This window comes from Sceloporus occidentalis, unplaced genomic scaffold, assembly GCF_023333645.1.
Source record: "Sceloporus occidentalis isolate IW3139 unplaced genomic scaffold, rSceOcc1.0.p SCAF_50, whole genome shotgun sequence".
In the NCBI taxonomy this organism is placed as follows: Eukaryota; Metazoa; Chordata; class Lepidosauria; order Squamata; family Phrynosomatidae; genus Sceloporus; species Sceloporus occidentalis.
Window position 1 is genome coordinate 4,026,517 of NW_028317030.1, and position 144,179 is coordinate 4,170,695.

At 38.0% G+C, this 144,179-nt stretch overlaps 1 protein-coding gene across 1 annotated transcript; it reads right to left on the reverse strand.

Annotated features, from left to right (window-relative positions):
* Window positions 1-20,051: 20,051 nt before the first annotated feature.
* LOC149288669 (DNA nucleotidylexotransferase-like) lies at window positions 20,052-94,994 on the reverse strand. Its single transcript, XM_089491576.1, has 11 exons — window positions 94,792-94,994; window positions 90,862-91,036; window positions 79,538-79,654; window positions 75,848-76,018; window positions 75,290-75,361; window positions 70,618-70,741; window positions 70,263-70,395; window positions 45,489-45,591; window positions 42,649-42,894; window positions 38,352-38,435; window positions 20,052-20,138 (listed from the first exon to the last, which is right to left on the reverse strand). The coding sequence occupies exons 1-11, from the start codon at window positions 94,992-94,994 to the stop codon at window positions 20,052-20,054; spliced, it is 1,515 nt and encodes a 504-aa protein (XP_089347702.1).
* Window positions 94,995-144,179: the final 49,185 nt, after the last annotated feature.

Sequence of the window (144,179 nt, forward strand, 5' to 3'; positions counted from 1 at the left end):
AGTGAGGTATGACATCATATCACAGGTCTCCATTATTAAAGGAAGTGCAGCACAGAAGCAAATATGGAGGACTTTGCCAACTCAACACGGCCCTCCATAGTGTTAATGAGCCAGTTGGAGAGATCAGTGATCTAATTTTTAACTGGCCTGTTGAGTAGTGAAGTTACATGTATTCAGACTGAAGATGAAGGTCTAATCATGGCTTTGGTTAAAAACTAGAATTTTTTATTTGTTAATAAAGCAGCATACACAGTTATAAATTATAATAATAATATTATATATTTTTATAATCGTATTTTACATTATTGATTGATGTCCTTTAACGTTCCCCAAACAGTAGTGGGTTTACTAAAATATAAAAAAAAAAATTATTATTAAAATAGTTTTATTTGTGCAGCGGCTATGCCCCCTGGTTTTTTTAATTAAACAGCTCTTCTTTGTGTCTGCTTGAACATTTTGTCATAGACACATTTTTGGTTTGCGTACAACGAGTTCAGTCATTCCACAGAATGCATTTTTCATTTCCAATGCTGACACTGATGTTTATTTGTAAAAACAGGGCTCCTACAGGGAAATTTGTCATAACTGTCGCCGTTGGAAAATTAATTTCTTGTGCACAGAATTACAAATGACATTTACTGGTATTTATTTGCATCTTTGCCTTTGTTCCGTAAGAATCATATTAAGATTTTAAATAACATTGTGCTAAGTCGATCAAGAAAAATCTTAATACAAACTGCGAAAATTATTTTTGTCACTCTTTGAGCTAGGGTCAAATCCACTCATGCTTTTAAGCTCATGCCTTCTAAATCTTGAATGGTTCTAAATACATATTGCATAGTCTGATAATACTGAAATGTTCTTTTTATCTTCAATTTGGATGAATTATTGCAATTTATTTTTGAAAAAAAATTAAGCTCACAATTTTCCAATTAGACATTGTTTTTAATGTTTTCTGAAGGGTTATTCCAATTGTTATCTAAATTATAGCATAAAATATTTTGATTGGTTGATTCATCAGTTTTTTATTATAATTTTTTATTATTATTTTTTATTATTATTTTTTATTATTTATTATTATTATTTATTATTTTTATTTATTATTTTATTATTATTATTTTTTATTATTATTTTATTATTATTAGTTTTTTATTATTTGTTTTTTTTTCTTTGTCAAAAGTAATGCCAAACAGAACCAAACGTTAATTAATTGACTTTTGTGGTGTACAAACTGTTTCCTCTGCTAAGTGCCGCTTGAGGCTAAACTGACCTCATTAAAACAAGTCAGTATCGTGTGTTCAGAGGAAAATCTGCTAAAAGGTCCAGTGTTATCCTAATGGAAACCCGGGAACTGAAGCCTCGCCCTGGTGAAACATGTTTTCTGTTGTCTCATGAATACAAATGTCAATGTCTCCCAAAATGCTAATAAATCTTGACAACCGCTAGTGAGATCCAACACAAATGACTGAGAAAAGGTAACGAGTGACACAGCTTCAAAGCCATTATCTGGAGTGCTGTACACCAGAATGACGCAAAGTATTTGTAACACACATGTTGCAAGAATACTCGTAGTTCAGGACAATTACATTGTTACTGTGCTGCTTTTTGTAGCAATGTTTGTGGCAGAGAGACAAGAAAAAGTTGGAGGAACATTTCATTTTCTCTTCTACTTCCATCTTCTCTCTCCTGTTCTTTTTTAAACTGTCAAGGGTTAAAAAAAAAATTCCTAAAATGTTTACATGTTGTTTGTATCAAAAAAATTCCATCCTAAATTTTTTAACGCGTTGTTTATAGCATAAAGCATGTGTTGACCGGTGCGTCTAAATGTACATACAGAAAATATAGAAATAATGCTTGTACAAGTACTAACCAAAAAGGTCAAGGACCCTGATCTCTGCATTTACTTACAGATAAAGAATTCAAGGAACTTCTCAAAAAATAACCAGAAAAATATGTAGTCCATTAGACATCTGAAAGCATTCGAAAATATCTTTATTCTGAAAAAAAAAAGGCTGTTCGCAAATATGGTAAGGAGTTGAGTGGGTTCTCTCTGTATTTGTGAACATATTTTTATTGTATTTTAAGAAAAAAAAAAATTATTTGTATCAGAGGTACTTATCTTAATGTTCCATACAGCCTAGACCACTGAAAGTGGAGCAGTGAGTAGAGAGCTTACTTGTAATGAAGTGAGATACTGTCTAATCAAGCTGTTCAAGATGTTTTGTAGATGTCCTGCTCTGTTGTCGTGAAAAGTTCAAAATCTCAAATATTTATATATATTTTGCAAAAGTTCCAAAGAAAATATAAAGTTGAATTTCATCACTAATATATTTACTCGATAGATGATACATCTAATATAAATTTAAGTATGTTGACCAATCAGCTGAGTCTCATAAAAACTTACGAAGTCCATTCAGTAAAGTTTTTTAGTTCATAGCTTTTCTGCCAAAATAAGAGTAACTTGGTCTCAACTGGGATGCTGATTATTGACTGAAAATTCACTGTTCACCAGCTTGCTAAAACAGCCATCAAACTTGCATCACTGCTAATATAAAGTCCAGCTGCTCACCATAGCTGTTAATGGACTTTTGAGGGACTTCATTGAGACTGGTAGGCTGTCTTGGGCTTGCTGGGTGATAGTTGATCTAAAGTTTGGCACCATGAGGTTGTCTCTGTCCTCTGCAGAGGAGGCCAAACAGCATTTTGAACCATAACTCCATAGTGCTGCATTTGCTCACATGGAACCTGTGTCATGATTAGCACATGGGGATTAAGTGAGAAAACTTGTTGGGTGCATTTAGGATTTTCTTCTAAATTACCATACAGGATCATCTTCGATATGAAGAAGTCCCAAAAGCTTATGTCGGTTCTTTTTCTACGTTGACCAACCAATGGTACCAAGAGAATTATCGAAGATAATGTTTAAGAACTGCAGAAGAGCTAGCTATTCGCTACCCCTAGTATATAAAATGCCTTCAAGGTTGCTAAGTTGCTAATTTCCTTAAAACTGCCATTTAATAAAAACACCTTTTGGCAGAAAATATAAAAGAAAAAGAGTAGCAGGCATTAATTAACAGAATTCTCCTGTGTTTATAAATGTTTCCTCCATTAAGTATTGCTTGAGGCTATACTGACCCCATTAGAGCCGTTTTAGTATAATATGTGCAGCGGGACGCCTACAAGATTGTTCTATTATTTGATAATGAATAGTCAGCAATTCTTTGGCAAAAGAAGATTGCGCTAGTGAAACGTCTTTTCCAGGGGTGACTGATTCTTTTCTGCATTCCAAAGGTCTCTATGGTGCTGACAAAAAACAGGTGTAATTATTATAAACTGAAGCGATGCCTTAGTATCATAGAGGTCAGAAACGCAATACAACAGATTATCCCTCCCAAAAGTATGATAGAATGTAATAACGCACAGGAACCAGCATCGGTGCAACACTGTGGGATTTGCCGTACATGAATAAAGAAGAGTAATGTTCACAGTAATAGTAATAATAACAGTAATAGTAATAATATGCGTCAGGCAGAGACACGTACATTGCTTTAACCTACACCTTAATCAGTGGATGTCTTGCTCTTCAAGCTGGTTTGGGTTGATAAGAGACCCAAACCACCCAACTGGTTTTGTTGAAGTGCTGACCGCTAGCTGGTTGGTGAATTACAAATGTTATGACACTCTGGAGATACTCCACTCAACAGTACTGTTTGAGTTTAGTTTCTCTGCCCCTCTTCGGAAAATTGGCTGAAATGGAGCAACTTGTAAAATCAAGAGATAGCTTGACTGCCAACTTGACAAGATTTCACACTGAAGCAACTCAAGTCGCATCAAGTTGCTATGACAAGCACTGAATATAATCAATTCTAGGGAAGTGAACTTGAGTTGAGTTGGCATTTGAGTTGAAAAAGTGTTCCAACTCAAAAAAAAATCACCCATTCCTTGGGAGGAGCAGAATTGACTCAGGGCTCCATCAAACACAACGGATCTGACAGATTCGATGACCAGCTGCCAAATCAATGTAATTGTTGACATATAGGCTTGTGTGACCAACTCAACAGAAGGAGGCTAAACATATCTATTTACCTCTGTAACTCGACTGACAATTGGAACTATAGGAATTAGGTCTATAAGTATTACAAAGAAACTTAATAATAATGGCATCCATGAAAAAGCTCCTGTATATTGTCTTCTTTGTTGGAGCAAAATACAAACAAGCGCGGAGGTTAGTTTATAGGGTGAAATCCAAGGTCAGGCAAAATAACTATGTAGTTTTGATTTTTTTTTTTAAATCTCCACCTGTCCAAACCCTAAATTCTTCCTGAAACATTGCAATGTTAATTTATCAACGCATGGCTAGCAGCAGAAACTCTGGCCCAAAAAACTGGGCGGAAAGTGGTATTTAGTACCATGTTTATAATTCCCGTAAGTGTTTTCACCCACTTCTGTTTCTCCACTGCCAATCCCAAGCAAAATAAATTTAAGTAGGGGCTGCTCCATCCGAAACAATGGGCTAGAGACCATGGGAATACTAGAAAAGTGTTCTGAAGTTGCAAATGGAACCACATACCTCCCTAGTTCCCCCTAGGGCAGGGGTGTCCAACCTGCGGCCCTCCAGCTGCTGCAGGACTACATCTCCCATAATGCTCTTTCAGCTAAGGTACTGGCTGAGGAGGATAGGAGATGTAGTCCTGCAGCAGCTGGAGGGCCGCAGGTTGGACGCCCCTGCCCTAGGGCATAAGGTAACGTTCATTAGAGCTGCAGAGTGCCTGGGTCCCCTAGTCATAAGTGTGCCATCGGCGACCTTTATTATTACGCTACGGATTGTCTTATTTATATGGCGTCTGATAACATGAGCGGCAGGTGATTTTCCAAAGAAAGATTCTGTGACTTAGCTCATTTATTTAAGAGGTCGGAGTGCATGCCTTGCTCATGTCTTTCAAGAAAAATAACAATTAACCTTCTAGCCGTGCACGCAATTGTTTGAAAATAGACACCAAAGGTTTCCAAGAAAAGAGCGTAAAGTTAATTAGCTTGTATGTAAAATGGTAATTGTTATATTATCATCCCCAGCAGCTGGTAGACATGGCTTACAAATTAATCAAGCTCCTAATATGAATGGCACACAAAAAATGTTCTCCTTTCCCTTTTATCTATCTCCTTTTTCTATCTATTGATCGGGGTGAGGAGATTGGTGGTTTGTGTAGACAATTTATACTTCATCTATGTTAAAAGGTTATAAAAACTTGTTTTTCTTAATAGGGTGCAGTTTCCAGTTGGGGTGCATGCTCTTAATGCTTTCTTCATTAAAGGCAGGATTAATAACACTTGTTTATACCAACAACATAGTCTGCTGACTATGTAGTGGGGACTGTTAAACAAATTGATTTGCCAATTTTTGCCAAAAAACTTACAAAAAAAATCAGGGCCACTTATTTGGAGTTGATTTATAAAAAAAAAAATGTACAGTAAAGCTGTGAAAACTGAGTCAGGAAAGTTTCACCAAACAATTGGGTTTATTCAACTAAGAAGTGGAATAGTGAATCAAGTTAAGGGTTAATATGAAAGACCACGTTTACCTGAAGTTGGACTCTAACCACCTACAGATCACTGAATAAAGCCCGATGTAGTTACCAACTTTCCAGTGTCTCATACTGGGGCACCAGAGCAAATATGTATCACATGAGCAGCTTTGTGACATCACACCAAATACTCAATGGGCACCATAGGCTGTCACAACCGTGCCAGCACCATTCATAGTTATGAAAGAAGGACTAATAGCCATGCTATATGTGCTTGAAGATACACTCACAACAATTGATGTATACCCTGGCGGTTGACTGTCCAACCAATGTCTAGAATATTGAGACTGTTGGCAGCTACACATATGCAATTGTCACGGTGTGAAAGTAGCATTATCTGGATTTATCATTTCATGTTACAAAACCCCTAGGATTCTAGTTATAGATAGGTAGATAAGGACACAATGTATTTAATCTTTTCATTCCTTACTCGCTGCTACAAGCCAATGCTTCTGATTACAAGTTATTCACTTAACTATTACTTTGCCAAAAGGGTTAGCAGCACATCATATGTAATATTGAGAATACTACAGACACTCAAAAAGTTTGGGGTTTTTTATTGCTAGTTTTAAACACTATGATGATTTTTTTCTTCTCTTTCTAACAGATGGATGCCATAAAAGCGCCTACTTTTGCAAATTAATAAAAACAAATAGTAAAAATTGTTTACGTTTTTAATGTGTAAAATTGAACATAAGGTTTAATTTTATTAGGTAGATTTTTTTTTTGTTAGACATTTCCCCAAAGCATTGATAGACACAGAAGGCATGCAGATGTTTATGAATATCTAATAAACAAGTTCTGGGAGCAGAATAGTTCAATATTTTAAGTTAAAATAAACTTTATTTCTGCAGATAATGTGAACATCGTTTGGTTAGCATGACTAATTTTGTCTATGATATAACCTCATATACTGTATGATGCAATAACTTTTTTTTATTTAGAAAATCCTTTGCTCTGTAATTACAATATATATATATATATATATATATATATATATATATATTTATATATTTTTTTTTTTATTGAACAAATGCACATAATAGTTACAGCCCAATTGTACAGCTGTATCTGCTGGTATCTAAACTCGAATCTAGTGCAAGGTTTTGTAAAGTGTTCTTATCCACATACGAACCAATGTAATGGTCCAATCAGCAAGGCCATTCTTCTGATTGTTGTGCTGATAACACCTCTTTTCAAGTAAGTAAACTTCAAAGTTCCAAGTAAACTTCCTAGACTTCAAGAAAAGAGCCTTCTTCTTCAGGACCAATGTCTTAATATGTGTTAATTTGAGTCCTTTTTATATTTCAATTTTATTTTTAATTTTCACTCTCCCCTATTGTAAAATCACTAAAAAAATCATAAAAAGCAATCAGTAATTTGTTAAAGATACTTAAGTAAAACTTATGCAAAGATGATTAACTGACACCTACCCAAACGTGGGAGTCTGATATTCAACAAGATGGCCATGGCTTCCTGAAGAATACAGTTTCATAATATTCACCAACTCATACATATTTCAATCATGAATGTAAATTGTATACTGATCAAACTAGCTTTGTGTCTGCGGCATTTTTGATAAAGCAGACCAAGTTCTTTTCTGGAGCCCCATTTCTGAGCATTGTAGAATACCAATGGGTGTGGCCAAATTTAAGCCCCACCCAGAGTCGATTTGACCTATACTCTTTATCAGAACTCTGTGTACTTCCCGTGTAGTGAAACACTTTTATTATTTTTCTTAAACTGTAGAAGGCAGGGAGGTTTAATCCATATAAAGCCATCAATTTAACTCTTTACAAAGATCTAGTGACCTTCAGGTGTCATCTAACACCGCATGTTTTGTTGAAGAGTGCATAGCTTATAAAGTTGAAAATTAAGAAATTATAGAGTAACCTAGAACAATACATTTTCTAAATATTCTATGTAGCTGGTAAAGAATTCAGATTTTGACCTAATTTCCAAAACGTTTAACAATTTAGTTATTTTTTATTCTTTTTATGTATATTTTTTTGAGAGATTTCAATTTTTAAAGTTTGCTTAGAACCGTTTTGCAGAACTTAGAACCATTTCCATAAAATAAATAGTTTTACGAATGAATCACGAATTTATTGCAGCGTAGCCTTTTTCATATGCGTTAATTACCCACGTAGGCTTCACCACTTAATAGTAATATATTTATGATGAATTAATCCTCGTTGCCTGTTTTACAATACAACGTGAGCAGAAAATAATCCAGAAGCCCGACCATCCATAAAATGCCAGAGTTTTGTCATTCTTATTTATCGTGACATAATAATTATTAGCCGGAATGGCCAGGACACATAACATTTTCTTTCAAAGGCCCATTCTTTTTTATGTAATTCGGTGCGAAGGGAACATCAGAGAATCAATTTCCTGACTGAATGGGATCAGTAGATTACATTTCAAGTACTTTGTTAACACATGGACAGTGAGGAAAATTTATGTCGACTCCTGTGAAATCTACTCCGAAAATTCAAAATATACCTCAGCCGACTGAGCCTCCGAGAAGAAAAAAAACAATTTGCCTTATTCTAAAAAAAGGCAATTATTTATCTGGAAGGAAAGGGGATAGATAGACAGGTAGATAGTGTGAGGCACGGAGACCAACCCCGGATCGCAGCCCCCATCTCTCCGCGGCACGGCTGCATCCCCAACCTCATGGTCAGCGCGCCCCGCGTCTTCTGACTTCGCCTCCTATCAGTTGAGCTGTGTACCTGTTTGTTACCTGTTCCTTCGATATACCTTGAAGTCTTTCTGGTTTTGACCCTTTGCTTGTGTCCCTGTATTTGCTGCCTCCCTTGACCCCAGATCGTGACCCCGATATTGCTACACGCTGCCTGCCTCGACTCTTGGACTGTGACCCTGAGACCGATCGTTTGCCGCTTGCCTTGGCCCCTGGACCGTGAAAACCGACTTCTCTTGTGGATTTGCCCTCTTGATTAGGTGTTCTGGACTTTGTTATAGTTTCCTGCGCTCCACATACCGGCTTCACAGATAGATAGAAGTAGTTTTTACTAGACTTGGGAGCTGGCCAACTCTCCGTGTTCCTCTGATTCCACGAATATTCGCCTGTTCCTGTGTTCGGTTCGGGGAAATTTGCATGTACATTCTTCGTGTTTGTTTTTTTTCTTAATTTTTCTTCGTTTTTTGCAGGTTTTTTTTTAGAAGGGGTTAATACAAATACTACGCAGCAGCTTTGGCGCCAGGATTTTAAAGCTCTGTATGATCAACTCTATTGGTCGTACCGACCTTTAACTCCTGAAGACGAAACTCCATCTGGGGAGACCATTGGTCTCCCTGCTCTAAGAGTTAAAGGTCCGTACGAGCGACTCTATTGGTCGCCGGCAGGGAGCTCCTCTGGCCTCGGGCTCAAAAGGAGCTAGCTACGGCTCTGCCTAGAAAGAAAACAAAAAGAAAATGAAACTTTAAAAACATTTTAAGCAAACATTAATATAATACTTTAAAAGTTATTCAACAAAGCAAAATAAAAAAAACACACTCTAGTCCAAGAAACCAAATTCCCGTTCCAAATGGAATCGCCAGTATTTGTTATTTATGAAAGAGCAGTTGATTGCATGTTTTGATGAAAATTAAAGACTTTATATGAAAACACCCGTCTTTCACATTGTGTTGCAGAAGAATTATGTTTCTAACTTTCTGTCTATTGAAAATAATATATTCCAGGTGAATTTAATAACAATGTACGAATTTAACAGGTATTGGTTTTGGACACAATGCTTTCTCCTTCCTACACTTACAATCAGTGATATTGATTGCAGAAGGTCTGATGGACATTACCCATTTTATTTCTCCTTCTCTTGTGTTTAACTGTTTCACAGTTACGTTGGCAAAATCTTTATAGGACATGATGTTCTTTAGACTTTTAAAGAGGAGCTCATACCCAAGGGAACAGACTTCATTGGCATGGGGATTGTGCAGGAAAGCTCCCCCAAAATATTACGTGACTGGACACAATGGCAGCCTCCAGGTCTGCAAATAAAGGAAGTTTATCGGAAGAAAATGAGATGAAATCAGGTTTTTGTCACTGCCAACTGACACCACTGTATATAGTGCTGGGGGTTTCTTACTGTATACAGCGTTGGGGGTTATTATTGTATACAGTGCTGGGGGGTTATTACTGTATACAGCGCTGGGGTTATTATTGTATACAGCGCTGGGGGGTTATTACTGTGTACAGCGCTAGGGGTTATACTACTGTATACAGTGCTGGGGGTTATATTACTGTATACAGTGCTGGGGGTTATATTACTGTATACAGCGCTGGGGGGTTATATTACTGTATACAGCGCTGGGGGGTTATATTACTGTATACAGCACTGGAGGGTTATATTACTGTATACAGCGCTGGGGGTTATTACTGTATACAGCGCTGGAAGGTTATTACTGTATACAGCGCTGGGGGTTATTACTGTATACAGCGCTGGGGGTTATATTACTGTATACAGCGCTGGGGGTTATTATTGTATACAGCGCTGGGGGGTTATTACTGTATACAGTGCTGGGGGTTATATTACTGTATACAGCGCTGGGGGGTTACATTACTGTATACAGCGCTGGGGGTTATATTACTGTATACAGTGCTGGGGGTTATATTACTGTATACAGCGCTGGGGGTTATATTACTGTATACAGCGCTGGGGGTTATATTATTGTATACAGCGCTGGGGGGTTATTATTGTATATAGCGCTGGGGGTTATTACTGTATACAGCGCTGGAAGGTTATTACTGTATACAGCGCTGGGGGGTATTACTGTTTACGGCACTGGGGGTTATTAATATATACAGCGCTGGGGGGTATTACTGTATACAGCACTGGGGGGGTATTACTGTATGCAGCGCTGGGGGTTATTAATATATACAGCGCTGGGGGGTATTACTGTATAAAGCACTGGGGGTTATTAAAATATATACAGCGCTGGTAGTTATTACTGTATACAGCACTGGGGGGTTATTACTAGACTTGTGCATTCGTCTTCGGGCGAACATGAAAACGAACACGAAGAGTGCGTTTTCGTGTTCGTTCCGAAGACACGTAGAAGAGAAGACAGTGCCGGTAAAACGTAGGCGAAGACGAAGACTCACACACGAAGATTAGTTGATGCCAGAGGAAGACCCTGCAGGTGACCAATAGGGCTCACTCGCACAGCCTTTTTAACTCCTGATTTCCGCTCCCGTTAACCCCTGCGATGCTGAGTTGGATAACAGGAGCAGAAATCGGTAGGGTAAAGGACCAATAGGCTCACTCGCACAGCCCCTTACCACTAGTTGCTATGAAGAAGAAGAAGAAACCTGGGACCCTGCTGCAACAGTTAAAAGTCCGTGCCAGCGACCAACAAAGTCGCTGGTAAGGACATTTAACTTAGCATAATAACTTATTATAACCTCGGACACAATGCTGCCCTCTGTTGGTTAGGTACATTGAGTAGCTTAATAAGTTATTATGCTACTCAATGTAAAACCAGCAGAGGGCAGCATTCTGTCCGACGATATATTAGCCATATGTGGCACTGTGTTCATTTTCATTTATTAATTATTTAAATAAAATATATCCCCATGATCCGCTGGTCTCCCCGCTGCAACAGTTAAATGTCCGCACTCGCGGACATTAATTCTGTCGAACTTGCAAACTCTTTATCTATATTTATTTTGGGGGGTTTTTTTGTATTGAACCATTACACAAAAGGATCATGGGAATATATTTTATTTGAATAAATGCAAATGAGCACACTAGCATATATGGCTAATATATCTTCGGACAGAATGCTGCCCTCTATTGGTAAGATATAATAATAATAAATAACTGGATTTCAAGCATATGGAACAATGCTACTCAATGTAAAACCAACAGAGGGCAGCATTCTGTCCGAAGATATATTAGCCATATGTGGCGGTGTGCTCATTTGCATTTATGCAAATAAAATATATTCCCATGATCCTTTTGTCTAACAGTTTAATACACACAAAAAAAAATAGAAAAAAAAGAGTTTGTAAGTTCGACAGAATTAATGCCCGCGAGTGCGGACATTTAACTGTTGCAGCGGGGAGACCAGCGGATCATGGGGATATATTTTATTTAAATAATTAATAAATGAAAATGAACACAGTGCCACATATGGCTAATATATCTTCGGACAGAATGCTGCCCTCTGTTGGTTTTACACTGAGTAGCATAATATTCTGCCCGAGAATATATTAGCTATATATATGGTAGTGAGCTCATTGGTCCCCAGCAGGAGGCCCCCTGCTGGCGACCAATAGAGTTGCTGATACGCACATTTAAACTACTGGCGCCAGAGCTGCTGCGGTACGCGTTAACCCCGTATTAACCCCTTAACCGGAAGAAAAAACGAACACGAAGAATGCCCACGAATATTCGCCCGAAGAGAAGACAGGAACGGGCGAATATTCGCGGAATACGAAGATTTTTTTTTTTTTTACGAAGATGAGCACGAAGACGAAGATGAAGAGCCCCCTGGTGCCCAAGTCTAGTTATTACTGTATACAGCACTGGGGGGGTATTCCTGTATACAGGGCTGGGGGTAATTGATATATACAGCGCTGGGGTTTATTATTGTATACAGCACTGGGGGATTATTCCTGTTTATAGCGCTAGGGTATTCCTGTATATAGCACTGGGGGTATTACTGAATTCAGCGCTGGGGGTATTACTGTATACAGCGCTAGGGGGGTATTACTGTATACAGTGCTGGGGTATTACTGTATACAGCGCTTGGGGGGTATATTACTGTATACAGTGCTGGGGGTTATATTACTGTATACAGCGGTGGGGGTTATATTACTGTATACAGGGGGGTATTACTGTATATAGCGCTGGGGGGTTATTCCTGTATATAGCGCTGGGGGGTATTACTGTATACAGCGCTGGGGGGGTATATTATTGTGTACAGCAGTGAATTTCAGGCTGAAGCTGATTTTTTTTATATGACTTTCCCTTTAGATTCAATGCATGCATATTGTAAAATATATCAGTTCTACAAACATATGCAAATATATTTTAGGCGAAATAGCTTGACTTATAATTAGATCTGTTTACATTGAAGCTTGGATATTTCAAGACAAATATAAAAAAAGTCAAAGGACATTATTAAACAATGCCGTCTGGGTGAATTCATCAGAAAACTTGAACAAACCAGCCTAATATGTTTAAACAACTAATGAATGTATTTACCCATACATTATCCATATGTATGCAAATTTGTACATGAGGTACTATATACAATGCCTGACTGCCTTAGGCAAAAATCTGAAGCATTCAATTGAATACCTAAACAGGGTACATATGGAACGAAAAGCCAAAACTGTTTAAACACACTAATAGATTATCAAACATACAAAACTTAAATAAACAAAAACAAACTGTGTTGTTGGCTGTTACATAAAAAGTAACATTTTAACTGGATATGTTTTTACCTGTTTTGTACCACTAGAATGTTAGAGTTTTTATGGTTACCAATTGTTTCTTTTTTATTTAAAAATAATATTATAATAATAAAAAAATAATAATTAAAAAAGACATCAGTAGGCTGAATCTCTACCCTAAGAAGAGCCCCGGAACTGTCATGGTACCGTTATTGTGTACAATATGTTTGTGAGGTCCCAGTGAGGCCAATAAATTATTTATAGCCATCACTCATTAATAAACACCCTACCACCATAATCATGTCCATACCCATTTATCATACCCACAATCTTTTAAGACTCACTCATAGTGGCCACTCTATACCACATTGATGCAAGTGCGCTCAACCATCCTGATGCAAACATGCTGAAGACCTCTCAATCACATACATTAGCCTACCACACACAATATTCTCAAATGACATACACTCAAACATACACACACTAAATGTCCATGTTACAGCAATACCTCATGTCGTCTTCTTTCTTTGGAAATGCATAACATTCCCTCAGAAATCTCATGGTGCTGCCACAACCACAAGGGATTCTGGGTAGGCGCATGCAAATAAGGTTAACAATTATCACCTTTGCCTCTATATCCACTTTATACATGGATCCCTTGAAAGTAATTGCCCGCTGTACAGGACAGCCTTTAGACAAAACTCGGGAAGAGGTGCAATAACCAGATCACCGCTTGTCACACCAACTTGTGTAGTGCATACATGGACTTGCTACTTGGTAGAGATGGTATGGCCAATTTCAGTATGAGAGGGGTTAATTTGATTGTACAGTCATGTGGTGCCAAAAGGTCTTGTGAGATAAATTGTGAGATAGGTTCAAATGTAGACGACCATATACCTGTATCCCCTCATAGATACTGGATTCTTTGATATGCTAAGTGACCACTAGCAGTCAGGAAAACCATCTCATATCCAGGTCATATCCAACACATATCAATAATAACTCATATATTCATTATCATACCTCCTTGTGTGCATACCTAGAACAGGGAAAGCGCACCCTACAAAAAGAGTACAAACATGGCGGCGCAACGTAAACGGTTTGGAAGGAATTGTGAAGTCTATGATGGTCAGTCATATGTAGCAAGTGTGACATATCTATGGACTTCACAATTTACAAGAAATTCATAAGCGCATAGATTATTACTGTGGCGAGCACAGGAGGGACGATAAAATGAAAATAAGTTATTTGGACTGATATGTTTCCACCACTCAAGGGGGAGGTCACTTATGGTACACCTTCCCTCCGCTTATACCACCTCTGGGCCGGCTTGGAAACTCGAGATGAACTGGGAAAGGGTATAAAATTAAGGAGAGAAGATTGGTCAGTGTGCTTACTAGGGGCCAAGATCTAATTTTGAGTAAGTCGCCATCTTTCCTTGCCGGAGCCCTACGGACAGAAAAACTGTTACTTGACCATTCAGTGAGTAGTTAGGTTTTCTGTAATTTTCTCCTTTTTATTTTTATCTGTTCGTGTAAATCTGTTTATCATCTTTTTTGTATGCACTGTGATTTTTTTTATTCATAATAAATATTCCTTTATTAAGTTCTGCCTTTGTCTGGTAAAGACTTGCGTTACCTGAAGAGACTGTTTTATTGGTAATTTTAAATCACATAATTTTTGGGTTAAAATATACTGTGTGGGTTTTTATAGTCTGATTCACTTGGGGTACCAAGACACCCCATTTCTAAATTGTCTTGGTGGTGGCAGCGTTATTTTGATATTTGTTATATCATTCTAGTTAATTGCGGGTGGTATTAAGGGTGGATATTTGTATTTTTATCACTATTTCCGGTCTAGTGCAGACAGATAGTGAATTTTAACCCTTTTACCACCAGAACCAAGTCACGCGCACGCTTGGAGTAGAGTGCGTTCGTGACACCGCTCATGGACAGTTTTTTTTTTATTGAAGCCCCGAGGTTCATGCTTTGTTGAGGAAAAAAACCCAGAAAAAAGTGCTTTCCCAGCCCTAAGGCCAGAGGACCAAGCTTTTCCTCTCTCACAGGTACTCACTTGATCTTAGCCAAAAGGCCGAGAAGTGATGCAAATAATAATCAACAATTGTGGACCTTATTTGCATGCACCTACCCAGAATCCCTTGTGCTTGTGGCAGCACCATGAGTTTTCTGAGGGAAAAACAAGCCTTCTGGCTTGTCTGGTGTCTGTAGATGAGTGTTTAATAATACTTCTACTACCCCCTTAAATTTAAGTGGAAGGGTTTTCATCACCTTTACTCACCATAACTTATGTAATTGTATTTCTTGGCTACCCTAAGCCTCAAGTATTAAGCCAGTATCAGAGCCTCATGCTGATGAGTTCTATTATGGATGAGATAGCTTCTTGGGGTTTTGGCTAAATTCAAGTGTAGCTCCCCTTGTGGTGTGGGCGGGGATGAGACTGGTTCTCTGGCTTTAGGGTTGGGAAAGCAATGGAGCCTGAGGTGTTGAATTGCCCCGGCAGTAATGCTGGAGTCACCGTGTGTGGTATTGCACGCCACTGCACACGGTGAGCGCATGTTCTCACTGGCGGCCTACCAGCACTACCTCTTCCCCATGTACCATCAGGTCTTGGGGTTAAGATGATTTATTTTTGAATCTGGCAGGCCAGCAATGGTCCATCCTTAAATTAATTTTCTTTAATTTATATAATCACATCGTTTTTTTACACGAGTGCCTATTAATTTCCCCTTTATTGAATTCACAGCTTTTGAAATTCACGGCGAGGCCCCCATGACGTTTTGGCACACGTTTTTGATACCACATTTTCGGGCACTGTTTTCTTTTAAGAGGCAGTGAAGCCTGGACTTTGCTGGAGGAGGATTGGGAGCCTTCTGGCCCCTTCCTCTCTTCAAGAAGGCCATCAAGGAGTCTCACCCTTCTGGGTGAGACTCAAGATCCGACCCTCCCGTGGGGGGGGGGGTGGAATTTGTCCGAGTTCTCCGTGAGGGAACTCGGTATCGTAGTCTGGCTTCTGCTGCCTTTGGCACAGTTGTGGCACCCAGGAGCACGCACCTCGGGCTCCAAAAAAAAATAAAATTGTTTTCTGAGGGAAAAACAAGCCTTCTGGCTTGTCTGGTGTCTGTAGATGAGTGTTTAATAATACTTTTACTACCCCCTTAAATTTAAGTGGAAGGGTTTCCATCACCTTTACTCACCATAACTTATGTAATTGTATTTCTTGGCCACCCCAAGCCTCAAGTATTAAGCCAGTATCAGAACCTCATGGATGAGTTCTATTAAGGATGAGACAGCTTCTTGGGCTTTTGGCTAAGATCAAGCATAGTAAAAATAGTGGGGGATAAAAACTTGAAGTCGCCTTAGGGCTGAGGTAGCATGAAGCCTGAGGTACGTGCTTGAGCCCCAGCTTGCAGTTCTGTGGGTAATATTCCATGGTCTGCACCTTCTGCTGTGGGTGTGTTTGCACAAGAAGCACTGATGGCTACTGGAGCGCTGCTCTTTTCTTGACCCTTATGGACTTGAAAGTGGAAAGTTTTTTTGGATTTTGGTCAAGGATGGCTGAGCACTTTATGTTTTTATTTATTTTCATGATGTGAACTGACACGTGCACATGTGCCAATTAACTGGGTTTCCAAATTACTGATTCTTTAACACAGCAAGGAGTCAATTTTGTTTTTGGATCACTGACTCAACACTTTGTATTTAAGCACTAGCACTCCATGGATAGAACTGGACTTCTTTTCCTAGCAATACAGTACCCAGAGAACTGCTCATTGACAGCTGCTTCATTTATAGTTTGAGGCTTCGGGTAGCCAAGAAATACCATTACATAAGTTATGGTGGGTAAAGGTGATGGAAAGCCCTTCCATTTAAATTTAAGGGGTAGTAGAAGCATTAATAAACACTGATCTACAGACACCAGACAAAAGCTTGTGTTACCCTCAGAAATCTCATGGTGCTGCCACAACCACAAGGGATTCTGGGTAGGCATATGCAAATAAGGTTAACAATTATCGCCTTTGCCTCTATATCCACTTTATACATGGATCCCTTGAAAGTAATTGCCCACTGTACAAGGGATCCATGTATAAAGTGGATATAGAGGCAAAGACGATAATGGTTGACCTTATTTGCATGCGCCTACCCAGAATCCCTTGTGGTTGTAGCAGCACCTTGAGATTTCTGAGGGGGAAAACAAGCCTTCTGGCTTGTCTGGTGTATATGTATATCCCTTAGCACTCATTTTATAATGAGTGTGTACTTGAGTGGGGGTGAGCTATGTATTTCTATTCAATGTGCTTATCACTCTAGCAGTAAGCAAATGGAGGGGTCTTGCTGTACCTGAGAACTTCCCAAGGTTGGCTAACTTTGCTTTTCTATCAGGGCGTGTTCTCTGGTGGAGCGGCTCCAGGAAGGTGCTGTCAGGATGGCTGAGCGGTCTAAGGTTCCAGGAAGGTGCTTTCAGGATGGCCGAGCGGTCTAAGGTTCCAGGAAGGTGCTTTCAGGATGGCCGAGCGGTCTAAGGTTCCAGGAAGGTGCTGGTCTAGCCACACAACGATAGCATGAGGCATGTGTAGGGGTGAAGGTAACATTGGGAAGCTTTTAGTGAGTAGGATTTCAGCAGGGGGAAAAGGAACTGGGTATTGTGAAGAATGTTGGTGGGAGTCAGTGTGGCCAAATGCTGCCCTGCTACCCATCGAAGGAAGAAATTGACCTGAAGACCTAAGGAAACAGGGCTTTACTTGGAGACTTGTGAGTTTGCACTCATGATTTTCATGATGTATAGAAGAGATACCATAGAAAGTGCCAATTAATAGTTTAGGGGCAATGGACATTTTTCACTCCAGAATCACAGAGTTTCAGAGGTTAAATAAATACACAGGGTCTCTCATTTCTTACTCAAGCAGCTTAATAGTTTGCGGCATCCTTCTGCTCCAGACAGGTTTAAATGATGTGACTTTATGGGCAGCCATTAATCTCTGGGGCCATCCACCATGTAGAGGAGGCTGGGACAGGCAAAAAGTTGCGGTATAGCGGTAGGACGTCCAACCATGAGTGGCGGTCATAAGAAAAAACACATTCTGGTTGTTACTATAAATTCACACATTATAGCAAAAAAATAGCCCCGTTTCATCAGCCCACGTGTCTATGATTGGCATATTGATTACAATCAATGTAACGGCAGTAAGTAACACTTAACAAAATCCATTTCTTAATGAGCTTATTTTTCTACAGTAATAGGGGAGCTATTGAGGGCTTTTATAGCTTATTGTGTGATATCATAATCACATAGATTCACAAAAAGGGGCCATTGTTTCTTTGGATAATTGCTTTTCATGTATTACTTTATGTCTTATTGTATGGAGTGGTTTAATCAGCTGAGCAGCATTGAGCAGTTTTAGAAACTTCACTGTAAAAAGAAAATGAGTTTGTAAGAGCTGGTTCTATCAATCACCTTTAATCTAAAAGTGACAAATTAATACTTACTAAGTGACCTTACATTTTACCCAGATAGATGTCCTTGTTGAAGGGAAACTCATTAGAGAATTAATATGTTGCATGTATTACAAGCAATCCATACAAAACTCAAGGAGCCATCAATGCTTTAAGAATCACCGTCCAGACAGATGACAGTGCCGGAATTTAATAGTTGGGGAAATGTTACAAGTCTTGTATTCAATTGGTTGCGTTGGATGGAGTATTTAAGATCACAATGTCATAATAATCCATCAGAATTAAGCATGGCTACGTTGGAGGGAAGCATCAACAATTATTCAAAATCAGGTATTTATTGATGTACTATGTGAAGTTTGCAGCATCTTTAATTTCTTGAAAAATAATGTTGTTAAATAGACATAGATCGCTAAACAAACTAAGCAATGGACAGAGGGGATTATAGAAACATTGGAGGGTTATATATAATATGTAACTCCAGGGCAAAATCTAAAAAGTGATCTCTTGGTAGCAACCAATAAATATTCCTGTTAATGAAACCATTCCATCTTTTTCAACCTTTGTACCAGGATATACACAAAAGCATTTCACACCAGATAAGAAGACTTACTCTAGTGAGTAACTGTGTGAGTGTATGTGTAAGTGTATGGTGTTAGAGTGAGGGCTTATTACTCTGTGGCAAAGTATGGGTATGGTGTTAGCGTGAGTATATGGTGTTAGCATTGGTGTTAGAGTGATAACATGTGTATGTAATACTGTATGGTGTGAGAGTGTGTGTCAGTATATGATGTGTGTGTAGGCTCACCATGCTTTCCTCCAGTATTTTAAAAAATTACTTTATGTGTTATGAAAAAGAATTACAAGTGCCCATATCTCACCGAGGAGTTAAGGGGTAAAGTAAGAACATTTTCTTTTTTTTTTCTGGAAAACAGCCAGTTGCATTTTGATTCATGAGTTAAGTCTGGTTTTGGGCAAAACAATGACGTTGCATTCAGTAAACTACTAGTGTTATCTACATCACTAAACAAGTTTCTTTTGTTAGTTTTGAATGTTTTTGAAAAGTCTGCTTTCTCTTTTCTGGTACGGTAAAAAAAAAAAAAAAACGCACATACACATGCCCAATGGATAAAATTACTTAAAAATGCCTTTATTTATTGCAACAGTGAAGTAAAAGGTTTCTTTGACATTCTCATCACGCGTATTCTTCAATAACCCAAACTTGCGATTGCATTTGCTCATAATGCTGTTTTTCTAACTCTGAATTAAAATGTTGCAAGAATAGAAAGAGTTATGTTAATAAAGCTATTGATTCTAAATGTGTGGTATTCCCAAACTTTTAAATGAATCTAAGTGTATACACTATGCAGTAATGCTGATGTAATGTGAATATATTGGTTTATCTGCCTTGTTATATGAATGCGTGCTATTGCTAGGCTTTTAAATGGGTAAAACGAGGCTAAAACATCTAAATATTGCATTTAATATGAATGTGTGCTGATGCCAGGCTATCTACTATCTGCTTATGTTGATGAGAAAGTTAAAAATATACTTATTACAAAATTCAACAGTCTCTGTCTACGCGTTCCTTTCCCAAGGCTCCAGGTAATCAAGTCCAAGGTGGCCAAAAATGTCTTCTTCTGTGTTAGCTTTGAGGAAAAAATTCTGAAAAACAAGAGTTAACAGATGAGATGCAATAAGAATATATAAATGTTCTCAGACACTGAAGGAAACCTAAGGAAATATCACAAATGGAAGTAAATTATTTTGTGTTATACATTTGTGTATTAAATTGAGATTCTAACATTTTGTGACATTAAGGTACTCCCCTGCAGATATGGATGTCCAAGAAAAAAATTGTCTCAGGTCATGTCAGTCTGTGTATGATGTCACGCCCAACATAATCTGTCGACTGTCATGGTGCTCATGGTAAACCAGTGATGTCCTATTGATGTTACCGATTCATAAAACAAATAAGCTATCTCTGACCAGTCATGATCCTGCTGAAAGTCATCGCTGCCCATTTGGTACTGGTTAAATAAAGGGGCTCTAACCGCTATAACTTTGCTAATAATGTAAATATAAAGAGAACATTGATCAACACCAGAGGTCTCCAACCTGTATCTGGTTCTACTACTCCTTCTACTGCCACCTAAAAGAATGCCTGGATAGAGATTGCTAGTGGTGGTGGCCAATGGTATGTATCTATTTTATCTCAACCAGCATTCACAAACAATAAAATGCAATAAATGAAATATAACACAAAACATTTTTCTAATGCATTTCTTCATAAACATTTTTGTAGTAGCTCTACAAACGTTTTATTTGTAGACAAGACAGAAAGTTGTAGATGGAGAATTCAAAGTGTAACTATAAAACATCCCTTTATTCTGAGTTCCATCTCTCTGCTTTGTACTGGGAGTCTCTTACTCATTCCTAGCTACTTCTCCATAAGAACAGACGGGACAATAGACAAAACCGATGGAGTTTGTAATAGGCTGGACTATGAATGAGTTGAGATTGCCTTCAATGGAACCTTAAAAATGGTTTACTTGGGTTTGATAGAGTCTAAAGTAGTGTGAATTGACATCATGTATGATATAAGCACCATTTAAGTAACATAATCCCTCTCTAGATGGGATTATTAGAAACTGGTCAATAAAATAAATATCCCTTACAATTTTTCACTACTTTTTTAAATTAACAATTTTAAAAATGGATAGAAAAAAAAAAGAGTAAAAATATTTAGAAATCATTTTGGTTCCGGTTTAAAAAAATAATATCAACTATGTCCATATTTGCCTAACTTGATCAAATCATGATACTTTAATGTTTCATATTTTTAAAAAAAAAGGAAAATTGTACACATTATCAGTAAAGCCCAATATTATAAAATGTTTGTATTTTAACATTTTTGTAAATGTTTCTTTTCTTCTCTGTGTAAGTAACTATTTTTTTCAAATATGTATTAGTGCCGATAACCAATTTTTTTTCAAAAACTTTTTTTTTGGAACACATACTCAGTTCTATGATTTTTTTTTTAAGTTACTTATTTATGGCCATTCTGTTCTATTCAAAATTCTTTTAGATGAGCTCCAATCAACATCAATCAAGCTGATGTAAAGTACTTAAAAGAAGCTCCTTTGCCTTCTCTGAGCTAATCAGTTCTGATATTTAAATAACTGGTAAATAGAGGTTTTGTGGCAGAAAAACCGTATCGTTAATTACACTTAGTGTAAGACAGTCATACAGAAAGGAATTGCTGTCTGATTTGTAATCTTCTATATTTCTGTTGACATCAATAATCAATAATAAACCAGAAGCAATGAAAGCCTGGACACTGCTGCTTTTACTACATGATACGTACATTCTAATAATGGCTCTAAATGAGATTGAGATTGATTGCCTAATAACGTACTATAAATATTTCATTCTGTTTATAATGTTTCCATAACTCATAATTTAGAAATGTTGTTAGCCACATGAACAAACTGAATAATTATTGGAATTAATAACTTATACTATGTCTCTTAGGTAAAATCAGCTTATATGAACAATAACAGAAACAAAGCTTTAGAGCATTGGCCATAAATGCCACTTCCAATTGTAATTGGATGACATTACATCGTGTTCTAACCCGTGTTGTGTGTATTTTTTACGCTGTCTTAGACTTTATCCAGAGCAGTGTCCCCGACACGTAACTCTGAAGACAGCCTTCTTTATTGCGAGTGTTTGGATATGGCGGTCCACTCATGTGGTGCTGGGATAAGGCTATGGAGACCATGCCAAGTCCATTGCAACTGGCCCATTGGGGCAGATGCACATCAGGGAGTCTGATCAATCATCAGGGCAACTTGCTCCCAGTTTTGTCGGAGTTTAGAGGCTGCCACTCCAATAACCTGCCACCGTTCCTGGGGACTTGCTATGATAGTTTACCTGCAGCTCTCCCTCTTTGTCGGGAGTGACCCTGTGTAAAGGGGGGGACTAGCCCCATGAAGGGGTGTAGTTAACCACATGTAGGGGTGGGGATTGCCCCAAACAGCCAGTAACGGGAGGGAACTTGGCAGAAGCAGTGAAGAGTAGAGGGGACATGGACAAAAAGCAGGCAGGGCCACATGCTGCTCCCCTCCCATACTGGAGAAAATGACCTTGAAACCCGGGGAAGCAGGCCTTCACCCGGAGACTCTTGGTCAAATCCAGAGAGTTCCCAGGTATTTCTGACTACTTGGCTTGGACCAGAACATTACATTAGTAAACCCCTTCCATGCAGACATTTTCCATGGGGTATTTGTAAATTCTGGGTTATCTTGTTATTCCACTTTCCAAGGTAGACATATTGGTGGATATACACGAAAAACGAACATCCCAACCACTGTTCCTTCTGATCGGAACCATTCCATTGACTGTGAGAAAAACCATGTAACAAACTGTGCATCAAAATATTTTTTTAAATGTAACCCCCATTTTATTGGCATGCTATGTATGTATGCCTTACATTTTGGTAGCTGCTCCAAAGGATAAAAATAGATAAATCATATCTAGATAGATAAATCATAGGTATATTTCATATTCATACTAAATGCTTAAACTTTGATCCACTTAGATTTATTCCATTGTGCTTTTTACTTAAAACATTTAAAAAATATATATGACTCAACCTATGGTTAGCAAAAACACAGAAAGTCGAGTGTTCAGAGAGAACGTCAAACGTTCTTATAAATACATATAAAAAGATGTTCACTGGTACTCTGTTTTTTTGGTTCCTGGTTGCTGCTGCGTCCAAATGGAGAGCAACTCAGGAATCTTAGATTTTCTGATTAGGCCCAGCATGCGACAAAAGCTACGGTGGGAAAAAAATCTCAAATAACTGATAAGTGCAATCTTCAACTTTCAGTTTCTGTGTTGCGCATGTGACTTCTTTAATGTCATCATTAATGACTTTTTAGATATCAGACTGTGACATTAGTAGCATTTAATGATTGTTGTAAGATTTGGGTTTTTTCCAATAATTTTAGTGGGGAAATTCAAGTAAATATATTTAATGGCTACTGATACAAGCCGGCAATGTGATAACGAACAACAGGTCCAGACTGGCCAACCGGCACACTGGGCAAATGCCAACTGTTGGCCAACAGTGCCACATACTCTTCCTCCAGAATGGATGCCGTAGTGTGAAGCCGCTGGCTGGATATGCCTGACCCCATGCTATGTGAGCATAAACATTTAGCGTGTAGCCTTGGATATCCAGCCTTCGTCCACACTGACATCATCAAGTGGCCACCAGCCTTAAAGCGCCATGGCCACCTCTTCATCGCCAGTCGAGCCCTGCATAGCAATGTCCAGACAGAAGTTTGTTACCTTCACCATGACAAGTGTCAAGTAAGAGAAAAATGGTATAAAAAAAAATAAGAAAAAGCATAACAAACAATCACGTCATGTTCAGTACTTGCTGATATTATTTTATTTTTTGAATTATCTGAAAATTAATGAATAATGCAAAATTTTACATGATTAAAGAATCCTTTCTGGGAATTGTTTGGATTGATGTTCCTAATGCTGCGTTCAATTATAAAAGTGTTAAAGGGGAAACAAGTTCTCCTTGAGCATATGGCAATGGGGAAAAAATGGTTTTATCTTATTTTATTCCGATAAACTTCCTTTATCTAAAGATAAAAGACACAGAACGCATAGAAACAGCTAATGGTCAGTAGACTGAAGATATTTTATTACACCAAAACAAGAACTGCTTCTAAAAAAAGAAAACAGCACAATATATTTTTAAAAATCAATATATTTTTGATAAATCTTTAACTTTATACTAATGATACAAAACTGATTGGGCATTCCCTTTAAATTCACTCTTTTGGTTGAACGGAATGCCGCTAACGTTCCTAACCAACAACCTAGCCTGTTTCACAGGGGCTTGCATTATTGAGTAGCTTCCAACCATCCAGCCTTTCGGGAGGCAGTCCTAATTTGTGGCCATTATCACACTGTACCGTCTTGGTGGGGCTCATGGGCTAGTGGGGAGCTGACTGGCCCAGCAAGCGTTGACATTGGTGGGTCCCTGGGGCAACACTGTTACAAGGAGTCCTATATATATAGGACTCTGTCACTGCACAGAAATTACACATTGACAGCAGGGGCCCTGGAGCAAGTAGCCCATTTTCCCCATTTTTTAATCCGCCCCTGACCTCATTAATCCCACGTGGCCACCTAGTGGTGCATTTCAGCCACACACCGGGAGGCAGTTGGACATGGAAGATAGGCAAGTGGCCCAACCCTGCCCCAACTCCAACCTTACCCCACATCTAATTACCCTCACGCCAACAGAAGTGTCCTGAAAATCGGGCACCATAAATGTTGAGGAGGGCACGTAATTGGGTGCTGAATCCATCTGCAAGGGAGAAATTCATCTGAACGGTAAAGCTAACTTCCAGCACCTTGTCTGCGTGTGCACAATTATAAATGCACATGTATGTCTGGATGCATGCGCTTATAGAAGCTTTTCATGATGCCACATATAATTGACACATTAGCAAATAGCCAATCTCTTATACAGAATCTGTGACGCAAACCTAGTTCATTATGGTTATCCCTAAAAAAAATATTGGTTATCTCTTTAATGGGTTGTAGAACGCAGTACAGCAGATATCTAAAGTAATAATAATTAGAGCGCACGTGAATAACTTTAATCTAAAGGGCTGTTTTATGAGCTTTCATGGTTTTCTCACAGATTCCAAACGGTATTCCTGAATTCTGAATGCTGTGAGAGGTGGATAATTGTGGCAGCGAGAGGTCAGCTGGAAATCAATACAGTAATCTGGGTTTTCCATTGGTATTGAGCATTTTGTGCTCCGAGGCAAAGGATTTCTAACCTCTACATTTCGAATGCTGTAAAGTGTTGCAAATCAATGAATACATAGAACAACTTCTTCTCTCCAAAGTAACGGTATATTTACGTTCGGAGCTTTGGCGGACACACATTGAGTGTATGAAATGCTCTGTTCTTTTCAGGACAAACTGGAAATCAATAACTAAGAGTTTCTCTATAATTATATATTCAAGTTAGTCGTTTTATACAACCCTGGACAAGCTATATTACAAGTGTCAAAGATTGGGCTCATTGCGAACACTGAGAGACGCAGTAAAGTCTTGGTTATAATTTGTTTTTTTTTTTACCAGTGGATAGTTCTTTATGTTATATAGTAACATGTTTACATACATACACACATACACATACTCACTGATATGTAGTAATCAAACACACACTAACATGCTAACATACTTACACACACATTAACTCACACACACCCAGTAACACACAAACACACCCTACCTTTTTTGGCTTGGGGTGGATGGTCCACTGGCCGGTGATGACAATATCACCATCATGAAATGACATCATATACTGGCAGTCAGACCCAGTCAGCTTGCTGGACCCGAAGGATCATGTCCCGTCGGCCCAACAGTCTCCATGGCCTTAGTGGGGGAGAGGGGTCTTGTGGAACCGCCGTTGGGGGCCACCATTGGACTTGCCCCCCACTCGCAATGCAGGGGCTGTAACAAGACTTATGTGCCTGTCAGTCCTGTCTTGTCAAACAGGGGGCGCTGCTCAAAAGGGTTATCAAATATGACGAATAAATGAGAAATAACACCTGTAACAATAAAACCCGTGTTTTTATATAATATAGATTATTTTTTCCCTGAATCCATCATACGTTTATAGAAGTGGTTATACACATTCCATAGGGCAAATTGACCATAAAACTTGTATTCAAAATAACTATTCTACATGTCTAATGAATGCCTTTGTGCATGCTTGGATAGCTGAAATTTGCTGTATAATTTAAATTAATTGCTTTCACTACAGATTCCTGAATGTGTGGACTGCAAATCTTCCTTGTATAAAATTACAAGTCATTGTGTGCGCGTGTCAGACTATAACAAGCTGAATGGAAAAAGAGAATGCGTGTAATTTCTATAATTAAAGATTCCGTGTCACAAATGTTTCAATAGCAGGATCGGTTATATAGAAAAGAGCTGGTACGATATATGCCTAAGAAAGAAAATCTCCGTAAATGTTAGTATTAAAGCAAAATTGCCATGGTTACGGCTTTCACTATAACTTAAATCACTTATTGAAGCTGCTTATAGATCATGCCTTTTGGGGCAAAAAAAGTCAAATATGGTACAGTTAGTATTAGAAAAATCAATGTCCAGTCCAGGAGTCTTCTGCTTCCTCCTCTCCCTGCCCAAACAGAGGCAACTTGGACCAATCCCAGACAATCAGCAACTTTATAGGGATAACCTAATGGGAAATATAATAATGTAGAGCCGAAGAACAGGGAGTTCACATGGCTACTCATGGTTTATGTACAAATAATAGAAAATTATCCACTATGTATACATAGGTTTATTTATTCTATAGAATCATTAAAATGCAGGATTTGAGAAAAAGTGGCAGATCTGCTTTAAATTTTTTTAGAATGTAAAAAATATTAATTTTCAGCTATTAACGTCACCCTTTGTGTTTTACACGCTCCTTTTCAGCATTGATTCATTCTTTCTGGCAATTGTCTGTTGTTATAAATGGTATTTTTCAGTATTTTTAATTATGTTTGCAGGAAAAAAAAAATTAAAACAAGGAAATAAATATAGTATAACTAAAATATATTTTAGTTATAAATGTCGTCCAAGCATTATTTAGGATGAGCCATCGCATCATCGGTTAGCTCATGTGCTATACTTACCGCTAGACCTATGGAGTGTACATAAAGCAATGGGGATGCCACCAAAAGGGTTGAGTTTGACCTCAAGTCGTAACCATGTAAAGAGCTGTAAAGCCCTGCTTTTGACACAAGTAGCCAGAGAATCGTATGGTTAAATATAAAATAATATATAATGGAATGCTGTTTTTTTCTCTTCCACTCCCCCCTTACTTTCATCTCTTTAATTTCATATGTATTCTTTGATAGCTTTTTGGCTTATCATTAACTTAGTATGATAATCTCCAATGTCACCAGAATCAGGGCCATCTCCAAGCTTGGCCTCCATCTACGCCCAAGCCACTCCATAGAACGCTACGATATTTGCTGCCGGAGAGGCTTTAAAATGTACATGCAAGCAAGATTTATTTATCTAGAAAATATTTTTTTCCAAAAAAAGAATACATAGAAATTTCTTATATGTTCAAGTATGTCATGGACAGCATTTACACCTACAGCAATACCGGCAGATATTATCAGAGATGATGAAGACAAGGAAGATGTAGAGGTTTTGTAGAAGGTTTGAGGAGCTCTGTAGGAGAAACAAGTGGAGCTAGAGGGAAGGCCCTGACTGATTCAAGAAGTTTGGGATTTATAGTTCTATTAATAAAGAAATTTAGAAATGTTCACATTCAAAAACATTCTCTTTGGCAAATGAATGAACAACACAGGGCAATGCATTGTTCTCACCTCTGACACTCGAGGGATCCAACCTACTTCTGGACTGTTAGAATAACTCCAGCATTTTAATTTACAAGATGCAATTTTAACTCCCGGATCATAAATAATAACTTTCTCATATCCTTATAGCCCCGAGAAATGCAATAGTTATTCATACGGCACAGATCCCCAGCGACAAATAAAAGAGCTGCTGGTAATGTGCTAAAGATGCATGTTTTTTTGTAGAATTTCAACACACACTCTACGCTCAATCCTACACACCTGCGACACGGTGCTGTTTTGGCCAAGATGCTGTATTATTTATTTTTATAGCGTTGTGGGTTTTTTTTCTCTAAGGAAAAAAGGGTTTACAGAATTAGACAGTCTTTTATTAAAGGCGCATGTTTCGGGTACATAGACACATAGACTCTTTTGTAATGGGACCTTTTCATTGATGGGTTACACATTGGTGTAACCATTGTTTGGAGAAGAGCCTGGACACTGCAGGTCACAATGTCAGTCTGCTGACATGTTCTTCTAGAATGTTTCAGGAAAAATCAAGAATTATTTTCTGTTATTCTTGTACCCTTTTACCAACTGAACCCCATATGGCATCAGTCCAGCAAAGATTATCCACTAAACCATGAGCAAAAGCGAAACTTGACCTACGTATTATTCATTAGTGATGGCCAACGCTGGTGAGTTTCGCCTCCTGGAATTGTTCCGCATAATGGTTGACTAAATCTCTGATAGAAAACCAACAATATAAGAATATTCTATGTAGGGACCTTCTTGTAAAAGCAACCCACCAGGGTGATCCAGGGTGATAGTTTTTGATTACATATGTAATAAACCCCACAGGTTTCCGCAATACATTAAAGTCCAAGGAATGATGAACCGTGTTCCATGATCTTCAATAAACTCAGTTTCAGTAACCAGATGTTAGAACAATGACTTTCCGGGAAGGATCAGCTGGTGCTTATTTATGTTAGTATATAGTTTTGCTCTATACACATTGACCAGCATTATCCCTGCTTCCCACACTTCCATTACAGAAAAAAAGTAATGAGGGAACATATGAAGTTGACAAGTGCACCTCCTGCCAAACATCATCTCTGTGCATGCGGAGAAATTGTAGACTTGGGCACTTTACAATTTCAACTCTAATAATATCTACAATTCAACAAAAAAAGCAGACACCAAAGTAGTGTTTACTGAATCATCCACATTCGGACTGAATGTACTCGACAAACCAAAACTCTAAAATAGAACAGATCAACGCTCTTCTGCACCAATGATGAGGATGCAGGCAGAGCCAAGCAATTCTACTTAAAGTGTAAGTAATTGGCAAAAAAATTGCATTATTTCAGGTAAAGACTGGCCAGTGGCCAACATTGCCACACACTCACTCGATCTAGATCGGCCAGCAGTTGGATATGCCCGGCCACAGGCCATGTGAGCATAAAAACCTAGCATTAGGGATGTGCATATCCAACCATTGGCGCACCTATGCCATCCGGCGCACGCTAGTGCCAGGGCCACCTTGACATCCACAGTCAGGCCCGGCCAGACTTCAGAAAGATAGTCACTGGTAACCACACACCATATAAAACAGTCCAAAGCCATTATTTGGTGGGACACTCACAGGGGATCCCCACAACCTATAGCATATCTAAATTCATGAACGAAAACTACCCATAAGTTCTACTTTTTGGTTTTCTATCAGCGTAATTGGCTTTGGAAATACATAGTTAAAAAATGCATTATTTTAGTTGACGGAAGCTGAGATCGGTGGCAAAAGTGAGAAGACAATCATACCTAAGAGGAGGTTCTCTCTCTTCTCCTGACTCATCAAAGGCTGGCTGAACCAATCAAAAACAAGCAGCAACTTAACAATAGGGGAGAGAAGGTATAAAGGAGAAGGTCAATAAGGCAATGAAGAAGAAGATAAGTGTTTCCATGTATGTAAGCGCATATGCATTGTTTATTTTAATTTATAAATGGAATTACAAACTTTGACCCTTTTAGGACCTATGGAAATCTATTTATTTATTATTTTTTTCAAGCAGAAGGCACTTTAAGTAATGGAGCACTGTCGTTTCCTTGCTGGTACAAGCTTATTTTTATCAGTCAAAGCATATTTCACATGATACTCTTAGTCAAATTAAAGTCTTCGGGAGCACATCGGCTGTAAAGTAATGATACACTGTGTTAATATGGCCAAAGCAGATTTAAAGGGAATTTCAAAAAAGATCTGGAGAAGAAAGTATGTGCTCTCACAGGCATGAAGAGTTCTTAGTTATTAAATGTAATTTACACTGTCAGCCAAAAGCTATCTTTCTTTAAGCCTAAGGATGGTTTTGAGGGAAAAAACGAGAAAAATAAATGGCTATAAAGTCTGAACTTAGACCCCTCTCTGTTTTTCAAAGCTGTGTGCTGAACGGTAAAATATTGTACAAGAATATACAAAACTGTAAAAATATATAAACGGGTTTAGCTACAGGGGAGTAGCTTTAAAAATCTCAGAAGGGAGCAACAAGGCTTCCTCTCCTCAAATGATTTAGTATTATGCTAAACAAATACAGGGTTTATGTTTAGAGATTCTAAACGTAGCTGGATTGTAATCATTTTAGTACCATGTTATATAATGTTATTTACCATGTTATTTATATAATACAGTATATATATATTCTAACAATCAATTAGTCTTTTAAACTTAAACTTGGATCTGCGAACATAACATGCCATTGGAACACATGAGTGATGAGAGTGATAAAGGGCCATTGTAACACAGGAGTGATGGGAGTGATAAAGGGCCATTGGAACACAGTAGTGATGGGAGTGATAAAGGGCCATTGGAACCCAGGAGTGATGGGAGTGATAAAGGGCCGTTGGGACACGGGAGTGATGGGAGTGATAAAGAGCCATTGGAACACAGGAGTGATGGGAGTGATAAAGAGCCATTGGAACACAGGAGTGATGGGAGTGATAAAGGGCCATTGGAACACAGGAGTGATGGGAGTGATAAAGGGCCATTGGAACACAGGAGTGATGGGAGTGATAAAGGGCCATTGGAACACAGGAGTGATGGGAGTGATAAAGGGCCATTGGAACACAGGAGTGATGGGAGTGATAAAGGGCCATTGGAACACAGGAGTGATGGGAGTGATAAAGGAGTGATGGATGTGATAAAGGACCTCTGTATGCCTCTGAAGAGATTCCATTAAAAATCAGCCATTTCCAAAAATATAATAGCATAAGAGGTAATGTCTGCAGCACAATAACACGGAATGTGATCACTCATCTTCTTGAAATAAGTTAGTTAGACCTTAATTACTCAACTCCGACCCATTAAAATCAAAGAGTTTAAGTTTTGCAGAAACGTCTGTTTAGATTGTTAATAATAATTCCATTTCTTAGTCGTAATTACTAATGTAGTTTGTTGTTTTTTTCTCCAAAATACCTGTTAACACCCTTTGACATTTTATTAAAAGTTTAATTAATGAAAGCCAGCACACACTAATTAAAGTATATTTTCATTACCACTAATAAGTTAGTTTTTCCTGTACTCACATAAGATAGCGTTGGCAGGTGCAAATGTCTTTGATGATTAATGATTACCACTAACTCATTTTTTAATGATCTTGGGAAAATACTTGATCAGATGCCCTAGCAGAAACGTGCTAAAGGATACAACAACAAATGAGATTCGCCGATCTGAAAGCAGATACGGTATATTATGCTCTGTGGATTATTTTATATTGTACGCTTTACACAAAAAGCATGTTTTTTGCTATTTTTGCATTATATTGTGGTCATAGAAACACAATATGATGGTAGATCAGACCCATTTGGCTCCATCCAGTCTGCTTGTTTTTCAAGTTGTAAAGACTCAGACCATAATTAAGTCCTTAATCTTGTCTTCCATTTGGGAGCCATATGCCTATACCAGGGGTGTCCAACCTGCGGCCCTCCAGCTGCTGCAGGACTACATCTCCCACAATGCTCTTTTAGCTAAGGGGCTGGCTGAGGAGTATGTGATATGTAGTCCGGCAGCAGCTGGAGGGCCGCAGATTGGACGCCCCTGGCCCTATACTATGCATGTTTACATTCCCTCACTTTATTAGCCTCTACCCCTTCTGCTGGGAGGTTGTTCGGCTTATCTACCCCCTATTCAGTAAAATAAAAACTTTCTCACATTACATTTGGTTGACCCATGGCAATAAAATTATATAACTGAGCAGGTGATGACTGTGGGTATAGACCTATTTTAGAACCCCTCTCCCCATTGTGCACCGGTTGGGGGAAGAAGGGGGTGCTGTGGTTTGTTTTAACCATTGATTGGCCATTCAACTCCTTAGTGAATAAACCCAACAACCTTCCTTTGTACAACTTAGCTACCCTGACAAAATATCTTTAATATTAGGATTTATCAGCCAAGGAGGCTGTTGAAAATCATGCGTATAAATATTATTTGCACAATACCAATAATGCACAACTGCATATAAATATATAATATAATATATATATATATATACCGGTATATAATACATAAATAACTACATACATAAATGCAGAAGTGGCTTTGTAATAGTGAGATGTATTTTTTACAGCAGAAAAAAAGATGAACTGCATTTATATTATATTTTGAATTTCCATAAACACGAGATATGAAATACTTATAAAATATTAATATCACTCACGTCCATCTTGTTGCAACGATAAGAAAGATTCCAAGAGTCAATAATAATAATACCCATTTGGCAATATGTTTCTGTGTAATTAACTTGTAATCTTTGATATTTTATCATTGTCACTGCATCTGCGATATTTTGCATTTCCATTCCATTTTGGATGTATTATTGGAAAGTATATGTTTTTTAACTTTGAAGTCTTCTTGACTGATATTATCCAAGATGCAAATACTGGCACTTGACAATGTTACAATAAATGGGTAAATTCAGAATAATTTTTTTTAATTTTTTTTTTTTGCCAGAATTAGTTTCTATGTTCCTCAAACTGTTTCCTTTTTCCTTTTTTTTTTCTCCTTTTTTACTGCTTTTGTGACTGTTGCTGTTTTATAATTTGCTACATATTAATGTGTAAATGATTGTTGCTGCTGTGCTGCAACACAGCAAGCGTACTTTCAAAAGTGTGAGTGTTTCTGATGTGAAAGATGTTGATTGTACAAATTATATGCCTGTATACATGGGAATTCTATCTTTGTAAAATCATTGGGATTTATTCTAATAGTTCAACATTTTTTAAACGGTAAATATGTTCATTGCTAGTGCTTCTGACACCAAGAATTAATTTCACCCCAATTTTGACAATAAAGAATTTTCGGTATGATACTCAATGTATATTTCTTTGAAATAATTAGCACACACATGCTTTTGTTGTATCTAATAATTCCTATGGATAATTTTTCTGTATAGGGGTAGACTTGCTTCTTGTCACCCATCAAAGGTTCTTTCTGGCCCAGACTGGCAAATCCCTGGTGGAGCAAAGAGAACGACAGGTATACCTTTATTGCCACCTGAGTGGTAGATCTGATCCTTTGGTGAGCAGTTGGCTACTATGGCCGCACGATATGAGAATGTAAAGGCGTAGCGTGGCCCCTGTGTGTATCCAGCCAGCAATTTCTCATACGCCATTTAATGGCCATTGTTCTTAAAGTGCCAGGGCGGCTTTTCTTGCCCTGTTTGGCCCTGGTTTCTATGTTACTTGCAAACGGTTAGATCCACAAAGTAGGTATGAATGTTGGTAACTCACCATCCCTGACAGATGAACGCCTTCTGAATTGGAATTCAAGAGGCTCCTTAAATCCTTTGAAGTTTAGTCTCCATAAAGACTTGCCTATGGAGTATGACTCTTGTAAGTTCAACCAGTTGCCAAGAAGTTTGTGCCAAGTTGTTTTGAGTTTTCAAAGTCCATCTTGTAAGCACCACCAGCAGATTTCAGTTTTTTCGCTTGTTTTACCCAGGTTAGCATGGCAAAGACCCGCGAGAATAACCCAAGGTGACAATCCTTTTGGTGAACTTTCCTTCTTGGCTAAACCTCTGGAGGGCAAAATCTTCTTCTTATATCTCACTTATGAAGTTATGATGTATACATCCCATGACTGATCATGACTTCGCACCACGCGTGATGTTTCAGGATATATTGCCTGGGGCATGATGACAATTTTTCTTTACATACTTTGCTCAGATCTACTTATGATGCAATATGGTGAAAAAAAAAATGAATAAACAGGCAAATTCACTGAGCCATATGTAGTTATTCTAAGTATAACTATATGTTCTTTTTACCAGATATACAGTATGTATTTACTGGGGAGCACCTTTTCACAAAAGGTTATGTTTGATTCATATCAGCTAAAGTTATTAAAAAGCACACAATAAGCAGAAATATTAAATAGAACTTGTATATTTGTTTGGACTTTTTTTTTCTAGCTTCTTCTTCTCCCTTAAATTATTTCCTCTGGAAAAAAAAAAGATGTTTTCTACCACAAGACCTTTTCTGCTGTGTAATAAAAAGGATCTACTGATAGTGATAAAAAATCAACTTAGTTATAAATAACTGAAATCTCAAAAGGACAAGGGTAGAACATAAAAATTAAAAAAAAAAAAAAAGCACCACAGCCCAATTTATCGCCAGCCGAGACATACTATTGATTGATATGATGTACTAGCAATAAACATTTTCCTTATGAAAGGGCACTAAGAAAAATTTAGGAATGTGGTTGGAAATACTTTGACAATCTCTTGTTGTATTAAATTGTGTTCACATATTGACAGTTAATAAATCTTCGTTTTTATACCTTTTCACTTAGAAGTTCAAAACTTGATGGGTTAAGCAGACCAGTAGGCTCCAAGCCTTATGTAAAAACAATTAATTGGGGTGGTTGTAAAGCTAAATAATGGAATTCAGCTAATTACTATCTACAGAAGATCTCGATATCCTAGTACTAAGTCTTTACCAAGCCTTTGATAATAAGATTCATGCTTTCTAGCCAATGTTTTAGTGTGGATTATGGAATGGACAACACCAAGACCTTTAATCATACCAGAGGAGCTCACAGGCTGGATGACCTGGAGAAGTCCCATTCTTGATCCATACGAGAGCCTTGGCTAGCCTCTGATATGTCATTAGGCATGGAGTCAACAGACCTAAATGTCATTATTCCTACTCAGATCATCGCTCAATACCCAGGAACTCGATGGGAAGCTCCCCAGACATCCACTGGCTGATAAACCACAGTATAGATAGTAGTTTAATGTCTGATAAGAAGAAAATTCTAATAAAAAAAAGCATATTATTCCAACACACATTATGTATACTTTACTTCCAAAGTCCTGTTTGAGAGGGACAGTTCCTTTGGGACTAGAAGCTCGGAATGTTTCCCTAACACAAAAGTCTCCTTCTTTTGCCATTTAAAATACTGACGAAATGCAAAACTTATCTTTTCTGGTTGTCAATATTCAAAGTCTAATTTAAAAAAAAAACAAAAAACCCATAGATCCATCTCATTTTCTTTAGAACTTCAAAAGAAGAGCCTTTGTGCCGTTTTATTACATATACAGTACATATAATGAACAGCTGAAAATGATTATACTTTATGATTATTTAGAGCAAAAAGGTCCAAAAGCAAAAAAAGTGTTATTATTCAGCTTTTCCACACCAATCCCACACACCCACTCAGTGTTTAAAACCCCACGGCTGGCTTCAAGCAGCGCAACATATTAGAACTGCATTGCAGGCTGTTCCGTTCAACTCCCGTATTACACATTTTTATATTTTGTCTGAAAATTCAGAACCTCTCCGTGACGAATTAGAAATGTACGTGATTAAGAGGATCAGTTAATATTCATGTTGACTTTTTGGGATATGAGTCGATATATCTCTGTCGAGTAAATAAACACCAACATCAATGCATGCTTTGAAATGCAAAATTTCGGAAGACAAATGAATATTTTTTAAAGCATTAATCAGAAAATACATTCTTAGCTAGTGGAATTACATAAACTGCAAGCCTCTAGGGGGTGAAGAGATTTTATATAACTGGCTTGCTAATTCTCTGGAAAAAATCAGATTTATAGCAGAATTCTTATCTGGAAGATTATGTTCACTTCAGATTCTTACATGAATATGCACTCTTCTAATTGTGTCTTTTTTTAACTCTTCAATTTAATATTACTGTAAAGAAATACAGCTGTATTCCTGATGTGTCTTATGCATGAACCGCCATCTTGCTTTTTGTGACAAGAGCTTTACAGAGGAATTACATTGTTGCAAATAGTTCTTAACGCGCAGCTTGCTGGAATGCAGGAAGTGGGTTACAGCTTCCTGTTTGAATGAATCATATGATTCCAGAACAACCTTGCTCTAAGGGATCGTGGGAAAGTTAGATGAAGTCAGCACATGTGGTAGAGTCACATACTTACCGAAAGTGCCCCTCCAGTGGCAGATCGGGTCCAGCAGTGTTTGGTGACTGGCTGGATACACGCGGCCACAATCTGCTCGAGTATAAAAGTGGAGCGTGGGTCTGCGCATATCAGCACAAGAGGCCGCTGACCTTAAAGCGCCAGGGCTGCCCCAGTCCAACCCTGCACACTGACGCTTAGCCGAAGTTTGATCAAGGTGCTTCAAGAGGGGAGTTGGGTCAACTCCAGCTTAGCTTGAAGCTCTTCCAACTCAAGCATAGATGCTGAGATCTACACTAGATTGATAATCTGGGTTCTTTAATGGACAACACCAAAAGTTACCCTAAAATGAGATTGGTCTGTCCATCACACATTCATCAGATAATAATTCCATTCCTAAAGGCTATCAGGGTGGCTGCCTTGGTCACCGAGCTGCTGGGTTGTAACCAGCTAGTTCTTTGCGATGTTAGCAAGCAGGGGCATGCAAGGTAGGCTTAGTTTGCCTTGGGAGCTAGAAACCTAGGGCCGACCCTGTGCATGGGACATCAATAAGCAAGTACGGGGTCATCGTCTTACACAGTACAGAATGATGGCCTAAAATCAGGTGACCTGGTACAGTTTGTTGTAGAAAATAAACTCCTTTGGTAGTTGAAAGGAAAAAAAGCCAAAAAATGTTGTAATGCAGGATACATTTGGTATTTGAAAGCCAGGACAGTTTAAGAGACACAAGTTCAGGAAACTGCTATTTCTGTGGAAATTAAGTAGAAAAGGCTTAATTAACAGGCTCTCCGATATACAAAATTCACAATGACATTAACGTACGTTAAGACAAACTGGTACAAAAAGAGCGTTTAGCCCTTAGTTCTCATATCCTGAGTGTTTCTGGTTTTCTGTTACTGACCTGGCACCAATTCTGTCGCCACATTTAAAAGTGATACAACTGCCTTCCTACGAGACACTAAGAAACACAGAAATTGCCTTAAATTGACACGATTTCCTTTTATGATTATTTGCGAAATCACTACGCTCCTAAAAGCCTTTCGCATTTAATGGACAATTAACGAGGCGCTGCATCCAGAATGGTAATTTTTATATCTTCCAAAAAAAAACAAAAATTGTTTCCAGTTGGCAAAGTGGTAATTTTTTATTCAACTCTTTTCTAAAAGTTGTCGCTAAAAGACTTCAAGTTTATGGAAGTAAGTGCTCTGGTGCATTTTTAGTCTTTAAGAAAAAAAATAAAATAAGCTAATTATTTTAAAATTCTTGTCGACCGGCTACAAAGACGGGGAAATAAATCAAGCGGGCATTTTGCTAGCTGCGGAAAATGATTCCGGGCTTGGAAATGCTATGGAAATGTAATAATATGCATCTGTTATTTTATTTGCAAAGAGGTAGTGTTTAATTGTTGTAATGGCTACAATAACAAGCCTTCTAACATCGGAAATCAATATTATAACCTCGGCATCTTAATGGCTTGTCGGAGTTGTTACCGCAGACATCTGAAGTAAGTTGTACAGATGTAGAATGTTTCGTACATCAAGATGCTCTCCTTGTTCACGATTTCCCTGTTCTAACCGTATAATCTTAGCACGGCGTCTGCCAAAATAAGGCTATTACACGCAATTTAAGAATACATAAAAAGGCCGGTTTAACTGCAAGTAAACAGCTTTTGGCAAACTAATGTGATAAAAGATTAGAAGAAACCAAGATTGTGTTACCGCTTAAAGTTAAACATTCAGCAAATCAGATCATTAATATAGAATACGGAACTGATATATTTAATAGTTAATTATAATGAATTTTGGGCTTTTTTCCCAAAAATTTTTTTTATAGAATATAAGGGTAATTTATGTCTTATAATGTATGTTTTGTGTAACTGGTGTGAAATGTCTGTAGATATTATAATAGTGATTGGATTTGGAACTAAGGAGAACACTACCGTGTGACTAGACCATCTTGGACCCCATCGCTGGTATCATTCTTAATTTAAAAGTATGAAAGTGAACATATAATTTTAACAATACCTTGGTTTTGTCATAAAGCCCATGATTATCCAACATCATCTTCTTCTCGTGGGTGGCATACCTCCGCAAGTCTCGCTCAAACTGCTGTTGGAATGAAACCAAATAATGCTTAGATTTTGCCCCATATTATAAGAAACTAAGGTTGAATGTTCCATAAAATGTTAACAAAGGTTTTACTTCACTGGGAATTGATCGTGAATGTTGCTGTTTGTAACATATTTCACCAAGATCTTCAATTATCATATTAGCATGTATCGGAAAATATTTAAATTAAATGAAATGTAACAAAAAGACAAAAATCTGAAACATTTCTAGTTTTATTAAATTTGGTAATGTTGATACCTTTATTGGCTGGCGTTTCATGGATTGCAAGTTTCTATCTATCTTAGGTCTCTTCTTCAGGTTGTTTTTTTTTAGCATTGTTTGTGGAAATATGTGTACATTCAGCTGGTAAATCATTCAGATAAAGCGAATTATAATAATTTGGATGAAAAAATGTTACTAGAAAAAACAGGTCATTTAAACACCTGCCAATATTCTAATTGGCTAGCTGTATGTAAATGCTAAGGCAGTATTATTATACATATCATCCTCTGATCACCGGATCAATTTGTAATATATTATAAGGTAAACATCTATTTTGCCATTAAAAATATATGTGGCAGCCCTAATTTTTTTGTAAATTGGATTGAAATGATTAAATACAGATACAACAGTTGGAATTATTGTACAAAATACTTCCGTTGCTTTAGAATACTATTGTTAAATCACTCTTCTTAAGTGTAAATTTAAGAGTTTAGCTAAAAATTATATATTTTTAATTTAGATTTCATTGAAACATAGTGCGGGGTTAGCTTGTATAGAGCCTAACTCATATATATATATATATATATATATATATACTTAGTGGGACACTCCACTTGACCTTCCTGGTTGGTTTGACATGGGGTTTTGTCAAATTGTATCTGGTATTTATTCTGTGCTTTTGTTATGCCAAAAACCATTACCACCACTCTTAACGTTAGGCAGTTGCACTAGACAAGAGTGTCCTGTGTCTCCTCTACTAATGAGTTTGGATTAAGACCAATTTATGTAATGCATTAAAAGCATTCCATAGATACAGGGTACCATGTAAGACTTTATACCCTGAAAACATCTATAAAGCTAAATAATGTGGTCTTTTATCTATAAAATGCTAGAAATGGTCATCCACCAGGATTTTAGGCAGGTTCTAAAAAATACCGTCAATTTACCGTTAATATGGATACCAATGAGGCCCTCAAAGAACAGATAGGAGTTTTAATCATGGACTTTATATTCATGCTCAACACCACTTCCCACCTGGCTCCTCATTAACATTTGATTTTTTTTGGAATGCTTTTTGCTCATTTTAGTTTCAGAAATGGGAATCCGCTACAGTCAAGCGAGTCTATGCTCTACATCCACGTCCTAAGCCCTCTGAAGAATGCAAAATTGTACTAAGATGAGAAAATACCGTGAGATTCTCTATGCATCAGCTCCATCTATACAGGTATTATACTTTGATTATTGTGCTAAACCTGGAAAAATCACAACACTGAGTTTAATATATCGTGTAAGATATCTACACATAGACCTGTTTATGCAAATACGAACAGAAAGAAAGATAATGTATAAAGACATTTATAGAGTAAGGGAAGTTGGGGAACAGACACATTGATATAATGAGGACATGAATATACTGAACTGAAGATTTAATTTAAAATGCAATTAATTGCAAACACGACGTAACCTCATGAGTTGAAAGAGAAGGTATACAGCAAATTCCTGTAGGCAGAAAGGGTAACGGAAAACGCAAGGATTTGATGGATGATTCGTCATTCAGTAGCATTTACTGCCAGAGAATGAATATTTTTTTTCATGCTGTAAAAGGCAGTACATTGAAGCGTGATATCCTTATGATGAGTATGTTCTTGCACAGAGAAGCTTTAATTTTAGGAAGGTTATGCATTTATCATTCCAATTTCTGTAACAACCTAAGCTTAAAGAGAATGTTTAATGTCCCGGACAGTCTCGCCAACCAAAAATGCTTTATAAGTACTTTAATATGCAATATTTAAACAAGTTAAAAAAAATGAAAGCAATTGTCTTAGGCAGAAGCTGCAGCTTCCTAGCTGCTTCACAATCCAATGATTCTCACCAGTGACTGGTTGCTTGAAGCAGCCAATCAGTGACAGAAAAGCACTCTCTCTGAAATCAATGGGCGAGCACTTTCCATGTATGCCCATGGGGGTCTTTAATGTTCCCCAAGCCCGAGTTAACTGACTCCTACGTGGAGAATAACTATGGGTTGGATTAGAGGATAATGCATGTGTGTGTGTATTTTTGGGGGGGCGGAGGGTTGCAGAATGCCCCAAGAATTTGCAAGGGGGACACCATGTAACTTTAAAGGGACCTCTAAGCTATTATACGGTATGTATTAAAGTGCATACGATGGCTGGAGCCTCTCTTTAATCTAAAATGAAGGTAACTGATTTAGGTAAGATACTAAATTGCGTAATAATATGATTAGGAATGACTAGTATTTAGAGTATTCTGTTGAATTTGTCTAAACTTTCTTAGTTTAGAATTGCGAGAACCATGTGGGGGATCATGGGAGGACTTGATTGTTAAAGGTTAGTGGATAAGCACACAAGTTTGTCTTCGGTTTACTGCCAGGTGCCTTTGGAACCCATTTGACCAAAATCCACAGTATGGCAAAGTTTTAAATTGTACGTGATATTAACCGCTTAATGACAAAGCCCGTACATGAACGGGCTCAAAACGCATTATTTTCAATGGGTTTTGGGACCGCCCATTGTCCTTAAGGGGTTAATATAGGGTAGTACAATGCAAAACGGGACATCATAGAAAAGTTTAATTTTCTTCTCAGTTTAGCTTTGAAGGTAAGGTATTTTAAAGACCAGCCATCGTGTCTGAAGCACATCATTTTCTGGAGCTCAATAATCTGCCTCCTTTAAATTAAATGTTTACAACGCATATAATCTTGGGACCTGATCCTATCGAACAAACAAATCCTCATAAAATATAATCATATAATGTCAAAATACATAATCATAAATCCATAAAAGTGTTATGAAAATGTAACCCCCTGTAGGAGGAGTGCAATAAGCAGTATATTGAGATGAAACCCAAGATGCACCATCAGGTGCTAAAAGGGTTAAGTCAGACACAACCTTGATTAGTATTTTGGTGGTTTTTTTGTTAATTTATTTTCCTAGAACCTGTGTGTAATTATTAAAAACTTGTATCACAATAATTAGCTATGAAAACGCTCCAGTTTGAGCTCAACAGTCGCAAGAAGCAGCCTTTCCAAAAGGATTTGTCATGTATTATAAATGATGCACTCTGCAACATTCTAATTACCCTACGATACATAATTGCTTCTCTAAAATCAAATCGTTTATCAGTTTAAATAGAACACAACCTTAGCTTAAGCATAGAAACCTAACAGTTGGTGGCAGATAAACGTCTTTATGCCCATCAAGCCTGAACATTTTTTTTCTTACCTATAAGCGAGACAAATGTACAAAGGGCTGAATTTTAAGCTCGCCCAGCCGTGTCTATTCTCCACTTATACCACACCTATCTATACCATCACCATAATGCCTGTAAGGTTTGTAACTTCAAATGATTTCTGGACACAAGGTCCTGCTGTAAGAAGTCAACAGTGATAGCTGTTCCAACAGACCAAGTGCCGCTACTTGAAGGCTAATGGACTTTAGATGAACTTTACCTAATGCGTGTCATTATGTTCCATGAGGTCACGTCCATGTATATTAATGGATTTGTTGGTTTAATTTTAAAAGTCAAATGTAAATCCAGACACAATGGTTGGTTAAATGCGGGGTGGTGTGGCCAATTTGTTATTGCTAGTACTGTCACCCATGATGGAGCGTGGAGAGAGTATGATGGAGCATGGAGAGAGTATGATGGAGCATGCCACATTCTTCTGTTAATATGTTTCTAGTAATAGAGATACAGAAGGTTACCAAGGCACTTTAGATATACGGTAGAACCTCTTTACTTGCACCATTTTGCTTTAACAGTAGCCAAGGCCACAGTCTGCAGGCATGACCACATAGTATTTAGAGTATTAATTAGCATTACCACCTCCCAAAGTGAGTAGGACCAACAAGTTTATTTTCTTGAACATTGGCTTCTTTTGTTTGTTATTATTTTAACCTTTATACCAGCGCTAATTGGTAGAAGACAATGTACTATTAAAATAGTCTCAGAAACAGATGTGCCTTCTTACCCTGGAGCCTGTCCATCCAAGGAGGGCAAAAGCATATTGCTCAGACGGTGTTATGACAAAGTCCACTCGAATTGCCTTCCAGCTTTTGCTTTCCGTGTCTTCACAATTACCGGTGCCCATGCTTATTTTCGGAAGTTTGAGAATTGTAAAGCTCTTCTGAAAATGATCAAGGGCATCCACTTTCCTACTCGGAAGCTTTGCCTCATTAAACGTTGATTCAATTGTGTCAGAGTAAAGAAGCAGTCCCTAAAAAAAGAAAGAAATGTAATTTGTTTAATCATATGGTCTTCTCTGTAGATGTAGAGGGCCTTATTAGCCGATCAGGCTCCTTGTAATGCCGCTACTCAATGGACCGGTCCAAAGGGAGTTCACTTCTCACCCTAGTGGCCATTAACACCATGGAGGACTTTGCCAAGTCGGCGGTTTCCATAGGTTCCATCTGCCTTGCACTTCCTAAAAGGGGAGCTGCGGGGTATGACATCATATTCCAACCCCAAGTAATAAGGACAGCAGTGCAGAGAGGGCGACGGGTGGCATTGCCCTGTGTAAGGCCTAGGAAAGCGATGAACGTAAATACCCCACTGACGTTTGCCCAATTAACTAGGGATCCTCAGTCGAAATAACCACCATGACTACCAAAGCAGAGGAGAGTTAAAGGGATTGTTCTTTGTAATTACTCTCAATTCATATTCTTCAGCACAGATTCTACTCATTTTGAAAGCGTTTAATCCACCATGTTTACTGTTTTCTTGTTAATGTGCTAGATACGTTATCGAGCTGGCATCGCCAGTAATAATAATGGCTACCAAATTTAGGACTGGTTGCATGAACATAAAATAAATGCATAATTACATCAAGTATAATTAACTGATATGTGAAAACAATTAAAGCTATAAATCAATCAGTTCAAGCATTAACACAGATAATATAGATATATATTTGAATTACAAATCACATATTAGTCCAGTCACACATACAAGGACCGACTAGTGGAAAAAAACTAAATTGAGGGATTATGTACTAATTTTAAAGCTTTCATCAAGGCCTGGCAATTAGGTTGTTTGCCAATTTAAAATATGTCACATCAGGACACATTACTGACTGCGCTGCAAAAATTGTGTATACTTGCAATATGATTACATGTTCATAATGTTTCAAGGATACACACACACAGCATACTAATTATTTAGCATTTAGGAGCTGATTTAACACTGACGTACACGTTTTGCCAAGAAATAATCTCTCAGTTGGCAAACACGTCATTGAACAATTGTTTTCAGCTTATGCTTGAAGGGAAAACACAAGGAACTGCAAAATAACCAAAGAAACAATGTAACCATTACTATTTTTTTATCATTATTATTATTTTTGCATAATAGCTTCCTTTTAGCTTTTATCCTCAAAATATAAAATACATCCCATTATTATGGGCTTGTCATAGCCATGACACACATGCTGCGGTAGCCATGTCACTTGCTTTAAAGGTGCTGTTCCACTTGTCTGCTTAATTTAATTTCTGTTTCACTGAGAAAAAGTCCTACATTTTGTGTAATTTTTTCCAGAAACATGTGACTGCGGACTGGCAGTTGAGTATTGTGGGTAATTTATTTTGGAACTTTAGACATTTATCTGAACATTTTGCCATTTGTTTTTTTTTGTTGTTGTTGGTTTTTGGGTTTTTTTGTTTTTTGTTTTTTTTCATAAAACATGATATAATAATTTAAATAATTATTTGAATAATTAATATTTAAATAATAATAACAATATTAATAATAATAATAATTAAAATAATTCATAAATATCTAGCCAATCAAAAAAAGGGATGTTATTTGCATTCTGGGACACAATAATAAAAAAAAAGAGATAAGAAAAATGAGCACAAGTCTTTTATTGTAAATAAACTTTGATAAAACGGCCATATGGTGTGAATTTTCACATCTTACGACCAGATTTTATACTATGTTTAATAACAATAATACGTTTTCTTAGATGACTCGTCGTGCAACACATGGTTATAGACAGAGAACGATTCCTAATATTAACTCCACGCCAGACTGGCAAACAGGACTTGTATGCTCTGAAGCAGATACATTTTATTACTCATAGCTTCAATGACACATTTTGTAATTTAAATAAAAATATAAAATAGAATAGGCACATCAGTACCGGTATATTTGATATATTGGTTTTATATTGTGCCTTATCAACTGTAAGCCATCAAGATATCTCCTCTTAATTAGATTTATTTTAGATTTTTTTAATTAACCATTTTTATAATTTGTTGGTTTTTACAAATACTTTCACTTATTCAATTTATATAATTAAAAACATTTTGTTAATCAGGGCCGCTACCCTGGGCTTGGGCATACCATAGGAGCCAATTGCAGCTGTCCATTTGGACCCACAACAGCCACCTTAGTCCAGAACTGGTAGCATGTGGAGCCTCCAGCACAGTCCTCCTCATTAACACCAATGCACCATTTTGTTGGAGAGCAGGCCATGAAGGAAGCATTAAAGGAGAGGTCTGTGTCGGTAGATGCTCCTTCACACTCAGGCACATTTGGGCTGAGGGAAGGGCTGCGTTTTGCCCAGGCCTGGACTGGCCACCTGGCAAACAGGTCAAATGCCCAGTGGGCCGTGGCCGAGAACGCCACACACTCACCAGATCTGCTCTCCAGCGGTAGATCAAGTGCTAAAGTGTGAGGGCACTGGCTGGATTAGCATAGCCAAACTTTGGCCGCAGGCGGCCGCTGGCCTTAAATTGCCAGGGCCGCCTCGTCATCACCAGTTCGGCCCTGGCTAAATGGTCCTTATCTGTGGTCAGATGCTTTGTTTCATACCTGATTTTTCAGGATAGTAAGCATGCTATTCAGAATAGTCTTCTCTTTTCCTTTCCTGGGACAGGTGATTAAAATGTCCACATCATGTCCAATTTCTTTGCCTCTATGGATTACAAAAAATAATAATAAATAATAATAATAATAATAATAATAGTAATATTTTATTATAAGGGAAATAAATGTCTCCTTTGTTTATGTGTCCTCCATAGGTTTTTTCTTAAGACAAATTAGCCTATTTAATAGTAAAATATTTTTTTTTACATCTTTCCTAAAAAGATAATTCAGCCATCCAATACTAAAAATGTAAGACGCATTGTTACACTATAAAAGCAGGCATTTATCACAATCATGTTTATTATATTTACATACATATACCTGTGAACTCAGATTTGAGTTCAGGTTGAAGCCTCCCTTTCCATGTTTGGATCCCTTTTAGTCAGGGCCAGACTGGGGATGATTAGTTGGCCTTGGCACTTTAAGACCAGTGGCCGCCATATGACGTAAAGTATACGCCTGATATTTTTAAAGTCACAGAGTATGTGGCCAGGCATATCAAGGCTGCAGACTGCGGGAGTCTCGGAGTCGTCCAGCCAGCAGCCCATGGGAACAACATTTTAAAGAAATCTCATAAATTTAATTATGCTTTATGCAGGGCTGACCAGACACCCTTCTCTCATTAAGCTTACTGGGGTCTTCATGGTGCATAGTAATATCAGTGAGTTGGCACCACAACACTCATGCTAATGAGTAAAAAGTATGTGAAGGAAAATGAAACAGTTATTAGAAATAGAGAGATAAAACATTTAATATCAATATATATAAAATAATTACACCCACTAAGTGTTTTAAGAGAGGCAGATGTTTTACTTGGGGTGCTTGAAATATACATATTGCCCCATATGCTATTCTTGCTTACATAGAGATATTCTCTATTGATTAATGTTACATTTTATTATACTTTTGTTTATTATTATTATTTTTTTATTATTTTATTATACATTTTTTTTTAAACATTTGTGGACTATGCCTTTCCCCAACCCAAAAGCCGATAAAGTATTTTAGCACTTTCCAAATGACGGAGATGAGTTGAAAATGATGACAAAGGATTGGGGTTTCTTTTACGGTTTTTACTCCTAAACAGTGTTGTTTTGCAGAATCAAATTTTGTGTCATGTTAGAGGCAGAACAATAATTGATTGTGATTCCAAAGGCATAAAAGATGCTAAAATGTAATCTAAATGTGTCACTTGGATAATAAATAAAAATATCTGATGCAATAAACAACCTATCCCCCTAAGGAAAACATTATGTCGGCTTAAAGGACAACGCGCCATCTATCATTACTGATTATATTTGGCTATTTTTATAAGCCTTCAGCATATATATGTACTAATAATTCCCACGGTATGGTGCAAGCCATTTCAGATCATCCAGCTGGACTACAATGCCCATCATGCACCAAAGTTGACTAATGATAAGGGAAGACAGCTGCACCGTCTCCGAGTTATACATCGATGCAGTTAACAATTTATTCTATTTCTTTGGGTTATATTATATGATTTTCCAACCTATAAACGCCCGTTGGACAGACTACTACTACTTGTTAGACCAGGAGCCGGTATAAAATCATATAAATTGTAACTCAATGGCTACATTTTTACAAGAAATAAAAATAGCTGGGAAATTAAACTCCAAAATAAATGTATTTCTGAAATTCTAGGGAACCGAAAAGGGTCATAACTTAGATATGAAAATTATTTTATATTTTTCTATCACAGCAGTCTCTTTTTTTTTCTCACAAATTCCCTGTTATTTTCAAAAGTGCAATTATTATTATTGTACGTTCAAATGAGTTCATTAATCACAGGTGGTTGACTTTGCCGCACAGCTGGTCTCATTAAGAAAAGCCTGGTGTTTTGATTAGATAAATAGTTATTAGATCTTGTGAGAAAGTGTGTTAACGCCTGTTTCAGCCGAATGCGAGGGGGTGTCCACCATGGTTAGACCTCATATTGTTTAGACTTCCATCACATCAGATGTGTTATGGTTGTAAAAACTGCGTTAAAATGCCACTGTGTAAAAAAAAAAGCTGTTTAAATGGCAACAAGTTGGTGAGAATTTTGTACACACTCCATGAGTTGAAACATTTTCCAGCTAGGGATGTAGGAACATAGTAGCCTAGAACTTGGTGGAAGATAAGAACCACTTGATCCGTCCAGTCTGCCCATTTTGTTCCTGCTGTAAAGACTCAAACCTTAATCAGTCATTGGTCTCATCTTAGATTCAGGAGCCATATGTCTATCCCAAGCTGTACCACTCATCTACCACCCTCTCTGGGAAGTAACATCTTAGAATTAACCAACTGATGTGTATAGAGTAGGATGTCCAACCATAACAGACTTGGCCTGAGAAGGTTCTTGGTGACTAGTTATTTAGTGTTTTCTTCTAGACTGGATACATTAAACAGTTACATAATATATGACATGATAATATTGGCTATATAAAAAGAATTAAGCATAGATATATATAAAGGATATTTTTAAAGCTGGGAAACTAAAATAATAATAATAATAATAATAATAATAATAATAAATGCTTGAAGATGAGTTCCTGGGGGAACGTTTCCTCTGAAACATGTGCTTCATCTGGCAAAACGATCAGCACCATTGCCTTGCAAAAGCACATTTTCAAATCAGATTCACTCCAATGCAGACCATTTGCTCTTGTAGCATCTGAAAATAATTAGAATGTGCCATTTCTATCAAAATTATAGGGGTTTGTTTTTTTACATATAAATAGAAATGTAACCATTCGTGGATGGCTCATTCTACAACATGAATTCTAAATGTTTTAGTATGGAAAGATGATGGCCATATCAGATCTGGAGTGGTCTTATTGGTGGCATCCGTGTTATATGTGCATTGACATGTTTCCTTAAATGGCTAATAATGATTCGATTCCCCTGAAATGATATAATCCTATTGCAATATATATGCATACTCCTGGACAAGGACCCTTCTCACTCCTTGTTTTGATGGTTAATTGCAGTAGTCTGTTCCCACCAAGACCTGTTGGGCCAGGGGTGGCAAATTAAGGGCAGGGCAACAGCCTTGCTTTACCAGGGTCCGAACGTCCTGATTGGATTTTTTAGCATGCCTTGGTTCCTAATGGGCTAGTTGGACATTAAAGATCTCAAATGATGTCATCCTTATTTAGCAAATTGGGAAATGATGTCATATCCAAACTGCATTAAAAAGAAGGGACAGACAGCTGGTAGGTCTAGGAGAGGTAGGGACAATAAGTCCTAGGGCAGTATAGAGAACATTCCTTTAATGCGTCGGTTATAACTCTTTTTGTTAGAAGATTTTTTGACCAACCGCCAACAGAAATAACCAATATATTTCTCCTGATGTGAAGATATCAGGGCCCCTTGTAATGAATGCAAGACAGTTGGAACTTGGAACTGAATGTAAACCACTTTGTCGTTTGCAAGGGGAGCTGTTTATTGCGAATACAAAGGAACAGAATGCTACAAAAGCGTTTCTATCAAATTGTGGCAGAGATAAAATAATTAACCGGATTAATAGCAATGAACGAGTCTGTCTGGGCCCGTTTAACAATCTTTCTTCCTGTAAAGCGACATGTTTGTTTAATATAAATTGCTAATGGTTAATTCATATGAAAAATCAAGCGGAATCTCTGTTCATGCAAAATGATTCATTCATTACTCCTGATAAGTCTCTGGAAGGCATAATAGTGGCCTTAGGACTTATGGTATGGAAGATCTGAGAACTGAGCCTGGAAGAACTCATGAGCTTTCTCAGTCAAGGTATTGCATTGGATTGTGTGATATGGAAACTAGACTTGTGCATTCGTCTTCGGGCGAACATGGAAACGAACACGAAGAGTGCGTTTTCGTGTTCGTTCCGAAGACACGCCGAAGAGAAGACGGCGGCGGTAAAACGTAGGCGAAGACGAAGACACACACCACGAAGATCTTCGTGATTGTCTTCGTCTTCGTCTACCATTCCCCCCCTTCATCTTACCTTGTCTTGTCTTCGCGGCTTCGCGGCTTCGCGGCAGTTCCCGGAAGTGGAAATCCGCAGGTTCGCCGTCACGGGTTACAGGGCAGTGCGAATGAGCCTATTGGTCGCCTACAGGGACCTCCTCTGGCATCAACCAATTGGTTGATGCCAGAGAAAGACCCTGCAGGTGACCAATAGGCTCACTCGCACGGTCTTTGTAGCCCCTGACAGCGAACCTATGGATTTCCGCTCCCGTTAACCCCTTCGATGCTGCGTTAACACAGCATCGAAGGGGTTAACGGGAGCAGAAATACATAGGTTAAAGGGCCGTGCAAGCGACCAATAGGCTCACTTGCACGGCCCCTTAACCCTTTAAAAAAAGTTAACCCCTAACTAATTGAACAGGGAGGGAGACCAGTGGCATCGGCAGTGCCGATGCCACTGGTCTCCCTCCCTGTTCAATTAGTTAAATGTCCGTACGAGCGACTTTATTGGTCGCTCGTACGGACATTTAACCCGGCACAGACTAACTAATTGAACAGGGAGGGAGACCAGTGGCATCGGTCTCCCTCCCTGTTCAATTAGTTAAAGACCAGTGGCATCGGCAGGGCAAGTTGCAGCATTGGGGTTTTAAAACCCCAATGCTGCAACTTACCCTGCCGATGCCACTGGTCTCCCTCCCTGTACAGAGTTAAATGTCCGTACGAGCGACTTTATTGGTCGCTCGTACGGACATTTAACCCGGCACGGACTAACTAATTGAACAGGGAGGGAGACCAGTGGCATCGGTCTCCCTCCCTGTTCAATTAGTTAAAGACCAGTGGCATCGGCAGGGCAAGTTGCAGCATTGGGGTTTTAAAACCCCAATGCTGCAACTTACCCTGCCGATGCCACTGGTCTCCCTCCCTGTACAGAGTTAAATGTCCGTACGAGCGACTTTATTGGTCGCTCGTACGGACATTTAACCCGGCACGGACTAACTAATTGAACAGGGAGGGAGACCAGTGGCATCGGTCTCCCTCCCTGTTCAATTAGTTAAAGACCAGTGGCATCGGCAGGGCAAGTTGCAGCATTGGGGTTTTAAAACCCCAATGCTGCAACTTACCCTGCCGATGCCACTGGTCTCCCTCCCTGTACAGAGTTAAATGTCCGTACGAGCGACTTTATTGGTCGCTCGTACGGACATTTAACCCGGCACGGACTAACTAATTGAACAGGGAGGGAGACCAGTGGCATCGGTCTCCCTCCCTGTTCAATTAGTTAAAGACCAGTGGCATCGGCAGGGCAAGTTGCAGCATTGGGGTTTTAAAACCCCAATGCTGCAACTTACCCTGCCGATGCCACTGGTCTCCCTCCCTGTACAGAGTTAAATGTCCGTACGAGCGACTTTATTGGTCGCTCGTACGGACATTTAACCCGGCACGGACTAACTAATTGAACAGGGAGGGAGACCAGTGGCATCGGTCTCCCTCCCTGTTCAATTAGTTAAAGACCAGTGGCATCGGCAGGGCAAGTTGCAGCATTGGGGTTTTAAAACCCCAATGCTGCAACTTACCCTGCCGATGCCACTGGTCTCCCTCCCTGTACAGAGTTAAATGTCCGTACGAGCGACTTTATTGTTCGCTCGTACGGACATTTAATTAATTGAACAGGGAGGGAGACCAGTGGGATGTGCCGGGTAAGTTGTAGCATTGGGGTTTTAAAAGTCTGCACGAGCGACCAACAGAGTCGCTCGTACAGACTTTTAAAACCCCAATGCTGTAACTTACCCGGCACATCCCACTGGTCTCCCTGTTCTATCAGTTAATAAATTATAGAACAGGGAGACCAGCGGGATCTGCCGGACAATTACGGCACCAGGAGTATAACAGTCTGTACGAGCGACCCTATTGGTCGCCAGCAGGGGGCTCGTCTGCCATCAACCAATGGCAGACGAGCCCCCTGCTGACGACCAATAGTGTTGCTCATACGGACATTTAAACTCCTGGCGCCAGAGCGGCTTTAACCCCGTTTTAACCCCTTAACCGGGGAAAACGAAGAAAACCCGAGCACGAAGAATGTCCGCGAATATTCGCCCGAAGAGAAGACAGGACCAGGCGAATATTCGCGGAATACGAAGGGGTTTTTTTTGCCGAAGACGAGCACGAAGACGAACACGAAGAGCCCCCTGGTGCCCAAGTCTAATGGAAACCCTTTTTCCTTTTCTTTTTTCCTTTTTTTCCTTTCTTTCCTTTCTTTTTTTCTTTCTTTTCTTTTTCCTTTGCTTTCCTTCCATTATCCTCAAAGGAGCTTGCAGACGCATGAAAACTTATGTTTGATCTGATGGAAGCGGCAGAGAAGAGTTAATTTTGGTATGGTATGGGTGATTTCTAATGGCGGTGGGTTGTTTCCGGTATGCTATGGCATACTTACCTTTTCTATGCAAGTGGGTGACACCTGCCTTATTTTTATGAAATATGAGGCTGTTGTTCAATTATTTTCAGGGTTTTAATCCAAACCATAAAAAATGCAGATTTGGTTTTATTAAGTGGGTTTGACTAACACTGCTTTGACCTCATATAACACACCAGGAAAAAAGACATCTAAGTAGACTTTACAGCTAGATTGCTAAAAGAGTATAGTTCCATTATAAAAACATCATATTTACCAAAATTCTAAACATTTGGCTGTGCTGAATTAGCAAAGTCGCACAATCAAGGATAACATGTCTGCTCAACAGTGAAACCTTGCTTTGTTTTGTGTATTTATTGGTCGTTATTATTCTACCAGCAACTCAGTAATCTGAATGTGAAGGCCTTTTATGCTCTTTTAGCTTGTGCGCTCCCCTTTCTGTATATTTTCTGTGCATATTTCAGGTTTGGACCAAACCTTAGGGTTAACCTGCCACACAAGAGCCTCATTGATGGTGTCCAGAGAGGGCTTTAAATTGCTTGAAAGTCTTATTTGGGTTAAAAACGCAGCGCAGTCCCACTGATTCAGCTCCTTGGTAAGCAATATAGCCATGAAAAATTAGTTAACACTCGCCAAACTTGGGGTACCTTAATTTAGTGGTGGGCTTAGCCGCAGCTCGTTATCCCTGCACTGGCCCAACAGCATTAGTCCAGTTTGCCAATTGGCCGATCCGGACCCGGTAGATGCTACTTAATGTAAAAAATAATTATGATGTTTTTCTGGCTGCTCTGATAGGATAGACATTAAATGAGTGTCTATTGCATGTATATTGCTTTTTTTACTCGGTAAACAGCATTACATAAATTCATTTAGTAAACAGAATGGGAAATCCTGCATTTGGGAAAAAAGAGACAGATCCGCTTCAATGTAATGTAATAAGTTACTAAGTTATTATGTTACACAATATCAGCAGGTTTTGTTTTTTTTAGGGAGGGTGAAGTTTCAAAACTTGTTAGATTTGCATGTTTTCAGAAATAGATTATTAAGTTTGGTTTTTTTAGAGCGCTGTTGATATTTCTGCTGATTTAGATATCAGGGGACCAAGCCTAAATAAAAAAAAAAAAAAAAAAAGCTTATAGGCAACAAAATTCGGTTACGTGTTTTTTGTTAATAAGAGACTCTTTCTGCTGAAACGCTATCATCAATCCTTAATAATCTTATACTCTAAAGAGTTTTCTTGCATTACAGTTTGCCAACGATATGGGAATACAACGTAGATAGTATATATAATAAGCATTGGCGCAGTTTTTTTAGTTCAGTTCGGATAACGCGTGTATCAGCCTATTAGAAAACAGGTATAAATTACAATTAAATTGCTTGTTTTTTTGCACTTTGTAATCCAGTTTTGCTGTCGAGAGGGGTGGCACCTTTTGGCCCGGGGGGGGCAAGTAAATTTGAGTGCCCCCTGAGACCCTGCTCCCCTGTAACTAACACACACTTGTTCTGTTATACACTTACACGCTCATTCAAATTCACACTTGCTGTAACACACTCATGTACACTCAATCTAACACACACTTGCTAGATCTATCACACACACTTGCTCTATCACACACACTAATCCTATCCTACAAATACTCACTCTAACATATTTTCTTTTAATCACACATGCACACACACTCATTCTATCCCATACACTCACTCTAACACAGACTTGCTCTATCATAGACATCCTCATTCTATCACACACTCACTCTAACACAGACTTGCTCTATCATAGACATCCTCATTCTATCACACACGCTGACACACCCATGTGCCCTAGCACACTTAGTCTTTCTTCATAGCTGCTCACGCAACCACCCTATCACCATGGGGTCATGTAACATAAACCCACTGAGCTCTCGCCTCCGCAAGATATATTATAGCTGGGCCAGCAACGCCTGGCTGAGCCCTGGCTTGTGAAGAGAGATGGAGAACAAACCATAGCCAAGCCAATTCAAGCTTATCCCCTCGGTTGGGATTTTGGTCCATATAGACACTCGCAAGTACTTTTCCCTTTTCTTGTGGGCAGCCCATGAGATATGTATTATATTAAGGGAAACTAAAGAAAAAAGAAACAACCTATCAACATGAACCAGCTTAATTGACCTATTCTCTCCAGTCCTCACAGCTTTCTCAAATAATTTTTAGAATTCCTCTCATCAAATTTTTTTACTAACTATATTCAGTCCACAAATTTACATTAACTACGTAGTGTTTCTTCCGAAATGTATCGTACCTGTCTAATCCCCAATTAATCAAAACCACTTTGCAAAAACCTTGCTGTGAGCTTATTATCTTAAAAAAAGTGTTTTGTTTTTTAAAATAAAGACCATGCTTTCAATGTCCTCTTAAAAGTTATTAATGAACCAGTTGGAAAAGTGCGGCTGCTGAACTAAGCTGTGGGGTACTCCAAAATCATTATTTTAATGTATTGAATGTAATTAGTCTAATAGGAAAATCTCTGTGATCCCTACGATTAACCTTCTTTTTATGCAGGTCTAAAAATTGACTAATATTAAATTATAATATTATTATTATTATTATTATTATTATCATAATATTATTATTATTATGCTATATTAATTTTATAATATTAGGTTATTATAGTTCTATGTAGTAAAAACAACAACAAAAAAAGGGCAAGGTGTTGTACTTGACCACAGGTGAGGCAGATTCCATGAACTGTTTTTTCCCGATAGTGTAGATCAGTGGTGTATTCACCTTCAGCGGAGACCTAACCGATATGATGTCATATCCTAGCGCATCAAAAATATAATTTTGCACAATGACTTCTACTGAAATACAACATTCTTAACCCAATTAAAATGAATCGTCACTGAAATACAACATTTCTGGTAAATATTACAAACCAATTAGTTTAAAACCACTTCCTTCTCAGAATGTCCTTTTTTTTAATATCTTTCTGAGCTAAAATAACTTGTAACCCCCATTTTTCAGCCTCCTTGGAAAGAGGGACACCAGGGAAGGGATGGGGGGGCAAAAGAGGGGCTGTCCCTCGTATAAAGGGACGCTTGAGGGGTTTGCTATGGCACCTTCTTTCTAGAATTTAAGAGACATATTTGAAAGTGTTTTGGCTAGCCTTTGTGGAGGGGGGCACCATTCGAATAAAGTGTTTTTTAGTATTTTACTACAGTTCACACATCTGTGGGAATTACAAAAAATCAATTTCAGAAGATGAATAGGAACACCATGGTATTTTAAAATGCATTTTCTCATTACTTTGGATACTTTTTCATTATTTGAGAACTTTGGGAAAAGAGTTTAAAGTTGCACCGAGACGATTACTATGAGAGTAAAGAGATTTCGGCCGTCTTCAATTTCACTTATTTGACTTTCTTCAATTCCCTTTGGTTCTCTTTCCACTTCTATTTAACTTTTTCATTTTCTGAATGGTGTTTTAGGACTAGGTAAGGCTTTTCTATTTCTTTGGTCAATATAATCCAACTTTTGAGTCTATTCACTAAGGATCTAGTGGATGCGGTATAGATACAATAGTTGCAATAGTTGCCAGTCAATGGAGCCCATACACGTATCTGCCATTTTTCAAACTGCTGCCATCGCATATGGAGTGGATTCATTTTTTTATTTTTTATTTTTATTAGAAATATTTCAATAAACTGGGAAATGTTAATGCTATATAAGAAAATCTGTACTTTCTATCAGTCTCAACAGTCGAGGTGGATGAGCTGAGCCAAAGATCCCAAGCGGGAAGGGAAGTCTGGTTCATACTTCTCCCCACATGAACAGCTGACCAAGACAGGCATTCATGATACAGTCAGGGCAGTAAACATGTGGAATCCACTATGGATGAATCATTACATATTTCTAGTGAATTTATCAAATTTTATTTAGTGATAGAAACTGTCCTGGTAGAAACAACAGTCGAATTTGTTTTTAGAAAAAATAGATTCATGGCAAATACCAAGATCACCTGCTTAACCAAACCAGTCTGCAACACATTATTAATAAACATGTACAACAAAAATTATCTTGCATTGTGGCAAGGGAAAAAGGTAATTTTAGCTATAAAAAACAGCAAATTATAAAAGGATTCGCCAAATTGCCTAGACATTACCAAATATCCAATTCAACCTGAAGATATATACTATTTTCCTATTTTTACATGGTTTTAGGAATATCTGAGTATCACTACAAACTTGGACACATATTTTGACTACTTACTAAGCTCTGAATGGTTTCATACGAGTTGGACTATAGTCAAATTCACGTATTCACTAAAGTCATGTTTATATCGTCAAAATATCACTCATGTACACTTGTCTGCAAGAAAGCGGAGTTGATGTGAGTTGCGCCATGTGGCTCATCGGGTACCCCCTTTGCCCCCCACGCCCCTGCCCAATGGGGTAATGATTGAAGAAAAAAATGGACCATATAAATCTTAAGTAAGTATATGACAACGTTTAGGTCTAAATTACTGGTAATCATTGAATAGCGATGACGAAAAACATTATTTCAGATCTAATACAACTGGGGTTTTTTTGGGGCAGCAAGACAAGATCTGCCTTTTAATTTTATTGTTTAAAGATACATGTAGAATCATGTAAAAGGAGAACATGTTTCAGTAAATTAAAGACCGGGGAACCTTTGCGTTTTAGGCGCCGGTTATATTATTTTTAGACGTTCTGGAGTCTAATGGGTACCAGTCAGCCCGATGAAGCAGAATGGATAATTCTGTCTATAGGCATACCAGATATAAAAGGTACACATAATGAATCCCATTGATCCAGATTGAATCTTTCATGACTGTCTAAATGATTTACAGTTACATGGTCAGACGGGCAATGTGGCTCAGCGGAGGTTTTAGACAATAAAAATTGTTTATGTAATAAGTAGAATTTTTGTGGAATACATAATTATTTAACAGCACGAGGAAATTAAAAATGATAATTCCAAGAATAGCCATTTTCTTTTCTTAAGAAAAATTTAAAAGAAAAAGGGAAATATAGTCTCTATTTCTGTTTTGGCATTTAGAGTAAGTCCAAATATATCAAAACAACAGTTAAATGCATGATCAGTTTTTTTTAATGAAATTGCTTTTATTATATGAATAACTGAAATGATCCATTGCAAAAAATAAATGATATCGTCTACAGCCAACTCCCATAGGTGTAAGACGCACTTACTTGAGTCTGACAAAGAGATAAACATATCTTAAACAGCTATAGGGAAGGGCAGCGTTGCTCTGTCGTAAGATTATTTTAACAGGAATCTAGAATGTTGACGTATAAATCGACAAGAATACAAGAAATACAAAATTGCATTTCTGCTCTCTGGAGACCAAGGGTCAGTAAGTGGAAAATTGCTCATGTGAATTCTACGAGCTATCAAACCCTCTAATCCATATTTCTAGAAAAAAAAAAACATTCACTAGCTAAATTTTACATGTGCCTTTGGAGACAAAAAGAAATAGCTACGAAAAAAAGCACATGAACTAGATGAATAAATATTTGGAACACTCATAAATACTTTATTTCTGTAATTTATTTCAATACATGGGAGAAGCCAGAACGTCGGTCATTGTGACCTCTCTCGGGACTCTTTGGACAAATTGTTAAGTTCTAACGTCCACCAGTAGAATTAATTTGGGGTCATTGTTGCCCGAAGTTCCCAAGCAAGAAACAGATTCTAATTTCATTACATTGTAACAATTCATTTCTCAGTGTTTTAATGGTCTTCATGTTTATTGGCGTTAATCGATGAACCTGTATGTATTAAGAATGGTGGAGAAGGGTATTTTTAACATCAGGGGTAAGAATTCTAGTGCTTTATAGTTTTTTCGTAGTATAAAGTGAAGTTTGATTATCCACCATTGTAGTCACGGCCGGACTGGCGATCACAAGGCAGCCCTGGCACCTTTAAGGCCAGTGGCCCCCTGGTGACGTAACTACAGCCGATGGCTATACATGCTACATTTTTATGCTCAGGTAGCGTGCATCAGGCTTATCCAGCCAGTGGACCACCTGATCTGCTGCTGGGGCGGAAGATAGGGTGAGTAGTGGGTGCCAATGGCCAGCGGCCCACAGGGCATTCGCCTGGTGCGCCAGTTGGTCAATCTGGTTGAAGGTAATTCCACCAGCTGGACACTTATGATGGTCAAACCCTGGTGAGGTTTTTACGCAAGAGTTGAGTTGGCCCCCTATCTTGTTAATAGAATTATGTTAAAACAGGAATGATCAGTTTTCATTGTAGCTGAGAAAACTCATTTTCACTTTTTCCTCTATTTCCTTGCTATTATCAGTTCAAATGTTTAATTTTAAGAGCGATAACTTCTTCTCGTGTCTCAGAACACAACCTCCAGCCCCGTTCCACCCATCTCACTGTACTTTGTGATACTTTCTGAATATGTTACATCTCGGGAAAAGAAACCGTGCCTCTAATTATGTTAGTAAAACGAAATCTATGCCATTTGCTTATTCTGCTCAGCGGGAAGGTTCACGAAGAACAGAGCTGATTTTCGCTTGTACGCTGCACTGTCAGTCAGTTTAGAAAATGCCAAGACGGTAATTAACACTGAAACATCAGTCTAGCAAAGTAGGTAGGATGGGATGAACACTCATTTGAGAGCATTTTGCGCTTGCCATTGAATATCAAATTTCTCAAGTGGCACAAATGAGGAGAAAGCTAAATGGAAGACAAGCGGTTGAAGGACTTTAATTGCTTTTAAAGGAAACAAAAGTGTTCAAGAGAGGCAAGGTGAACTTGTCCCTTGAAAATTATTCCCTTGTCCTTACACCTTGTCAGTATATATATATATAATGAAATATGCTACTGTATTCTTCAGCAAGTATGTTATTTGTATTTCATTACCTTCTGCAAAACGTGCATTTTTGTCATTTCCGCTCACGCTGAGATCCACTGGCAGAGGACACTCATTACTTTAAACATAGATATACGAAGGAATGATAGGAATTAGCGGTGGATTACTGGCTGAAGGACACGCATTCATTCACATTTATCAACAAAACAATGAAAGTATCCAGCTTCCTAAACCTAAACAGATACATTAAAGGGACAGTCATGTCATCTTTTAACAATGGCGGTAGGGCAGTCCTTAAGGTTCTACACTTGCTCTTGGTCCAATATATAAGGGTCTACATTTTTTGTTCTTTTATTTAGGGTCTTCCTTGTAGACCGTATATGGGTCTGGATCACAGACTGCAATGGTAGACTTCGCCATACTCGGATTTAACCCCTTAATGACAAAGCCCGTACGGGCTCAAAATGCATTGTTTTCAATGGGTTTAGGGACCGCCCATTGTCCTTAAGGGATTAAAAAAAGATCTAACGTAGCGTACACTAGGATAGTATTTCTCGGTCACTACCTGCTTACGTTTTCAGACTATTGGAATATGTTCTAAATGTTTCTCCTCCTAACACCAACATAAGAGGCAATAAAGTGGAAGCGATTAAGGATATGAACAAGGAGGCAGATAATAACCATAGTCAGCTGAAGGATAATGTATTTTAAATCCTATTTTAATGAGGGCGGGTAATGTAAACTTTGTGATATTAATTCTTAACAACGTGTAATAATTTCTTTTTAATCTGTTCTGTAATAGTATATTTTTAGCTTTGCCATGGAGACCAACTACTTAGGCTGCACGAAATTCTACGATATCAATTATATGAATTATAAACACTTTAACACATTTATAAAGGGTTAATAAAAGGGATTAAACATGCAACTCATCAATTAATATTAATATTGGCATCTAGTTTGATATCATAGTAGACCCGAAGTGGCCACTTAGCAAACTGGGCAAAATGATGTCTAGTTGGAATGGACAACATGTAGATGATTTTATTTTAATAATTAACAGCCTATGTTAAATACGTCACATCTGTTAAGTGTAAGATGTGTTACACATAAGTGTTTAATATCACTTGACAAATAAACAATACTCAAGGATAAAAGCATGGCTTTGTCATCTACAAATATTTTAATATTGTTAGTTAGCACTTATGGCTTTTGCTTTAATTGAGAGATTCCCTTCCAAAATGATTTTTCCAGTAGAATAATGTGACAAAGTAATATAGAAACATTATTCAATCATTTGGGAGAAGATTGTTACAATGTTTGCATCGTTCTACTGAAGGTCTGAGATCTTCTCAGTTAATGCCTGATAACAATACCAGTAATATCTGAGTAATCTAGTTGCAAATCCAACCCTCCCATGTATTCATTGTAGGGTATGGATGTACTGGTAAATATGGATTATCTAAAGGACAACATAGCCCTTACAATACTTTAGATCTCTCAGCCAAGTAGGCAGTGGCGTAACTACAGGGCTCCCCCGGGCTCACAACTGTGATGGAGCTTGTTCCTCTAGGGTCGTGATGATTTAAAATTGTTCAGAAATGGCCCTTCTGACCGGCAAAGGGCCCTCTCCAAACATTTTTTAACCGGCAAGGAGGGCCAGCAACACAACAGGGTCATGTTACGTTACATCACCGTGAAACCGAGACGGAACCAAATATGCAGGAGAGGTCAGGAGTACCTGTCTGTGTATGTGAGCATGAATGTCTATGTATATGTAAATGTGATCATGAATGTCTATGTATATGTGTACATGGGCATGCGTGTCTATGTATAAGTATACTATCATGAATATGTAAGTGTTTGTGTGTTAACATAGATGTGTATGTGTAAGTGGTTGTGTGTAAGAATGTACGTGTGGTTTGAGATGGAGTGTGTGTTAGCATGAATGTGTAAGTGTTTGTGATATCAAATGGATGGATGTGTATGCATTGTATTAGCATGTGAGCATGAATGTGAATTCACATTACACGTGTGTGAATGTGTAATGTGTGTGTATGTATTAGAATGTGTGTGTACATGTGTGTTAATGAGTACAAGTAAGTGTTTATGAGTGTCAGGATTTTTAAATTTGTATAAGGGTGTTTAGGTTTGTGTGCCAGAGTGTATGTTGCAAGGGGCAAAGAAGGCACAAACAAGCTGTTTGGGTGGAATAATGGCACGGACAAGCTCTCTGAGGGCAATGATGGCAAAGAACAAATGTTAGGCGACAAAGATGGCACAGAAAGAATATTTGGGGGTTTGCGTGGCACAAACTGAAAGTCAAATGGTCAGGCATTGTGTTAAAATGGACCTATAGATTACAGATTAGAATAATCAACAAAAGAAAAAGAAATGTGGTTGATGAACAATATAAGACATTTTTAAAGACAGTTGGGAAAAAGAGCATTTTTTACTGATGGAAACTCTACTTCAAGGGTGATTCCTTTTATTGGGGCAACAAAGAGGTAAAATTATATAAACTTTCAGGACCTTCTCTCCATCTCAACAAAACCCTACGTAATTTTGCATATTTTGCTATGTTGTCCCTATCATTACCTGGAACTAATTCAAGACTCCATGCTGCGCGCTCTGACCTCAGAACGGTGAAGAATATTTTTCTAGTTGTAAGAGATTTTTTTTTATGCCTTCAAATATTTGCAAAACATTTAATAAAGCCATCAAGATATTGTTGTTGTCAGATTTTATTTATACTGCAATATCAATAAGGTAATAAAACCAGACGTAGTTCTGGTTTTATGTAAATGTAATAAAAACGGAACATAAAAACATTTCATCAATACAAAAATAACATAAAATAGCAATTCAGTGTTCCAAGCAAGTGATTTTAAAGTAAGGAATGTTTACCTTTAAATTTTACTAGATAAAGAACACTAAATTTAAGGTCCATAAAGTTTTAAGGAAGTACATGGGCAGCTGATCAAGACGGCGCCGCAGACTCAAGGCATATGCACTAGAAAGTCACAGCTGTCGTCAAATTCGTTCGATGTTGGCCAAATAACATTTTTTTTCCCCCAGATGCGTTATTCCGTGAGGCACTTTCCGATGCCACACTGCAATTTATGGCCCATTAGCTGGAATGGTCTTATAGAACAGAACTAATCAAAATGTATGGGTTTCGGCATTTTTCCAAGCAATGGGAGTGTTGGTGCCATTTGGATCATTGTAGCAAAAAAAAATGTGGGTAACAACACTGAAATAACACAATTTTTACATAGGGACAATGTAAGCATTTTGAGATTTTTAAAGGGGAACGCTCAACACCCTGCTTAATATATTTTTTTATAAAAAACGTATAAAAAAGGTACAAAAGTAATACATACTACGTGCTTTATGTTAAAACCTTCTTAAATCATTAATGTTACCGTCATTTATATTTGACTCAAGTAATCCCTTACGAAAAAATTACTGCAGTTTTTCTGAAGTAATACTGCAGTTTTTTGGACATGAAAAAACTGCAATACTGCACATTTACTGCAGTTTTACTGCATTTGTACTTCACTGTACTGCAGTTTTACTGCAGTTATTTTTGTATGGAAGTACAAATGCAATAAAGCTGCAGTACATTGAAGTACAACTGCAGGTTTGCAATATAAAAAAAAAAGTGCGGTAAATGTGCAGTAGAACTGCAGTAAAAGTGCAGTATCGCAGTTTTTTCATGTCCAAAAAACTGCAGTATTACTTCAGAAAAAACTGCAGTAATTTTTCGTAAGGGATCACCTGTCCATGAACCCTTCTGTCTTCTCCTCGCCGCATGGAGGAACTTTGGGTTTCCAGCTCACTGCTTCACCGACCTACTAAGCATAAAAAACACTAAATTCTATACTGACTACACAACTACACCAAAAAAAAAATATAAATCTAGGGTCCAGGGCCGGCCCAAGGCAAAATGCCGCCTGGGGCGAATTTTAAAATGCCGCCCCCCCCTTATCTACCCTTCCTCTCCCTCCGTCCCTGCCGCCCCCCCTCATTATCTACCCTTCCTCTCCCTCCGCCCCCCCCCCTTATCTACCCTTCCTCTCCCTCCGTCCCTGCCGCCCCCCCTCATTATCTACCCTTCCTCTCCCTCCGCCCCCCCCCTTGTACTTACCTTTCAGCAGTCCTGCGGCGAGTCTCCCTGTTCGGTCTCGGTGCCGGCTATGAGGAAATCTTCTGGCATTACAAGCCGGCACCGAGACAGGGACACAGGGAGACTCGCCGCAGAGGAGAGAGAGAGGGGCGCCGAGCGGGTACTGACAGCTTGGTAAGCGAAAACCACTCGGCGCCCCTTTCTCTCTCTTTCGCTTTTTTTTTTTAAAAAAAGGGCTTGGGGTGGCAAAGTGCCGCCCCTTCAAAAGTGCCGCCTGGAGCGGTTGCCCCACTTGGCTCCATTGTCGGGCCGGCCCTGCTAGGGTCGTTCCTCTATAAGGAAAAACAAAACTAAATTAGGAGCTTTAAAAAGAATGAAATACTGAGATGGATGGACTATGTTTCAACGCATCATCAGTTTGCAAGGGTAATGAATAAGAAACACAACAGATTTTAGGAATATAATGCAATACACCAGTGTCTAGACGCTTTGTTAACTCTAATGACCGGAGGCAATATACCAGAGAACATGAATTGGGTCCATCTGTGCCCTTTTTTTTTGCCAAATGTACCTGAGGTCTCTTGAAAGTAAACAATGTGAAAACAGTGTGATCAGCTCGGATACGAGACTCGAACAAGATCCCCGAAGTCAAGCTGGAAGTCAGTTCTGCCCTTTCGGAATCAACGGAAACACCGGGCTCTGTTCCTGTCCTGAAAAACTGCTCTGCACGCAGCGAAATGCTTTGTTACTTATTTCTACGAAAATAAATGAGCTTAATAACAGCAAGACAATTGGAAAGGTCCCATGGAAAATATTTATCTCCTTGAACATAAACCCCAGCGCTGTATACAGTAATAACCCCCCAGCGCTGTATACAGTAATAACCCCCCAGCACTGTATACAGTAATATAACCCCCCAGCGCTGTATACAGTAATATAACTCCCAGTGCTGTATACAGTAATATAACCCCCAGCGCTGTATACAGTAATATAACCCCCCAGCGCTGTATACAGTAATATAACCCCCAGCACTGTATACAGTAATAAAACCCCCAGTGCTGTATACAGTAATATAACCCCCAGCGCTGTATACAGTAATATAACCCCCCAGCACTGTATACAGTAATAACCCCCAGCGCTGTATACAGTAATATAACCCCCAGTGCTGTATACAGTAATATAACCCCCAGCTCTGTATACAGTAATATAACCCACCCCAGCACTGTATACAGTAATAACACCCAGCGCTGTACACAGTAATATAACCCCCAGCGCTGTATACAGTAATAACCCCCCCAGTGCTGTACACAGTAATAACCCCCAGCGCTGTATACAGTAATAACCCCAGCGCTGTATACAGTAATAACCCCCAGTGATGTATACAGTAATAACTCCCCAGCGCTGTATACAGTAATAACCCCCAGCGCTGTATACAGTAATAACCCCCGAGCGCTGTATACAGTAATAACCCCCGAGCGCTGTATACAGTAACCCCCCAATGCTTTATACAGTAATAACCCCCCAGCGCTGTATACAGTAATAATTTCCAGTGCTGTATACAGTAATAACCCTCAGCGCTATATATATAGTAATACCCCCAGCACTGTATACAGTAATGTAGGTCAGCACTGGAGGAAAAAAAAATGTTTTCACATTTTGATTCCAATAAAGTTCTGCAGACCTGGAGACCGCCATTGTTAAGTTCTACGAAAATGAGTATTTACTCTAACTTCATGTTTGTACACTCATGCAATCCATGAGGTCCGAATACCATAATTTTACTTCTCAGGTTCATTGGAGTCGAACGTGATACTAATTTGTGCAACGAACCCGGTATCTTGCATCTGCTAGACAATGAAAACATAGAAATCAGTATGAATTAATATCACAAAATGTAATTAATTAATTACACATGCAGGAAGAACATTTTTATTATCTTCATTTTAGGAGACAGTTTTACCGTACCCTAATTAGGCGATCCAGATGTTCAGCCTAAATTTCGTATGGAAACAACTTCACGTATCCTCTACTTTATTCTTTGGGCGCCTTAGGCAAAGTTCTTTAAAAATCTGTTCTCGCACAAAGCCATGCATGAGTATTCAGGACAGTAATATACTAGAAACTGAGTTTCCATACAACAATACTGCTAGTCTAATGTATAACAATAACTATCTTCTAGATTGTAAGCTCTTTCGACCAGGCGCCTCTTCACATTTTGTTTCTGTATATATATATATATTGTGGGGAACTGCTTGATTTGTCCTGCTTACCCATTGAACAGCGCTGTGCAATATGATGGCGCTATATAAATCAGTAGATAACGTACAACATGAACAAAACAAAAAAAAATTTAATATTTAAATATTAAAATAAATTAAAATAGCGTAAATATGTAAAATATTTACTGTAGAATAATGGATGATCTGAAAGCTGCCTATTATTCTAATTTAAATGTAGGGCAAATGGTTAGGGCATAGTTTTTTTTTTGTTTTTTTTTAACATAAATGCAGGCGCTTTTTTCTGAATTCCAGACTCAGACATCGTTATTCGTGAGAGTGCCTTTAATGGAACAGCTATAAATTCTCCCCGTAATGCAGAGAGAAATCATCTGAATCCAAGAGGGAACATGTTTCCTTTGGAAGTCAAATCAAAAGAATGTTTTCAAAGGTGTGATAATCGCTGGTAACATTAAAACTAGAGTTAAGTATTTTGTATGTCAAGTGAGGTCTCCGGTTTGGTAATAGTGATTTTTTTTTTTTTTTCTCCTTTGGGCTTTAAAAGCATCAAAATTCCTCTGAGTATAGATTTGATTCAAATGTAGATTCTACCTCGGAGAGGCTTATGACAACGTCCAAAGGTTAGCTTAAAATGCTTTAGCTTAATGTAATGTGTACCTTAACAACATTCTATAAATCGACCTTTAGAGCTTTCCCTGTTTTACCCCATTTTTTTGTACATCATTTTTACGTGCCAAGTATTGGAGCTATTTTTTTATTTTTTTGGTACTAGAATTTTTTTTTCAAATACATTGTGAAATGAGACCCATGCTGAGATCAACAAGATAAAGATTTAAAGGGCAGTACTTTAAGTGCTTTACAATACATTAGCCCAATGTTCCTGGACACGAAGAAAGGTGGACACTCGGAGATGAATTCATTTTCTGCAGGAAATACATTAACAGCCGCTCTTCCAGGTTTCCCGGCATCACGCTGAGCGCATGAAATAAGCAGTAGGAACCCTCCTCAGCGGGAAGGCAGAAAATAATTACAATATTCATACGGCACAGGGTACAATGAAATGAGTTTGGAGTTATTTTTTCTGAACTTTTTCTGTTTGGCCAGTCCCCTGTTCTTAAACTAGTCATTTAATAAAAATAAAATCTTTCTTAATCAAAAGGTAAACGGGACATAATAGAGAAAAATAGAGATATAGAAGACGAAATGCAATATGGGTGTTTGTAAGTATCCAATAAAGCAACAAAAGGCTATATATTAATTCAAATATGGATAATAGAGTTTTTTATGAAATTCTAAAGAATTATTAAAGTATTTATATATATATTGTGCTAAAATAACTATACAAAACAAGTTTAGTAATACAAAAAAAGACAGTATTATAGAATAAATCATATGTACGTAATATAATATAAAAATAATAGAATAGTGTGGTATATTTAGTGGATTAAAGTATCTTTTCTTTAACACATAAAAAAAAAAAACCACATAAAAAAGATTGTGGCTTACATGTTTCATGTGATTGTAATGGAGTTGGTGTTGGAGATCTCAGATGTACATGAAGAATTTCCAAAATGTCTATGATGTCTATGAAGCTAATGTGAGCGTGCGTCTTGCCCTGTGAACTTGGTCCACTAAAAGGAATACAGAAGGACCAGCACAGTAATATCTAAATGCTACAGAATCGAAGGAAACTGTGTTGCCATTTTCTGTTCCACGATACAATTTATATACCGTATTTTTCGCTCCATAAGACGCAGTTTTTTTCCTCCCAAAGTAGGATGAAAAATCAGCCGCGTCTTATGGAGCGAAGATGCATGCAGGCAGGCAGGCAGGCAGGCAGGCAGGGAGGGAGGGAGGGAGGGGGGGCAACGATATACCGTATTTATCGGCGTATAACACGCACTTTTTTAACTAAAATCCGGAGCTTAAACCCTACCTGCGTGTTATACGCCGATAAATCCGGGGTCGCAACTGAGGCAGGCGGCGGCGGCCGCCAGCAGAGGAGTCCTGGATTTCTGCCAGTCAGGGGGGCCCAAGGGGTGCCGAGCGGTTGCTGAAGACAACCGCTCGGCAACTCTCGGGCCCCTCTGCCTGACAGATATACAGGAATCCTTTGCTGGCGGCAGCCGCCGCCACCGCCGCCTGCCTCAGCGCTTCAACTCCTGTGTTGGAAGCGTTTGTCTCGGGTGCCGGCGCTTTACGCTGGGCGCCGGCATATGACGTCAGACGCCGGCGCTCAGCAGTGAAGCGCCGGCACCCGAGACAAACGCCTCACGCTTCCAACACAGGAGTTTAAGGTAAGTGACCGGGGCGGGGGGGGGGAGATCCTGAGAAGGGGGGTTAGGGAGTTAGAGGGGAGATCCTGAGAAGGGGGGTTAGGGAGTTAGAGGGGAGATACTGAGAAGGGGGGTTAGGGAGGGAGGTCTTACTGTGTGTGTCTTACTGTGTTTGTGTGTGTGTGTCTTACTGTGTGTGTGTCTTACTGTGTGTGTGTGTGTCTTACTGTGTGTGTGTGTCTTACTGTGTGTGTGTGTGTGTGTGTGTGTGTGTGTGTCTCACTGTGTCTGTGTGTGTCTTACTGTGTCTGTGTGTGTCTTACTGTGTGTGTCTTACTGTGTTCATAGCTTATTCAGTTATTGTAATAAATATTTTAGCCCATTTTTTAGCTCAAAATATTTTTTCCTTTTTTTTCTCCTCTAAAATCTAGGTGCGTCTTATCAGCAGGTGCGTCTTATAGAGCGAAAAATACGGTACATATTTTTTTTTCAATAATGTTTAAATTCCTTTCACCTTTTCTTGTCTAAATGTTGTCAAAGGATGTGCCATTTTCTAACTAATAAGCCCCATAATGCAGGTCTGCCATTTTCTACGTTTTGCGATGGTATTTAGAATTCATATACTGAAAGTTCTATTTGTATTAGACAGCATATTATTAGTGCACAATGGGAGCAGCCATGTTAACTTCCTGTTTGCAGTTTTTAACTTCCTGTTCTTGGGCTCTGCGCCATCTTTCCTTCCTGTTAATGTATCTATACGCCCTGTCGTTAAGTTGCTGATTGTTGCAGATTGGCTCAACATTGCACGCAAATTATCTATTATACATAACCCTCAATATTTGCAGCACTCTGAATATGAATTGAGTTGAAACGCTTTAAATCTGTACTTTTGTTTTAGATAAAACATTATTTTATTTACCCAGTTATCTGTAATAAAAATAGTGGCTTTTAAATGCTCTTTTATTGTCAGACACGGTGATTCTTCGGTTCTAAATTATATATTTCCCCAATGCAGCTGTTCTTTCACTAAGTACATACTGGCTTTCGCTTGAGTACTATAATTTTTGTTTCAAGCCACTAAGAAACATCTAGCAGAGCTGAAGAGAACATTTTTGTTTTTGGTGAACTGTAAAAAAATAAAAAAAATAATAGAATCCTGAAAACACTTTTAGAAGCCTTTGTAGTCTGGCTATATTATTCTACAGTTACATAAAATGATATACATGTATTTTAAAAGTTAACATAGGGGGTATTCAGATATTGTTATGCAATCATTTATTAGTAAAGACATCACATTTAACCCTATCTATTACATTATATATGGGGCTTTTGTGTACAAATAGTAAGTGGACAAAAAAATTAAATAATTATTAATTAATAATTAATTTACATTGACACATCTCAAGATTGTATCGGTTTGTCTTAGTCCGTCAATTCTAGTCTTGTCAGACCCCTTGAATATATGTATTGTATTAAGCGCTGCGTAAACTGTTGGCGCTATATAAATGAAAGATAATAATAATAATTATTATAATTATAATAATCAACAATGGGTCTTTACATGATTTGGACAGACAACCAAGTCTTTCGAAGTATAAATTAACAATTTAACATGGAAGTATAACCCAACAACGTTTGTCATGGAACAGACTGAATGGTAACTCTGTCCTGTGCTAAGAACCGTGGGCTAGAGCCCTGCGCGGGACTGCTTTTTTAATACCGCTTCCGCTGTTTTTAATCCCGCTTCCGCAATGTGGGTGTTCCGCTCCCGCCACATTTGTGGCCAACCCGCCCGCTCCCGCCACATTTGTGGCCAATCACGCCCGCCTCCTTAACTGATTTCCCACGCAGTCCCTCAAGTTGTTCCCTCACAGCGTCTCTTCTCTTGCTCCGCCCAGGAACAAGGCGGAGTCACAGGAAGTGGCGTCACATCATGTGACTCCGCCTTGTTCCTGGGCGGAGCAAGATAGGAGACACTGTTATGGAGCAGCGAGAAGACAGCCTTGCGGGACTGCGCAGGATTACCGGGACCCGCAGGTACAGTGCCTGACCGCCCGCTCCCGTCCGCAGCCCCAGCAAGACCGCCCGCGCCCGCAAGTTTTTGGCGGGACCCGCCTCCCAATGCAGTCCTCTACCGTGGGCTAAGCAAGTTGAAAATGGGTGGAAATTGGTACTTTCCGTCCCTACCAATGGAAAACCATGAAGCTTTGTGATATGTGTCAAGTGGCCGCTCATGACATCATGATGCAGCCAACCCTTGGAACATTAATAGAAGTGAGAAGGGCCTTGTGGCCTTATTACTCCAGACTCCAAGTTATACCACCCCTTATTGCAAGCCATGGCCAGCATTATTAAAATAATTTACTCAATCTGAAAATCATTGGTTTTATTGTTCAAAATAAGAGCTGTACTGTTTTAGCATGCGCCAAATTGCCAAATTGGACAGCAGCTTTTCATAAAATGGTCCAGCTGTTATCAGATATGGGGTCAAAGTTAACTTTTCGGGCCCTAAAATAATTTTCTACATACCTTTCATGAAGGAATATCCAACACAACACGCCTTTACCTTGTTGGCCTTACATTTATATTTTGGAAATATAACACTTTATAGTTGCTAGGATATTTTAGTAGCTAACGTCGTCCTTGTAGTAATTCTTGATGTTTTTACATTTTCTGAATATTTATATATTTTGTAAAAAACAACTTAGAAGAAAAATAAAGTTGTGCAGAGAAACCAAAGAAAATATAATGTTCCGAGACCAATTTATGTATTTCATGGTATAAATTATTGTCAGTTCATCAAAAAGTAGAAATTTTGTATATTAAATATAAATTCTAGAAATATGCGTATCGTGAATATGATAAACTAATACCTTCTGAAGCCACCGGTTAAAGTCACAACAGCATCAGGAACCAGTTTCCGTACAATGTCTTTTACAAGCTTGTCGACGGCGCAGGCCTCTGTCTTCGATACCAAGCTAACAATATCTTCATAATAAAGAAATCCTGAAAGTCAGAAATGTAAATTGAAAGATGATTGGAGAAACGTATTTTTAAAAACAAACTTTTTTTAAATATTAAAATATTAAAATATTTTTGGTGATAAAGCACTAGTTTCGACTTATTTTTTTTTACCAAAATCAGTCATCATGTTGGGTTTTATAGTTTCCTTATGTATGGGAAAATATCTATAAATCTTTAGTATTGTTAATCCTGAAAAGGATTTACCAAATTTCTGCATTTTTGTTAACTTTATATCTTGGTTGTTTTTTATTTCTTCTAGGGTTCGAAATCCCATTCTGTACCATTTCTCTGCCGTTTTCAGACCAACTCCAAACACAGAAGTAAATAACTGTAAATAAAAAAATTAATAAAAAAAAGAAATGTAAGCATACATACAAAACATAAAAATCTCTATATATCAAAGATAAAAAAAAATGTATTAAATGTTGCCGTACTTGTTTTTGGTAGATCAATAACATGTCCAAACTCAGCTGTTGTAGCTGTTTTTTCATGGCTCTCGATATTATAGATGAGAATAAAAAAAAGAAGCGATCAAGAGAGTATATTTTACAGAAGGGGGATATTTTTAAAGGATGAGAAATGCTAAGAAAATAAATCATAGTTTGATAAAGCAATGAATGATTGAATAAGCGTAGGGCTGTGCTAACACGAGACAAGACGCGATCCTCTGATGATAGACCAGGGACACCGAGTGGGTTACTATCATGAAGAAACCATATTAAAGAACATGTAAAATATTGCAAAGAATGTAAAAGGATCCATATAGATCATACATACATAAAACACACAAATAGATATATTCAGTGTAGGTAATTCAAATATAAAAAAATCAACTTAGGGTTTCTTTTTCTATGTTTTCTTCTTTCTTTGTGGCATTTGAAGAAAAGATCACAGTATAGTGACCTCTGTATATTATGCAGTAAATGTCATGTCTCTGACACAGGACCTCTTAACCTTAAACTGGTTCCAATCAGAAAAACACGTATTTCTACTCAACAGCTGGCCCCAACTATAACCCCCATCAAAGTGCTTTTTTCTTTCCGGTGTTCCTTGGCTGTTTTCTATGCATCGTAACCATCCATAAAATGGCTATTGTTAAACTGTACTCACTTTAACTGTATAAGTGTATCTGGCTGTAAATCCTGACTATACTTTGTTTATTGCAAATTTAATTTAAAAAATTGATTTTTTTATTTTTTTTTATGTTATTGTGCATACTGTATATAGCTGAAAACTGCATTATTTAGTATAGTGTAAACTGTAAATAACTAAAAGTGAATTAAAATATAATTTCCTATTTTAACCATTGCCTTGGTCTATTTATTCTGTAGATAATAATGAAATTATATTATTATTATTATTATTATTATTGTTATTATTATTATTATTGTAAATTATGTAAAAAAAATCTACCTAATCTGTCATTAAAAAAATGTATTGTTAAAGTAAGGACAACCCTTGTAACTGGAAATTAAATATAGTATGATGTTATTTAGACTGTATGCCTCTGGAATTCTGACACCTTTCTATGTAATTTAATTACATTTTTGGGCAATTTTCCTTCTTGTACCAGATACTAGGAAGCATTTCTCTTGACTCTTCTGATTGTTATCTTGTAAAAGATTCCTTTACTGGGATAATTTTCTGCTGTTGAATGATTGTCTGTCCCAATAATTTTTTTCCAAAAAAGTGGGTTTTTCCAGGTAACTTTCAAAGGTTGGTGGGGAAATTTTAGGAGAGATGTGCTGAATATTTACATTAACTGTTACTCTAACTTTGTAACATCATAGTTCATTGTCCTTCGGAAGTCCAGTGGAGGCTAGGAACATTAATGTATCCAAGACCAATGTTAAGTCGACAAAAACACACATAAAATATAGGGATAAAAAACAGTCAATTTTCGGCCAATTGAGGCAAATTGAATGAGACAAATTCTGAAAGATGACAGATCTGCATTTAAATTGTCCATCGTCTCCTTCATATATATTATATAAACAGATATGTGCATCAACAGTTGTAATTTTATGTAATTTAACTGGATAGGGCAATCTTTACTGTACATAGCAGCTGCTATATCTGTAATTAATGTAACAATTTGTATCTTTAATAGGTCATTTGCAATGTAATTATGTAGCCAATTATAAAATACTTGGAAACATGTGAAATCTCATTGTATCACATTCACGAGATAAAATAACTGTTATTGTTGCTGTAGGACTCTATAGCTAAAATCCAGTGAAGCATGGACATCCGTGAGTGAAGATTGGTTGTTAAAGGGACTCTTAACCCCTTAAGTACAATGGGCGATCCCTAAACCCATAGAAAACAATGCATTTTGAGCCCCATATGGGCTTTGTCATTAAGGGGTTAATCAATCGCATTCCCTTACATATGATCGGGGAAAGGTCCCTTTGCATTTTCGTGGAAAAAATATGGGGATTCTGGATATACAGCGCTGGGGGTCAGTATACAGAACTGAGGGTTATTACTATATACACCGCTGGGGTTCAGTATACAGAACTGGGGGTTATTACTATAACCAGCGCTGGAGGTCAGTATACAGAACTGGGGGTTATTACTATATACAGCGCTGGAGGTCAGTATACAGAACTGGGGGTTATTACTATATACAGCGCTGGAGGTCAGTATACAGAACTGGGGGTTATTACTATATACAGCGCTGGGGTTCAGTATACATAACTGGGGGTTATTACTATATCCAGCGCTGGGGGTCAGTATACAGAACTGGGGGTTATTACTATATCCAGCGCTGGGGGTCAGTATACAGAACTGGGGGTTATTACTATATCCAGCGCTGGGGGTCAGTATACAGAACTGGGGGTTATTACTCTATCCAGCGCTGGGGGTCCGTATACAGAACTCATGTAGAAAAATATTTTTTCCATGGGATTTCCCTGTTAAGCATAACTTTATCGATGAGTCTGGAAAACTAGCAAAGAATGTTGTCAATATAATAGACATTCAATCTGTATTATAAATGTACTTCTTAAATATGGTTGGCATGGTTCCAAATATGCATTTTTTTGCACCAAAAGATTGTTACTTCTGTACCGAAAAAAAAAATATGTTATACCTGATATATTATAACTTCTACGCTCTGAATCAATATGTATGATAAATAATCATTGAATGTAAATCTTTTTTTTTTCCCGTTATTTCGGCTACTACACTATCCATTAATATTGAAAAGGATTTGAAACCTATTCCTACATATATATGTAATCTATTTGTAATTATTTTCTATGTGTTATGAAGAGGTTGAAGTATCGTGCGGAATTTCATTAACTTTAGATGAATAGAGGAAGATATTGAAAATACTTGTATCAAAATATGGAATTGTCCATATAATAGATTCCATTAAAGCAATATATGAAATTAGAAATTAATATCATTTTAGTATTTATTTAGTGAAGTAGTCTATAATTAAATGTTCCTTTTTATCATAAAAATGCTGCAGAATTGTGCAAAATGAATTTTCATAAACCTACAGTTTTTAGACCAAGCTTTAATTAAACAAATATGGCATTTGGTACAATCTAGCTATAAATTCTTTAAAAATGCCATTATGCCACGATTCCAAATACAATTCGCCTTCAGATGCCCTGTAATAAGTGCTGTCAATGATGGTTTTGCATAAAGGGTGACTCTGGTGCAAAGTGGTCTTATCGCCATAGCAACCCATGGAATTGTCCTTTCTAAGACCAATTTTCCCAACTGGGTCACATCATCAGAATTACTTTTTAGACATAATAATGCATTTACTGTAATGTTCATGAATCATTCATAGAGGTTAAAAAGAAAGGTTTCTACTGCCTTTGATTTTCCATGCGCTCAGCTGTGATGTTATAAAATATTTTATAGAATATCTAAAAAAAAAAAAAAAATGCCGCTGAAAGCAAGCATTTTGCTTTTCATACAGACCACTGGAAAGTTAACTTTTGCTAGAAAAAATGGACTTATGCTTAAACAGTAATTACAAATGTTTAAAAAGGACTGATTCATTTCCAGTGGGAGACGTCTTAATTCTAGCCTTCTGGAAAAGAAAGGTGGCTGATTAAACATTAAAAGTAGACATAAAATCACTTGACCTTATAGGAAAACTCATGGGATTCTCTGAAAAAGATGAAATAACTAGAAGCGTGACATGTGCAGTAGAGTTAAGTGTTTATGGGTGTAGGACTGATGTTAAGCCCCATCTCTTTTGTTCCATGTGGCGCCACCTAGTGGCCGTGTACATACCACAAAAAAAAACAGCCTCCACAAAGCATGATAAAAAGGCTTTGGGCTGGAAGACTGGTTATTTCTTATTTATAATGGGAAAATTTTGGCCAACCATGACTAATGCTGTATATGCATGAAAACCCTGTTTATAAATATCAATGTAGTTTAATCTACCCCGGATGACACATCTGGAACTTCAGGCAAGATTTCCATTAGGTGGGCTTTAGGCAGGGGAGCAATAGCCACATGCACTACTCTATTCAATTATTTTAGTCCATGACCTGAAACATATTTGGGAGGTTTAGTTGTCATTCCTCATATGACCACCAGGGTGTATAGCATAACATCTAGTTTCTCCACTATGACTGGATCCTTACTGTGCTCTGTTTTACATGAATCCCTTTTACGTGGGAGTGTATCGTATGTTGTCTGCCAAATGTAGTTTTGGCTACTTTATTACTTGTTGTTGACCCTTAAGCCTGGGGTCATTAGGCCGTCCCTGATCTGTATATTTCTAAGTCATGGGCTGTAAAGTTATGCAGAGTTTATACTATGTATCAAAATTGTGTCTTTCTTATTGTTTGTGTTATTTTATTCATGCAAAAATAATTTTGTGTAGCGGGTACGAAAATACCTTAAATGCTTTATAACGCTCCCCGTTGATCACCTCTTGGACCATGGAGCACTTCCCATCTTCAAGAATTTCCTATGTATGAAAAAAACACCTTAGTAAAAAGTGTAGTATATACTCAAATAAAAATATACACATTCTTATCATTTTCAATAAATTTATTTAAATTTGCTAAAATGAGTAAACATTTTTGTCTGTTTTTTTTTTTATCTGGCTCTAAAACTAAACCTTATATGGATTAGAACCATCATACAGTAAACAGTAAACTGTTGTCCTGTTTGGCATTTTAAGTATTGAAAAACTGTTATAAATTAACTTAAAAAAAACTATAGTTCCAGTGAAAAATAGGATTATCACAATTTTGGGTTTTTGTGTACATATGAATGATAGACATAATAAACCAGTAAAAATAAACATATTACACGTAATGTTTAGATAGATCTATAAGAGATCTTTATTATTTTTTTTTTATATTTTTTATTATTATTTTGTATAAATGTATGACATTTCAGAAAATATATCACACACTTGACATCACAAAGTAACCTAATGTATCATTACCTCAATAATACTTTTCACCTCTTTGTCTAACAGAGGCAGCCCTTCCAAATCATTCATTGTTACCACTGGGAAAGGAAGATATTTCAAAATAGATGACGCTCTTAGAAGCTTTGCGCACTGTTCTTTATTTTCACAGAATTCAAACTTTTCGGCCAGAATTTCGAGCGCATCCTAAAAATGAGAATTAAAGCAATCAGCAATTTTTACGGTGCTCACGTGCGTGTAAAAATGACTTGCCATTAGTGGGGAAAAAAAAAGATATAAAATTAGGCTGCGGATGAGAGCTATTTGGCCCATTGGCCGTTTTAGTTATGTTTTTTGTTACCGATATGTCTGGATTGGAGATTATTACACATTTTTTTGTTTCAGGACTCACACTGATCTCTTAAGCATAGAATATATACAGAGAGCGATACAGAGAAGTGCAGATACCTGGGCGAGAGGCAGGAATACATATTACCCTGATGTTTCACCTTTACTATCGTAAACATATGTTTTACAAGCACCAGGCAGTCCGGAGTTCCGTGATATGAATCACTGTCTCACAGGTGAAGGGAAGAGTAACCTTTTCAGCGGCTGTAATTTGTCACCTTCCACAGGGTAATGCTAATCCGGGACTTTTCTTTAGACATCTTTTATTCCTACATTTAAAGGGCATAATGTTTTACAGAAAGCCCATTTATATCTACGTCCATAATAAACATCATTACCAAATCATTGATCCTGATGCACCCATTCTATTTATTAAAGTTTATTAAAGTTTATTAAAAAAAAAAATAACAAGCCAACAGAAAATTTCAACCTCTCACCCTCACCCTGCATTCAGTGGAGGGTAATAAATCCAACTCAAGATATCAAACCCAACTATACCACCCTCGGACCCCCATCACCTCCAGAGTAGGAAGCAGGGGCAAGCTGGCTCAGTGGTCAGTTCTACTTCTTCAAGCAGGGCCAGTCCAAATCAGGAGCTCTGTGGGGTCATGTAAAGCAACATTACCTGACCCTGCCATAGTAGTGCAGCGCTGTCTAAGTCTATATTAGTTACTCTCCTTAACCAGGGGGGGCTTTTCTTGCCACTCAGACAAGAAGATGCTAGGCTTCTCCTGGTGGGGACATGGGGTTCAATAAGCCCCCTAAGGGAGGAATGGACCTCATCCCGCACCTTTCTCCATCCCTCCATCCCTCAATCCCTCCATCCCTCCATCCCTCCATCCATCCCTCCCTCCCTCCATCCCTCCATCCCTCCATCCTTCATCGCTGTCCTGAGGGATTGAAAGGGTAGGTATTTTTATCAGATATACAAGAAAAAGGTTGTTTTTTTAGAAAAGTAAAGTAAAACCATACCAACTGCCCCTACACCTCTATGTCCACCAGGTAGGTAAATCAGTCCCTGTTTGTTTCACACACTCTTGATCCAAACGCAGACAATAACGTCCATGACAGCTTATTAGGCCAGTTGGATGAATGACTGGAATGATTAAACCATCAGCTGTCAGCCATGTCTAGACTTAAAACGCAGACTGTTTGTGGATATAGAGGTAAGATGCCCCGCTATACAATGCGGGTTCTTCAGGAAATATCACGTAAAGATACATTAAAATAATGATAATTAATATATAGATATAGAAGCTAGCAAGAATAAATGAACAAACGTAAAAAAGAAAATATATAAAGCACTAGCCGGACTGATATCCATGGACGAGCAGCTGGGCCAGGCAATTTGAAATGTGATGGAAAACAGAAGCAGCGGCCATGATAGTGGATTGAGCATCTGTAACCTTTCTGCCTAAAGCCAGGAACCAGACTACGGAAATATTTCTGAATTTATAGACAGCGAGGATCCCAGCTGTGGTGAATCAGCTAAAGCATGAAAATAACGAAATGCGACCAGAACGTCTGCCAAGAGCGTCGACACAGAATTCAGGGATTTCTCTACGTCCAGCGCTAATGAATAACGAGCGTACATATGCCCAGAGAGTAGTGCGCTCATGATTTCAAGAGGGAAAAGGTTGCTACGGTGTTAATGCTTCTTGTACACAGCCTCGCTAGTGTCACGATTTCTGTGTATATGTGTAGTAATGGAATGCTTGTGAGGTAACATTTATATGTGTGTATTTTATATCCGGAGCGGGGATGTCCTTCTTATTTATACTAATTTCTGGCATCCAGGGGTGAAAAGAATAGTCTGTAAAGTTGAGTGGTTTTTGAACAAAGAGGTCACAGGAAGGTGATTGGTCGAGGCTAAATATCCACTAAAGTTTCTGTGGATTCTCCGAGTTTGACTCGGAGTCTCTGGGTGAAGCCCTGCTTCCCTGAGTCAGTTTGTTCGTTCTCCAGCCAGGGGAGAGCGGTGTTTGGGCACACTAACTCCTTCCACATGTTCTATCATCTCTCTGCCAAGTTGCCTCCCAATAAAGGCATCTGGGGCTTACCCTGTGCCCCTATGCATGACTAGTTGCAGCCATTTGTGAGACCAATCCCCCGGAAGATGAAGAGCTCCAAATAACCTACCCTAGGAATTTCCCAGGTATGGCCGATAGCACCACACTCAGGAGCAGATCGGGTCCTGCAGCATGTAGTCGGGCATAGCCTGCCATCGTCCACAATTATATCATCAGATGGCTGCTGGCCCTAAAGTGCCAGGGCCGGCTAGTCATTGCCAGTCCACCCCCGTTATGCTTTATCAGAGTGCTCCCCTATAGAAGCAATTTTATATTGGAGATGATTTTGAATTGAAACTTCCATTGGACTTGGAACAGATATTATAATTCATGCAATTTTTTTTTATCTATGTTTTAATTCCGGGCCAATTCAGCGCCTTCGCAATAGTAACCAATATTGGAAGAAAAAAAAACATTTCTGAATAAAACAATTACCATACCATAATAACGAATCGAAAGTACACAGCGGAATTCTAAAATGATTTACCAGCAGCATTTCTACTACCGGATAAGAAAATTGCTCTTGTCTATATAAATCAGTATTTATTTGTGGAACAAGCCACGCATGTTGTGACCTCAATATCCCAGTCTGGAACGTGTTTATCAGCTTTGCATACCAAGTTCTTTGACAGCTTCTCGCCCATGCTCTAGGACTCCCCAAAGTAGTAATCTTAAAGATTATCTGCGGCTGAATCAGACCCTCCTCCGGGGACTCAATAATAGCAAAATGAGTCGGATAAGCGTAATAAGTAGACGTTTGAAAAGAAACTGAATTTGATGTTGTTCAAATAAAACATCACCTATCGACCAGAGGCGAATCGGAATGTAATTGGACTAGCGGAGAAAAACTGGAGGAACCCATTATCTCCATGAGATTTGTATCATGTGTTAGATGTATTAGCGGCACGTCACTATTAGGGCTGAATATACAAAAGATCACCTTTCACATGGAATTATCTTTTTAAAGTACATCTTACTCAATGTACAAAATAAGTTATATGGGAGGAATGTGGATTTTAAAGCGCTACCGGCATCCTGCATCGATAAGAACTTAGTCAACGATGCCGATTATTTCTCGATACGCAACCAGCCGTCATCAGAGCTAAAACATGGTTTGGGAAACCGTGATGGAATACTTTGTTACATACAAAAAAAAAAAGTAACCGCTGAGTTCTGTTTTCCATAGCACCAGCTGCTATTACATTACTTCTCGAGCCGTTTTCAAGCTTATGTACCTAATAATTATTACCGTGAATATTCTGTTGATGTCTTGTAAGGTTGTATGTCTCTGGCACGCGTATTGTGAGACTCGAACACATGATGAAGGTAGTTGAGGATTGAAATTGGCAGAGCAATCTTTCTGTACCTGAAGGGAAAAATACATACAAGGACAATTGCAATGTTAGAAAAGAAAATCAAGGTTTTTTTTCCCCTCCCTTCTATACTGGAATTCACAGATGCCTGCTTTACATTTTACAGAAAATGAATCTCGGATGAAAAAAAGAATAACTACAATTATAATCCCCGTGGTCCAAACAGAGAGGTCTGCAATTTTATGCAATTAACTTTATTTGCGCGGTAGAAGAATCGGTACTGATTGTGTTTCAATACATTTCTGCAGGAGATTTGAAAGGTGGCATATTTTATTATTTAAAAAGTAGCTTGAGAGAGAGTAACACGTTGGACACAAGGACGGTTTTTAATATCCAGTACATTGTTAAGTCATTATTGACCCATCCTTGTGAATAATTAACAGCAGATGTTTTCAAGAATGATGAATTCTAAGGAAACAGCCTCTAAAATAGCTGGTAATAATTGTTCATAAAACATACCCTGGTGCTTCCAATTGACAAACTAGCCAATAAAATACTGTATAGAGCTGCCATTTTGAAAACAAAAAAAAAGACATGGTTTTATAGGACCTTGGTTCTCATGGAGGAAAAATTAGGTGCTTAATTGGTGAAAAGGCAAGAATACATAAAGGGTTAAAACAAAGGGAGGGAAGTACCTTTCAAAGGAAGAGAAATGTGAAGAGAAGGAAGAAGAAGAAGAAGAAGAACAAGAAGAAGAACAAGAAGAAGAAGAACAAGAAGAAGAAGAGGAGGAGGAGGAAGAAAAAGAAGAAGAAAAAAGAAGGAAAAAGAAGAAGGAAAAAGAAGGAGGAGGAAGAAGAAGAAGAAGAAGGAAGAAGAAGAAGGAAGAAGGAAGAAGAAGAAGAAGAGGAGGAGGAGGAGGAGGAAGAAGAAAAAGAAGAAGAAGAAATCCCATTGGTTTAACTATACACTGTACTGGGCCTGCCAAGCTCTTCCTGCTACAGGTTGCACCTTTACAATGCAGTGGCATATACTGGCTTAGGTGGACTAGCCCTAGGATGGCCACATAATAGGGAGCCATTGCCCTCTTGGATGATCAGTCTTACTATAGGGTTATTGCTCAATCGGCTGTTTAAAAGGGAGATCATCTGCCCAATCAACACTATGGAAAACTATCCTGTGTTGGCACCATCTCCATAGTTTGTTGTCATCTGGTGCCGCCACTGTTACAATGTATAGTAAAGTCAATGATTTGAAACCACAACTCTCCTGGAAACAGTCCTGCCAACTTTGCTTGAATACAGCCCATCTGCTTCTTTTTGTGACTACAGACAAGGTATGACATCATATTTCAGTGCATGCATTTGGATTTATTAACTAATCAAGTGAGGTGCTGGTATGATTGCGGTAAAAAACTAAATATACTACCATATTAACTGGGCATTGAGAATGGACAAAACGTGCAAGTCAATGTGTACCAAATATTGTGAATATATATATATATATATATATATATATTTATTTATTTATTTATTTATGTATGTTTTGTAAGATCCATGAAGATTTAAAAAGATGTTTATTGACAGCGTATAAAGCTCTAAACTTTGTGTCAAGTTCTTTTTTAATACTTTTTGCCTTTTTTTCCATTTTTTAAACATCCAATTAAAAAAAAAATCTATTTAACAAGAGCTTATTCTAAGACCGGCACTGCGACCAAAAATAATGATTCCAAGGATTAAATGTATGCTGATCTGTACCGTAAAAATTTCTTTCTAATCGTATTATCAGCAAGAAACATATACGAGTGAACAATCTTTCTGCAAAACAAGTTTTGCAAGTTTCTTGAAAATAAGAGCATTTGGTATAGGTTTCTGTATTTGGCTAAAGGCAATCTAATCATGCAGAAAATCACGAAGGTAAAACCTTTTGCTAATAAATGGATGAGAAATAACAAAAACCCCTTAAGGGGCACTTCAAATCTGAGTAATAAACTATATTATGGATATTACTCATGGCTACATGCTGCTTTGGTACAAAAGCAACAATGATAATTTAGTGAAGATCAAAGAATTCTGTACAAATCTTCACATATACTGGGAAAAATGATTAAAATTATAACCTTCTAAAATAACAGTTATAAAGCAGGAGAGAAAAAATGCGGGATACATTGCATAAATAAAAAGCTGACCTTTAAAAGAAGAAAGTACTAAATTAAAACAACTTAACTGTATCTTGCACAGATTCAAGGTCAACGTTCAAGGGCAAAGTGATAAAGTAATTCCATAATGGAAAATACTTGCATGTGTGGCTTTATTTAAGGATGATAAACTTGTTTTGTGTTAAATTGTAGCAAGGAAACTGGTTCACATAAAGAGCTGTGATGTCCATAAAATAGGAAAGACTGGTGTCCATTTGTAATTTTAATAAGCATCTTTAAAACACAAAATTAATTGCCTTTAGGAGAAGCTGGAGCTCCAGTAACATTATTAATTCACATTATATTTGAAATCAGTATTATTGTCCTCTATGAGACATTTGCTTCCCAATATAAGTTACTTAAGTGTCTTAAAGATACTTTTATGCTATGACAACAGGCAATGTTTCTCAAGCTTAAAATATTACTTAAACCTGGATTTTCTTTGTAACCATTGCTCTGCATTTGGGGTTACTCCATGGCATTTATTGTTGCTTGGGATGATCCTCTAATCCTTACTTCTAGCTTGCCCTTGACATCTCTGCCCATTTGCTTGACCTTGACCTTTGGCTGGATTCATAGATGGCCCTCTTCCTCTCCCTACTTGCATTTGACTTTTTGGTTTGGGTGGTTTTCATGGTTATAATGTATCATGCTTTCCATGGGATTTTCAGCATTCACTATCAATAGGACTCTATATCAGTAGGAGGACAGGTTTTTAGTTAAGGCATCACATTTTACTTGATTAATTGAGATGGGTACTATGGCTGGCTCAAGATGACTACCTAGGGCATTGCGGAAGGTGCCATCTCTGCTATGCCAACAAGCAAGTGCATTTCGGAGACCCCAGAGACATATTTCGGCAAGGCCATTAAAAACCCTTGGCTGGCCCTTGTTAGAACCAGAAAACCGTATACTGTTCATTTGTTGCATGTTATGATCTGTAATCTGTATATTTCATATACCCTGTCAATTCCATAGACAACTAATGCACCTTAAACTTAAAACCGAGTAATGTGTACAGACATGTTCCGTTCCCGTAAAAATAATCTGTAATGTTTTACTGAGAACTTCATTAAGGTAAAACTTTTGTTTACAGGTGGAGAATTAGATTTACTTTTCAGCCAAAAATTGGAGTTTAAAAAAGAATTAAAGAACATAATTGTTGACATGTTAGTCTTATGCTCCTTTGATTCCCAGCTCGCCGTGCAGCTCTCCAAAGTCAACACAAATGTAAATGTAATGCCAATACGGTGCTGTGACATGGATTGTGAATGCTAAAATGCAATCACTTTTACATTTACAGCATACGAAGTACTAGATCACGCTGAGATATCCGTATTACTTGCCTTGAAAACCTGTGTGATTTTTTCATACCTTTTCAAAAATATATTCATCAGAATTTTCCACCATTGGTTCTTGAAAAATTAATTCAGATTTTGAACAAATATTCAAAAGCAGACATAATTATTAAAAAAATTACTTTGGAGAGACATTGCTTTTTTTATCTCTGTTCTCCTAAGGTTAGATGCTCTAGTTTGTAGGTTTCTAGCATGTATGAAAGCAGTTCTGGGAGTCCCGTAGAAATTTATTTTAGGTTGCCATTGGTCTACTTCTGCATAAGACATGCAAAGAACATGAATGCTATTCTACTGGATAAAGCACCCTTGTAATCACTATATATATGTGTATATATATATATATATATATATATATATATATATATATATATATATTTATCCTCCTTTCCCTCCACACTCCACAAACTTACAATATTTTTTTCCCCAACCATGTGCAAGTGGGCAAATAATGAATCAGACAAATTCTTCAGTTGGTTTTTGGCCTATCCGTTTTCAGGCAACAAATTTTGTTGCCTGCCCATTCGGTTCAGCTGGAAATTCGGGAGGAGTTTTTGTTTCAGGAACTAAATTCATTGCCCAGTGCCCACATTCTCTCTCACACGCTCATTCTTGCACACTCTGTCTCTCGCGATCTTTAAATGCTTCCGTACCTCCTCTGCTGGCCACGTTTGCTACTGCTGACCTCTTCAGCTTCTGCTCTTTTTATAAGAAGCAATGCTGGGGCAAAGTTCTAGGTATAGATCAGTTAACTAAGGAGACGAGGGTGAACTGAGATACATTATTTTCGAAACAAGAGATACACCTCATTTTCTGAACATTCCAGAGGTATATCCAAATTTACTTTGGATTCTATTATTTGGTTTTTGCTTTTTTCTTCAAGGATCCATAGAAGTCCACGTGTCTTTGGAGGCATCTGGGAATTATCAAGAAACCAGCTTGGCTTGCCTTGCTTGCTCACTCACGTTGATGCCTTTACCATGCAATTGCCCTCAATGAGACCCTTCTGAAGCCATAATAAGAATGTAACACAGGAAGCATTAAAGTAAGATTAAAATGACAGAGTAAGGATATTTAAGGGGGGAGTAAAATACATATAAAATGTTCAAATCCAGCACTTCTTAAATACTATAATTCACCGCAATGGGTATTTAAGTGTGAAAGGCATGAAAGTATATGGAAATGAGCAAAAATAGGTGGCAGAGAAGAAAACACAAGAGGTTTCAGGATTAGCATAATTTCAAAGCAATGTACTTTTTCTAGCCCTACAAAAGACGTTTGGTAGATTTAATTTACGACTCCTATCACACGAACCAAAGAAAAGAAATCTATGTTAAAAGAAGAGGAGGAAAAACAAGTTTCTTGTAAATGTGCACATAACTCACAAAGCTTTTCTATTTTGCACATATTAAAAAAAATATACAAGACTTTTCAGCATATAATTTTTAAAACAGAACGCATTTTCACGTCCCAAAGGCAAAATTCGAGTAATTCATTACTTTCCATAGAAGCTAGCAGCTAAACCTCTTTAAGGAAAGTAGCTTATGATCCTGACACTTAACTAACATCAAGGCACAGTTCCATAAAATCCCTTTTTAGGATTCTGATAGATCACCTTAACTAGATGCGCTAAATCCTCTTTTGGAACTGTTCCACATTTATAGATATTAAAGAGGAAATTGCGCTTAACTTTTGCTTTAGGGATTTCCAGAAAGTGCTATAAAAATCTACTGTTTTACAAGCAAATGGACAGGGGAAATGAATATTGCACAACCGAAGAAAAGCATATAAAGCAGTATTTAAAAATAAATATTAATTGTTGGTAACATGTTCATTTTTTTCCAGTAAGATACGTTTTGTTGTCCTTATTTAATTGAACTTCTTCTTTTTGTGACGGATGAAGTTCATCTGATAAATAACCAACTAAATGCATTGCAAATACATATGCTTAGAATTGGGTATTTTATAGGAAATAATAATCTCTTCTACACAACAGGCTCTGATACAGTGTTGCAGTTAATATATTTATGTAATATATTTGTCCGAATTTAAAATTTACAGAATTTTGGCGAATCGTATAAGCCATAAAAACGAGGCCAGACACCCCACGAAGCGGACAAAGGCAAAGCAAAAAGCTCAGCATTTTTATGGGCACAAATTTCACAGACAAGCTATTTGGGGGCATTGACAAGCTGCTTGGGGCAATGATAACCAGTTTGGAGGCAGGGATGGCACAGACAAGCTGTTTGGGGCACTGATAAGCTGATTTGGAGCAAAGATATCACAGACAAGCTGTTTGGGGCAAAGATGGCACAGACATGCTGTTTGGTGCCAAACATGGCACCGTGGGACATGTTGCTTGGTGAAGTCAGGAGGTCCTGGGTAATTTCCTCCACGGGCCCTATAGTTTCTAGTTGTGCCTCTGAGGGTAGCTATTCCACTGGCTCCCCTACATGCATTGGCACCAGTACAACCATCACTATTAGTTTCTATGCTTCTAAAATCATTTAAACCCAGTTAAACCTTTTTTTCCTTTTTTTTTAAATACCTTCTTGACCTCACCTTAGGAAAAAGGTCATTATTAAAGTTTCTCCGATTAAATGCATACAGAATTATTATTATTAGTGTGAAAAAGCAGTACAAGAAAATCACAAATGTGGGTGTAGCGTGCCGGTGGAACGGCATAACGACTTGAATTATTTATTCAAGAAAGCTGTTTCTAAACTATCAACTAAAATGTCCCTGTTTGAGACATTTGGGAGCTAAGAGCTTTTTTCCTGCTTCCGACTATTTACCGCTTTTTCCTTAATTGTGACTTACTTTAAAGCAGACTGCAATCTGCATTTTATATAGTTAAATATCTGATAGCTGTCTGTCCGTGTTCCCAGCTGCCTCTGTCCCCGAACACTTTGGTATCGTAGCTGTCGTTCTTCTACGTGTCTCAGTCTATATGTGTTTCTCTGTATCCTTTCCGCCTTTCTATGTGTTTATATCTTATTATTATTATTATTATTATTATTATTATCATTTATTGTTTTATATTGCAGGTTTTTTTTCATGTCACACAACCCTGGATTTTTTTTTATCCTACATACAAATATGTATTTATTTGTATTTATTATATTGCCAAAACCTGCCATTTTGCAGTTGAATACACTAAATAAATCACATAGTAATGATTACAGGCGTGAAAACATCACATACATATTAGAAACATGCTTTATGTGCATTTATGGAGGCAGACATCTGGATCTGGATGAATGTTCCTACCTATAAATCTAGTTGCTGTTCCTTTTCATAGAAGCTTATTTCAGAAGATTACTTAAGGTCCGAGGGACAATTGCTACCCAAGCCACTCCAAATTCATCAAATGGTGCTGGTCGGACTCGAGTGGGCTCATGCGCAAGCTGTTTTGAAGGCAAGCTCGGGCTCTGTCCAAGGTAAGTGTGTGTTTTAGTGTGTGCGTGGGCGTTAAAGTGAGTGTGTGTGTATTTGAGCAAGTGTATGTTATGTCAGGTGAGTGATGAGGGGCCACTTGGCTTTGCATGCCCTCTAGGCCACAAGGTGCCAGCCCTTCCCTGACTTTAAATGTATCCCATTGGACAGTGCTGCAGAACATGATGGCACTATATAAACAAATCACTCATAAAAAATATTATATATATCTTATGTATATCCAATGTTAATGCCCAAAACAATGCCACTGATTAAAATGAGTGTCTAATTAAAATTAAAATTAGATAAAAAAGCTGTAGGAGACCATTCGTGGGAATATACAGAAATTATTTGGTAGAAAATTCCCCGTAATGCATATTGGTTCCAGTGACCTTTCAAGGTTACAGCGTATTCAAGGATGTATAGACATGATCTCTCCATCAAATGCTAAACTTGAAAACAATATTCAAGTATGCCCTTTACAGTGGTGCTAAAAGCATACATGCTGCATATGTTAATTACAGCAGAAAATCACATCTATCATACACCAAAGCAAAGAACAGAAAAATAATTATTCATGTGATGACACATTCGGGCCGTTAAGATTTATTATCCTTGCAATGTAATTTATAGCCTCTTAAGAAAATCTTTGACTATTAAAATGCTGATAGCATTCACTTATAATCCAACTACGCAATAAAACGGGGTCGTTCGGTCATTTCGAAATGGGCTCCATGTAACATTTTACTTTAATCTTCATACGCATTGAACTGTAAAGTTTGTTTCAGTAAACTCTAAAGTAACATGATTAATGAGCGATATGTCTAATTATATTTAAATACAAGAAGAATACTAAAGTAAAATAAAAAAATAATTCTTCATTTATTTTGTGTATTTGTAAGCTTTGCCATACTATACTATTTGTACATCACTTTGCTCATTGGGTATACAATTAAGTATTGCTAATGTGCACCAGATATGATGTCATATCCCAGAAACAACCTATCACACAAACACATATTAATGCTCACACACATACACATTCATGTTAACGCACACAACCACTAACATTCATGCTCTCACACGCTTATACATACACATTAATGCTAATACACACTCACACATACACATTCATACTCACACACACACACTTACAAAAACATGCTAACACATACTTATACATACATTCTCACATACTAACGTTCATACATACAGTGCATACATAATCCCTTACCATTTTACTCCTTCTCTCCACTCACCTGTTTCCCTTACTCTCAGCTTTCTTTCTGCTTTCACCATAGGGTCAAGTGACATTGTGTTACATGACCAACGTAACATCACATTACGTGACCCTGCTGCATCCCTGCCTCCCCTGGACAGTCCGAAATGGTTTATAGACTGGATGGGCAAATGTGGCATCAAGCAGGCTGATTAACAGGCATATTGTATGGATGGCCATTGAGTGGGGCCTCTCCCTAAGGACATTTATGAATGGTAGGGGGCTGTGCAGATATAGACATTGCACACACATTGTGGTGCATGAAACAGCCCTTCACTTTTTCTGGCAGTGCCCATTTCAGAGCCCTGGAGTTCAAACTTGAGGACTCTATCGAGAGTTAAAACCTGTCCAACCCACTCTGTACTTTACGGACTTGATCCAGGAACAAACATGGAGGACACCATTGATGTTGCTTGGCGCTAATTTGCTGTGCAAAAGATGCTTTATTGTTTGCCAGGAACTGCCTTAATTTCCTCCATAGTGGCTTGTAGCCGTAAAGGACGCTAAGAAGTTGCTAATCCATCTTGATAAGCTCCATCTATCATGACATTTATTTCAATGGTTTATTTTAGGAGGGGTACTTGGAGTCCAAACTAGTAAATACATGTTTTTCTGCCTTGAATCATGCATTGTGGTCAAGCAGCTATAGACGACAAAGTATTTTTGCACCGTTTGTCCAGGAATCCGCATTTTAACTGTTATTGTCATAATATATTGTTATTGTGGATTTTTGCTCTCTTATGATGAATTAACCCGGCCATTAACTTTATAAGACAGGACTGAGATTTTTCCCAACAAACACAACAGATGTAGAAACAAGCACAAGAAGACAATAAAAGTATTTCTTCGGGTTTTCTTTTCCATGTTGGCCGGTAGCTGCTTTGTAATGAGGCTCTAAACATACTCATTGTAATAAAATTTCGATGGTAAAGCAATGGCCATGTGATGTGTGTTTCTAAACCCTCCAATATGTAGCTCACAGGAAGGTTTAACCCCTTAAGTACAATGGGTTGTCCTTAAACCCATTACAAACAATGCATTTTGAGCCTGTACATGTATGGGCTTTGCCACGAAGGGATTAAATAAATAATATAATGTAATGTTTTTCCCGGGAGATACTATTTTATTATAACATTAACTTATCAGTATCCTGCATCACAAGGATTTGCTATATATATTCTTCCACATTCAGAAATAGGACACAAAATCTGGACTATTCAAAAAAAAAGCAGGACTATTGGGATATAGGATGTTGGCTTAGTTAATTCCAAAATTGCCGAACTGAAACAGTTGAAGCGAAACTCCATAACACATCCAAATGTCCTACTTTTTGTTAACATACGGTTGAGCCGAGCAAACCAGGGCTGGATATCCGTTGGCCACTACCTAAGACTAACATCGGACTTGCATGGTTCCCTAGATGAGGCAGACAACACATGAGAGGGAGAGGGGGGGAGAGGGGGGGGGAGAGAAGGAGAGAGGTATAGATATGGGGAGAGATGGAGAGAGAGTGAGGAGAGAGGGGGGAGATGGGGGAGAGATGAGGGAGCGAGAGAGAGGGAAGGGGGAGTGAGAGAGAGGGGGTGGAGAGAGAGAGGGAGAGAGCGAAGGAGAGGGAGAGAGGTATAGATAGGGGGAGAGATGGAGAGAGAGAGAGGGTGAGTGAGAGAGGGGAAGGGGGAGTGAGAGAGTGAGAGAGAGGGGGTGGAGAGAGGGAGAGAGATTATTTTTCTTTATATTCTGTACAACGAGTTACAATGCAGCTCAAGACAAGAGATTATGTTATAAGACGAAACCTCCACGACAGAGTTTGTCATCGCTGCTTGGGACTCCTGACCTTATTTCCATATTAATAAGGCCGGCTGTTCCAGGGAAATGAAGATCCAGTTTTCATTTGCATTACAACACAATTCCAGACTTACACGGCATTCTCTGCGAGCGTTCAAAATGTACTAATTATTTCAACCATTTTTCTAAAAGAACCTCCAACTACGCTTTCAATACAGATTAGATATTAAATTAATAATGGGATTTTTTTGTAGTTTATTTTGTTGTACAACGAACCATGTGCTACCTCTTACAGAATCACAAAAGACAGTCTACGAGCGTCTCAAGAGGTCTACGTGTATTTACGGACAATGCTTCTAGGATTTCAGCTTTTTATTCTTCCTCCGCGTTAATATATTTAAACTATTTCCCCCCGAAGCAAATCTTACAAGTATTCCGATAGCAGCATAAAGCGCTTTCCGTGGATCACCATAGCGAGGGCTCCATCTGCTGTGTTTCTTGCTGTTTTGTAAGCGTGAAAATAGCTGTGAACGAGACCGTTCCAGTTGAGCAAGTAGACCGCATACACGCTGATGGCTTTTATATTTTATGTCTGTATGCTTATTTTATATCTATTCGTGTGGATTTGGCTACCTGCTAAACATGTTATGTTTTGGAACCACGTAATAAAAAGGTTAATTTTAGTTAAACAGGGTTTATAAATAGAAAGAGACATACAGACAAAGCTTGCGAAGAAGAACAAGAGAAGTCACACATAAGGTGGAAATAGACACAAAAAAAAAAGTTGAATGCGTTAATGTGGAGCTGACACCTCGATAAGTCGATGATCAATTAATATGCCGTTTTAGACAAGCTTTTTTGGGTGTTTGTATGAGATTAACCCACTTCATTATGTATGACGTAAGGTCAACCCCTGAGAGTTGGCATAGTTAACTTAGCGAGACTCCTTGAAACTAAACTCAAAATGTAATTATACATATAATGCCCCTTAATGTTTCACCAAAACCTTGTTTTGTTTGAAAATTCACCCTCAAAATTCCCCCTTTGATATATTTTTGGTTTAATATTTGGGTTGGGGGGCACCGTAACAAAATGCAACCCCCAAAAAAACAAAAGAACTGGAAATGTAACTTCACGATCACAAACAGTTGGTAGCTTTCTTGTCCAGTTGAACAATTGTGTTCCATCTCAGAAGAATAATCTTACCCTTAGCAGGTGTCTGCTTTGTATTTCAACAGGGCCCCCGGCTCCCATGCATTCTGTAAACCAAGAGATATCCAGGATCTGGAATTGGATTTTGTTGCCGAGCTTCTTGGATTCCAGCCATTCCAAAACTTCGGGACCAGAATTATTCTCAGCCACAACATGTGTGACAGAATCTCTGAAAGAAAAAGTGTTTTAATGAGCGTAGTTACTAACGACCAAGCTGGCCCGATAACAGTCCCTAGATGAAAAACATTCTTCCCAGGATATTATCTAAAAGAGACAACTTTTCCCTTCTTGCAAGGTAAACTGTGGTTTCTTGCCAGCTTAGACCACAGAAATTCTCACTGCCGCAAATGTCACTCCTGGAATGGATGGGAACTGGATTTGGGTGAACAGCTACTGTGAGAAGTAAAATGTTTCGTCATTCATACTTTTCAGGTGATGCTTAATTGTCATGTGACACAAAAGCCAACGTTGACAGGTTGTTGTCATAGAAACTATTAAAAAAAAAAACTCCTAAAAGGTTTTCTGCTGTTTTATATGATATCAGATAAAAATAATAAAATGACTGATCTGCTAAGATTCAGCATACCAAGACATTTTGGTCGATGCCATGCTTCCAACTTTATGCCACCCGTTTGGGGAAGGACCTTTTCTATTCCAGCCTGACTGTGCCCCGCGTCAAAAAGCAAGCTCCATAAAGACATGGTTGGATACATTTGGGGTTGAAGAACTTGACCGCCCCGCACAGAGCCCCGACCTCAACCCCATCGAACACTTTTGGGATGAACTGGAGCGGAGATTGCGAGGCGGGCGTCTCGTCCGACATCAGCACCTGACCTCTACAAATGCTCTACTGGATGAATGGGAATAATTCCCACAGAAACTCCCCAAAATCTTGTGGAAAGCCTTCCCAGAAGAGTGGAAGCCGTTATAGTTGCAAAGGGGAGACCAACTACATATTAATGCCTATGTATTTAGAATGTGATGTCATCAAAGTCCCTGTTGGTGTAATGGTCAGGTGTCCCAATACTTTTGTCCACATAGTATAAATATATATATATATATATATATATATACGTAACCAAAGGAAAATGGGCACTCACGGGTCTTTGTAGTAAAGTGCATTCTCAAGGACCGGAGGTGGTCCGAAACGTTGGCCGTGCTGATAAACTAGTGTTTAATGCACTTTACTACAAAGACCCGTGAGTGCCCATTTTTCTTTGGTTACGTATATCTGGCTATTTTTGGAGCACCCGGGCAAATAAAAGCCTGTGTATATTTACAATATATTGGTTTGTATATATATATATATATATATATATATATATATATATATATATATATATATATACAGGAAAATGGATCTAGCCATATTAGCCAAAGAAAAAAAGAGTTTTTTTAAAGAGTCTTTAGTGACTCCTTTTATTGAGCCAATGCAGAATAAGATGTAAGATTAGACAAGCTTTCAAGATGTCTTTTCAGATATTTCTTCCTTTCCATGAAAAAAAAATGCTTTATCACCTTCTATTTTAAAAACCATAGTTACAAGCCTCATTTAATAAGAACGCTTCCTGCTCCATAATTATTTCCATTTTTATGCACCTACAAATTCTTATTAAATAATGAATAATTAAAAACACTTTAGCAAAGAATGGATTCGTGTTCATATCTAAGGCTCCCAAGTTCCGGTTTAGTGTTGTTTCAGTGAATTTCCAGTCCTCAGACTTGTGCGACTTTTTACTGCAAATTTTTATGTTTATTATTATTGCTAAAAAAGTTCTACTTTATTTCTGACATTTATATACAGTAAATCTAACTTGCCATGGAAAACAGAGTGTGCACATTCCTCTTTATCTTAATGAGTTCATAAAAAGTCATGAAAATATTAATAATTCAAGACATATTTATTTCTCCAAGCAGCACTTGCAAACCTGTTTGGAAACATATTTCTCCCTGTGTTTTTTTTTATTTCCAGCTAGTTCTTGTAAGTCTTCTTGTTCCCCACTGTCCTTCAGAAAAGTTATTATATTATATATATATTAGATATATTATATATATATTAGATATATTATATATATATTATATATTATATATATATATTAGATATATTATATATTATATTCCATGACTCCTTGTTCCTTAAGATAGTTCTTAACAGCTTTGGTTGTATGTTTGGGGTGCTTCTGATGCTTCCAATGTGGGGCCAATGGTTTTGCGTGATGGGTAAGTATCTGCCTGTACTTCTCAGCATAGAAGAGACCATTAATTCTGACCAAATCCCCAACTCCATTTGCTTTGCCTGCAAACACTCATTCTTGTACCGTTTTCCAGCCCTTCGAAGAACAAACTTCCTCCTGCCGCAGCCAAATATTTCAAATTCTGGCCTATGAGTCCAGAGAACCTGCTGCCATTTTTCTTCACCTCAGTTCCTTTGGTCCTTCACCTTTTTTTTACGATAGCAACTCATATCACAGCTGTTATAAATTTTTCATTCATTTGCAATTTGTACAGCGCGACACATTGTTCCAACTCCAATGAATCTCATAATAAGAGTGGCAATATTAAAGTGACCCTTCTGACCGCTCAGGAGTCCAGCTTACCCTAGCGATCTGACCCCAAACTGACCCTTGTGTCCTGTGATTTACACGTAACCTTTTTGTCTCATCGGCCATTTTTTGTATTTGTATATAATTGAGAACAAACACTACCTCTTTTTATAACAGAATTAAACAATGTGAACTTGAAATTTTACATATATATTACCCATCCATGGAGTGAATTTACAAATGAAAGCGTTTTTAATATTGAACATATAGATTTCCTGTTTTTCGATAATATACTTTTTTTTCCCTTTCATTTTTAAATACCACAGCCCGTTATAATTTTTTTTTTTCCTTTGTAAAAAAGAAAATCAGTTGTAGATAGAACGTCTGCTTCCTGTGGTTTATCGCGTTTATATGAAATATTCACATTAATTGATGCCTAAACTGCAAAGCTGGGAATTGAGCCATGCAGACTTACTGCTGTAATAGAAGAAGCCGATGGAGACACGCAGTATAGGGTTCCCTTGATACCCGAACAGCTGTGGCTGCCTCTTGGCACAAAAATCAACAAATATAGGACTTCCGCTGGTTTACGTTTAAAAAAAAAAAAAAAAAAACACAAAAAAAAAAAAAAAAAATAGAACGCAACAGAAAAGCTCTTTGAGCATGAAGTCTGAAAAAGCACAGACAATAATTGTTGGAAGATGCATTTAAACGTTGGCGCTATAATACCCCTTTTTAATACATTATGACCAGTATATACTTTAAATAAGGTACATATATAACTATATATACATACACAATACATTAATATACAATACATAAATATAAAACAATACCGATATAGTGAACTGGTCATAGAAGATGGGTTGAGTTGGCCATGTTTTGGTGATTGAACTATACATTATGCAGGGCCGGCTCAGCCTCTCTTGCAGTAGAGGATCACAGGTATACATCCTAAATGAAGAATAAAGTTCTCAAATGTGAGCTTTAAACTCTTGATTTTACTTATACTTTTCTAAATTTAAGCTGTCGCGGTCTTCAAAATTAAAATTCGAAAATCTCTTAAATTTAATTTTATCTTCCTGTATTATTTATAAAGTTACTGGAAACTCGTCCGGCTTTGATCTAACGTACTTCGCGGCCCAAGCAGTCCCTTTGCCTTACGTTTAAATATTCAGGCTCCTCATAGAGCTTAAGCTCACGCGAACCGCTTCTCCTTCTCTACCAGTGCGTCTTACATTTATTCATGTTATTGTTAATTTAGTATTTCCCACTCTCGTTGTCATGGGTTCTAATGAATTTGTCGGCAATCTATAAATAAAATGTAATTTAATGTCTGTGCGAAGTATGCATAGAAATGATATCGATTGTCTTTCCTTACCGGAGCTCACTTTCCACTTGAAATCCTCTTTTGCATGCGAGTTCCATCAAGAATCTCCTCCGGCTTGTCCCCATTCTCCTCTCCAGAAGGTACAAGACTATTCCTTTATATTTTACTTCATAATTGCAAAATGCGGGAGAAAAATCCATAATTTTCTTTTTTTTCTTCATAGGGAGCATGGGTGATCTTCTCACCATCTCCATGACGATGCCCAATGTAGGTTCTACTATAGAATGTCGGTGACGTTGTGGTGCCACCTCCTATTGAGGTCTTATTCCTTTGTCTCGCTGGTGGTTTCTGTGCACTATTTTAAATACATCTGCAGATGGATAAACTGTTTGAAACAGGAAAAAATATTTGATATAAATGTGGTATTTTTTTTGGTTTTTTTTTTTTTAATTGTCGAGACAGATGTTCTTTCACAAGAATTCAAACTGGGACTTGGTTTATACCAGATAAACTTGATTGTATAGAAAAAAATAAAATTTTTACACATTACACAATTACACAATTTTTTGAAGACTTTAAGAGGCAGTTTTTTAACTTTCCGCATCTTGATTTGTTTTATTAATAATTAGAAGAAAAATAAGTAAATAGTACTTCGATTTTGATTGCAACATTATATTTACCATTAAAATAATTATATTAGCAAAATATTTCCCACAAACACCAAAAAATGAAAAGAATATTCTATATGTTTCACAGTCATGCACTGGCATAACCACAGGGGTCGCTGCGACCCCTTGTTCCTTCTCGCCTCGTACCAGTGCAAAATTGTTGAGAAAGGACCTGAACCGCACTGACCCCGCGGTGAAACAGAGGATGCTCGCAAGCAACCAAAGAGGAAGCTGCAGGAGCGGTGAGAAGTAAGCAGGGGCGGGTGGCAATTGGGATGTATGTATATGTGATTGTATAAGTGTATATATGGATGTGAGTATGGAAGTGTACTTGTGTGTAAGCATGGATGTGTAATTGTGTGTGAGCATGGAAGTGTGTGATAATGCAAATGTTATTGTGTGTGTGTGAGAGCATGGATGTGTAGGTGTTTATGAGCATGGATGTAAGTGGGGCGAGGACACATGTAATTGCGTGTGAGAGCATGGATGTGTACTTGTGTGTGATAATGGATCTGTAATTGTGTTTGTGAGCATGGATGCGTAAGTGGGGCGAGATGGCGTGTGTGATAGTGAGTATGAGTAAGTGTGTGTAATTTGTATAAGTGTGTTTACATTTGTTGTATGTTGGAAGGGGACAAGGAGCAAAGAAGGAACAGACAAGTTGTTTGGGGCAATGATGGCACAGGCTAGCTGTTGAAGTTGAGAGGCCCCGGGGCAATATCCCCCCCCCCCCCCAGGGCCTTGTGGCTTCTAGTTACACCCCTGCAGTATTTTTAATGAGAAACAAAAATGATTTCTTTTTAAATCTGAATTCTGATCCGGAGAAAGCTACAGATTTCTACCAACGAGTATCAAACCCACCAATGGAATTAATTAGCATGCCTTGAAGAAATGTTATTAAAAATACTGCAGCCCCCTGAATGAGTACGTTCAGCTAGCTTTGAGGTATTTTATCGTAATTAAATTCCTGTATCCAACAACTTATAGGTTATACTTTGTTTTGGAGAAGTTTAGCTTTGCAGAGTTATGGTATCTAGCAAAAGGTTTCAGAACTTGCATCATCTAATTAACGTTCGAAGTTATCTGCTTTATCCACAGTAGGCAGATTCTGAGAACATGAAGTTCTGAGTGCTGCTCCCATGACATACTATTATTATTCTAATAATATAATATTTATTACTTATTTTTGGCTATCGCTCATATCACTTTGTGATCTGTTTCCCACCTTGTAAGAACTGTCTATATGTTCCTCTTCCCTTATGTTCTGCATTTGTAAAGAATGCAATGATATACAACGTATATATTTCCGACTACCCATAGAACATCCCGCTATCTCCAAAAACGTATAAAAAAAAAAAAGAAAGAAATCTAGCAAAAAATGAAATATCAAAAATCTTTCCTATCTAGAACATATATTGTGGCTCCTGCTCCACGATGATTCATTTTTAGAGGATAACATTGTTCAAAAATGGCACGTAGAGGTGGAGACGTCCTTAAAGGTGCTTTAAAGAAATATATATGTTCTAACCTTTCCTACGTATTGACAAATTGTCATGTAGTTATAAGATTGATGCACTTGATATTTTTCTTAAGGAAAAAGCACAGGGTTTTTTTTTTTACAATGTGTTGTCCTTGTCACTTTATGAAATAAAGAGCGCCTCTTCATCTCGGAGCTGATGCTTCTTTTTTCTCCTGACCGGTCTAACTTAGTACATTGTGTCTTTTATTTATTGGCCCTTGGGGAGTGTTAAGACTTGTAGTGTGAGGTCTGTATCGTATTTGCAGTTAAGTATTTTTGCCTATTATTGTTGCACGCTCTCTATGGTGTCTGAATGTTTAGAAATAATTTAAAAGTTCTGCCTCGTTCTTTTGGGAAATGTCTCTGCAGGATAGATTTATAATCAAACTGAATGCTAAAACACTACTGGTATTTGTTTCTCTTTTTTAATGGATAGAGCACAACGTATTGCTAAAATATATATAAAAATAAAGCGTTGCCACAGTGGGCTGACAAAAGGGAAAGTGCCACTCTTTGTGTTTTTTCCCCCATATAATGAGTATTGAGGGTAGATGATAGGGTGGCATTATCTACACTTTATACCTAATGATCTTTTCTTGTTGATCAGATGATCTTGTTATTTAATACATTATTTGCTTATTTAAGAAATCATTTATTCTTGCATTAAAATGCAGCTCTGGATGTTATATACAGTCAAGGTTAAGATGGTGACTTTTTAACATCATACAGAAAAAACTCAATTTTTTTTTAAAAGGGAGCAAAAAAAAATACCCCAGACCTCTCATTGTATTCTCATTCTTTTAAGATTATTATTAGATCTGATAAGATCAAAGGAAAACTTTTAATTGACATTTCTGCAGGTCATTGCCACAGCAGAAGCTCATTGCGGCAAATGTGTAACAGCAAATAACCTGCTGCTTTATCCTCTAAATAATGTTTCATACGTCATCAGTCTGAGCCCTGCAGCCTATATTAACCCTGCGTACACTGCCCGGATGACCCCTTTTGTGGTTTACTCCTGAGATTTTTGTTCCAGTAGTGTTCTGTTCTCTAGGTTTTTGCTCTCTGGTATCCTGATCCGTTTTGTCTTGTCCATGTGGTCCAATATCCTGCTGTGGTGGTCTACACTGCTGTCTGGTCCCTGGTTGCCAGCCAATTCTGCAGGGAGGGACACTTAAATGATAAATGGTTTGCAGGATTAAAATGATCAGGAAAGACTAACGGATCTCAGTATGTGCATCCTGGAGGAGAGAAGAGAGGGGATGAGATAGAAACATAAAGAGATTTAACAAAGTACAGAAGGAAAGTTTTTTCAAAGGAGAAGAAATGTTAGATAAAGAGGTCAAAAACTTACACCTAATGTAAGGAAGTTTTACTTTACTAAATGGGTGGTAGATAGATAAATGTAACAGCCTCCTAGTAGAAGTGGTAGAAAAAGATACAGTGAGCGATATAAGAATTTTACAGATCTAAGTCATTTTTAAATATCTCTTTTTTAATTTTTAATTTTACACAATTTATACATTAGTTGATTATAAATAACTATTACAATAATCTATCATAAATGCTAGATTTCTCAACAGAAACAGTTACCTTATATTACCAATAGATAGCAGCACTCACACAGCAGACCGAATTAGACCTTAATTAATAATTATTGAGGCTTAATTAGTAGGAAAAAGGTCATTTTTGCTACACTTTAAAATATTAAACCATATACTCCCGTCCAAAGGTTACAAAATAACAGGAAATCTTACATGTCCCATGACGCAATTGGATTCTGAAATAAAAAGAGACTGTTGAGGCCTATGTAATCCCTATTGTTATAAAACGGGCATAAGTCACTAGTTCCTAAAGTTACATTAGTCTGTACTTTACCCAGAAACATATACCCTAACTCAATAAGTATGCAAAAACCTCAGCAAGTAGAATAAACTTAATTAATAAAAAAAGATTAACCGCCTCTCATCAAACCTCAAGAAAAAAACCCATAAATAATAGAACTTTTTTAAAATCATAAAAATGTTATATGGGGAAACCGGAATAAGAATAATTACCTTCATTTGCATTTTTGGTTATGCGATTATAGAGAAGAGCATAAGACAAGGTTGTCCACTTTGATCTCTTTTGTTTCCTCGGAGCAAAAGTAGCATTTATAGCGGATCTGTTATTTTTCCCTAATCTATACATTAATAAAACTGTTATGTGATTATGTTTCGAGATATAAACAAGCAAAAAATGTGTATCTAAGACCCACATAATATGAATACCATATCTTAGCTCCTTTTTCTCAAAATCACCATGATTATTTTCCCCACCCCCATCATGTTACCTCTCATCTGTTGTTCATGGACTGATTATTGGTGAAATGGAAGAACTTCAGGACAGGACATTGATGCTGACCCTGCCACAGGCTGCCACCTTACATGACTTGGAATTTCAAACTTCTTTGAAAAAATGTACCCTGATCAACAAACAAAATCACATATTATAAGAAGTTTTAAAAAATGCATTTAGTTATGTTAAAAGGTGTGATGGCAACAGTTTCCCTTTGAGATCATTGGGATATATTTTACAAAAAAGCAATAGGAGTCAACATTTTAGAGTTTTTTAGAGCTGAAAAAATAGTAATAATTAGCTAATTGACATCGCAGGAGATTTATTAAGCTTTTACCAAAGTAAAAAATCTTTTGAGATTAGACATTAAAGCAGAGTTATTGCCGATATACATTGGTCAACGGACCATAAAAACGGTGGTTTTTAAAGTTTTATGATATTTAGATAACAGGCTTGTGCATTATCGTTGGCGTATGATTTAGAGCGTAATATTTAGCAGCTTGTTTCAGGTCTTAAATTTCTTCCTGGTGTATTTTAATCGTTGTCATACATTTTATCACTGGTGCTAAAACCTGAAATGTCCCTGGCATAAAGAGTTCCAAAGCAGGTGGGTTTAAATCCATTTAACCCTTTCAATCTCAAAGGCTTGTCCTTTGTCCAAGAAAGAAAAAAAAGAAGAAAAGTAAAGATTTACTTTTATGTAAATGAACCCCTAAGAATGTGGATAGCCGATTCCTCTTGTTAGGTAGGGGAACCCTGATGACGCTAATGCGAGTCGGGATATTATTTCAATCTCAGGGTTCACGAGGAGCACAATGTCCATTTTTTTTAGCCGGTTCTCGGTTCTTGGGGTCAACACCCAAATCTTCCAGGTCGCGGGAGCGGGGTCCTGATATGCCCCACTCCCTGCCAATTTCCCCTTTAAATGGAGTTGTTTCCCATGATGCCTCAATGAAGAACAATGTATATTAAAGTACTTTGCCCACTGGTATTTCACATGTCACGAGTTCATCCGGACCCGCTTCCTGCACAGAAAATTGATGGATAGTGGGAAAAGGGGCAAATACATATGGGGGGGGGCAACCCGTACCATTAATGCATTAAAGTGCATTTGATGGCTGGAGCATCCCTTTAAAAGCCAGTGAACCGCAGAACACATTGTGCACAAATTGACAACCAAAAATACCCGAAATGAGCGATTTTTCTTAGCGAAAGCCCCCTCTGCCACAGACGTTTCTTCCTCCTCACCCTCCTGTTCCTCCAGTTATAAACTCATTTGATATGAAGACATATGACTCTTCTTCTTCTTCTTGCACATTGAGGCGGGAGATTAGCACCAGATGGCTTCCAAACAGAAGAGTCGGAGGAAGGAGGGGGTGAGATCCAGATTGCAGGATGTGAAATTCCGTAGGAATCAGAAATAAGTTTATCTGCTCTGCGGAGTTTTCTAATTCTTTTGTCTTCATGCTGGATGGAAGTCGTTGATGTAAATGAATTGGAACAGAAGCCCAAGGCAAGCGGACCCAATGGTTTTAAGTAAAATCCGGGGCCATTTTTTTTTTTTTTGTATTCAATTATTATTAGGAACAGTTGGACGGAATGTGCATTCATGGACGTTGTTCTACTCTGCGTATTATTATTATAGCTCCTGAGTGTCCCTGTTTTCCAGACCTAAGGAACTTTCTAAATGAGCTGACCCTGAGAGTCTTCAAATATTAACCCTTTAATAGCCCGTGGTGAAGATTCTACGTAGTCACTCGCCAAATGTGCTACTCGAACAGCTTGTGGGAAAACTTTACTCATCATTATTTCAAGATAGACTTCTTTGAGTCACCTGCATTCAAGCAGGGATATCAACCATAATATATTGGCACCAACTGGGAGTCTTATAGATGATCGCAGTGGGGTAGAATAGGAAGGCGTCAGCTCCAGACTGCGCAGACTGCCGTTTCTCCCTGAGATTGGGGCATAAACCCCAGGAATGCTCTTTAGTACCCAAATTCCTACGTCCCTCCTTTCCTTTTTATAGAATTTCAGAATGTTTGCTTGGGTTGAATGTATTCACAGCCCGTCTAGTCTGCCCGTTTTCCCTGCTGTAAAGACTCGGACCTTAATGACTCCTTGGTCCTGTCTTCGATTCAGGGGCCAATTGCTTCACTGTATTAGGCTCTACCACGTCTGCTGGGAGGCTGTTCCATTTAATTATCACCCTCTCAGTAAAGTAAATCTTCCTTACATTACATCTCAGGCCTCTAGTCTTCGCCTTTGACCCACTGAATGATCCTATAACATTTTGGGGGGTTTTTTTGCAAAACTTCTGCAAATATTTACTTCTGAATATTTTATATTAATTTTCAGTTTTTTCATAGTGTCATCAATGTTATTACTCTAATAGCCTTTGTAACGAGCATTTTGTATTTTAAGGCTGCCCAACATAAATCACACAATTCTTTAAAAAAAACTCGACTTTAAGTACTTGGCAGACAAAGGAGGCCTGAACAATGCATTTTATTTATATTGACCTCTTTTTAATGGGTTCCATGATAAACTCATGGGTAATAATCTATGACATCATCATTTAATGAGTTCCATGATAAACCCATTGGTAGTACTGTATGACATCATGGCTTTCATTAACTTTCAGCTATCTAGTAATATTGTTCTCTGATATTACTATAATGACAGATAATAACTTCTACCGATTAATCATTAATAAAACAAAATCCCCTGCATGTGTACATAAATAATAATAATAATTATTATTATTATTATTTTTATTATTATCTAACATTTTCAATATTTTATATCAATTATACTTTTATATAATTAAACTACATCAGCTGAAATCCACATAGAATCTAACTTCCAGATTTTAATTACAGCTGCCTTAATTGAGTAGTAAATAATATATTTAATGGGACACGACCCCATCAATAGCTTTTAGAATAACTACATTTGTTAAACTACCTATAACTTGTGATTTTTGTTTAGAATTCAGCGTAATAGTTGGAAATAGTGGGTATATTTGGTATATTTGCCCCCCCCCCGCTTCAGTAAACACCACCGATATCCTCATCATGTAATTATAATCTCAATCGGACGTTAAATATCTGCTAACATTCTGAGGGCATTGTGCAACTTCAGAAACACGAAGCACGTTATTTACATATACTTCCCGAATGCAGTGTCAGAATATTACGCTGACTGTTACAGGGGGGGGAAGGAACGTCTCTACAAACTTCCCGGATTACCGGGAATATGAAATGAAGGATTCTTAACTTTTTATTTTGTTATTGTGCACATCTAAAAATGTTCTTTTTGGGGTCTAAAGCAATAAAAAAAAATATAATTGGACTTTTCCTAGTTTTTTTTTAAATTTTCTCCATATATCTGGCCGAAATAAGTATTTCTGTAGTTGTATGGAAATCCTGACGTGGGTTCTGAGCACTCCCTTAATATTATTGGTGACATGACGGCGCTAAAAGGCTATAAGGGTCCTTAAATGCAAATAATTAATAGTGGTTTATAGATATGAAGTACCTTTAAATGCGTTGTTTGTTCGGGGGACTCACTGGAACACTGGGGTTTCCCTTTAACCATTGTTGAAATCAAGATTAAACATTTTTATCTTCCAAATTCCTCAATTTTCACTAATGGTCACCCACGTAGCCACGCGGAAGATATTAAGTTAGAATTTGGCTAAAGATATGTTACAATGGTTGTCCACATGCTTGTTTTATATTTCATTTTAAAGAGTTCTACGTGTGTCTATCCATTGGATACCGGGGGGCAACAGTCTTTAGCCGGGGCAGGAGTAACTGATGGGTAAAACGTCCATGGTTAGTCGAGCGGCAGTCCTAATCGTTCAGGAAGGCTGCTTTGGGCAGAATTGTACTACTGATGTTTGTGTACTGACAGCCTGTGGATGTTTACACAATAAGTGCAAAGTGTACATGAATCATACTCGCAGCCCGAAGGGAAACACTTACACATCGTGCCGTAGGGTGAGAGATGAACTTGCTGAGTATGACACACTTTCGGATGCGTTTGCAATGCTGGCCTCCTTCTTTGTCTCTCGTTTCAAAATCAAGAAAGCATGAGAATGGAGCATTCATTATCTTTATTAAATATTAAATGTTTGAATTTTAAATATTAAAACAAATGTTACGTTATAGGACAGGGTCGGGCTGCCGATGACTTCAAGGCCAGCGGGCGCCTGATGATGTAAGCGCGGACAACGGCTGGGAAAACATAGCCAACCGGACAGATGGCCAGTAGAGCTCAGCCAACTAAAACATACGCATTCCATCCAAGTTTGGGTCTAGAAGAACATTTTCACAGGTCCACAGGTGAGCCCAACTTATACACAGATGAGTGGGCCCTCATTATGGTCTGACTCAGCCCCAGCTTGGCTTCTACCACTCCACTTGATGGCTCTCCCAGTCCTTAATGTCATAGCAACCAAAATGCTGAATTTGGTGCCGAGTTGCATCCAAAAAGACAACAAAATACCCCTCACGCTCTTAAAAAATGGAAGTCTTTAGCAGTGGGAAAGATGTCGGAGGAGCGTCTTGGAAGGTATGGTGGGACATCGTCAAAACGGGGTTGAGCATCATAAACCCACCTCCCCATGATTTTTCTTCCAATGAGATCCCTTAAAAATAGGCATTAGCATGTGGGGACACCGAGCACATTACGTGTTCACCTCTCCAGAGCATCATAACAAACCTTCAGAGACAAACACCAACAATCAACGTGATTGACGCAAGCATTAGCTAAAATATTAGCTCTGACTAATTTATACGTGGCTCTTAATTAAGCCATATAGATGTCTGTCTTTGGGAATGTTTAACGCCGATGGATTCTGGATAGGTAAAACTATTCTCAGCAAGTTCATTTTTTCAGCAAGACGTTAGGTTGAGAAAAGTACAATTCAATAACGTCCTTTGGTGGATTTAATTATCTGACGTATATAATATTTCTCCCTCGATTAATCCCGCGGCGACAAAAAAAAAAAAGATTTCACCTAAAATCATCGCGCCGTATCTGGTTTCCCAAATTCACCTTGAGATATTAACATTTCCGACAATGATTTGGGAACTAATATTACGGCTGCATCCATAGAAATTATCCAGACTGCTTTTAGCTCAGATTGTTGAAGCGTGCACGTCGTAGTTAGCATGGTAATGCGAGAAATTCATTCTTTCGCTATTGCCAGCTTTATAAGTATTTTTATTGATAGGCATTGACACAGGTAAATGCAGATCCGTCTAACAGGAGAAAGCCGTGTAGAAAATGCCTTGTTTGGTACGTAAAGTATTGAAAGGGAGAACTCTGAGGTCAAAAAGTTAGGTCACTTTTTTTTTTAGGGACATCACTAAATTAAAAAAAATACTTTTTATTCATTCTTTTATCCTGGAAAAAAAATAACTTGCTTTAGGGAGAAGCTGCAGCTCTGGAGCTCGTTAAGCTCTCTTTAATTATACTCTTTCATTTATATATATATATATATATATATATATATATATATATACTTTGTAGCCTAATTTTTGCTTCCTTTTTGATAGAAAATAGATTTTCATCTTATGACAGTTTCGATAAAGGTTTTTTTTTCCAAAACAAGACATTTAGACAGCTTTATAAAGAGCGAGATAAAATATAACTTTTACTACATTAAATATTGGATAATAAATCAATTATACATAAACACGCACATGTATGTAAATAAGCATCGGCAAACCAACGGGAATTCAATGAAATGCTAAGGTACTACTGAGCCACCGTACAAATTTCCCTTTATTTAGGGAAATATCTTTAGTCAAAGTTAATACCTTCTATTCCCAACATAGAAAAAGATGTAGGTCTCTTCTTCAGATGCTCATGTAACTTTATAACTTGTTGACCCGCTAAAATGCATCAACTTTGAAGATGGAACTCCATCTTGGAATTCTGAGAAAGCAGCGTGTACTTTTGAAGTTACGAGCTGCTTTCTCTGGACAAACAGTAAATAAGCGGACCGGATTTCGCAAACGGAATCTTTCAGCATTTTTATGTTTTTATATATATATATATAATGTTATTTTATTTATTTATTTATTTTTAAAAAACATAGATTTAGTGTCCCGGAACGATAACATTTGGTAAAATGACACATTTGCTTTAAGTGATGTAGTTATCTGCGTGTAGTTGTTTGAAGAGATAAAGTAATGAATGGGTTAATATAAGTTCTACATAGTTTGCGAAGGGCACTTCCTCTTCGACAATTTGTAAATCTGTGAGGACATAATGAACAGCCACTCTATCCGGCGCTGAACACAAACTCCACGTATCTACAGGATACAGCATGGCATTTAAACTCCCGATCCGGGAAGATTTTGAAACGTGGACCACTTCGCAGGTTGCGGATCTTTTAATACAGGTCGGTGTGATATTCTATACCAAAAAAAAACTTGTGGTTTTTGTGTTAGGAGAAGTTTTGGGGGGTTTTTTCCCCCAGGAAAAATTCTAAAACCAACCCAGATTACGGCCATTCGTGCAGCCATTAACTGTTTAACTGCTGTATCCATAACCATCGTTGATTGCCCAAGAATCCTTGAAAAAAAAAGGATGGTTTAATCAAAAGCGCTTTTTCCACTAGGGAGTAAAAAAATGTTAGTTTACTTTTTAAAGAGAAAGATAATACGTTCTCATATGAAATTATCAATAGTAAAAAAAAATCATTATAACAGGAAACTAACAGTTAACCCTCTGAATGCATAAAAATAAAATAAAACTATTAAAGGACATAAATATCCCTTACTGTGTTTTTTTGTAATGCCGTACGAAGAGGAAATGACCTATTAATTCTTTCCTTTATTAAAGTGCACTCTCTAGTATGATAGGTAAGTAAACCTTAGCAGATCTGCCCTTTTTATTCGCTCAACTCATTTAATTACATTAAAATAAAATAGATACATTTAAGAGGCTTCTTCAGTTCCTATGGTCAGTGCCGTCTTTTTTTGTCACATGACAGTTCGATTTTTCCAGCATATTATGTGACTGTAGCAAGATTTTGCATAATTGAAGAATTAAACTTCCAGGGAAATGTTGAGAGATCCAGCAGTACGAAGAAAGATAACCCCTTAAGACTTGCTCCTTAGTAATTAGTACAGTAGATGATATACATGATGGCACAATGTACATGAATTTTCCTTGCTTGGTGTCAGTAGACAGAGATTGCTTGTCCATTTTGTTGGCAAGAGTGGTAGTTACGTGGAACAGCCTCCCAGCAGAAGTGGAGTCTAATAAAGTAAGACAATTTAAACTTGCATCTCGACGGCCCCTTTGCCACAAAATCAAAGTTAAATTGGGGATCAAACTCTCTTGTGCTCCGCTGCTCAATCAGTCGGTTACAATTTTGACAACATTATCCCCAAATTCTATCTGTTGTTTCGAGAATTTGCATACATTACAAAGAGAATGTCCGCGAATAATGAGCAAAGGTGACTGTACAATAATTCATGCACAGTAAGAAGAAAAGCAGAAAATCTGCCAGTAAATGGGGTTCTTCTTTTTCATGCATGGTCAGCGATGAATAACATTTTACAGATTACTGAGTGATTAGACATCAGTGGGAAATTGCAACATATGACACGCAGACGAACTCTTTCTTCCGTCCTCCTTCTGATGATTGCACTTTTGTTTATGTCTTAAAATCTAAAGTTGCCAACATGAGTTTAATTATAATTTTTCTTAAAGTATCATTTCTTTTTTGAATGTTTAAATCCTCAAAAGGTGTCAGTAACAGATTGCTAATAACTACAGAACTTAGTTTGTTAAAGGGATAATGCTATGGAAGAAAAGGGCTTCAACCGCTTAGGCGACCTCTCCCCATTCCGGCAATAGAGGAACCCTTTTGAAGAAGTGCTCTATGAGACCTGGTCAAAAGGGCTAATAGTGTTAGTAAGAGTGAGTGTGAGTAAGAGTGAGAGCATGAGTAAGAGTGAGCGTTTTAGTGTGGAGGTTACCAAATATAGGATCTGCCCCAGGGGGACAAATACTCTAGATACACCCCTGCTTTATTGCCCTTAATATAAAGAATCCATTCCTTTATTGTCTATAAAATCTTCGCTCTTCCAGTCTCAGAGGACGACCTCTTGTTCCTTATACACTTCTGTTAATGAACAGCTCACTGGAGAGCTCTTTATATATCGGCCCGCACATATTTTATATGTCATTGTTATTATTTGTACAGTGTTATAATTGTTATTATTTAAATAATGTTATAACATTATTATTTATTCAATGTTATAATATTATTGTTATTATGTATTCAATATTATAATATTATTGTTATTATACAATGTTATAATATTGTAATTGTTTATATAATGTTATAACATTATTATTTATTCAATGTTATAATATTATTGTTATTATGTATTCAATGTTATAATATTATTGTTATTATACAGTGTTATAATATTGTTATTATTTAAATAATGTAATAACATTATTATTTATTCAATGTTATAATATTATTGTGATTATACAATGTTATAACATTGTTATTATTTAAATAATGTTATAATATCATTGTTATTATTTATACAATTTTATAATATTGTTATTATTTATACAAGGCTATAATATCATTGTTATTATTTAAATAATGTCATGACATAATTATTATTTATTCAATATTATAATATCATTACACTGTAAATTATAATATCTTTCAATATTTTTGAAACAATAGCTGCTATGCATAATTACCTATGATCCATATATATATATATATATGGCTCCTGGGTTAATAAATACTTTATATATTATATTATATGGCTGGCCTCTTTTCTTTAGTTAGGGAATGGACAGATCTGAGATAATATTTTAGTATTGTTTGTGGTGTGAAAGAGGAGTTGTCACCTTCACAGTTTTTAGCAGAACAAAATTAATTTAGTAAACGTATGCACAGCTTGTGTTGTGTGTTTGTGAAATCATTGTAATTACTTTGGAGAGATTAGAATTAAGTACGGTGAGCTTTGTGGCAAAACGTTGTCAAAACACAACAATACATTTCCTGTTCCGATTTATACTCAGCCCCCCTCGCTGAAGGTGTGAACACGACTACACGGGCTTATTTAATCCACTAAACCATGCATTTATAGTTCGTACTATTCTTCTTCCGGGGTTATTTAATTTAAACGGAAGCTGAGCTCTGCTGGCGGTGGGGAGGCCAGCGGAATCTAATCTAATTTGCCATCCTTATATTATCTCTCTTCTACTCTCCCCATCCTTCCAAAGGCTGGCTGAACCAATCAGCAAATAACAGAAGGCTTGTTTTTTGCCTCAGAAATCTCATGGTTCTGCCACAACCACAGGGGATTCTGGGTAGGCGCATGCAAATAAGGCCAACAATAATCACCTTTTGTCTCTATATCCACTTTATACGTGGATCCCTTGAAAGTAATTCCCTGCTGTACAGGACAGCCTTTAGATAAAACTTGGGAAGAGGTGCAATAGCCACATAATCACTCATTGACCGCTTTTTTGGCGGAGGAGCCCGAGGTGCGTGCTCCTCTGTGGTGCATTACATGCTTTTAAGGCAGCAGAAGCCTGAAAAAACACTTCTGATTCTCCCCAAGGGGATGTACCCCCCCCCCCACAGGAGGACTGGATCTTCAGGTCAAACCCCGTAGGGTAAGACCCCTTTAACTTCAGGTCACACCCCAAAGGGTAAAACCCCTTTATGGAAAAGATAAGGGGACATAAGGCTCCACTATACCTCTACCAGCTGAATCAAGCTACGACTGCAGTGCAATGCCCAAAAACAAAAGTGCCAAATTCATAATCCAAAAAAACATGCAGTAGCCTCACCATATTTGGTAATGTGAGTCCAAACCAGCAATTAATAGGCAGACGTGCAAAAACATGGAAATAAATAGAGAGTTCAGCCATTTCTGGCCAAAATCAAATAAATTCTGCTCCTTCCACAAGCACATAAGAATCAGGGAAATAAAACTTGAGTAGCCAAGAAATACCATTACATAAGTTATGGTGGGTAAAGATGATGGAAAACCCTTCCACAGACATCTACAGACACCAGACAAACCAGAAGGCTTGTTGTTCCCTCAGAAATCTCATGGTGCTGCCACAACCACAAGGGATTCTGGGTAGGCACATGCAAATAAGGTGAACAATTATCATCTTTTACCTCTATTTCCACTTTATACATGGATCCCTCGAAAGTAATTGCCCGCTGTACAGGACAGCCTTAATTGTGAACCTTATTTGCATGTGCCTACCCAGAATCCCTTGTGTTTTTTCTGAGGGAAAAGCAAGCCTTCTGGTCTGGTGTCTGTAGAATTTTAGTGGAAGGGTTTTCCATCATCTTTACCCACCATAACTTATGTAAGGGTATTTCTTGGCTACCCCAAGCCTGAAGTATTATGCCAGTATCGCAACCTCATGCTATCTATTGTATTTCTTTCTTAGTTCTGTCTAAAGGCTGCCTTGTGCAGTGGGAGTTGCATTTAAGGGATCCATGTTTAAAGCTGATGTGGAGACAAAACGTGATGATTGTTAACCTTATTTACATGTACTAATCCAGAATCCCTTGTGGCTATGGCAGTGCCATGAGATATCTGAGAGAAAAACAAGTTATCTTATCTGGTGTCTGTAGATGCGTGTTTAATAATATATGCATATATTCTGCATAGAATCAGCAATATATAGTGTGTGTACTGTATATATGTATATATATATATATATATATATATTGTTCTATGCAGTATATGGGTACATTCTGTGTGTAGATCTGTAAAATAGAGTGTCTTTAAAACAACTGTTAAGCATTTGCTCACTTTTATTAAATTGCTGTAAAATCTCATTTATTGTACGCTTAATTTTTATTTATTTTCGGAGACTTTTAGAACTGGGTGCATATCATGAATGGGAAGAAACGTATATAACCTGTATTATTGATAAGTTATTACGCTACTAAGAAATCTGATTATTATTCAATAGCAAACATACTGATCAATACGTGTCTGACTTCTCTTTCAGTGTGGAATGTACGATTGTATTTCAGTCATCGAAAAACTGGGATTAAATGGCTTTATGTTTTTGGTAAGTTCTCTAAAGCACTCGTTTTGTTTTGTCATGGAGATTTTCACATCCAGATGCATTGCTGCTGATTAGAAACAAAACAATTTTCTGATTAGTTTTTATACAGTGTGCCAATTTATTGATTCAACTATATATATATATATATATATCTTATCAGAGTGCTAAAGCAGGGGTATAACTAGAACCACAGTCCCCCAGTGCAAAAATTGCCCCAGGTCCCCCAAACTTCACAAAGCATAATTGCCCCAAACTACTTATTAGCGTCATGCTACCCCCAACCAGCTTGTTTGTGGCTCCTTTGCCCCTTGCAACATACACTATGGCACACAAAATTAAACACACTTACACAAATTTACACATGTTAACACACATATACACTCTGTCTAACACACACTCGGACATCTCTTATACATACGAACTCATATACACACCCATGCTAACACACAAACATTTACACTTACACACTCATGCTAACACACACTCCATCTCACACCACATTCAAATGCATACTCAAACACAAGCACTTACACATAGACATGTTTATGCTCACACAAGTCTATGCTAACACATTCACAGATATTCTTGCTCACATACACTTATACATACACATTCATGCTCACATATACTTATATATACACATTCATGCTCACATATACTTATATATACACATTCATGCTCACATACATGCAAACATATAAAACATTCTCCCTAAAAAAAGATAGTATTATTATAATAATTATTATTATTTTACCTTTTTGGTGGACTGAGAGAAATTACTAATGGTGAAATGTGACATCCAACAAGTTCCACAGAATCTCCTTAATATTAGCTTTCTTAGTGGGTGTATTGAAACCCTGCTTTTATCTGCTGTCACCTGAACGTTACATTCAATGTATGATTTGTAACTTTGTGGTCTGGAAGGCTCAGGTCATTCACACCTGAAAACCATATTTTCTCTTGTCTTCTTCTACTTTTACCTTTTCGTTTCCTATATTTACCGCGTCTAAGATTCCACTTTTGCACAACAAGTAGCAACGAAAGTTCATCCTGAAATAACAGGAACTAGACTACGGTATTACAGATGCTAAGGATCTTTATTCTAGTTAAATCATCAATTACTGTATTGATTTTTGGGGAAACGGCAGCACCGGGGCTGTCACAATGTTTCCCTTTACTACCTGAGAGATCTGTATTACACTGTAAATATTGAGTTCATTTTGTTTAAATGGATTGGGAAATCAATAGTGAACACCCTAGAATAACAGCGTTGTGCAGTATGATTAATTGCCAGATGTATATTATCTGTGTTCTGACATTACGCTTGCATTTCTTTCTGTTTTGTAAGAAGTACAATTGACAACAAATGATTATAATTTTAATGTAATAATAATATAATTTTAGTCGGTTACTATGTGTGTAGGGGCTAGACCCACCAATAATTTTAATAATCCCACTCCGGTATCCCACTTTGTGCCATAAACAATGAATTGCATTGTTCAAAGCTGCAAACATAAAAGGGAAAGTTCTGCTTACATTACTTGGAAGCTGCAGCTCCATAGCTGCAGCTTCAAACCACCTTGCGGTTCTGATGTTCAACCACAGCAGCCAATCAGGGGCAGGAAAATGCTCCCATTGAAATCAATGGGAACACTTTCAACACATATGCACAGGGGTGTTATTAGACCCCCACATCGGGCATTTGGCGAGCCAGCGTTGCGGTCACTTCATCGATTGGCACAGTCATATTTACTAAAATCTTCCCAAAGCCTAATGAACCCAAACGTCCTTTAACAGCCGCCATCTGTGAGAAATTTAAAGGTAACATTAACATTTTAATTCTTCAATATTAATGTCCCGTCAAAAATGTGCAGGGGAAATTGCTTACAAAACAAGCAATTATATATATATATATATATATATATATTACTGTGTTATTTCCTTTAGCTCACTATTTGCGTATTTTCTCAGCAGCGGTACGTTCCCGCAGTCCCTGTCAACAGAGATCTTTTCTAAACAATTCCCAGGCTCCAGGCTTGCGAGGACTATCTGCATTATACAGGCAGCTAATATAAGCATTTACCAAAAGAGCATAAACTAGCCCCCGCTGACCTCACGCTACCTCCGCAAGGATAAACAAATACTTTGCTTGCTCACTGTATCGCAATTGAATGTCAATTCTTGCCAAGACATATGGCATATATACGAAAGATCACTGTCAGTTTATTGTAATCTGTGACAAATAATGTGTATTAAGTGGCAAGCCGGTCATAACTTTTCCTTCCTGGTCACATAGAAAAAAATAATAATAACAAGGATTCTTACCGCAGGAAAAACATATAATATACACAAACTTAAAATAGAAAATATACAATATATATCTGGTTTTTTTCTGATGAAGACCCCCATGGGTCAAAACGTTTTCTTTCTGTTTTGTTGAGTGTGCTATATAGGGGTTAACGGGAAAATAATGATTTTCATTTTTTTTTACTCAAAACGAAACGATAAAGCTGATAACACCCATGACACATGAAATAAAAACATAAAAAAACTCCTGACATACTTTTATTTCCTTTTGTTATTGTTCTGTGGTCGTAAGGAATGGGTATGTAATATTTGCCCCAAAAAGTCTCGTAAATAGTAACTTTATCATTTATGCCTGTTTTATAAAAGCACACGCCTACCCACGATCCTCTGCTATTTGACGAGCTTGTTCCTGCGACTTGGAAACCTCTAGGAGATTAAAACACAGCACTCATTACATCACACACGACGCAGCTGCAAATAGCGTTAAACATCCTTACGCAAGCTGCATATTGTCTAAAAAATAATAAAATGTATCTGGCTTCACACGCGGCGCTCCTGACATTAGCCCTTGTTACCGCCTCCCCCTAGTGTCCGAAGTCCGGCTAGGAAAGGTAATACCCAACTGACAGGAATTAAGGACACCCATTCAAGACATTATGTCAGTTTTCCTGCTTTAATTAACAAAAACCTACTTGGCACACATTGCAAGATACCCTATTGCAACGCCGGCCCTGCCCAGGATGACATGCTGCACACCGGAATCATTCCCACGTTATGTTATATCATGATTATTACAATTAAAGTAAAATTTATCATTAAGGGACAAATAACCAGCCAAACACTAAACTAAAACCAGAAAAACACTCATTGACCCTAACACAACAGCACACACACAGTAACATACACAGACACACATACTAACATACACACTAACAGATCCCCCCATAACGTGACGTTACATGACCACACTAAACCCCGCTTCCTCATTGAAATTAAAGACTTAACTCTTTGTGCCTAAGACCGGAACATGCTGCAGCCTTTCTCGGTGGGGGCATTTGTGCTGTTGCCCCCCATCTGGATCCGCTCATGTATCTGAAAGAACATGCCTTGGGGTGTCAAATTGCAGCCACTGCCATTGACCCACGGGGACCCATGTAAGGCTCAACTCTGCCCTACTGACAATATAAATGTGTCACATCCAGAAAAAAAAACGGCATTTCTGTTTAAATTTTTGTTGGATTTGTTGGTTATTTGGATTATGCTGTTTGCCTACTTCATTGTATCCTGCAATGTTTACAGAGGATACCAGACCGAGAAACTAATCCTACCTCTAATCGAGTCATCTGTGTCTACATCAGTCAACCAGATTTGTAACAATTGTTTCCAGGCTGTTTAACCCCTTAATGACAAAGCCTGTACATGTACGGGCTCAAAATGCATTGTTTTCAATGGGTTTAGGGACCGCCCATTGTCCTTAAGGGGTTAATAAAGAGGAATAAGACACAATAACAATAGATTCTGCTATGCAAGTTGGCAAATTATCATCAACAGATGGGAAATGCCGTTTAATCCTATCATACACACACAGTATATAAATTGTGGTCGTTGTTTTCTATCATCCTCCCATAAAGTATAAAACATTAATGATTGATTTATGGGAAAGATATATTGTCTGTCGATAACTTAAAACTTGTCGGTAAAAGCATATCGTTAAACGTTTGTTTCATTAATTTTCCATGAGAATTTTAAAATTTAAATCACAAAGCAATGAAATCATTCAGATACAAGGTTTTTAAAAACAACTAATTTTATCATCTTAAACATGTTTGGTAGAGTAGGGAAAGCGCAAATGCCGAAAGCACAACAGACTGTGTTTATTTCTCCTCACCGATCTGTGCAATTTTCGAATACAAACATTTGTTCGCTCTGTTTTGATCTCCAGTAAATTTTAATGAGAAAAATGTGCCACAAATATTGACAATAACTTGAAACTGATTTTTAATAAAGTACCGTATTAAAGCAATAGTATTAGAGGAAGAAGCCGCAGAAGTCATTATTAATTTTCCCATATGTTCTCAAGTATACATTTGCTTCTCAATGTAACTTTACTGGTCCGGGTTTAGGAAAATGTACTTCGTATACTAACTCTAGCATTTCAACTACCCATGAGGTGCAGGGCCGGCCCCCCGCCTTATCTACCCTTCCTCTCCCTCCGTCCCTGCCGCCCCCCCCCATTATCTACCCTTCCTCTCCCTCCGTCCCCCCCCCTTGTACTTACCTTTCAGCATTCCTGCGGCGAGTCTCCCTGTTTGAGGAAATCTTCCGGCACTCAGCATTACAAGCCGGCACCGAGACCGAACAGGAAGACTCGCCGCAGAGCAGAGAGAGAGGGGCGCCGAGCGGTACTGACAGCTTGGTAAGCGAAAATCACTCGGCGCCCCTTTCTCTCTTTCGCTTTTTTTTTTAAAAAAAAAGGGCTTGGGGCGGCAAAGTGCCGCCCCTTCAAAAGTGCCGCCTGGAGCGGTTGCCCCACTTGGCTCCATTGTCGGGCCGGTCCTGATGAGGTGTCTAGTTGTTAAATGTATGGTTTGATGGGGTAAATTGAATTGGCCGGGTTCAAAGATGTCCCAAATATGGCATAGGTGCAGACTGACCAGATGTCAAAATGAATAAAGAACACCTCCCAAATGTCTCAAATTTTATAAAAGTGAGAAACATTTTTCACCAGATTTTATTATTATTTATGATACAATAAAAAAATGGTATTGAAGAGACCCCTTCTTGTTCTGAAAAACATATATAACTTGTGTGGGTTCACTAAATGAGAGACAAGAAAATTACAGCTAAACACGAGCATCGCAAAAGTGTTAAAACAGCCTTGGTTACGAAGGGTACAAAAAGAAAAAAATGCCTGGTCTTTAAAGGGTTAACCTAGCAGTTTGCCCTCCATTTTTGTTTTGGTGTATCTAATAATGCACTTTGCCTCCCTAAGCTAACCTTTATATTTGCTCCTCATTTTGAGTCTCTTTATAGTTCCTAAAAGCTTGCGTCTTCTCATTCAGTATATTTTCCACATCTGCGGGGAACAACCGTGGTTTCCTTTTTCTTTTACTCTTGCTAACAAGTTTAATGCAATATTCTGCTGCCTTAGCAGGTCTACAAATTAGCTAAATACAACCTCAGATGAACAACCACACATGACATATTACACCGTGTCATGATTCTTTCAACAAAAATAAAATCAAAATGGAGGAGCCATGTGTAAAAAACTAAGTACACCTTATGATTCAATAGCCTGTAGAACCACCTTTAGCTGCAATAACAGATTTGACTTTTTGTATGATTGTATCATTCTCTCATATTGTTGTGGAGGAATTTTGGCTCGCTCTTCTTTACAAGATTGCTTCAGTTCATTGAGGTTGGCAGACAGTTGTATATGCACAGCTCTCTTAACCCCTTAATGACAAAGAACGTACATGTACGGGCTCAAAATGCATTGTTTTCAATGGGTTTAGGAACCGCCCATTGTCCTTAAGGGGTTAATGTCCCACCACAGCATTTTAATCGGGCTGGGGTCTGGACTTTGCTTGGACCATTGCAAAACCTTGATACTTTTTCTTTTTCAGACATTCCGTTATAGATTTACTGGTGTGCCTGGGATGATTGTCCTGTTGAGTTAAAAACAATACTCAAACAAAGTAATAAAGAGATACAGTAAAATATATGATATATGACTTATTGCTGGACATTATATTTGGATAGTGGGACATAATGAATTGAGTCATATGTTTGACTAATTATTATTATTTGACAAATATTGCATTCTGCAGGTTTAGAGGAACAACACATTTAAGGTATAGTAATATGGTAGGAAGAAAATGGAAATTGCCTAGAATTTCCAAAATTGGAGCTAATGACCTGCAATACAATAAGAATTCAATGCCATACGAGCTTTACTTGTTGACGCTGAAGAATTCCAAGCATACAACTCAAGCTTGTGCCAGTAGGGCAGTATCACTTTAAGGATGGTACGACTGACTGTGTGCATTGTCCAAATGTATCGGAGCAGACGCGTAACATAGGATTAGATTTGTAAGCATTCTGTAGAAAAAGTATATCATTTTTTTTCATGACCAGCATACATTGGAACTCTGCATAAATGATTAGTGGGTCAGGGCATTTAATCTTTCGTGCGCACACTACTCACTCAGTCATCCCACTCCACACCCAGGTTAGCATATTCTCTGCTGGGGTCTTTCAAACTCTGGAGCTGTTTGGTAAAAGGGAGGAACTGCACAGCTCTGTATAGTATTTCTGCAAGAAATCTTAAATATAAAAAAAATGACATCTTGTAAAAAATGTGGGTATGACTATACATTTAAAGCATTTCGGTTTTTTATTTTTACATGAGTCACCCACGGGTCTTTGTTATTTCTAAAGCATTGACCTTTTCCCTAGGAATGATGAACTGTTGCAATACTTCCAGAAATAATGACTCTTCTCCCAGGCTGCTGTTCACCTGAAATTATTAATACAATTCATCTCATCCAAGGGAAGCGAAGGTTCCGATATAATAGTTGTAAATGCACATTATATGCAAAGTGGCAATCTATACCTAGCAAGATAGCTAGAACCAATTGTGGTTTGTACACAAGAAGGATGGCGCCTGGAGTTTCTTTTATTAACTGCTATATTTTATGACTGTTTAAAGTCCCAATAACACGTTTAAATACCCTTTTCATTGCACTAGAAACGTAAAAGGGAAAAGTGCTGAAAATTGATGATATCTGGTAATAAAAGCCAATAAAAGCGCGTGAGATTCTCTAACACCTACAAAATAATTATGAACCCAAGGCACATCGCATGTGTACGTCTGGAGGCTATATGTCTGTATAGGGTTTATATAGAATAGAAGCTTGCTGGTTGACACCATAGCCCCCCAAAGATTCTGGTAATCAAATCAGGACACCTGTGTTGGGGGTGTGTGGCCGGAGCAGAAAGTGGAAGGGTCAGATGCGTGAGTGGGTGGAGTCAGGTGCAAAAGTGGGCAGGGTCAGAGAGAGAGGCAAGGTCTGAATAGCGACCTTGTGGCAATGGAAGTCTGTACAGCAACATTGATTTCAAAGCCCCGTGGGATGGTCAGGGGAGACAAGAGTAACTCCCCAAACCCCCCATGATCCCAAACAGTGGGGAGCCTATACGAGAGCAGGATGCTGCCCGAAAACTGGAATTTTCCCTTGAAAACTGGGACATTTGGAAAGTACAGGACAGAGTCCTCCTCAACAAAGCTTTCAGGGGATGCTCGGTAATTTGCATTGTACTACTGTCGATAACCTGTGCATAAAATTTGTTTCCCAGCCTAATCGAGCTTCATGAATTTGCAATTGTTCTTCCTTTGGAAATAGGGGTATACAATGGAATCCTGCAGCCTGTGATCTAGGAGGGTCCTTGGACCTTACAGCCATCAAAGGTTTCATGATGTCCAAGTGGACCCTATAAAGTTGGCGCTAGTAATCTCTGCTGCTATAGACATGGTCACAATTCAGCAATTGTATGTCCCACGACACAGTCACATAGATCTTAAATAAGGTGGGTACATGGACGTGGGGGCTTAATACAGCCTATGGCATCATGAATTATGCTTTGGCCTTGCGGCTCATGTTTAGTAGTACAAATAATATTTTTATTCTTCAACTCCCCAAATATCTCCCGATGATTCTCAGTTTTCTGTCATTAGTTTTCTCCCCTCTGCGCTGTGTACATTAATCAAACAATGTCAGCCTTTGCTGGAAATCATTGTCTCCCACCTTGAAAGTTCATCCCTCTTGTTCTAGATAATCAACTCTGCATACAAAGAGTTAACTCTCAGTTTGACATCACCAGTCAAATTCTAACAGCTTGCGTACGTTGGAAGGGATTCTACCCCCTGCCTGTCTCCATCCTGAGCATAGCCGAAGGGCAGTCAAAGGGTACAAGCTGTGTCTGTTCAAAGCAATATGTACTGCACCTGGATGAGCTCTAACAAACTCAGAGCTACGGTGTTATCTATTTTAGCTTCTACTTTTCAAAGCCTTACTCTCAGCAACATTATTCTCATCATAGTATGCTTTTTTTTTTTTACACATAATGTAATGGTTAAAGAACAGAAAAATTAAACCAAGAAGAGCTGACCCCTGCCGCCTCACTCCCATCAGATGTTAAGTTGGATGGGGTGGTTACAATAAAAGACCTATGGGGTCATAGAAGTCAACTATGTCCCTTGACCCCCCATCCCTGCCCATATAGATGGTGGGGTTAAAGATGACCTTCTGGAGAGGCATGAATAGGGTCCTTTGCAATGCATCATTTGACCACTAGGGGCACTAGGGGCACTGTTACGTGAAAGTGTAATGTGTATATATATATATATATATATATATATATATATATATATATATATATATACACATATCAAGTTTGTAAGTCACAAGCAACCCATGACTTAATGAATCAGAGTTGGCTGTTTTTTTCAACTCACTTTCTAGCAGCCAAGTCAACTTTTTTCTACTTAGCGAATAAACCTGCCTGTACATAAGATGCCCACAATGAAGACCCCCAAGGCAAATATTAAAAAGTTACACGTCGGTAAAGTTTAGGGAGCCGGCGCCAGGCAGCATACAATGCACAAGCGAGGCAGACTCCCTTGCCACACACGGAATATCACAGAATAGGGCAAGTTCCAAAATAATAAATGATTATAGGTTTTGCTCACATTTTTTCCAAGCCTTGAATTGGGGAAAGAAACAAGAAAATAAGAGAAGAAAATAAAAGGGAAGCAATATTTCACTGTCATTGTTTAGATAAGTGTCTCTTTCAAACACTTTTTTCCCAAAATTAGTTATATTTAGCAGATTGTTGTTTCAAAGCAAACCAATCCCGTCGCACTTGAATTCCACCGGGGAAGCTTGCTTCTCTTTCTGTTTGAAATCAATGTTCAGCTTCTGCACAATAACCTATGTCTTATTTGCTTACAATCATATACAAAAGAGCCTTCCAGAGTCTCGGCACAATTTGCAAGACCTTTGCACAATTTTATGTATTGTAAGAGGAAAGCATTTCCAATCTGTCTTGCTATAAAAAAAAAGAGTTTGATGTGATTGTATAAACTCCCAAATGTCTTCCTTGAAATTTCATTTTATGCGGCATAAGATATATGTCAGCTTATTTCAGGTCTGTAGTGAATGAATAATTCAATGTGGTTTTTTTTAGTATCAGCGTACGACAGCCATGTAAAAGACCAGAGATAAATATAATCTGATTGCGTATTCTGCATTACTTGTAATACGTATTTAAAATATCCATTCAAAAAAGGAATATTCTATTTTTCTGCTTTAGATACATTGTATTCACAGCACAATCACTATTTGTAAATGATAATAACAAAGGACTACAATAGTCTGACGGAAATTATAGGGTTTGCCACTAGGTGTCGCAAGAGAGTTATTCTTATAGTGACAAAAAATATTATTATCATTATTATTATTATAGTTTTTGTTGTAAATGTGCAGTATGTAAGTGGGGCTGCTCCACTTAGACAAATCATTAATTAAACTCTCTAGTATGTTAAGCAAATAGACCTTAGAAGATTTGTCATAATAATTAAATTATAATTATATGTATTTATATGGAAACAAAATGATTTTAAGAAGCTTTTTTAGCTTCTATGTCAACAACCTATCAGTGCCGGCTATTGTGCCACATAACAGCCGAGTGTAAAATTTATTTAAAAAGCCAATGTTTCAGACCCAGACTGGCCATTTGGCAAACCAGACAAACGCCTGATGGTCCAGTCCTAGATGGAGCAGGCTGCATGTACATTCATTTGGTGGCTGTTGGCCTTAAAGTGCCAAGGTCACTTTTCTCCCCTACTGTCTCACCTTGAATATTTCTGTGCAGGTTTTGGGCATTCAGCAGCGCTAGAAATGATGCCTACTAATGCGATTAACAATAATGTTAACTTGAGCAGTATAGATGGAACAGCACCTTTAATCACATGGACTGGGGTAAAATACCTAAAAAAATTAAATAATAATAGGAAGAGCTTTTCAATATGGTAAAAGTTTAAAGAATGGCATGACGGCAATTTACTAACTGCAAGTCCCACCATCCTCCCCAAAGCCACCCATGCTTAAGAGATAAAGAAGAATTTGTGCAAACGGTGAACCAAACTATTTATATGAACAACAGAAATAACTTGGACTGAGAGCGAATGCCTTCGGGGTGTTATCTATAGGAAATATTGGGAGAGAGATGTTTCCTGCCTACTTCATTAAGATGACTCATGTTGGCGATGCTAATAAGGAGAAATACAATAAAGTATCAGCTTCTCGGCTCACTTACTTGGGATGAATGACGGCTTTCAGAAAGACTCGTTGATACCCCAAGGAGAAGCTCAGTTGTGAAAGGTAAAGGTAAACATATAATATGATGTAATATATAATATACTGTGTGCACTGTGTATGTAGTACATGCAAGAATTTGAAGAAAAGGTGGAAATTACATAAAGATATCCTAAATAATTAATAAGTAGATTTAAAAAAACAGACTAGATTTTTTTTGCTGTCAATATTTACTTTACTGAGAGAGTAGTACATAAATGGAACAGCCTCCCATCAGAAGTGGTAGAGGCTAGTACAGTAAGAGAATTTTAACATGCATGGCATAGGCATATGGCTCCCGAATCTACAACAAGGTCAACGATAAATTAAGATCTCAGTCATCTGATTATATCAGGAAAAAATGGGCCGAATGGTTATTTTCTGTTGTCAAAGTCTATGTTAGAACAAGATCGTCCCCGTTATACTAATAGCTGCCGAGCAGCAATGGGTTTTTTTTATTGCACGCACTCTAATATGCTATAACTGACTGCATTTTTTGGTGAAAAAATTATTTAACAATGAATAGAGACCGCGGTGGCTTCACATGTCGCCCTATGGATTCAACATATCATTCATTGGGAATTATAGTCCATCCAGGTATTGCCTGCCTACACCTGCTAATAAAACACAGAGTTTTTGGATTTATTAAGCAAACCCTAGGATTTTTCCTTGGTTTTTATTTTGTGATTCTATAATAAAATAACTACTATTTAATTTTAAAGTAAATTTTTGAAATTAAACAATAAAAGACATTCCCGTCATTACAGGCACTTTAATGCATATGGTATCTGCCTTGTCCCTTTAAATGTTTAAACATTCTGTAGAAGCCCCCCTCATTTGCATTTGCCCTTCCCCCAGCTAATCAGAGGCAGGATTTTTTTTTGGACCACAGAGGAGGAGGACAGCTGAAGCTGCAGGGCTGCAGCTTCTAGCTCTGGTGTTTTATATTATTCCTAGAGTACTTTAAAATCAATTCTCCTTTAGAGGGAGTGTCCGGCGCATCAAACTGTCCCTTCATGTATGATAAGATCTGTTTTGTACCGTACGGTAAGAGCTGAAATATAGTTAACTAACAACATGTACTTGGAATATTTTATTTATTTATTTTTGTAAAAAAAATTTCCCCTCAATTTTTTTTTTCTTTAAAATATTACAAAGTTTTAAAAATAAAAAATAAATAACGTCTCCCCCATCAGACCACAAATGATGTCGCAAATCAGCAGAACTTCCTGTGTGGGAAGAACGAACATTGACTAGAATGGTCTAGAATGGTTAAGTTTAGACAAGTAACAGTTTAAGGATTTCTTAAGATCAAATATGGGGTTTAAATAATAATTACGCAGATAAGCCTTCGGTGGTCTCAAGGATATTCAAGTACAAGGAGTCCGGTTCTTCGTCTTCAACCAGACTGCTAAATGTAAGCACATTGTTTAAAAAAAAATGAAATAAATCATAGTATGTTTGCCATCGTTTGCATTACGAGGCAAGAAAACACCCGGCTATATTTCTTAATCGCATTGCGTTTCTGACAATCTGATGTTCGAAAAACTACCATGTAATTATTCAACCTCCGAAACCATTCAATTAAGTAGCAAAGTTGCACAATTAATGGGGGAAGAAAAAAAAAACGACCTATTCGGCGATGGCCCAAATATGCAATTTTGAAACTGCTGACTCGTCACGATGTATCGTAATTGTGATATAAATTTAAATTACGGTCGTCAAGCCTGTATCAAAGAAAATAAGGCCGACGCTATCGTGAGCAGAGGCACCGCTTGGTCTGTTTTTTCCACGTCTCTGTTAACAAACATTAAACAGCCACCTGAGATTAATTAAAGTTTTCCCCCCCATCTGTTGTTCTACGCATACAACCGCTAGAGAATTGGTATTTTGGTACAAAAAGCCTAAAGTAACTATTCCCCTGGTTAGCCAGCTGGTGCCGTAAAGGACATTAGTACCCCCCCCCCCCCCACGTCTCTTGCTGTCTCGGAAAATCTTTTCAACGTAGGGATGTCCCTTTCCGCGAACCAAGAGGTTCAAAAGAACTTTGAAGACCAAACATATGGATAGTTAAATAATAGGTATCGGTACGGAATATTTATAAATACGGAATGTTCGGAAGTTACGAAAGAAATTGCCTAGATTCATGTAAATATCATCGTCTATAGGGTACGCACCAAGTCTCATGGCGGCCTCTTCTGAGACTAATTAATAAATAACGAATAAATAACGCTAATAATTAGCAGTCTGGCTGTGGGAAGAGACCACTTCTTAAGTCAATGTTAGTTTTTTTTACGGTTAAGCAGATATTTTTATAGGGTTGCCTTCTTCTACGTTGTGGACAGTTGGAGGTCTCGCAGTCCAAGATAGGAAGGACTAAAGAGACGGGATCGGGTGACGCTACGATTCCTCTCTATGGCCCTTTCTGTTAGGGATGGACTTGGCCCACCAGGGACAGCGAGACCGCCAGCTTTAGGCGACGCGTGGAGAACACAGAATCAAGGGTTTATCTCATAAAACATTCCAACAGGACCAGTAGGGGGAGGTGGAAGGAAATGATTTGCCAATGTTCTGCAAATAATATAACAGGGAAAAACACTTTTCCGCAAAAAAAGTTTCTGCGGCCCGTTACATCACGGTGTTTCCATTACACGCCATGATGCGGGTCTGCGCCCGGCCATGATGCGGGTCTGCGCCCGGCCATCCGCGAACAGTTTCCACCACTTTCATAGGTGTTGGCATTTCCGCAAAACCTACTGCGAAAAAATGTATTTTATAATTACCAAAAATTAACAAACTACATAAAGATGTCCAAATTCGACATGATAAGACCGGCATGTCATTCGAAGTATTTTTTTTAGGTTTTCCCTAGAATAATAGGAATTATTGACTAACTATTGGCTTTAAACCTGTTAAATGTGATAAATGTTATATTATAAGGGGCACGTCTCCACATGCATAATGGGCTTTAGTGAAGGGTGGGTATTTAACCCCTTAAGGACAATGGGCAGTCCCTAAACCCATTGAAAACAATGCATTTTGAGCCCGTACATGTATAGGCTTTGTCATTAAGGGGTTAAATAGCTTCCCTTCCAATATCCCACTGGAAAAAGTAAGCCCCCCAGGAGCCAGAGACAGGATACTGGAAAATATCCCATGAAAATCAATGATAATAAAGAACGTTCAGAGATCGTTCCGCAAGGCCTGCTGGGCGCCCTACTGAACATTATCCAGAGAGGAAGACGAGCCTCGGCTTTCAGTGAAAGTAGGACAGCTGGACGAAATAACGAAGTACGACACATTTAAATATACTTCAGAAAAAACGCATGCGATGGAAAAGTGTTAAGATTTTTATTTTGGATGCATTTCAAAATCCGGAAAGTTAGAACCTTGGATAATATGAATCCCATTGATGATAACAGGTGTGGTCTGCAGCAAAGAAGAGACACATGTCGTAATGTGTGCACCATCTATATAATATGTTCCGCTATATAATAATAATAATAATAATAATAATATATGTTTTATAAATTATTTGTATTTTTTTTTTCTAGAATATGAGTGAACGAGACCTTAACAAGTTCAACATTCTTTCCCAACCGTAAGTGCCTTTCTGATTTTTTTCTCATTTAATTTGAATTTTTTTAACAATTATTTTGAATTAAGAAGTAATATATATTGGAACACGCTGTAAATAGTGGGGAAAAAGGGCTTTTGTGTCCAAATGGTGGTCCGGCGTGAGTACCAGATTCACTAAGGCGCAATGATTTTTGGAGACCATCACCATACCCATCGTCAGCGAGAAATACGTATGGGTACCAATACGACAAAGTTGCTGGAGAACCTGGTGAACCAATCAGTTGCTTCGTTCTTCTAGATCCTACACTACCATCATGGCTGGTTGTGTTGGGTAAGACAGCCAATCGTGTGCGTGTCAGCCAATTTTTTTTTTTTTCCGTGTTTTGGAAGTCCACCCAAATCCACATGCCTAGGGAACCCCTCCCCCCCCCCCCGACAATCTTAATTACACAGATTTTAAGGAAGATCCGTATTTATTTTCTCCAAACTTTCATGGAAAAGTTGTTATTTTTATAGCCAACATCAATGGCGCCGTTTCCTACAGAATAAGGATGATTCATCGCAAAATACTTTGTTAACTTCCAACACATAATAATCGTGTGGCTTTAAGCTGTCTGATGTCATTCTGTCTAATTGAAATGTGAGTCATCAGAAGCACGGCATCCGTGCGCCTGTACAGGAGAAAACCCGGTGATAAAAGGTTACGCGGTGGCAGATAACATGCTTTATTATAAAGGACACAACTTTATATCCAAACATTAAAGGCCAGTTTCCTATTGGGAGTTTAAATTACATTTACAGGCGCCTTGGGATATTTGTGACAAGGTGAACCTTAGCCATTCAATGAATTTTAAATAAAATAATTCAGAGGGTTTTAAGTACGGCCTGGGAGCCCTGCGAGCACGGACCCATTGAGCTAGCGAGAATATTTTTAGCCGGTTAGAGGTTCTTTTGTGTTTTGGCTTCCATTGAATTGCTCTGAAGAACGTTTAGAACTATCATTAACGTTCACCGCGGCTCGTACGTGGTACTTAGCCCGGCCTAGCTTAGAATTCTCTCTGTTCTGATCAGAAGTTTGAAAGGTTCTAAAAACTGTTTAAAAGTTACAGTAAAAGTAATAAAATAAAATTCCTATACCCTGGACAGTATGAGGTCATATATAACGCTGGTCTTCTTTTTTATGAAATAAGCCCAGAGTATTTGCTATCAGGGTTCGGTTTCTCATTAAGGTGAAAGATGTTATCAAACTCTGTCTTTTTCCCGTTATCCACCACGAATTCTGTGGCTACGTCTCTCTATAAAACCCTTCATTTCCTTTGTTTCCTTCATTAAACTACAGGACGTTTGCGTAGGTTCACCAGGGACGTAATTGCATTATTTAATATCACGTAGAGCTGAAAAGAATGGAATGAAGCCGAAATGTATAAATTCACAAATTAACAATTATTTGATATACTATATATTGCTACTTGTCTGCTTTAGCTCTGTAGGTAAGGAATTACAGAATTTTATAACCCGCACTTTTGGTCTTTAAGTAAAGAATAGAACTTGAAACTAGACACCGAGTTTCAGGAAACTAAAGCTACGCAATACTCGAATGTTGTTCTTAAAATAACCTTAAAGCAGGTCTGTCACTTTTCCCAAAATGATACATTTTAGAATTGTGTGATAAATAAGCCTATGGCATGGCGTTTATGTATAAAAATAAGTCATATCTATGCATCAAATGGATATAATTTGTGTACACATGGGAGCAGCCATCTTAACCTCCTGTTCTCGGAATCTCCCCTCTTGTTAAGTTGCTGGTTGTTGTTGATTGGTTCAGGCAGCCTTTGGAAGGGCGGAGTGACGAGAAGGGAGAGAACTTCAGGACAGGAAACTAATTAGATAATGATGGCCGATCATATTAAAAAACCTTTCAGTTTCATTAGGTTGAACTAAATATACCCAACGTCGGTGGGTGGTCTCGTGACGTCATTAGGCGTTCCCGCTGATGTCAGTGGAAGTTCCCGCTGACGTTGGGGCATTCTCGCTGATGTCAGCAGGGAAACACCCCCATTTAAAGGGAAAATGGGCAGGGAGCGGAGCGCGTCAAGATCTCGCTCCTGCGACCCAAGGATTTGGGTCTTGTCTCGGAGAAGCAGTGCTTCACCTAGAGTTCCCAGGTATGTTAATGCCACTTTAGGAACATTATTAATTCAGAGTATTATTACAATCATTGTGAAGGGTTAAAGATGAACAGGGAAGTGATAACAGAACAATGTAAATTGTACACCAACCTTTGACACGTTATTTATTTTGTAATCATTGACTCGGTCCTCTGAATGATTGGGACAGCAATTCTAATATGGGCTAATTATTACCTACTAAGGAAGTGGTACTGTTCCTATATCATATCAATGCATTAATTATTGACTTTTATAACATGCTCTTAAGAAAAGGAAAGACATACATATATATATATTTCCTTTAAACAGTTTGATTCCTGCTCCTTGAATATATAATGTATATTATAATATGTGTATATATAAATATATACCGTATTTGCTCGATTATAAGACGAGGTTTTTTTCAGAGCAAATGCTCTGAAAAATACCCCTCGTCTTCTAATCGGGGTCGTCTTCTAATCAGACCTCAAATAGAGTCTGATTAGGAGACTAAGATCCAGATCCCCCGCACCGCTGCAGGGGACCTGGATCCTCCTGTCTCACCCCCCCCCCCCCATCATACACACTTACCGGTGCTTCCTGCTGTATTGCCGGGGCAGCGGGTTGACGTCTACGCGATCCGCGTAGACAACGTCCGCTGCAGCCGGAAGGAGGTGTGGCTAGCAGCGGGGGTTGTCTGCGTCCGTCGCGTAGACCTTCCCCGACTGTCAGAGATCTCTGATCTCTGACAGCCGGGGAAAGTATACGCGACGGACGCATACAAACCCCCGCTGCCAACTCCACCTCCTTCCGGCTGCAGCAGAAGGCGACGTCAACCCGCTGCCCCGGCTGGAAGCACCGGTAAGAGAGGGCTGAGAGGGGAGAGAGGGGAGAGAGGAGAGAGGAGAGAGGAGAGGGGAGGGGAGGGGGGGAGAGAGTGTGTGTGTGTGTGTTAGTTAAATGGGGGCATAGGGCATTTCTGGAGTGGCGTTAAGGGGGCATTTAATAGAGCACTCTGCCTCCTGAAATGCCTTATACCTCCCTATATGCCACTCTGCCCCATAATATGCCTTTTAACCCCCTAAATGCCAGAGTGGCATATAGGGGTATAAGGCATTTCTGGAGGCAGAGTGCTCTATACAATGCCTTTTAACTCCCTTAATGCCACTCTGCCTCCTGAAATGCCTTATACCTCCCTATATGCCACTCTGCCCCATAATATGCATTTTAACCCCCTAAATGCCAGAATGGGATATAGGGGTATAAGGCATTTCTGGAGGCAGAGTGGCATATAGGGGGTCAAAAGGCATACCATGGGGCACAGTGGCATATAGAGGGTTAAAAGGCATATCATGGGCCACAGTGCCATATTGGTGTGGCAAGCCTGGGGGCAGATGTGCGTAACTGGGGGACAGGCTGGAAAATACAAGAAATAAAAACAAAAAAAATATTTTTCTCAATCATAGCTTTTATTAAAAAAAATAGTTTACATGAATTAACATTTACTGGTAAAACTTTTTTCCTTTAGGGTCGTCTTATATTCAGGCTTTTTCTTTTTTCCTAAGTTAATATTCAGATTTTGGGGGGTCGTCTTATAATCAGGGTCGTCTTATAATCGAGCAAATACGGTATATTGTTAGTGTTAGTTTTAATGAGTGATATATAAAATAATAACATCTTCAAACCAACAGAGTAGACGGTGGAGGGCTGCTAATCAAGAGTTAATATAATAATAAATATATATAATATATATATATTATATATATATAATATAATTAAAATTATTAGATTAATAGAACAACAGCCTTATAGCATTTCAGAGATGAGCCATTGATAAATAGTCAAGGCAGACATACTGAATAATACACAGAAAATAGCCTCAGTCCCTTTAATCATTAACACGGCGATGTGAGGAAGTTTGGGACATAACACAGCCCATAGCAGTTACATATTGATCGGCAGGGATATAAATAAGTTATGAAGCTTTCTTAAGAATGCCAAAAGCGGACTGATAGACTGGACTGTGCACATTAACCCCTCGTCCGCGTACTTTAGGAAAAGAAAGGATGAATACAAGCGGCGCACGGTGAGTCTATGAGATATTTTACTTATTATATACTAGGGAGGCATGCAATAAATTATTAACTAAACCAGTGAGCTAAGAAGGGCCGACCCCCCGGTGAGCATTTGTTGTAGGATATGCTGAGCTCACCCTGTATGATGCATAGGTAATACGATGAGAGCTCCAGCGTTAGCTTATTGATTAAATTGTGCATGACACAGGGCCGGCTTAGTCCTCGCCGGCAAGAGTAGCTTACTCAGCTGTCCTATTCTAATTAGTGGGGTAACAGGGGACTGGGATCAAACTGTATCCAGAGAGCACCATACCCCCAAGTTCAGGACTACAATCACACACACACCTGTTGGCATTGTAGTATATACACGCACTCGCATGCTTGTACGTACATATGTACAGCAACACAAACTGGCATGCTGACACACACACGTTCGTACTAACACTGCCATGCATGCAGAGGTGTATTTAGGTTAGGCTCAGTCGTCTCTCCTGAGTGCTGGCCTATGATATAACATGCTGGAGGTCTAACACGGCAGGGTATGTGATACAAAGTAAATAGGCTACAAGACGGGCGATAGAGAAGAAGAGAAAAAGGGGCCTGATCACCTAGCGCCCTGGTACATACATGCTGGGGCAGGGCCGGCGGGGAGGTATTCACTCTCCCAATTTCTAAATCCAGTTTTCTGCTGTTTCTATACACTTTATTGGGGCTTTTGAAATGGGCGACTAGACGGGGGCCGAATAGGGCCGATCTGCCGGCAAATTCTGTGTTTTATGAGGCTTTACTGGGGTCCCTGATGCAAATCTTATGTACTTATTACACAAGAGCTTTTTAAAAAGGGGGACGTTGAATAGTTTCTGCCTTTAACTATGATTACAGCGAGTTTTCGAAGCTCTTCGCATATTTAAGGATAATTATGCTGTCGTGCGGAGATCACAAAAACTTCCACTCACGGAAAATAAGTGTCAGAGTCGAAGTACATTTATAAAATTAAACACAAAATGATTTATCTCGCGAGCGGTAATTTAATAGCAATTACTCTGCGCCTTCATCTTCACATCAAATGCAGATGAGCTCTCAGGATTAAACCCGGAGCCATCTCAGAATATTAGAGTTTTTAGAAAACATTTTTTTTTTATATTTTTCTAACTTTGTTTGTACAGGATATTCAAATCATATCTACAGTTCTGTTTTACTACAACTCTCAGCATGCATATCCAGCAAAGCCTTACTCGAGGAATATTACAATTCTAGCTCGATGGCAATGCTTTATTTTCTAAATAGAGTTTAACATTTGTAGAGGGGATGGCTGGCAAACTGCTTGTTGCTGACAACCATGTTGATCGCATGGGGGGAGGGGGAATGTAAAAATGAGCACATAAAGGATCCAGTGATGGTGGACATGCTACAAAGCGCTCCTGTTTCTAAAAGGACCCTGATGGTTTTATGTGAAATGTGAGTGTTATAAATGACTATTGTAGCCGGAAATGGCTTTATCACTCCCATCACTCCTGTATTCCAATGGCCCTTTAATCACTCCCATCACTTTTGTGTTCCAATGGCCCTTTATCACTCCCATCACTCCTGTGTTCCAATGGCCCTTTTTTCACTCCCATCACTCCTGTGTTCCAATGGCCCTTTATCACTCCCATCACTCCTGTGTTCCAATGGCCCTTTATCACTCCCATCACTCCTGTGTTCCAATGGCACGTTGTGTTCGCTGATCCAAGTTTAAGTTTAAAAGGCTAATGGATCGTTAGAAAAACCCTTTTGCAATGATGTTATGAAAACAGCTGAGTGACCCCAAACTTTTGAGCGTTATAACTGGCACCATATGATGAAACGCCAGCATCCATATATATTGTCATTGTTCCTGCCCTTGCTGTTGTCACGTGGGTTTACGCCAAAGTATTCTGCAATGTAAGTTTTTTAGAATTGGAATTAAGAATCTATTGGTTTTGCAGGTAAAATAATGTAAGCTCCTTTGAGCAGGGCCATCTTTACTTGTTTCTGTAAGTCAAATTGTTATGTTATTTATTACTTGGTATGTCCTGTTTACCCATTATACAGCGCTGCGGAATATGATTTAGTAATATAAACCAAAAATAATAATACCGTTACCATACATTTAGAATAGGAAGGCGTCTCAGGAAATACGTCGTACGGATGATTGTGTACATTTTCCAATGCACATAGCTCTATCTTGTGGCGGAAAAGAAAATTTCACTTTACAGCGGGGAGAAAAGCAGAAAAAGGTTTTTTACTTTTATATTTAATTTTGCAGTTTTTTCCCTTTTAATTTTTTTAGCAGCTTGTAATAAATATACTTGCATTTCATAAAATAAAGCAACAAAAAAAGCTTGCATTATTGCGTTTAAAACAATTACTATTGTATTAAAAAAAATTATCTGTTACCTGCACTTAATGCTGTGTATGACTTTATTGGGGGCTCTGTCAGCAGACATCATACCCGTCCTGGCTCCGCTACGGGTGATAAGGAGGGTTTTCCATGTACGTGCTTTAGTAAACCATGGACAGAATTTTGTTTTTGTATAACTAGTATGAGATTTCAATACATTTTCAAGAATATTGTTTTTTAAAACAGTTCTAGTTTTTGCCAAATTATATAATATATTCTCGCTCTGTTATCTGAGCCCAATCTACTAGACACACACCCTGAGTCCTTAACATACAGCCTTGTGGTAAACAATAGAATGGCTCAGTCTTAATCACTCAGCCGGACACTCTTACTAATGAAAGTCTATGAAGGAACGGACTTCATTAGCATTGCCATAAAGCATCAGCTCAGTGTGGTGTTTGAGCAGGGAAAGTCACCCAAAATATCACATGACTTGACAGCAAAGGCAACATCCAGGTCTGCGGATAAAGGAAGGCAATAAAGCCCATTGCGCGGACTCCGCTGCAACATTTTAGAGCCAGCACGGACCGGCAGTAAGTACACCACGTGTCAGAAGATGTGTTCAGCCGCACGTATCTCTTACTTGGCAGATAGCTGGTCGGGAGGGGGAGGTAAAATGCATTCGCAAGTAGGAAGCGCTTACATTTTAAGTTCACATGATGGCTGGAGTGTCACCACGAAGTGCTAAGACCCATTTTAGGTCCCAGTCTGGTCCTGAAGAAAGATAGACACACAAAAGCAAATAAAACCCAAAATGAATTTTTAACACGAACTTCATTTTCTCTTGATCCGGTTATCGTACGACTTATTTTGGTGTTTTTATTATACTCCATTTACTTTATCTTCTGTTTCTGTCTATTATGAAGGCAACAGTCTACGCATAATACCAACTTTGGTGTTTGCACTACTGTCATTTTTGCCGATGCCTCTATACTTCTATCAAATACAATGACCTCAGACCAACAATACACCGCGCTACAACGTTGTAATGGATACATTGCTTACACTCAGTTCAGAAAGAGTTACTGCTCTATTGGAGCTATATTTACAGACGATAACCATTACCGAGCTCCAATACCTGTGATGGACGTTGGTAAATACAGAATGAATATGTAGTGACATTCCGACGGCTCATCAGCATTACAAATGCACCTCGTTACCGTAGACCATCAATCACAGCGCTGTGCATGAATTACTAATTTTGGGTAGCATGACACTGAGTGGGCGCAAAGTGCCACAAACAATCTACCCTTCTAATAAATAATTGTCTTCAAAGCTGTCTCCAAGTTTTTTGCACTACTGATATAAAAGCATGTGGACATTTCTTTAAAAAAACAAAACATATTCACAGTTAGGCAAATTTGCTAATTTAATGATATTGATTACCATTCCCGTTATACTTAGTCCATAAAACAGAGTAAAGCACCATGTTGGGCAGCTCTACCTGCTCCTACATATCTTCAGTCTAGGACTGTATGGAACTTTATGTTACTGTATGGAAGAAATGTAACTGAGAGGGTAGTAGGTAAGAAGAACAGCCTCCTGGCAAAACTGGCAGTGGTTAATACACTGAGGGAATTTAAACATAGATGAGATATTCTGAATCTAAGATCAGACCAAGGATTGATGGGCAGACTAGATGGGCTGAATGTGCCGTTAAGTTCAATGTTTCTGCGTAAATCCAGCCTTGACTTTGAGCTTCTTCATCCTCCAAAAGGTCTCTGCTGTTAAAAAAAGAAAAAATGTCAGCCCCCAAGGGACAGCAAGCCTTTCAGCTCTGTATCGTTCAGGAAGTAGCAGCTCAGAAAAAGGATTTATCTGCCAAACTGTAGCACAAAAAAGTTTGTTGGGTTCTTACAGAACAACACAGCTATTGAGGAACGAGAATACTCATTCCTGTTGGGGTGCTGTTGTGCGCAGGGAGACGGGAAGGGGCCTGTTATCTTTGGGTTGGTGTAAATCCAGTGCCTGATTTTAATTCTTTCAGATAGAATCATGAAAGAGATGAAAGGCAACATAATAGTTTTGTGTCGGTTGCATTTTCTTCAAAGCCAAAAGAGGAAGTGAGATTTTTCTTCTGCTTCACTTTGTGACAGTTTCGAGGTTCCTTACTATTTTTGTATTCCAGGATGAGGATGTCGACAGCAGAATTTTGTCCATCAATAAAAATTTATGTTCAGAAAAGAGACTTTTGACAGCTAAGTGGCGGGTTTCCAGGCAATGCTAATTTGACAGTAAAATTCTATTGCTTATGGTAAGTAAGAGCCTACAGTAAGGGTGTTCTTAGTTTTTCACACATGGCTTCTCCATTTTGGCTTTATTTTTGTTGAATAAATGATGACACGGTGTAATATGGCATGTGTTGTTGTTCATCTGCGGTTGTATTTACCTAATTTTTAGACCTGCTTAGAAATGATTGTTATTTTGCCCTGATATGTAAAACCATAGAATTCAAAGAGGGTGACACAGTCACACGACTGTATATAATTCACGTTATAAGCACCATGCTAGGTATAGCTGGACAGAGCAAAAGGGCAGGGTTTTAGGGGGTTCCCTACCCATTTTCATCCATGATAAGTTGTACTGTCATCTGATTGTGCCCAATGTCACTTCAGTTCATAATGAATTTTGTAAAAGTCCCCAAAATGTAATGAATTGTAACAAAGAAAAAAAAAATTACAAATTTTGCAGTCATATGCCTTTTACACTTGAATGCCGTACATTATGCCGTATTAAATTATTACTTCATATTATAAACTCATACATGATTTATTTCAGTATATTATTTTCAAACCCAGATTTTCCAATAATAAAGGCAGGAGTCCAAAAGTAATAAACTTTAAAATTGCTTTGAAACCAACTGTATTTTGTTCTTATTTGGAATTTTAGAAACAGCTGCAGTGTACTTCATATACTCCGAAACGCCGTATATCAGACAGGCTTGTGGCTTTGCAGTGCGACACTGAAAAGTTGATATGTATTTATTTTGTTGAAATATTAAGGAAGTGATGATTTAACACAGAATTCTACGCAGCTTTTCAGACTTACTACAGGGAACTCTCTCTGACAGAAAAAATATTTCGTTTTCCAAAGGATATAAAACCGAAAGTTTAGTTCTAAGTGTGGAATGTGGACAACACATGATTTTTTAGTAATAAAAAACTAAATTAAAATTATTAAAAAACAATTTTACTAAGAGATTAAACGGTGCATGCAGAGAAATCCAAACATGATAGAATTATAAACAGATGAAAAACTCTGTACCTTCACAAGGTCATTTATTAGGCGTATTTCTGACCACATCCCATTCCCATTCACTTTCATGCCAATATCTGACATTTGATCTACACTCAATACACAGCTGATACATTTTAGTAACCATGGTAACCATAAATGCAGTAAAGAAAAAATAAAGTATTGCAGTAGTACAAATATATTCCTTTAGTACAAAGGTAAACAGACATCAAGAGAAACAGCAAATGTAAAAGGTACTACTAACACTGCTGGCTGGACTGCCTTTGCAATGAGCTTCTGCTCTGGCAGTGACATGGTTTTCCTATGATGTTATAAGACGCGTAGTACATGGATGATCTTAACTTTCTGCATTGGTCTAGATTTTAGAGGAGCCATTGAGGAAACTAGAAAAAAAAGAGGCTGTTAAAGAAGACAACCCTGTCATTAAAAAAATGACCCCTAAAAGTGTACTTCTAAGTTTTCATATTAAACCCGTGATCTATTGGTTATTGGGCAACGTGAAAAACCTAAATCAAATAACGTCTATAAATATAAAAACTCTTCTACGCCTCTGCTTTCTTGATATAATTCCGCACAAAGTACGCGCTTAAGGTTTTGCATCGGTGGTTTCCCTTCCTCTATTGAAATTCTGATGGGGCTCCTGGGAATTGAGACGGTGCTCAAAATATTGCCAGCTACTGTTAATGCGAACGGCGAAGCGTGAACTGAGAAATAGCTGGAAACGACTTTGTCAAGTTACAGCCCTTGCTACATACGGAAATTATTATATATATATATATATATATATATTAGATTTAAATATTATATTTTTCGGAAGTCGCTGAGATATAAGAGATGGAAGCTAGTTATGAGTGGAGGCTAACGATCACAAAAAAAGGATTTGATTTTGGCAAATATCACGTAATACATGCAAGTGTTTCGATTTCACAACACGTAGACTGCTGTAGAGGGGTTTTTTTTGAGGGGGGGAGAAGTACAAAAAACAGAACCCCTTTCAAGGCCAGAACCCCTTAGTCTGTAGGGAGGAGGCTGGCCCCCAGGCCCCTCCAGGAGCCCAGGGTATGGAGGCTTCCATGGCAATTTTGGCACATGCCATGTAATACATGCAAGTGTTTCTTTATAAATTTACACGCAGACGTCTGTAAAGGGTTTTTTTTAATTAAAGGAGAAAGTTTCATCGCCATTTTTTATACACATAGTGTTCGAGTCGTGGAATATTCAGCATATTCATCATTGTGAGTCGGAGAGCTCCCTCTTCTGGTGGAGGCGGGGCTAACATGCTAGCATGCACGTGATTGGCTGCTTAGCTCCCATTAAAATCAGAGGAGGTAGCAGCAGCAAGTCGCATGAATACTAGTAAAACATCTGTGTTCAGACACTTATCCTACTGAGCATGTGCAGAAGTAAGCTTCCTGCTTCGACTTAACAAAAGCAAAAATTTAATGTAAATAACAACACCAGTTTCCTACACCAATTCGCAGGCAGTAAAATAATTTGGGCACTGTTGCTTTTGTAAATATATATATATATACACACATATTTACATATAGATGAAGGGGGCCATATAATGCACTATTGAATAATCACTTTAATAATCACGTGTTTCTTTTATGTTTATTGTGAAATTATCTTATCTGGTAAATATATACACAGAGTTAATAAGAAACACTTTTTAAACACTGCTCAAGTTGCAATAATATTTATTTTAAAAAAACCAACTTTTCATGAATGTGCAAACCCCGCAGAACACCGAGCCAAAAGGTGTTTATCTTGGCTACCGAAACAAAACTCTGACGGTATTCCGTAACAAAGAGAAATTGTTTGCGACGCTATGGTGACTTAACAGAATTCAAGGAGTCTTTATTACATACCGGCCCGTTCATGTCAAATTCAGAGCGCCGGGCTTAGTTATATTTGGGTATCCACAACACAACACAAAAAGATTTCCAATAACTCTTTGTACTGTGTATTATGAGCTGTCCTCGGCAGATAGACGTATATCTCTTGCAGGTCTCGACACCATATTTTCTTAAAATATATTCTAAAAAGAATAAAATATATATATATATATATATATACATACAAATATATATAAGAATATATATTTAAAAAAAATAAGTATTTTTTAATTATACGTAATATCCAAAACTGTGGACAGTTCTAATCTAATAATAATTAATATCTAAATAATTTTCAATTTTCAACCTATATTTATTTTTTATTGGTAGAACAACCAGAATAAATAACGCTTAATATTTTGTTACAAGAAAATATAACCATATATTGTTATTAGCAAGAGACAGGATCACCCCCCCCCCCCCATAGCAGGCAGTTAAAGATGGGGTGCAGGTTGATTATCAGTGGCAATGATGGAGATAACGGGCGTACTAATTCTATAACATGGCTTTATGTGTCATATATTGTTATATATTAAAGGCTTACTTAGTTGTGTACAAATATAACACAAGACACAAAAGGGAAGGTGTCCAAAAAGTATAGTAGACATCAAAATAAAAAGTTCCTATAACTGTAACAGGGATATATATAGCAAAAATAGAGGTCCCTGCCCTGAAGAGCTAACAGTCTTCCTTATGTGGACACTTAAGGCAAAGTCCAGACTCCAGGGAGGTGCAAGGATTAATACTGACGGGATTATAAATACTGGATAATATTTAAGCATAAACTTTCTAAGCTCCATAATAAAGGCTGAAATATATCAATGCTCAATCTTTATGTTGCTTTTTAGTTAAATATTTATTTGTCCTGCGATTTAGATTTTAAATCTTCTGGAAAGCCTTCCGAGAAGAGTAGAGGCTGTTGTGGCCACAAAGGGGAAGACCTCCATATTAATGCCTACGGGTTTTTAAATAGGTGTGATGGTGACAGGTGTATATACTATTTACTATTTGGTCATATTGTTTATAAATAGAGAAAGGGATTAAACAGTGTGGAACAGTCTCTATAGTGAGTAAACCCATCATTTCAATAAAGGCTACCTAGTCTAGCCAAGATAATGCGAATGAAATGCGTGTTTAAATTTCATGTTAAAATAATGTTTGTTTTGGTGAATAACTGAGAACTTTTTTGGAGCTGAACCTACCATCCACCTGTTTGGCCTCTCATGGCGGTCAGTTACGTTTTAAAGGGATATTCTCAAATTGTATTTTTACGTAAACTATCCCTTTAAATAATACTTGCTTTGGGTTGGGTAGGATAAATTGTGTAGTATTTAAAAAAGATTTATAGACCCCCACGCCTATCGCCAAACCAGCCTATAATTCTATCATGCTCACCTACCAGTTATGCTTGGACTGGCCATTTGGCACACCAGGCAGAAGCCCAATGGCCCAGTGGCCGATAGGGCTGCATACTGATTGATAATGCCTCTCCAGTGGCAATTTGTGTCCTGCTGTGTGCCTCCACTAGTGTAACAAGGCGGACACATGCTGCCTGAGTATTAAAATGTAACATGAGGCCACATATATCCAGTCAGTGGCCCATTTGGTGGCCGTTGGCCTTAAATTGCATTGGCTGCCTAAGCACCCCCAGTGTGGCCCTGATGCTTTTATTAATATGTATTGCTCTGTAAGACAGATTTAACATATCAGCTTTTAGCTTGTCAGTGTCTGGCGACAATCACACGGTACACAGGTGTCATCATGACATCATAACACACTTAACCTACAGAGCACCCCATCTGTGCCCTGCTCATGCGGGGTAGCCAACACCTGGATTATTAATGCCATAATCAACCAAATCAAACCAGCCTTTACACGTCTGCAAGCCTTTCTTAGACCAAACGTAAACCTTTTCTATATACGTATACGTTTAAAGGTAATTGCGTTATTAGTATTTGGTATTCGTTCCGATGGTGACGCCACACTGTCGAGGAAAATCTTCAAAATAATATTGTAACATTGACCACACCGTTAATAGTTTCATTTTATGTAGACTAATTTCCCAGGTCTAAACTGTAATCTAAAAAACACTACAAACAACTGTGTACATGTGCTTATATTGATGATGTCATTGTACATAACATTCTACCTAATGAGAGAATTGGATACTTTGGCGCCTTGTCTCTTCCGCTGACTTTATGTGACATTCTTTTATAATTGATTGGTTCTCCTGTGAAAACAATGTTTTATTATCTGGCATTATCTCAAATATGCAATGACAACACCGTGATGCAATCTAATTATTATTCAGTATCAAAGTGACCCAATTGTCCTATCTATTTCAACACATTATACATTATATATTTTATAAATATATATGTTTGCATCAGGCCAAACACAGAGCCGTGATGTGGCTTGTCTTACAAAGACCTCATTAGGCTAAATGACCCCATAATCAGGTGCACTTACTAAAAATATATTACATTTATTATTCATTTTTATTATTATATTACCATTAAGTATTAATGCAATGCAGTGGATCCCTGCATCATCCCATTAGGTTCCTCCGGTTAAAGGAGAAATCTGGTTACCTTACCTTTCGTGAGCAAATTTAACAAAATGAGTTACATAGTAATTTAATTAACATAGTAATTTAGGTTGAAAAAAGACCCGAGTCCATCAAGTCCAACCCCATCGCCTGTTCCATCTCATGTCTAAACGCGCCGTATACAAGCCTTCCATCCCTCAATGTTTAGTGATCCAATACATTCGCAGGTAAAGCACACGAAGGCATTGGGGTATTTAAGGGTTAAAAATGCTACAAACTCATCCGCACATAGTAACGTTTCAAGCGAGGGTAGAGTGGGAGTTCAGTCCTCCTGAACCAAAGTTTACAATCAAGAAAGGCAGCCGAACAGCCTGGTTCTCGCAGCCAGAAAGGTAGAACCTTACTGTTTGTCTAAGACTCATGAGCTGGATGGGCAGGGATGTTTGTCATGTGATGAAAAGGAAACTTGAAGCTTGAATATGTGATCAGGCAAGTTTTCCTTCTCGCATTCATAGAGTAATGTGCCGACAAACCACAGATTAAAAAAAAATCAGTTCAGACAGTTACGATTCGATAGAGACTGCCGTCAGGATTAAGGATATTAGAGAGACTCTCAAAGCTCATTCATGCTTTCGCCTTCTGCGCTTGAAGAATGAATACGTTTAATAAAATCGCAGTACCTGCGGGAGAGAAATTCAGGTGAGATCCTTTTACTTTAACTTTTTTTTTTTTTTTGTTACCTTCACGTTTAAATTAAATTATTTCTGGTTAGGAAACAATGATTAATAGTTATACGATTTTTAGGTGCTGGTGATTAAAAGGGATTATGAATGTGAATTCCTAAACAGACACCTGTTCTAGACAGGTTGTTGCGTTCAGAATGTTAAAGGAAACACATAAGGTGTTTTTAACCGTTTACTGAATTTAAATGGACAAAGAGACAAATTTGCCTCCATCTAGTCTGCCCTGCTGTAGAGATTCAATCCTTAATGAGTCTTTGGTTTCGTCTTCAATTCAGGAGCCATGTGCCTACTCCGTGCAAGTTTAAATTGTCTTGCGGTGTTAACCTCTGTTGCTTCTGTTGGGAGACTGTTCCACTTCTCTACTACCCTCTCAATAAAGAAAAAAACTTGTCTCCCTTACATCTAAGCCTCTGATCCTCTAGTTTTACATTATGACCTCATTTGACAGTTGGGGTCGGGGTCGGGGTTGGGGTTTGGGCTGCCTGACAATATATTTTGCAGACTGCTCAGTGATACATAGTGTTATTTTTTTTTTTACTTTTTTTTTTTAACTTGTTTTGTTACATTTTAATTAATAATAACTCTGTAACGATAGCAGCCTTAAGTGGTATTTGTGACACCCTGGTAGTAGGGTGACCAGGAGGCTCATTGAACTGGGGCACAACAATATAAAAATGTATTCTGTAGGACATATTTTAACCTAAGTGTAAGTTATACTTTGATATTTTATATTTGAAAGGTTGAATATATTTAAATGTCCGTAAGCTTTTTTTGGGTGATACTGTGCCTTTAATGATGTAATCGGTAGTTTGGCTCGTACAATCAGTTTATAACGCTGATAATTTGCATACGGTATTATGGTTTAGTTACGCCTTAATAATCAGGTCATGAAATTTTTACTTCCTTGTACCACATGGATTACTAACTCTTTAGCTGCCCTTTTTATAGCGTGTTTCTTGAAAACATGCAAGGAAATGCCTAATTCTCTAAATAAAAAAATAAATAAATTAAAAAAAAAAAAAAAGCAATTTAATGGTGTAGAATTTGGGTTCTTGATGCCGGTACATTCTACATTATGGCATGAGACATGAAGGACATGTTCGACTAAGTAACACTATCCTCAAAATACCTATAAATATGATACGTTTTTATATTCAGAGTGTTTTTAGCTAAAAAGGGTAAAGTTTTCACAGGCGCCGTTTAGGTACATCTCCAGGGTTTATGGGATTTAAAATACATGGTGAAAACTTGCATCCCCCATGCAAATATCTCATCTAGCCACTAAATTTAAAGGAACATAAGTGCCATAGTACGCACTTTAATGTATATGATGGCTGAGTGGTCCCTTTTAAATGTTTTCCCCCCTTGGAAATGCATGGACGGAAAACAGCTAACGAGCTATTAACGTACTTACATATATTGTGTAGATACCTTTTGTCTATCTTTTGTATGCAAATCAGGCGCTTTAAGGGCACACTAGGTATTTGCAGTTTTGTATCTCTTGCCAAGAAATGAGATCCGTATAATTAACCGGTATTTGCTGTACTTGTGCCAAATAACAGAAAAACTGTCAGGTGAGACGTTTTACGTTCATTAAAATTTAATTATTTTTAGTATAATGACCTGTGTGTCCTCATGTGGAGATGATGATGGTACTACATGGTAATGACATGCATCAAGTCATGTGTGTGTGATTCTGGATGCAGTAAACATGTCATCTAGTGATCTGTAGGTGGGAGAATGCTGTTTGTGGGGGGCTGTGAGCCAAGGCTTTGGTGTTAAAACCATCTGAGTCCGTCTAGAAGCGGTCATGTTTGGACCTGTCTCCTCATCCAGGTAGGGCGCCATCCATGTGGATGCCTCCCCATCATCTAGGTGGTGCTAGGTCCGTGTGTCCCTCCCCACCATCCAGTTTGTTCTCCATCCAGGTGCAGGCTCTCCCCTGTTGTCTAGGTTCCATCCAGATAGGAGCCTATTACGGTCTTCCAAATAGTTCTAAACCAAAATATAGCCCTCCACGACTTAATCCAAAAATGGAAATTGACTGCTGGAATACACATCTTACAGAGGATGTGAACAAACCAACGCGTTTCGCCTATGAGTAAGAGCTGATTTAGTTTAGTTTGTTCACACCCGATGTAAGCTGTGTATTTCAGCATTAAATTTCTATTTTTGGATAAAACCTTTGAGCCGTGGGGTGCTATTTGTTGTGCCTACATTCCTATGGATTAGTTAGGAGAGTTTGTAGTCTCCATTATGTGCACCTGCCCTTGATTCATATATAGATTGATACAATGAAACACAGTGAGTAGCGTCTTTTCTTTCTTCTTTTCTCTGTATTTTTAATCAATGAACGGTGCCAGATAAAGAGCCTCCAACGCCCTTTGGGGTTACTTACCAGCTGGGGACGCCAGAAGACATTGAGTTACGTGACTCCAGTGAACCAACCATTAAAAAAGTAGCTCTGTTCCTTGTACCGTTAGTAACTCTAATGATAGGAGCCATTCACGGCCACTCAGTATAAACCAGGAAACCCCTTGGTATTTAGGATAAAAAAAGCTGATTGATAATGTGACCATCGCGGTGTAATCGGGTAGGAGACCCAGGTAAAGATCTTTAAACCAAAAATACTGTATTTTAATACACTGTGTTCTATTTCAGGGATTATTTTAAACAAAATGTTTGTTAGAAGGGGAAAACTGATGCTTACCTTAAATGAAATGAGCCGGGAAAATGCCTTAATTATATGCTGGGCAACTCTAATAATCCCCTGTAGTATAAGAAATGTGCACCTGTCAGCAAAAATGGGTGTTTTCGTCGTCGTCTGGAATCCCAGACCTCAGACTATGATGCAGAGCCTCAGTTTTCACTTTAGTAACTTTACCGTTGTGTTGACTGTCTGGCACAGGGTTTCAGAAATGTATATGTTTAGCCCGGTGCCAAACAAAGGGTAATAATCCGCAAGTTTTTGTTGAGCTGAAGTTTCTCTCTAGGGGGGGCCTGTGGATTTATGATGTCACCTGCAGATCTGCACACAGCCAGGGGAGCTTTGCCATGACATCAAATTACACTTCGTCCATAATATATCAGTGGCGCCAGGCGTTCCACTAAAATATTACCCCATTTCCACCCTTTTGACACCTGTGCAATGTCCTATTCGGATATTGTGCATCCAACAAATGTTTAATAAAACCCATGTTTGTAATCTTTTGGAGGAAATTTAAGTTTGTATGGTTCAATTTGATTTAAAAAAAAGTTTTTTCATTCCTCTAATATTTTTTTTATTGATAAGTCGTTTTGTTTTGTTTTTTTAAGTACAAACAGCTTTGTTTATGCATAAACTGTTCTTTGGAAATGCCTAAGCTGTGATGTCATAGGCAGAAAATATTTTATATTATTAGGCTAAATAATAACAGTAAACTGATAGAAAGGATGCAATTGATGAACAGAGATCGATGTGTGTTCCTCTGAATAAAAGCATGTTTCCATTAAACATACTCTCGTGTTTTCCAAACAAGAACATCGACAGCAAATCCTTTTATCCCTTCCCGTCCGTTAGTAAGTAACAAAGGAGCCATTGAAATTCTGATTGTGTTTGAAACATCCCTTGATGTCTATAGAATTGTGTATGATGTTGAAATGTGAAACATTGTATAAAAGGGACAAAATAACTGCCATACCTTGAGACATCTTTCTAAACACAGTATAGAAAGTTCCTCCGTTGGTCATGAAGGTCCTTGTCGTCCCCAGCTGGTCAACTGTTGACCCCTTGCCACCAAATGTAATTTATTACATTTACCTAATCCTTATTAAGAATATTTTGTCTTCATTACAGTTTTAAGTATGTCTCCACACATTTAGAAAATAAGTAGTGAGCAAAATAAGGTGAACTAAGAAAGTAAATATTATTGCTCTTGGTTTAGGGTTATCATTCTGGTGCCAAGTTTGAAAATTAGTCTTATCGTCGTAGTAACTAATGGGACGTTCCTTACGACCATTCCTTTGGATGGAAGGCCATTTTTGAGACGTTGCGTTAGAATTATTTTTTTTTACAAATCTTTTTTTACATTAACTGTATGGTTTTAAATAAATATCTACCGAGAGTTATGGCCCCCAAATCAGCATTCTAGAGCCCTCTTTACAGTAAGAGCAGTAAAGATGTGGAATTCAGAGGTTGTGGTATCAAATGTAATTGAAGCCTTCAAATATGGGCTGAAGAGAATAATAATAAGCATGGTTACAAGGACAGGATTTGTTTTCTATATTGTTGATCTAGAGAGAAATCAGAGTCTATTCTGGAGTCAAGATTTTTTTCCCCTTCTCGAGACACCATTCTTGATGGACGTGTGTCTTATTTTCAACCTGTTACTTAGTTACAACATATGACATCACAAATGACATCATATACCAGTGCTTTG

Bases quoted from the DNA above. Each gene is read 5' to 3' on its own strand.
- LOC149288669 (XM_089491576.1), bottom strand. From the start codon at position 94,994: ATGGAGATGGTGAGAAGATCACCCATGCTCCCTATGAAGAAAAAAAAG. The intron at 75,362-75,847 runs GTAATGATACAT...TTTCATACATAG, and splicing joins AGGTGAAAAGTATTATTGAG to GAAATTCTTGAAGATGGGAA. The intron at 42,895-45,488 runs GTATGAAACAAA...TTCTTTTTTTAG, and splicing joins TTACTATCCTGAAAAATCAG to GGACTGCTTCTTTACTCTGA.